This window comes from Cryptomeria japonica, chromosome 4 (genome assembly GCF_030272615.1).
Source record: "Cryptomeria japonica chromosome 4, Sugi_1.0, whole genome shotgun sequence".
In the NCBI taxonomy this organism is placed as follows: domain Eukaryota; kingdom Viridiplantae; phylum Streptophyta; class Pinopsida; order Cupressales; family Cupressaceae; genus Cryptomeria; species Cryptomeria japonica.
Window position 1 is genome coordinate 462330568 of NC_081408.1, and position 140890 is coordinate 462471457.

Below are 140890 nucleotides of genomic sequence, written 5' to 3' on the forward strand. Positions count from 1 at the left end.
ACAAATGAAGTTGGAGTGCACGGTGATTGTTGTGTGCAATTCAAGCAATAAGCAAATTGTTGCGAAACAACTCACACCATGTAACATGTTATATGAATTGTTTTCATTAATTTAAACACAAATAATGTTCCTGTGGAGATTCTCGATGATGCTAAGACCAAATGAGTTGATGAATTCCCATTATACAATCCAAGTAAGGATCCCAATAAGTCCTTTAGGGTGTATAATATATGCAAGTAAACCTATACCCCCCATTCTGTTGCCATGCATGCAACGTGAGACACAGCCAACAAATTGAATCTCAAGAATAGCTACGGTATTAGTTGCTATCATCGGAAATATAAAAATAGAATGTGGTTGCTAAGATAAGTGAAAAGCGATCTTTACCGAATACTTATCATCTAATGAAAAATTCAATTTGCAGATTAAGATTCCTTGACATTTTCCATGATAGATATCAATAGAAGTTAAATGAAAAATCCTCCGCAAGAAAGGGTAGAATTGACAACGAAGAGTTAGCAAGCTTTAGACACTACTATAAGGCTAGGTTTTATGGACGGGGCTTCCTAAAAAATAGAGCTGTTAAGATTGTTTAAGTATATTTTAAAGTTGGGTTTCATAAATTTTGTATTGTGAATTTAAGCTCTTAAATTTAAGGATGTTGGCAGTCTCATCTTAAGTTTAAATTCTTAAATTTAAGCAAGCTGATTGTAAATAAATTTAATTTTCCTTCTAAAATTCAAATGTTTGACAAGCGGCTAAAATATTTATAAGTTGGTGGGGCAATTTCTAACCTCATCCTATTTTCACTTGCTGAAAATTACATGCCTAAAAGTAGGGGCTCGTATTAAATTTTGGGAAAAGATTCCAAATAATCTTATAGCAAAAAATTAATTTCTTCATGAGACCACTTTTTCCTTAAAGATAGAGCTTAAGCCCCCTCCATGGGACCCCTACCTAAAAGGATGGTTTAAAGGAGTCTTCCTTCCAAATCACAAAGGAGGTAGAAATGTCTACTAGTGGTGTGGTAAGTCTACTAGAGACAAGTGTTGCACTTAATTTCCTTGTTTCCCTCTTTGACTCCAAGAATTGCCTAAAAATTTGTTACACGTTGAAAACAAACTCCACCTTTAAGCCTTTTCATACCTATCATCAGATGTAAATGACCATAAGAGCACAATACAAAAGAGTTGTCCATTTTGCAATGTGAGTGGTCTGCATGTTATCTTCCACTCCAAACTCTTGTCAGTTTCTCTTTCCTACTCAATTTTTTGGAGTGAATTGAGAAGAGGTGTCAATTTATTTTATTTTATTTTGTATTAAGTATCATAGAATCACAAAGCTCATTTTTATGCTCATTCGAGCATCCATGTTACAAAGGGTCACAACTTAGAAATCCACTAGAATTCTACACAAAGGTGTCCCTCATGAGAGTTGAACATGGGTCTCCACATTGAGAACTCAATGCTTTAACCACATCGAGAGTTTTCTATTTTGCTATTTAGTTGTTCCATTATTCACCTCTATCAACTAGCATTTTTCTGTTAAGAATTACAACTCCACTCAAGTTCGATTTAATATAATTATTAACTTACTAATATTGGATGATGTTAATTTAAATCCTAATTAAATATTCATATTTAAAGTTATTGAATAAAAAAGGATATTTAATTAATAATAGGTGATTTTTAGGTTGTGACAGTAATGCCTCCTTCTGTGCTCATTGGCGTTAGGATGCCTCTTTAGCTTTTTCAATTTTCCATTTTAATTCATTTTTTCCCTCCTTCTTGCTCTCTTGAAATTTCCAACAACTTCAAGCTCTAGTTATGTTTCAACATTCTTGATCTCTTGCAATCATCACCCACCATTCGACTGCCATTATCATGTAGAACAAAGCTTAATCAATCCAGATGGCTTACACTCTTCTCTCACCCTAACAAGCTCTTGGCCTCTTCCAGTGTTGAAGGGAAGTTCTTCTTATTAATTGTTTCATTCATATTGTCGTCTATGATTTAATATATCACTTGTCATGTTCACCTCACTGCATTTTTATCATTGCTATCCATCAGTCTATCTTAGTTGTCTGTGGAAGAGGAAACACCAAAGTAGGGGTTTTATTGTGGCAAACCTCTAAATCACAACCTCAACATTTTCATCTCTATTTTTTTGTTTGTAGGTTTTACATGCAAAGGATACAATGTTTACTAGAGGCTTTATTTTCTAAATTGGTTGTAAGGATTTTATATCTCTCCTTGTCTTTTCATAAATAGTTTTGTGTTGCATTCATTTCATTTAGTTGTTCATTGTCTATTTTTGCATTTACCGTATTTAGTGTCTAGAGTATGTGTCTGGTTATATGTGTACCTTGTAGCACAGTATTTGTGTTTCGTCTATATAAGACATTTGTGCATTACACTGTCATCCTTGATCCATGTGAGTGTCTTGGAGAGAGAGTATACAAAGCTTACATGGTGGTCTTAGTAACTTGCACTTTCGATTCTCATAGTCAGAATATTTAAATCTTTTAGCATCACAAAGTTTCACACACTTGCCAATCCTAGTGAGCAAACTTAGAGGTCAAAGAACCCTGAAGATTTTCTCGAAGTGGAGAGAAGGTTGTTGAGTCCTCAAGGGGTTTGACCACCCTTCATAAGGGTTCAATCTTCCTACTGGTGAACATGAACTCTCCTCTTGATTCAACAAATTGTTAAAACTTTGTAATTTTTTTCTTAAACTCAAAACACTCAGTGCTTGTGTCGAGTTTATCTCTTTCACATTCTTGAGGTTGTCAGAGTGTTGTGAGGCTCATCTATGTCTTCCCTCAAGTCGGTTATGTCATTAGTAGTTTGAGAGAGATGCTCATCTTAGATCGTAACAAACAAGAATTGTTGAGGGTATTATCAATGATTGTGTGGTATTATGTGCCTCTTGTTGCACCCAATCCTCAAGACATAGAGTCTAATATCATTGGTCCTCATATTAGTATTGCAATGCCTGAGGTGTTTATCCATATTGTAGATATAGTTCCTATAATTGATCCTCCATTTGGTGGTGCTATTCCAAGCATCAATATTTCTTAAACTCCCTTGGGATATACTAGTCCTACATCTAGCTTTGCTGCTACATCCATTTTCTATTATGCTTTTGTAAATGCTAGTCTAGGTGTTGGTGTTGACACTAGTCCTAATTTGGGTTTCGTTGTTGGTTTTGGTGCTTGTGCTTCTAGTAGTATGCTTGATTTGCTTCCACCTCTTCCACTCAACAATCCTATCCTTAATATAATATTGCAAAATGTGGGACAGATTCAACAACAATTTGATAATCTCACTAGTGCTTCTAATCAACCCTCCCTTTCACCATATTATCATCACAATCCACTTGCTTTGTAGGACCTGAAAACTAACCTTCTCTAGGGGTTGAGTCTTTGAGGTTTGATTGATATAATGGTGATAATGATCCTCACTTGCATGTTGACTCTTTTCTTACTTTATGTAGTGACTATCACAGTCATGATCATATTCTGCTTAAGCTATTTTCATTGTCTCTTAAAGAGACTATGTTAAAGTGGTACAATTATCTACCTGATTATTCTATCCAAACTTTTGATTTGCTGATGGATTTGTTTTTAGAACGGTTCAAAGCTAACATTGGAAACAAGGTCACTATGATTGACCTTGTTCATTGTAAATCAAGATCGGATGAGAAAATTACTGATTTTATCTCAAGTTATAAATCTATATCAACTAAAGTGCCTCGTGCCCTATTAGATGGTGATCTTCAAAGAATGCTTAATTAGTTTGGAGACTTTGCTATGAATTCTCATGTTAATGCTTTTGGAGGTGTGTCTTCATGATTGGCTAATGCAATTATAGTTCCACAATCAAATTAGAAAAATACACAAGAGCCTTAATGAAATCGAGAATTTACTAAGTTATATAATTATTAGTTTAAGTGCATTGAAAAAATATTAAATGATAACTTGGTGACCCTCCTTGAGATTAGACCACTTCCCAATAATAGACCATACCCCCATTGGTATTGATGGTTTAGAGTTTTTCCAATATTACTGTGCGCCTGGACACAATATTGAATGTTGCATGTATCTATGACACGTTGTCTAAGACCATATAGATAACAATACTATTTGGGTTAGAGAATAAAAGCAAAAATCTAATAAGTCTATTGATAAAACAAACAATGAATTGCAAATCTATACCAATGTGTTTCCACCTCATTCATCAAATTTTATTTCTGCATCATCTGCTCTTGCATTAAGTAATTGTCCTTGTGTTAATATGGTCACTATCACTCTGATTTCTTCCCCAAGACAAAAGACAAGGAGTATGGATGTATCATTCACACCTCTGGACTTGTCGTATAGTGGACAACTTGCTCCTCTCTACATCCCTGCTAAAATCAATGGTAACACTATTACAGGTGTTATGGTTGACTCATCATGCAGAATCAATGTCACTATGGAGGAGGTCCTCTTTATTAATGGTCTTCGTCAAGCGAAATATTATGAGTGTCATGCTGCCATATAGACACATGATGGCATTTTTGTTCCACCCATGGGGTGCACCACCTTGATGGTCCTCGTGGGACCCAAGGCAATATCTAGTGCATTTGTTTTTATTCTCAAGTCAAACCTATTCTGTGTAAATTTGGGTATTCTCTTGTTGGTTATTGTGGATGCAGTCCCCTAGAGTGGTGCATAAATGCCTTAAGTTTCCTTAAAAGGGTATTGTGCACACTATCTAGGATATTAGATATTAGGCACTAGTGTCTCATGTGGACTTTTCTCTTTATCATTTTTAGCCCACTATAGTTTAACCTATGCTTCCCCCTAATGATCTATTGTGCAAGAGTTATATTATAAGTATAAAACCAGGGAATTGGCATCTAGATCGATTCAACCTGTTGTTTCTTTGGCTCCCCCTTGATCTATCTCTGCTCCTTTATCATTTTATACTCATGTATTGAAGCGTGTTGTGTCTTCCACTCCCTCTTCGTTAGGAGTCAAGGACAAACCCATTCCTCAAGGTAGACCTATTTTTCCATTGAGGACTATGCAACTTCTAATGGTGTCTTTTTTTTCTTGTGATTCTGACTAGCACAAATAAGGGAAAAATACCCATGTTGAAGTCCAAGGCTTTCCCTTCATTTGAGTTGTCCATCTTTCCAGACATCCCTCATCCTACTCTGTATGGAAAGGTTAACCATTCACCCATGCTCACCCTTCTTCTTTACCTCTTGCATCTCAATCTCTGAGGGTTCCTTTTGTTCCTTTGACTGTTTCTCAAAAAAAATGGGGAAAGGTGTTCATGGTTAATCCTGTAGTGCCTACTATAGTGACATATGTACTTCATCAGTTAAGCCCTCCTCTTTGCCAACAATGGTACCAATGACCTCTCCTATGGAGGAGTATGTAACCATGTCTTCTTAGGCTTATCTTCTTGGTCCCCATCTACATTGAAACTAACTTGGACACAAGTGTAAGTGTCATCGACGAACGTTGGCTAGGGAACATGAGGTCGCCACATGAAGGTTGAGGGTGAGTCTTTGGTATTCGCTTCTTCTTCCTCTACATCTATGTTTGCTTCTATTTTCATAGCTCTTACAACTAGCTCTTCATCATTTTTTGGCCCATCCTTCGTGATGCTTCCCACCACTCAGTGACTGTTGACAAGGCTCGTCCTAAGCGGGTAAAGGTTTTCATCATTCCCTTCTTGGAGCTACTTATCTTCACCTCTTTTTCAAATATCCCTCTGATTTCCCAATTGATCAACATGTTGCACAAACAAGTGGTGTCTAGTGTAGCATTGTCTGGTCCTCCCACTTCATCCCTACATCATCATCTCACAGTTTTCTCGGGGCCCTTCGATTTACTACGATTGACATGAAGCCTTCATGCCAACAACCTAAGTGTAAGCTTGAGCAAAGCTATGTTCTTGAGTACTGTCACCAAAAATTAGCTCTTGTGACCTCTTTATTTGCATCTATGCTAGTTGTGGAGGATGTTCCCCCTTCTTCAGAGTTTTTCATCACCCCTCTTTCGGAGACCAATGATGCAACTCTTGTTTCATAGCATTGGTTGAGTCACTTGCCTCTTCTTCGAAGAGATTCTTGTTTGACTCTTTAGAGGAGATCTCGACGTTGTCTATGATATTTGCACAATTGTTGACTCTTGCCTCCAAGGAGTTGTTGGATGAGAATGTTGAGGCAACTTCATCATTGGCTCTTGTTGCCGGTGAGTTACTCCATAGATACTCGAATATAGAGGATTATATATGTCATTCACTTCTTTTATTTGTCTCATATTTCTCCTTTTTGTTGTATCTTTATTTTTGGCATTCGAGGACAATGCAAAGTGTTGGGGGCATTTAGGCCTTCTTTCATGTTGACCCAATTTCTTATTTTAACTTTTTATTCATGCATGCCTTTCTTCAGATCCAAAAACTTTGGGACCATGGTGAGTAATTCATATGGAATCATATATGTAATTTTATTCCATTGCTATGAGTTCTATTGACACTAAATAATCAAATCTCATTGTCTCTTTATGTATTTTTGTTGATGTTGTGGGTATCAGGTGCTATCTATTGCAAGGTGGCATTCCATGGAAACATCTTGTTATGTTAACACGACACAACATCTCTTCTCCTTAGAAGGACCCATGTAATGCATATCATTCTAAGGGGGGCTATCATATCTACATTTTATTATTATATTTTATCTCATATCTTTTATGTTATTTGTTGCATTTGTGGAAGCCAAACCACTATCTTTTTAATATTGTATCTTTTATGTGGTCGTCCTACAACATAGCTCATAGTAGTCACATGTTGCCTAATCATATGACTATTTAGCATAACACAACTTTCTACCCATACCAACACCATCTAATAAGCTTATATCTTAGTGATCACTATCTCATAATCTGTATTTTGTTAGTAATCATTTACATATCCAATTTTTCACTTTTCATCTAACATGCTTATCTACAGGTGACATATTGATGATGATACAGCTCAACACTATCTCTATGAAGGTTTGATTCAAGTTTCTTCCCTTGAGGAAACTCTGCATGGATAAAAGACTCTACTTCCCATTCATGCCTAGGTATAATTATTTCTTTATCTCTACTTTAGCTCACATTTCCTTTTGATATGCTTGCTAAAGTGGGGGCAAAGTGTAACGTCATAAATTGCACCCCATGCAATTCCACATCACATGGTGCCTTTTCCTTAGCCAAATCAAAGATGATGATCAACCTTCCATCTTGCCTACTTGCTCATCTTGCATTGTTATCCATTTTGTCCAACTTTCCAACTACTTGGACTAATATGTTCACTAACATATGTGCATTGTGCATTCGTCTTGCAAATCTTTAGATTGTGGTTGTTGAGATGTTACAAATGCTAATTTTGGTAGTGTAACACCTCATTTTGCACCCACTGACATTGGGACACTTCTTTCGCCTTTTTAACTTGCCATTTTTATTTTATTTTTCCTCTCCTTCTTGCTCTCTTGACATTTCCTGCAACTTCAAGCTTTGGTTATATTTCAACATTCTTGATCTCTTACATTTGTCACCCACCATTTGACTGTCATTATCACGCACATCAAAGCTTCGTCAATCTAGAGGGTTTACACTCTTCTCTCACCCCAGCTTGTTGGTATTGAAGAGGAGTTCTTCCTTTTTGATTTATTGTTTCATTCATATTATTATCTCTAATTTATCACATCACTTACCATATTAGTCTCATTGCATTTTTATCATTGTTTTATCTATCCATCAATCTATCTTGGTTGTCTGTTGAGGTGAAAACACCGAAGTAGGGGTTTGACTGTGGTAAATATCTAAATCATAGTTGCAACATTTTCATCTTCATTTGTTAATGTGTAGGTTTGGCATGCAAAGGATACAACGTTTACTAAAGGTTTCATTTGTTGGACTAGTTGTAAGGATTCTCTCTCTCTCTTTTTCTTTTCATAAATAGTTTGTATTGCATTCATTTCATTTAGTTGTTCACTCTCTATTTCACATTTATCATATGCAGTATCTAGAGTTTGTGTTTGGTTGATGTACCTTCTGGTATGATCTATGTGTCTCATCTATATAGGATGTATGTGCGTCATGCTATCATCCTTGACCCACAAATGCATTTTGGATAGAGAGCATACAAAGCTAACCAGGCAGTCTTAATAACCCACACTTTCAATTCCTATAGTCAGAATATTTTTATCTTTTAGCATCACAAAATTTCACACACTTTCCAATCCTAGCGTAAAGACTTAGTGGCTAGATAACCGCAAAGGTTTGCTCAGAGTGGAGAGAAGATTGTTGAATCCTCGAGGGTTTGACCACCCTCTGAGTGGTTCAATTTTCCTACTCTACTCATATATTACCTGTTGTGGTTGTTGTCATGTATATAGTCCTTTGTAAGCCCATCTAAAATTCTTGTAGCCCACCAATTGTTGACTACATAAGCCTTGTGTGCTAGATTTTAACTCTTTGTATGGTATTATGGGAGGCCAAAAACCTAGAAGATATGTAGCTACAAACGTGGATTGTGTGCATGTGTATTAATATTTTTACTATTTTCTATCTACAACACTTTATAAAAGAATGAATATCAGATTATTTTCGATTTCAAGAGTTCATAATAGTAAAAATTAATATTTCATTTTGGATAATTCCATTCATAGCACTTGATGATAATGCATAATAATGCATCAAAGCATGTGCATGGAGATTAGGGAATGTGCATAGAGAATGGGGATTAAAAAATCTTACAAAGATGTTTTAAGATAAAGAATGTGTGTCCTTTAAAAAGCCCAATTGAATTAAATCATGTCGTATGATGTTTATAATCTAAATAGATTAGTATAGTTATTATAAGTTTACATTTGGCAATTTTAATCTAAATTTCTTCAACACTTTTTTGGGTGCATCTTTGGATTTATGGTGCATAGAAGAGGGCAAAACATTTCTAATAATGAAAGATATTTCTTATATTGACATCCAACTTCAAGTGGATTTTATTATACTTTTATTTTTGTTTGTGTTGTAGAAGGTTAACCAGTGATTTTTTGAGTTGACCATTTGTGATTGAGGAAATAATTCAAATTGAAAAACTGGACACAAATGGGAACTTGAATTTCTATGGTGAATAAGTGAAGTTAAAAATCCAATACAACTTGAAATTTGACTCTATTTGACATTTTGAATTTATTTTAGAATATTATAAACTATACTTTTGATAGAATGTTCAAACTCATTGCCAACTATATATTATGATTATAATGTGTTAATTTATCATAAAATTATTTCTTCATTTAAATTGTGATACTTATTACTAATTATTTTTAAAGATGTAATTAAAATTATGTACATATTTAATTTTTAATACATAAATAATTATTTTGATTATATAATTGAATTAATGCATGTCGATCATTTAAAGGCTAGACTAAACTACATAAATTCTATCTCAATGTGACAAGTAAAAAAAATGCATTACATAATGTTTATTTTCTTGTGCACAATTTGACATTCATTGAATTTAATGTTTTCATTTTTTGTCATGTATTAGTGGAGTTCACCATGTGACATATGTATGTAATCATGGATTGAATGAATAGTTATACCAAAAGTATTATGATTTAAATCCAGAATTGTATTGATTTAAATTAAATCATTTTTAAAAACTTTATAGGTAACTATAGAAGGTAACCAAAATGAAGGTTTACAAACCTGTTTAAAGTCTAATATATCATGTCGAGAGTTAATAGTTTTGGCTTTGGCCAATGACTCATATCATTATGGATAGTCAATTGTATTTGATGCATATAACCTCTCAGACAACATACTTAAAATAGATTCAAATTGATGTGTGGACATATTGGTGTACTAGTCGAGAAAGAAAGAAAGAGAGAGAGGCAGAGAGGAAATGATAAGATCAGATCTAGATTACTACAACTATAGAAAGGGGCGGAGGGGGGGGGGGGGGGGGGGTGGGGGGCTAAATGGTTATTCTAGCTCGTTTTTTTTAGCCGACAAGTCCCGCATGCTCAATCTAATACCTATTAGGTGGGTGGGCCTAAAAATAGTTCGGCACTCATCTTTAGACAACTATAATTCCTATTAATATGTCAATTAATCAGATCAAAGTGCCAATGATAATACAAAAGAATTAAGTTTGCCATTTAAGAAAAAAAATATTTATATGTTATATTAATATTATTATAATTTTTTTTTTAATAACCAATAAAAAAAAATGTTCGCATGGAGTAGCACACCTATGAAATGCCAACAGGAGGTTAGGGCTCCTAGGATGGAGATAGAAGACCAGGAAACGAGTCCGATCAACTACGAAGTGACAAGGCGGACTCAACAAAAGACACCGAGGAATCTTGCTCCCACCTAGAGCACAAAATTTTTCAGACCATTGGTATTTTGAAGGAAACAAAAATGGACCCGGATATATTGGAAGACTTTGTAATTATTCGTCGCTTTATTGGCCCTAGGTTAGAAAGGAAGAAAATCAAAGATTGGATCACCACAAATTGACATACATAGGAGATCACAAAGTTCTTGCCCAAAGATTTTTTCACGATGATATTTGCTAACGAAGAAGAAAGAGAGAAAGTTTTACAATACTATCTTTGGTCAATGGACAAATATCTACTATACATGTAAAAGTGACATCCAAGTTTTAATCCACTAAGCTTGGAACCCCATGATAAACCTTTATGGATTCACATGTACAACCTCCCAGTATAGTACTAGTATGAAGATTACCTACAAAAAAATGGAATATCGTTGGTAATCCTAATAGGAATCGATGCAAATTTGGTTAACAATGACTCCTATTTATATTCAAGGCTGCATCATCATTTCTATTTGAAAAATACCAGAGCAGGTTAGGCTATGTGCAAACGGTTCCCCTTGGATACAACAAATGGAAATAGAAGAAGATAAGCTTTTTATTGCACTCGATGCAAAAAACATGATCATATGGAAAACAAATGCAAAACACTACAAAAAACCATCAACAAAACAATACCTAAAACAAACAACAAAGGTGACTGGTTGAAGCAAATGTGGATTTGTTGGGTGTGGATGGTTTTGGCATGGTGGAGAAGAATATCACAAACTCTAAATAAAACTCTCCAACTTAGAAGGAACTAGAGAAAGGGCCTGAGGTGGATAAAATCAATAACATGTCTCAAATAAAGATATCTAGTGGTAGAGAGGAGGAAGAGGCAATCTGCAAAGCTGCAAAGGAACAAAAAAATAAAAGCCCAAAGAAGATCGATGACCCTAATAATAGATTAGATAATGGATGGTCAATAAAAGAAGAAGATTTTGAAGATCATGAACTAGGTATTATGGATCTCTGTTGTATATCCTAGATGATGACTAAATTTATTGGAAAAGCAAAGAAGAGTAGAGGAATGAGAACAAATAGATAGAAGAGGGAAGAGGAAGCAACTCAAAAGAGACTGATCAACATTACAAAATTTTTAAAGATGACAAAGGGAGAGAAAGGCCTCCCTTGGGGGGCAATGATGATTCTCACGTGGAATGTCAAGGGCCTATCAACCCGTGGAAAATCATGCTTGATTAAGCATCACCTTAAGTAAGAATTGGTAGGTATCATCCTATTACAAGAGATTAAGTTCAACAATGAGGTTGGTGGGAAGTTTTTAAAGTTTTGTTGGAGATGGGATGCATGTTTCGAAGATTCAAGTGGTCGGTCTAATGGTTTGGGAGCATTATGGAATCCTAATAAGATTGAATTAGAGATGGTCAAGGAAGAGGTGCACTATGTGTGATGTGAAATTCAATGTTGATGCTCGAATATGGAATTTTTTTTATTTTAATGTTTACAGGCCCACCAAGACAGAGGAGAAACCTAAGCTATGAAATGCATTAAGCAACAAAAGAAATAAGATAGAAATACATAATTATGTCATGGGTGGTGATTTTAACACTTATTGGACCTCAAAGATAAAAGCAGTTGAATTGCAAGAGTTAATAGGGTGATGATTGAATTTATAAAATTTGTAGAAGATAATATTCTCTATGATGTAATACCAACAAGTAGTTAGTATACATGGACCAACAAGAGGATGGGATTCACCAATATCTTAGACAAAAAGGATCATTTTTTCTTAGGGCAAAGTTGGTTGAACAACAACATGGTTATTTCCACAAGAATTATTTTGTCATTGGTTTCAAACCACTTTCCGGTTCTACTTGAGATTGGCGATGACAACAAACTACATAACAGGTACTTCAAATTTAAGAGTATGTGGTGGAGAGGATGCTCACTATAGAGCGACTTGGAAAGTTGGTGGAAGGAGAGAAACATATATAAAGGAACTGCAAGTTATTGTTTTATGAAGAGGATGAGCTACATAAATAATAAGCTTAAAATATGAAATAAAGAATCATTTAAAAACATATTTGTGGAAAAAGATGTTATGAAAGTGAGCTATATAACTTGAATGGAAAGGTTATCGAGAGCAACATGTTTTAGGAAGACTACATAAGAGAGAAGAATCTGAAAGCTAGGTTATCAAAGTTATTGGCAAGGGAAGAGCTATATTGGAGTGACAAGGCATGAGAAACTTGGATTAAATTAGGAGAGTCAAATACATGTTTCTTCCATGCATTGGTCAAAACTAAAAGCATAGTAAATAGAATGGAAAAAATTAAACTCCCGAACGAAAGTTGGTGCAGTGATGACAAGGGCATTGAGGAGGTTGTTGTTGTGTATTTCCAATCACTATTGGGATGCATGAGTGGGATGAGTGATATAAAGTTGGAGGAAGAGATTAGTATGATTCCAGAGATAGTCACATGAGAGGATAACACAATACTAATGGTTCCTTCTACTGCGAAGGAGATAAAAAATATCACCTTCCAATTACAACTGGACAAAGCATTAGGCCCAGACAATTTACCTGTGAAGTTCTATCAAGTGTGTTGGCTTGTTATTGGAAATAATTTATTTGATTGGCTAAGGATATTAGAAAAGGCAGAAGATTTGTGAAAGATTTGAATAATACTATGATCATCCTCATCCCTAAAAAAATAGAATGCGAGACAATGGCTGATTACAGACCAATAACACTATGTAACTCTATCTACAAAATAGTATCAAAAGCATTGACAAATAGACTAAAGAAAACTATGGGGAAATTAATCTCGAAGGAGAAAAATGGGTTCACACCAGGGCAAGACATTACTGACAACATAATACTTAAATCATAAACAATACACACAATGAGGGCTCATAATAAGAGAGGTATCATAATCAAGCTTGATGTAACCAAGGGATATGAAAAAATTAAATCTGGACTTTTTGCTTAGGGGAGTGGAAAAAATTGGATTTACTAGAAGTTAGATTGATATTATTCAAGCATGTATTTCTTCCCCAAGATTTTCCATTCTTGTAAATGGCTCTTGGTAGGGATTTTTTGAGGCAACAAATGATTTATGTCATGGAGATCCAATCTCTCCATCTTTATTCATGCTTATGGTGAAAGTATTAAGTATAAAAATCAAACTCGAATATATGGAAAAGGCATCACAACATATAAAGAGCTAAAACCAATAACTTGTTCCCATTTTGACACAATAATATTCAAAGAAGCTTCTATTCAAGAAGTTGCGGTAATTAGAAATACCGTTGATGATTTTTCTAGCGTCTCTAGGCAAGTGATGAATAAAGATAAGTCTATCATTTACTTTTTGAATACACCCAAAGTTACTTAGAGAAAAAATATGAAAATGTTAGGTTTTAAGTGTTCACAATTACTGGCAAAATATTTGGGGGCACCACTTTTTGTGGGTTCCTACTGGACATCACATTGGAGAGAGGTAATTGATATATGTTATTTAAAGGTGACTTTATGGAAGAATAAGTGGCGATCACATACTAGTATAATACTTATGATTAAATTGGTGCTATCAACAATACCTAATTTATGTCATGTCTTGCTTTAGAATGATGAACAAAGCCAATGCGAAATTGGAGGGTTACCTTGAAAATTTATGTAGGAAGGTTCTAAGGAAGAAAAGAAGGTTGCACTCATTAATTGGGATATTGCGTGGCCTCCAAAAATGGATGGTGGGGCTGGCCTTAGGAAGTTGAACCTTCAAAATATTGCCATGGGGGCAAAGTTGTCTTGGAAATTGTACAAAAAGGTAGATAAACTCTAGTGTAAAATAATGAGGAAAAATAATACATGGACTCTGACAAACTTAGTAGGATTCTGACAATAGCTAACTTTGGTGGTGGTTTGAAATTCATTTGGGAAAGTAGAATTATCATCACAAATCATCTGTCTTGGAAGATTGGAAATGGTAAAAAAGCTAAGTTCTGGAGAGACTCATGGAATGGGGATGTCGCCTTGGATAGATTATTTGAGAATCAAGATTGGATCTGTGAGGTTGAAGGGAAGATTGGCGAATATTTGATTGATTATGTGATTACTCCAAGGGATGGTGGTTGTCACTTTGAGTGGTGTGAATTCAATGATCCCGTCCCTCTGAAGGAAATGAGACAGGAACTGTCGAATTTACTAAGAATTAAGAAGATTATTCCATCCGAGGAAGATGAAATTGTATGGTGCACCTAGGGGAATACACTATCAAGATAGGCTATGAAATTAAACAGAAGTACATAGATAAAAAAGATTGGCCATATAAGTTGTGTTGGCAAAGTGCGTGGCCTCAAGAATGAGATCTTTTCTATGGATCATCTTGTATGGTAGAGTGCTAACACATGACATACTCAAAACCATTAGCATAGAGGGACCTAGTGTATGCCCAATGTGCAGAGTAAACAAGGAGACATGAAACTGTTTATTTTTTTAATGTTTTTGTCACAATGCAATGTTGGGATTGGTTTATATGTTCCATCGGTTGAAGGGTAGTGAAGAATGAAACTATTTACAATTTCCTTTGTGGTTGACATTTAGATGGGAGAAGATCCCCACGGGGCAATATATGGATTGTGGTATCATCAATGGTAGTATGTCAAATTTGGAAGGAGTGAAATTAAATAATTTTGAATGATTTGGAGTTGCCAGTAGAATCCATAATAATTAATATCCAAAACAATATATGTGAAATGGTGAACACCAATGTAGCTAACAAAAAAGTTGATATTTGCTTGTTCAAAGTGGGACAAAAATGATACAAAATACCTGGGATCAACTCAAGACACCTCCAACTAGATTCATTAATAAAATACAAAAGATTCAACACTTATTAGAATGCTCCCAAATGTAAGGAAGTTAAGTAGCGGAACAACTTCCTACACTAACCTTGAGATGAGGGTAATGCAAAACTTTTTATAGTTCATTACAATAGTTACATAAACTTAATAGAAATAAACAAAATATCATGCATACCACAACACAACAACACAATGATTTACGTGGGGAAAATCCTTTGGGAGAAAAACCCCACACTCCAAAAGCAGCTCAATATATATTTAGCAATGAATAACAGATAACAATATACTTGCAGAGAAAACTCTTCACAGGAGTACCGCTAATCATAGACTCAGAGGTAACTCAATAGCCATAAGACTCTTACACACAACCTCTATCTCACACACCTCATATATAGGAGATACAATACAAGAAATCATCAAATGGTATTACAAAACCATGGGCTAAAACCACCCAATAAAGTAGAGCCAACCTTATCTCCATTCTAGATGCCCTATGACGTGTCAAAATACACATCAACACATGTTCGTCCCTTTTACAGCTCATTTATGTGTTTGATGCATTTTATATTTCCTATTTCAGTAGTCCAAACTTCTAGAGGCCATAACTTGTGAACCACGTGTCTGATTGACGAACTATTTGAAGCACCAAAAAGATCGCGAAGCTCTCTATCACCTCATAAATGCTACGTCATTTACACCCACTTTTCAAGGCATTTCAGAGGGTCTAAAGTTCTCAAAATTAAATTTAAACCTTTCATTGCACCCTTCAAAAATGGAAACAAATAGTAACCTCATGTAAATGCAAGGTTGAGACACCTTTTTCCCAACACTAAAGTAGGCAAATGAACTTTGATGGTGCAGTTAAAGGCAACCCAGACAAGGCTGGGATTGGTTTTATCATTTGTAATAGTGAAGGTAACAATGAGTGGGTACTTAATGGATACATTGGAGAGGCAATGAATAATGAGGTTGAGATGGTTCCTTTTGCTTCATGGTTTAGAATGTGTGTGGAGGAAGGAATCAACAATATAGCTAGTAAGGAAGACTCGTAGATAGTAGTAAATGCAATGACTAAAGGACAATTATCAAATTAAAAACTTAAGTAGCAGTTACCTAGAATAGAGGCCGAATTAGATTGTTTGACATATTATACCATTACTCACACCTATAGGGAGGCTAATAGGGCTGCCAATTTCTTGGACAATTTGGGTGTACAAATGGGATACAAAAAGATCTGCATGAAAGTCACATCCCATTGGCTAGTATTGGAAGACATAATGGAGCAAGATAGTAATAACACGTGATCATAATGGGATAGGTTGACAATGTTATCCCTAGGAGTAGGATAGTGAGGATTGAGGAGATGTATTCATTTTAGACCTATCTTGTGCCACATAAAAATTGTAGAGCAAGGAATGCTCAAATTAGATTTGGCTTCTTGATTTTTAATCCTTGATGATGACAAAAGTTGACCAGTAACAAATACAATGTATTAAGGTATGGATTGTTAGATCACATGCCACTCCACAATGTTTAGTTGTTTAGAGAAACAAGCTTCCCAATATGTACTTGTGAAGGCATATGGCGACATACGAGATATGTGGATCCTCTTTGTTTGGGTAATAGGTCAAATCAGGGTTATCAAAAGCATGACTTGTGGGGAAAACATCACAATTAGCTTAAAGTTTGCATCTTGATGGCACATTTTTGTGACAAGGTGTCTTTGTTGCTCAGAGACATCGTATGAGTAGTGTGAAAGATTGTTTAAGTCTAGGATGGGAGAGATCAAGAATTCCATTAAAATGATTAGCAAGGCAAGCTTCAATGGGGAAAGTCCTATTCATGATATCTAGATATATAATGCGTTCTTCACTCCCATTGTGTAAACTATGGGCTTAAAGGAGAAAGGATTCAACATTGGTAATGATTTGGTGGTAGATCATAGCTGGCCAACGATGGCAAGTGCAATATTTGAAATTGATGTGGATGTTCTCACTAGTGCGCTGGTTGCATATTTTGGATTTGGTGCTTGAGAGGATGAGGAGGTAGTGAAAGTTGCGTGGGATGCGTTTAGAATCGTTGTTAATAATGAAGATTTCTTAGGAATTAATTGTGTCATGAGTGACACCCATTTGTGTTCCCTAGAAGCAATGCTAGTAGAATCCTTGATCTAGGTTTAAGAATGAACTTCTTTTGTAATCATTTTCTATAAGATGGAGTCACACTTGTGGACAAATTAGGGTTTAAGGTGTAATGTCCTCTCGAAATTGAGGAATTTTGTATCCTTATGTAGATACCAACTATGTATCTATGTAATCTTTGTTGAATATTAATATAGGGAGCTACCCCTGTAATGAAAGTGCTTACCTAATTTTTTTTTGATAAAATTAAAAAGAATTATTAACGTAAATATTATATATTCAAAATTAAATACTATATGCCATCTTTTAGTTGTAATTAGAGTTAGAGTTAAGATTAGTCTTATAAACAAAATTATCTGTCAGAATAAAATGAGTTAGAGAGATATGATCGAATGATTGACACGGTGCTATACAATTATACATTAAAAAAATGAAGAGATTTGATTTATGTTTACTATGACATACTATCAATTCTGATCACTATTTCTTGAATTTGCACTTCCCAATCTATTATTTATTTAAAATATATGTTATTATAGACATAACCATTGCGCCTCTTTTATAACATGTGCTAGTAGAGATAGTAGTCGAAATCTGGTTTATATACAATTTTTGGAATTAAAGAAAGTAGTCGAATGCTTTAAATTGTCGACGCCTAAAACAAATCCTCCCCAGTTCTCACCATTAGCCTGAAAGTTTCTCACATCTGATCTGCGCAGCAGTTGTAATGTTCGGAATTTACGATTATTATTGACATGGATGCGAATGATGATCGCCACAGAAATAGTGCTATAATAATTTTTTACTTATCCTCCGATTAACGTTTAATCCTGAGAAGGAAGCAACTAATAAGAGAAGGCGAGATGACAGCTGCTGCTGGCATAGGATATGCCTTGATAGCTCTGGGACCGGCTCTTTCTGTATTCGTCACTGTCATTGCCAAAAAACCCTTCCTCGTTCTCACCCTTCTTACAAGGTTTTTTCATTACTAACTCTCTACTGCTTTCCTGTATACCAATTTCAATGGCTCCATGTTGTTGCTTTTATAGTATTTCCAGCAGTTCTATGTTGTACCTTGCTTTTCAATTAAATAGCAATTATATTCCCTTTTAAAATTGTTTTGGTTCGATTGTGCGAAATGAAACCTTAGCCGCCTTTTTAGAATATTTCAGCTTCAATCTTGAGGAGTGCTGAGCTTGTGCATTTTGTACAGATAACCCAATGGTTGAGTTTGGAATGACGTCCATTTTGAACTGTAATTAGTAGATTGCTGCTCATTTAAAACCCTAATTAATAGCTGGCCTTCTAGTGGAACAATTACTTTGAGTTCAACTGCAGCAGATATAATCCCAGGGACATCCCTGATTTCTTTGTTTCTCCGATTTCTTCATTTTGTTTACGAGTTTTGTGAAATGGAACTTTGACTTCATTTTGGAGGCAGGTAAATGTAGGCTTATAAATGTTGTTTTGAAGCCGACTTCATTATGTGGTGAATTATTGTTTAGGTAGCATACTTTACATTGTAGTTATAAACAGTTAGATCAAAGGTTGTTTCTTGATCAATAATTGCTAGCCCTACAAATAGCATTAAATGCTTGCGTCATGGTAGTTGTTAATACTACATCACACATTGCCTTTATGAGCAAGGCATCTCATTGTATCTTATATATTCAATCAGTCATTTCATGCATCCTTATTATGCAAGCTATTCTTGCTGTTTTGGTCTTGCAAGGATTTTGGGGGTGTTGATGAGTCACCTATACCTACATTGAAACATTCAGATTTGCCTCTGCAAGAACAATTATAGCCATGAATGTGACTTACAAGATTATTTCTTTGTATTATGCAACATCATTCCAGTGCAATATGTAATGCCCCCTTTAGGAGGACACTAAATCTTGCCCACTATACTTGTAGAATTATTGTAGGTTATGCATTTTCAGTCTGCTGTGATAATTTGGACAAATTCAATTTGATGCTGTTTCCCTCTTTGAAAGCTGAAAGCTGCTCTCTTGGATGAGTGCTATTGCCGAATGGTTTGATCTGTATTTGATTGCTGAAGTTCTTTTCTCTCTTAGGACAATTGATGTTAATTGTATTGATTACCTCTATTGATTTTTTAGTCCCCCTTCCATGCTTGGAAATAATTCTCCTTTATATTTTATTGGTGGAAGGATCACCACCTTTCATAACAATTGAGTCACTACTTTTCATTGTTGTCCTTGAGAATAAAATATTATTCCTCAAATTGATCTCCCCTTTTTATCTCCTCCTCAAATGAAAACTTCTCCCCTTAATACCCTCCAATGTGAGGGAGAGTCACACCTCTTTATAATGGTCACAGCCTTTCACAATTACCACCCTTCAAAAGAGTCACAACCTTTCATCATTGTTGCCCCTTTGAAAGAGTCACTGACTCACTTCTTTATCTTCTTCCCATTAATGCTCCCTTGATTCCTTTGTTCCCTTCTTTGTTCCTTCATCTCTTTTTTTTACCAAATGAAGTTCTCTCTCTCCCTTTTATATCTCATGTTTGAGGGAGTCACAACTCCTTATTTCATGCCTTTTGACCATTCATTAAATTTAATGAAAATTTATTTTTTTATTATTTTATATATATATATATATATATTTTTTTTTATGGTAAGTGCTATCAGCTGTGGTATTATTTATATTTTAATTTATTATTATTATTTATTAATAAATCCCATATCAACAGGGGGACATTACACAATACTAGTGTTATATAATCATCTACAACTCAAGGGGGGTAAATATGAAATTTGTATCAGTTTAAACTTTAAATATGTTTGATATCGATTGATTTCACATACATACATACATACACATACACACACACACATATATATGTATATGTATATGTATATATATATACATATACATATACATATTTATAATAAGTTGGCCAACTGTTTGTCAAAATGTCATGTTCGATACTTGCCAAGTGTTTGTTAATTTTCCTATGTTAATAAAGAGTAGTTGTAGCTGTTCTTAATTGTAAAACTCAAAAATATTCAATGCATTTTAGTGTTGCACCAATTGTTTGATGAAATGCCTATGAGCTAAATTTGCGAATTTGCAAGTTTTATGAATTTTTTTGGTAGGGGCATTACCTAAAAGACAATGTAAAAATGAGAGGGAATTGAGCACTTCCCAAGATGGAGGAAGGGGAAATTCTTCAAGAGGAAGAGAATACTAGGGAAGAGGAAGTTGTAGAGAATTCATCTATCACAGATGTAGGGAGACTGGTTGTAGAGTCTTTGAGTGTACACAATTATAGCAAGACCATGGAAGATAGAGTGAGACAAGAAACCATACTGCACAAGTTGATGAGGAGAGTTTAGTATCACCCTTGCATGTAGAAGAGCTAGAGCAAGGAGAGCCTTTCATGATGAAGAGAGTGTTATTGAAGTTACAGACAGAAAAGCATAAACTCGCGTATAGGAAGAATCTATTTAGGACCATATGCAAGTGCAAAGGAAAATGCTGCATGGTTGTTAATAGTAGAAGCATGGAAAAGTTAGTGTTCAAGGAGATGGTGGAGAAGCTCAAGTTAAAGAAGATTAAACATCTCAAGCCATACAGGGTCTCATAGTTGTAGAAGGAGCATCAACTTTTGGTAAGTGAACAATGTTTTGTAGATTTTTAGATTGGTCTGCGATGATAAATAATTGCTGGATGCTATGCCCATGGATGTTTTTCATATTTTGTTGGGGAGACCATGGTGATATGATAGGAATGTTATATATGATGGAAAAATGAACACCGACACCATAGTAAAATATGGAAAACAATTTACATTGAGCCCATTGAAGGATAGGGTAGATGAAGTGGATAGCAGTTCAAATTTATGTTTGGTTTGTGGAAGGCATCCAATGGTATGCTTGGTTTCTATAAAGTAGTTTTTAATAGATATAAAAGAGGAAAGAATGTATTATGGTTATATTCCTGAGCTTGCAGAAGCTAGGACAACAAGGGAAGAGGATGAAGTTCAATCAAAATTGAAGAAATTATTTGAAAAATATGCTGAAATTCTTTCAAAGGAGTCGCTGGATGGGTTACCACTGATGAGAAGTATCAGTCATCTCATTGGTTTAATTCCTAGAGCAAGCTTATTAAACAAGGCAGCATATAGAATGACACCAATAGAGAATGCATAATTGAAGAAATAGGTCCAATAGCTGTTAGATAAAAGTTTGATAAGGAAAATTTTGAGCCCACGTGCAGTAGCAATGGTATTAGCACCGAAGAAGGATGGTGAATAGTGCTCGCCAATTATTTCACAAAAAATGATTTGAAGAGTGGGTATGTTTAGATTCAGATTAGAGAGGGGGGTGAATGGAAGATTGTATTCAAGGCAAAAGATGGGTTTTATGAGTGGCTGGTTATGCCATTTAGATTGACTAATACACCAAGCACTTTCATGAGGTTGATGAATGAGGTATTGAAGGCTTTTCTCAATAAATTTGTGATTTTTCATTTAGATGGCATTCTGATTTTTAGTAAAATAATGGAGGAACATTTGAAGCATTTAAGTTTAGTTTTGCAAAGATTAAAAGAAAAGAAGTTGCTAATTAGCTAGAAGAAGGGTAGTTTTGTGAAGGAAGAACTAGTGTATTTGGGATTTGTTATTTCCTAGGAAGGCTTGAGGATGGATCTAGAAAAGGAAAGAGCCATTGTAGAGTGGTTATCTCCAAAAAGTACATATGAGGGAAGAAGTTTGCATGGCTTAGTAAGCTTCTATAAGTGGTTAATTTGAAATTTCAGTGGAATTTGTGTACCTTTCATAGAAACTATGAATGGTGGGTTTTAGCGTACAACAATACCAGGAAAGATTTTTTAGCTCTCAAAGGGAAAGGTAATAGAACAACCCATCCTTGTTGGACTTGGACAAAGTGTTTCGCATAGAGTGTGATGTAAGCAGGACAAAGATTGGAGGACTCTTGAGCCAAGAAGGCAAACCCATTGCTTATTTTAGTGAAAAGTTGAATGAGGCTAAGAAGTACTTGGTCTATCACCATAAATTTGGTGCCATTATACAACCACTTCACAAGTGGAGACACTATTTACTACCAGAGGATTTTTTCCTATTCATGGATCATAAAGCATTTTGTTACATAAATAACCAAGATAAATTCAATCAAAGACACATGAAATTGGTGGAATTTCTTCATATTCTTTCATTTGTTTTAAAGCATACAAGTGATAGATCAAATTGGGTAGTTGATGCATTAAGTAGAAGATTCTTGTTGCTAAATAAAATAAGATTAGAGGTTGCTGGTTTTGATTTTATGGAGTTGTATGAAAATGATTTAGATTTTAATAAGGCATGGGCTACATGCAACGGCTCAATAGACAAAAGCAAGACTCCATGGTTAGATTACTTCACATAGGAAGGATCATTGTTCAATAGAAAGTGTTTATGTGTACTTGAGGGATTTATGAGGGACAATCTAATAAGAGAGGAACACAGTGGAGTCCTAGCTAGACAATTTGGAATGCACAACACATTGGCATAGTGGAGTAGAAGTTATTATTGCCAAAGATGGGTATGCATGTGAAGAAAATGGTGAACTTTAGAGTTTGTCAATATACAAGAGGTAAGAGTTAAAACACGTCTTTTTATCAGCCCTTAACTATTCTAGAGAGGCCTTATGAGGATATAAGCATGGCCTTCATTCTTGGGCTACCAAGGATTCAAAGAGGTAATGATTCGATTTATGTGGTGGTGGATACATTTTCCGAAATGGCACATTTTAGTCCATGTAAAATGTTAAGTGATGCCATACATGTCTTATTATTCTTTAAATAAACTCCATGGATTACCAAAAAGTATAGTCTTGGATAGAGACACTAATTTGAGGGTCACTTCATTTATGCACTTTGTGGAAGAAATTAGACACTAAGCTGAATTTCAGCCTAGCCTCTTATCCCCAAATTGATGGGCAAACAAAAGTTGTCAATAGAAGTCTAGGTAACCTGTTGAGATGTTTTGTTGGGAAGTAGCCCACTCAATGGGATTTGATCTTGGCATAGGCAGATTTTGCTTACAATAACTTAGTTAACAGTAGTCCAACCAAAAGCTTTTCCAAATCATTTATAGGTACAGCTCAAGGGGAATAGATGACTTGTGCAATATTGCTGATTTGGGTAGGAAAAGTGCTGTAGAAGAAGATTTTGCTGATTATATATATCCGTTTTATCAAAAAGTTAAGAAGAATTTGGAGAAAAACACAATGAAGTACAAGCAACATGCAGATTTCAAAAAGAGGGAATAAGGATTCAACTTGGAGATTTGGTGTAGCTCAGTTATGGAAAGAAAGATTTCTCCATGGTACCTACAATAAGCTAAAATGGAAGAAGATATGGCCATGCAAGGTCTTATGGAAGTTTACATCCAATGAATGTGAGATAGAACTTTTTTAAGGAGTAGATATTTCACCTATTTTCAATGTTGCTGATTTGTACCATTATTATGAAGTGCAGACTAGTGAAAGTTACAAATTTTGATTGTCAAAAGGAAGAGTGGGTACAATAGTTGCTTAAAAGGAATAAGATGAAGTTGACACAGTACTAGATTCTTGAGTAGTCAAGAAAGCAAAGGGAAAGGAATACAAGGTATACTTGGTTAAGTGGAAGAACAAGGTAGCAGGTAAAGCAACTTGGATGAATGCAATCTTAAGGTTGCCAAGCAGGGTTTTTCAATTCCAAACTTCGTAAAATGTTCATGAGTCTCCAACCTCATGGGACATTCCAGTTACCCACTATGTTTGATGTAGGAGTATTTAAGTTTACCTGCAATCTTGTGTCATGCAAAACTTTCGTCTTTCAGTCTTTAATTTTTGTGCTAATGTGTGTGTTTTTAGGTTGTTTCTTGTCAATTTTGGCATCTTGCTTGTTGGTTGTGATAGTTCCTGGTTGGGGCTCACATGTTGATTGGGTTGTTATAATTCCTAGAGTGCTACCTTGTGTGGGGTCCACCTATAATGGCGTGGCAAATTGCTGGACATTTCCGTGAGGCTGTGTGATTCTATCCTTTGTTCATCCAAGCTGGAATTGTGATCAGTTCTCTCATTCACTTGGTAGCTATAGATACCTTTTTAGTGATCATCGGGGATACATGATTGATTATTTTCCTTCATGCTAGGTGTTTCAAGTGAGATCCTGGGTGTATTAGGCATTATCCTTCACGTGCCTACTCCTGATTGTGGGTATTGTGGTTGGTGGCTTACATTTTTTTGGCTGACATCTCCTATTAACAATCATTCCAAATCAATACAAGCGAGGGGGTTGTACGAGTGAAAAAATTGAGAAGTATGTTTTTCTGGACTTTGAGGGATTGCAATGACCAAGCAGCAGAAAATCTTTGAATTATTTGAAATGCCTTGTAGTTGGGCTGTGAGCCTATGGGCAAGTGTAATTTGAATTTTCAACAATAAATTCTAAGTTTATTGTATTACCAGGCCGGGAATTAATGTGAAATATTTGCTGCAAGTTTTGATTGCTTTTCATTAGACATCTAGAGCTTGTTTGCATTAGTTAGTGTTATTCATTTATATTTATATTTATTTGTTTTAATATATTTTTTCTGATTTTTTTTTTGTGGGTAGCTAGGGACATCATTGAGCCCTAGCTTGGGTGTTTAGGCATTTCAATATGTTCACAGATTTAATCATATTAACATAATGCCCCAATAATGTGGAGTCCATTGGCTGGTTGGCCGTGTTAACACAGAGTGGGATTTGAACCTTGATTGCACACTTTTGAATGCATCCCAATGCAATTACACCACAACCCAATGGGCAATATATTTATATTGTTATTATGAGTTTTTTTATATATTCTTAATATTATAGTATGACAATACCCAACCATATCAATCTTGGGAGGAAATCCTCCATATTCGTAAACTCGATCTCTGAACCTATACCCAATCCTCATACTTTAATCGACAATAGTTAGTAGGAAACTGGAATTAATGGATGAGGACCACATACCTATCCTTGTACCTATAATATTTTTGTGACTACATTTATATATAACTAGCCGTATCCTCTTTCATTTAGTTGTGTATCCTCGTTTTATTGGCATCTTTGGCTTTGCATCCCCATGTCACTATGTTACTGTTGTCATTTTATGACACCCTTGGTCCATTAGTGAGAACCGATTAGAGATATGTTCTATGGACTAGCGCTGCCTCAGTTGATCAAAGAGAAAACAATGGAATCATGGAGTGTGAAGTGTTGTCTTGCTGGAACTTCGGAACCTCGAGGTTCCAATGGAATCATGGAGTGTGAAGTGTTGTCTTGCTGGAACTCCGGAACCTCGAGGTTCCGAAGTTCTTTCCTTAGCCTCCTCTTCTCTTCCCTGGATCTCTGGAACCTCAAGGTTCCGAAGTTCCTTTCCTTAGCCTCCTCTTCTCTTCTTCGGAACTCCGGAAACCTGAGGTTCCGAAGTTCCTAAGCCTAAGTCCTCCCAACTTCGGTGACCCGTGTTTCCGAAGTCTTCCAACCTTCTTCCAGCTTGCAACACTTCCAGATGGCGTGATCAACACTCAAAGCTCTAAATGCTCCAACGACTCTTGTGATTTGTGCATCTTCTTTTGTGGAGCTACAAGGGTACATTTAATGATTTTTGCAGAATTTCCATCAAGAGAGGTACATGGCCATGCTTATTTGTGGTTACTTATGTCATGCCTGCATGCTCTGACTTTGGAATGTCAGTCAATCAACCTTCTAGAAGTACCTTTCTTCTCGGGATTGCATTTTCAGGGTATGGCCAGGTTGCTTGCATGTACACAATGTCAGGTGCATGCACTTCCCTGCATTCCCTGATTGACATTTCCCTGCACACACAAGGGTCAAGGCTTCTCTCTCTTGACAAATGGTCTCTCCTATGCGACCGGTTTTCTATATAAGGCTGTTATGCCTCATTGTAAAGGGTTCTCTCCCTGCTGGCTTGAGCTATTCTATGCTCTTTCACTTCTCTTAAAGACTTGTATATTTTTTGCATTTCTGCAACTGTAAGTTTGGCCATTGGCCTTATAATGAATTGGAATCATCATTCTTGCCTTACTTCAACTTATGAATGTTGTGTATGTGTTCTTACCTTCATTATAATTGTATGTTTGTGGCTTTCTTTCGCATATATGCTGTGTTAACCTATTTCTGGGTGTAACTTGTGGGAAACCTTCTCCCCTCTTGACATTCAACAAGTTCTAACCTCCATACGTGCGTTGAGGTCATTCATGTAGCTGAAGTTTGTGCATCTCCTGGGTATTTCAGTTGATTCTTTGTGCCATTTCGGGTGGGGAGAGAAACATCTCTTATCTTGGTGCATCACCTCCTTTCATTTTAAGCATTTCTCTCTTCCCTTTTCCTCTGCAAGCTGTTAGGATAGGCTTAGAAGTAAGATTTGAAGTGTTGAGTTGGCTCAACACTTGCACTTGGATTGAGAAGGAATCCGGTCTTCTCCGGAGATTCAACCCCCTTGCGCAAGGTCCCACACTTCGGGGTTTCTTCCATGTTTCACGAGGTTGCTGAGTTGATATCTCAGCAAGGGTGCAAGCTTTTGTGATAACAGTTACTCTATTGGAAGCCCTAGCAAAAAGAAAAAACAATAAAGCAAAATTGTAAATTCTTGATTTGAAAGAAAAAAGCAAAGGAGTTTTGGCAAGTTATGGGGCAAATATTTTCCAATAACTTGGTGGTGAGTAACTTGTCAACAGTTAATGATCTGCAAGCACTTGCAAGCAAGTGATTTATGTGGTATTGTTTTTATCTATGATGCAAGCAAGTGATTTATGTGGTAGTGTTTTTATCTATGATGCAAACCACTGAAGGAGGTTGTCCATGAATAGATACACAGAATAGTGCTGTGCCACATTATGACTCAATCCATATTGGATTAAGCATGCATGCATGTTTTCTCTGATTCAAGCAGTACAAGTCTTAGATTATGTGATAAAATATTGTTGGATTTACTGTTGTCTATCAAGGATAAATTGAAATATCCCCTGCAGTGGATTGATTGAAAATACAAGGAATATTTGCTGATAACTGACTTTCCAATCTGTGTGTTATGCGGAAAACATGCTCATATGACACAAGGAATATCATCAAACAATTGTCCTACAACCCTTAGACCTGCTGTTAAAAATCTGATTGCTTTCTAATTGTTTGTTTGTTGTATGCTTGATGTTATAGTTTGATTGAAACTCATAAATCAAAACTACATGAAGAGATACATAGTTAACGCAGGCCAAACAACATCTACAGTCAAGAGGCATTATATCAAACAATTAGTATGCATCATATAAGCTGCAAATAAAGGATCCTTACTTCAGACATATGCCACCAAATCTGAGCACCTTTATTGAATGCAAAATTCTAATACAACCAATCAAGCTGAAAGCTTTCCAATATAGACGTTCACCCACAAATTTCAAACTACCATTTATATCACTGTCGATGATAGCAATACCAGCATCATCGCTAATATTATCAACTATGAGCAAGTAAAGAACCTGTTAGTATGATTGCCCAATGCCAATGTGAAGAAGCAAGCAATATCTGGTAATTGTACCCAAAAATCATGCTTTGTATAAAATCGCCCCTGCTGCAGAAGTATATTTGTCTGAGAACAATTATTTACCAGCATGAAAGGCTTTTCTCAATTACTGGACATTATTGCGGACTTCTCCCATAAATAGCACTATCTTCAAAGGATGTGATGCTTAAACAAAGTGAAATAAACCAAATTGTGCCCTTCATCAAAGTCATCCCTGTTTCTGATTACTTCAGACCATAGAAACTAATGTGCTGCTGCTGCATCCTTTTTCAGTCACCAAACAACATCGATACCCTTATGGGAAATAAGTGCTCTAGTCAAAAGGTGAATTTGTGGCATTAAAGGAGCTCCATGTGCAAATCGTAGGTGTCAGGCCAGTCTGGACAGACTTGCTTCAGAACTGAAATAATAATAGTTGCCTGTAATATTGTCCTCTCTTAACCACTAAATATCATCACTACCTCCCTCCAAACAAAGCGCTATCATCCAATGGAAGTTTCAATACACAAACAAGGAGGAACAAGCAAAATCATGGTGTTAGGGTTGAAATTCGAATTTGCTTCAGACCTAAATTTTTACCAGCAACTTCATTAATTCACCATCAATTGTTCCAAGGATGAATCACCCTATGTCTTCAAAAAGAATCGATGCAATTAGGAGACCCAAACTGAAATGCTGAAGACACCATGAACCATCCACCATGAAAATGCAACAAAACTCGATAAGCTCAATATGGAAGACTGAATTGTCTCCCACTCTCAGCTGCAACCCCTTGGAAGGTCTTTCACTCCCTCAGTTATGCTATCTATGGGAGTTTTCATTCCCAAAGATGAAGATCTGAAGAAACCCCTCGGTTCTACAAAATTCAATCAATATCCAAATCAATAAACCAAGCTGCTTTGAAGCTCAACTAGATCTCCCTTTGTACTTTTTCCAGCCCATCTCTGGAAGCTTCTAGAAATAATATTAAATATTATTTCACTTAAGTGACTTTATGATATAATATTTAATTAAGTCACTTTATTAAATTAATTAAATACAAAGTCATCTTTTAATTTTTAATTTATATGATAACTTTATAAATAATTAACTTAATATTATTAATTAAAATAATTAATTAAGTTATCCATGAAAAATAATAATAATTTGGACAACTGAACTAATTAAATAAATAAATTAATTCCTCTCCAAAAATGGGGACATTACATAAATCCAAACTTGTGTGGACTCCAAAGCTTCTATTAATTGTGCTGTCTGGTTTCAAACCATTTCACAAGTACAAACCAGACATCAGCAATCACATTTCTCTTGGACATTTGCAATCAGAATGTGTACTGTATATAGTGACATTTTCTTTTGATTTGGTCAATATCTATTTTGAATTTATATTTTCTATATCAGTCATTTTAAATGTATTGGAGATCAATTTTTTATAAAGTTTCTTATTCAGAATCACCTTCTGTACCTGTGTACCATAACAAGAAACAAGTAAGAAATGTTAAATGTAGATGCAACTTATTCTTCCATGTATTGTTTGAAGTTATATTTAATCTGGAGTAGTCACCATTCAACTCTAAGATTTAATCTGTTTTGGCCAACAAAATACAACTTAGGAGTGCTAGTATATAAACTTCCCATTCAGTAGATAGCTCAGATGTGGTAACATTTTTGGCTAGGGCAACTAAAATGTACAGTACTTCATTTTCTTCGTTTCTTTTTTGTTGCATTTTTCCTGTGATAGGACAAAGGAAAGGTTCTTGGAGCTCTAATATAAATTTGTATGCAGTGCACTCATATGGCTTATAAGTCTCATAATACTAGCAGGCATTTGGAGAGCGTTTCTTCCTCTTGGTCCTTCTGTATGGCCATATGCATTGATCCTGATTACATCTGTTGGTTTTCAAGAAGGATTTAGACTTCTATTCTGGAAGCTGTACATGTAAGTCTCATTGATTCCATTTTTTCCCTGGATTTCAACAGGATTTCTATCGTAAGATATTTAAATTAATAATTTTGTAAAGCACCGTCTTGTTGCTTGTCCTGTTTGAAGCTATATTGCTCCTCACTTACAAGTTACTCCTTTTTTGGGTGGCTTTTGTGCAGCTTCAGAATAATATAATTAAACTATATTTTTGGATGAAAGAATACTTTATTTTATGTTGATCATAAATTAAAATAGCATATTACTCTGTGTGCTGTCCTTAGCTTGTTTTGCCACCAAAAGTGAAAGGGGAGAACTAAGAAAAAACTCTGCATAGTCAGGCCACCAGAGCTTATTATCGGGGCATTTACCATGACCCTGTATCAAGCAACTGAGATACTAAGTGATTGTAAGCATACCCTGTTAACAAACAAAAAAGGTCTAAATTAAAGTGCAAACGTAGTTGCATGCCAATAATGACAGGAGGAGAAGACATAAGGACCAAACACCAATTTCCAAGTCGACCAGAGTGCCTAGCCAATCCCTTTATCATTCCGACTCAGATTCACACAGGCCCAAGTTAGGCACTCGAAGATGATCCCTGCCCTTGGTTATCTTCAGCATTATTAGCTGCAGCACTGGAACAGCATATTGATCTCAAATATCCAAAACATTTCTTGGCTCCTAATCTAGATAGTGGTTTGATATGAATTGAGTGGCAGCTTTATCATCAAATCCCAACTTTTAGGATTATAAAGTGGAGCAAGGTCCTTGGAACTGCTTAAAAGATCTTATCAATTGAGCTATTAAGATCAACTATTTTCATGATTATAAAGTAGAGTGATGCAGAATTTCCTTTAGCCAGATCATTATGGTCATAGGGTTTGGAAGCAAAGAAAAGGAGTTGTCAAGCATTTTGCTGCCATTCCTTTTGCTGTTAGGAATAGTTTTGAGAGAAACAAGCGTCCATATTGTTATCTTTGCCTCAATCTCATAGGCTAAATAAAAGTGACATCAGAATATATAATTGACAGGTTTGACCAGCTATTTTACATTGCAAAGCTAACTCTATATTTTGTAATTCCTAATCAATGATGTTGTGTTTGAGATAGCAGATATGCTTAGTTGCTGATTAATGTTGGAGTATAGACTATAGACTCCACTGGTAGGACCACAACCTGCAATATAACCTTCACGGTGAGAGAAAATATTTCACCAAGAATAGATGATTGTATTGAGATGCTTAACAATGTACAAAGAGCTTTCTTATAAAGCAAAAGGCTAGAGAGGTGAGAGCACAGGATACTGACATGTATCTCAATAAGATGAGAGGGTAGGTAATATCCAACTACACCCCACTACAAATAAATGTACTTAGGAAATATTAAATAATGTTTTCCTAACAACTAAATGACTAATGCCTAAGTAAACTTAATCATAGAGTAAAATAGGATAAACCGTATTTACTCCAACACGCCCCCTTAAGTGCAACTTTGAGCAAGATGCAAGATGGGTTCCGACTACAAAACCATTTTAGGTACCCATTATTAAAATAATAATTATATCTATTCTATAATGGTCATCTTAGTTGTTGATGAAACTTTAGCTTCTTTTATGAGAATGCATATTTTTGCTTTTTAGATTTTAGCTTTTAGCTTTATTTAGCACTTTAAGTGTTTTAGCTTCATGTTGAAACTTTAGATTAACGGTTATTCTTTATAGAACACCGTCTTGTAATTCCTTTATATACGCTTGTATATTTGTTATTAATTCATTCAATTGCATTTGATTATTAATACAATTATTTTTCATGGTATCAGAGCATGGATAAATTTTTTGGAGAATTTATAATTCTAGAAAAAATTCTTAGCGATTTTTTTTAGTGAAATTTTTTCAAAGTTTTTTTACTGGGCGAATTTTTAGGGTTTGTGGTCAAGAATTTTTTACCTTACAGGTCTGAATCGTGTTTTTGGAAGCCGTCTGTGTTTGGGCGTGCTAGGGTTTGAGAATTTTCGTAGATCACGATTTTTATTCTGGGCGTTGTTTTTGGGTGCAAAGAACCGCAAATTTTTTTGGGCGATTTTTCGGAGTCTTAAAAATCGCGGTTTTAATTTGGGTCCCTTGTTTTGTGATTCACGCCACTCTTGTGGTTTTTCGTGGCCGCGTTTTGAAGATATTTGTGCACGATTTTTGTTTGGTTCCCACTAAAAATTTGGCACGTTTTTTTGGGTCTTCTGCGATTTATGGCGCCCTTCCTTTGGTAAACTACAATTTTTTTTGTTTGCCAACGTGGCGGTAGTGTTTTTCTGCGTTTTTTCATCACGATTTTCACGCCTTTTCTTGTGCATTTGTGCAGACTTTTCACTGTGAAATCGTGTTTTTCTTTTTGCGAATTTCACAGGTTTCAATACCCACGTTTTTGGTCTGCAGGGTTTTTGTTTTTCCGTCAACGCCTAGGGTTTTGGTGGCGCCTAGGGTTTTCACTGCTAGTGCCCTATTTTTTAAACTTTTTTTTACAAAAAAATCGTTTGTATTTTTTTATTTTTAATAGCATATTATTATTTTTTCAGAAAAATTACAGGTTTTAAATTTGTAAGAAATTTTAATTTTCGGATTTTTCAGCAAACCTCAAAATTTGTGCATAGGGATTCGTGCCTCGAATTTTGTTCCAAGGTTTCCGATCCTTTGTGCAACTATTTCTATTTTGATTTTTTATCAGATTCTTCTGTCTCGTTTTTGGTGCCTTCATAAGGTTGACCACGTTCAACCTCAGTTTTTGTGATGGCCTCTTTGACCAACATCATGTTGGAGCATAGTCAGAAGTTCAACACCCGCAACTACAACACTTGGAAACAACGCATGTTGACGATATTTGAATATTGTTGCCTTGATTAGATTGTTCTAGGCAAGCTCACTCGTCCTATAGCAGCAGGTAAAGATCAAGACAAATTTGATGAGCCAAACTGAGAGGCTGTCATGCTTATAAAACTCTCCTTCAGGTAAAACAACTAAAGTGATCTGAGATCTCTTGAAGGATCTTCATGAAATGTCCATGACAAGAGTTGAGCTTTCTTTCTGAAGAATATGCTGTTTTCTATCATGATGGATGAAAAGACATCTATTATCCAGGCACATCTTACAAAGCTCAAGGAGATCCGTGACCAATTGGACGCTATTGGCCGCACCTTGGAGGAAGAGGATATGGTAGTGATAACGGTGAAAACCTTGCCCAGGTCCTATGAGCATTTCATTGATACGCTCAATATCTCTTCTACTAGTGTTGATTTGAAGTTTCTTGATCTCTGTAACAAGCTTCCACAACATGATTGACGAAAGCAACGCTAGTTCGTCCATTGAACACGCCTTCACAGTTGAAGCTTCGGATAAGAACAAGGGTAAAGCTCAGTCCTTTCAGTAGAAAGGACAAGGTCAATCTCAATAGTCTTCGAAGAAGATAAGTGTACAATGTAACTATTGTCACCAGTTTGGCCATATGAAGAAAGATCGCAGGAAATTGTTGGCATGTGTGCAATCTAAACTGGGAGGGTTTCAAGAATAGGAGTAGGCTCATGTTGCAAAGCATTTTGAAGAGGAGTCATCCTTCTATGCTTTGTGATAACCAAATTTTCTGTTTGGTAGGTTCTTACAATTTTTACCTAAAAAATTGTTTGAGGGTTTTTCATGATTTTTTCCTGAAAAATTGTCCATAGGTTTTTACGATTTTTTCCTCCTAAATTGTTTGTTGGTTTTTATGATACTCTGCTTCTGTTGAGGAAAGAGCCACTGCCTGCTGCTTCTTGCTAGTCCATGTGACCTCACTAGATCCCAAATTGAAAACATACCCAGATGTTGATTTTCTGTCATCAACAGAACCTGCCCAATCTGAGTTTGTAAAACCAATGAGTCTAGGATTGTGACTTTTGTTGTACAGAAGACCAAAATTAGAAGTGCCCTTTACATAACGTAGCACACACTTCGCTGCTACCCAATAATCAGCCTTGGGGGCTATCATGAAGCATGAGATGTAGCTCACTGCAAAATTAAGATTAGGCCTGGTAGTAGTAAGGTAGATGAGATTGCCCACCAGTTGCCTTAATGCTGATTCATTCACAATAGGTGAATCTGATTTGGTTGTCAGCTTCAACCCTTTCTCCATAGGTGTGGATGTAGGTTTGTAGTCTTGCATCCGAAACTTGTCCAACAGACTGCGGACATACTTTGACTGAGATATGAAGATGCTACCTTCAGTTTGCCAAACTTCAACACCTAAGCAATATTGCATAAGTCCCAAGTTTGTCATGTCAAAGGATTGACACAAACTCTGTTTGATCTGATCGATCAAAAGTGTTGAACTACTAGTGATAATGAGGTCATCAACATAGACAACAAGAATAAGAATATTGTTAATGTTTGTAGCTTGAGTCGAATGATCATTTAGAATACATATAATATATGTTGATTAATAATAATATATTATTATGTTATATTATTATATTATTATTAATCATATAAAATTTAATATTCAATATTAATCTATTATATTATTCTAAATTAATAATTGATTGATGAAACATTATAATATTGATTAAATTATTATAATTAAAGGAGAGACATGTCTGTTCAGGGACATGTCTCTCCAAAGGAATATATATAGTATAATGTTATTCAATTTGAGAACACATAGAATTCCAAGAATGCAAGTATCAGATTGAATCAGATATATACATTAAAATACATCCAATAAAACCTGGAAAAATCAACATGGTATCAGAGCTCAGGCCTGTGAAGTTTAATTTGAAGGTTGGAGAGGGTTGGAGAATTCAGTTTTTTTTAGAATTTTCAGTCTGAAATATGCCATTGCACGGCCCTTGGTTGGCCTCAAAATGAGGACTATATTATATGGATGGAAAGATTTTTGTTTCTAGTTTTCAAATATGTTTATCTCATTAAATTTGATTCAGTTTTGTGCAAGATATGACAACTTTGGTGTAGGTCACTTGAAACCCTACCTAGGGTTAGCAGTTTTGGGAAAAATGTCATAACTTCTGTTTTAACCGTTGGATCTGGCTATAACTTGTAGGAAATGTTTGTAATTAGATTTTCTAACATCTCACCGAAGAGATTGGATAAATTTGGTAAATTGCAAAAGTTATTAATGACTGTGTGTGGCAGATCATAATGAAAGTGTTGATCAAAATTATGAAAATGTTCTACATCATTCAAAGGGAATTATCATGAGAGATGATTCATGCGTGATATTTCTTATATGGGCTCACCTTATGAAAGGAAATGTTTTAAACTTAAGATAAGTATTCCATGTTTTATTAAGGCACATGAATTATTGAGTTTGTAATTTATGCTATAATATTGGCTAGTAAAATCTTGTATGCTTCTATCATTGGCATTTATGTTCGAGATAATTTAGTTTATGAGCTATTTGTAATCTCTCTCTGATATACCTTCAGGACGAAAGCACAATAAAATTGAATTAAAGGGAGAAATAAATTGATACTTATAAACGAAATTATGGTTGATATCAGATTCAGAGGGAGTCTAATATTTCATCAGAAGTAACTTTAGACAAGGAGGTCAGATGGTTGATATCAGATTCAGAGGGAGTCTAATATTTCATCAGAAGTAACCTTAGACAAGGAGGTCAGATGGTTGATATCAGATTCAGAGGGAGTCTAACATTTCATTAGAAGTAATCTTAGACAAGGAGGTTAGATGGTTGATATCAGATTCAAAGGGAGTCTAACATTTCATCAGAAGTAACCTTAGACAAGGAGGTCAGATGGTTGATATCAGATTCAGAGGGAGTCTAATATTTCATCAGAAGTAACCTTAGACAAGGAGGTCAGATGGTTGACATCAGATTCAGAGGGAGTCTAACATTTCATCAGAAGCAACCTTAGACAAGGAGGTCAGAAGGTTGATATCAGAGGGAGCCACACCATCATGAAAATATGCTTAATGCATTCTTCTCTGTGAGAGATAAGTTTGAGGAGCAAGCCCTTGTTAATACACTCTTCTCTGTGAGGGAGAAGTTTGAGGTGAAGGCCCCTGTTCCACCCTTTGGGAGTAGTCATGATGAGATGAAAACATCACGTTGAGCAACTCTGTGATGGGCACTTGTGTTCATATTTCATATGCATTCTCATACATGGGAGTAGCCATGATGGATATCATCATGTTGAGTACCATGATGAATTGTGTTCCACTCTCTAGGAGTAGCCATGGTGGATGTTATTTCATGACTATATTATTAACAAGGATTCCTCCCTACCTAAGAGGGAGTGTTGATGTTGTAGTGGTCACCCTTGTGAAGAGACAAATGGTGTCATTGAGGACTGACCCCTTGTGAAAGGGTGCCTCCCTCATATATATAGAAGATGCAAACTCATTCTCTGATCCATTCAATTTATGTGAAGAGCAGTTTATATATTAGTTAGAGCAGATCGATCCTCTGAAGAAAACCAATTAGATTTGCTCTTGTGAAATTTGCTTCAAGGAGTGAAGCAACATATATTGGGTCCGTATCTTGCATTATTGCTAGACATATTTGATATATAAAGACATTTTATGTTGGGTGCTTCTCCCTCGAGTAGGGGGGTTTTCCCTTGGAGATCAAACTGTAGATATTCTGACCAAAAACCTCTTTCAGAGTGAAGGTTGATCACTTCAGAAAAGGTTTAGGTATGATAGAAAGGTAATTTGCTTTGCAATTTGTATTTGCATGTTTAATGTGTAAACTTCTTTGTCATGACAGGACATTTTTGGATTTTATCCCCTGGGTTCATATCTAAGAGGTGACGATCTCTCAAGATAATGAACACTTTTATGGAGACATTATAAGGTGACGATCTTATAATGTCCAAACCAGTTATCATGGTGGATCTCTGGTGAATCATGGATGAAGCCATGATTGTGTTGTGGTAAAACATTCATATGAAATGTTAATGCACATACCACAACTTGGATAAGATGAGAGTTTAAATCTTTCTCATATGATTATCCTTAAGTATTGCGTGTTTAGGCAATACTGATATCATGTGCTTAGGTGATATCCTGTCATCACAAGATTGACGTGATGGACATTTGTATCATGTGTCTAGGTGATACTTCATATCATGTATTTAGGTGATATAACATTTGTATAAAATGTTAGTGCACTTATCACAACTAGGATAAGGTGAGAAATTAAGCTTTCTCATATGATTATCCTTAAGTATTGCGTGTAGGCAATACTGATATCACATGCTTAGGTGATATCCTATCAATTGCAAGATTGATGTGATGAACTTCAAGATCACGTGTTTAGGTGATACTACATACCAAATGATTAGATGGTATGATTCTCATGAATGACTAAAATGATCACTATCTATTAAATTATGATGCTTGAATATATTGTCTACATTCATCTTACCTAGCTAAGAGGGAGTGTTAATTATGTTTTGTGTATCTATGGTGAGGGCCATAAGTGTTGACATGGGAGATCACTACACATTTTGTCTGAACATCCTCCCTAGCTAAGAGGGAGTGTTAATGTTTGTAGCTTGAGTCGAATGATCATTTAGAATACATATAATATATGTTGATTAATAATAATATATTATTATGTTATATTATTATATTATTATTAATCATATAAAATTTAATATTCAATATTAATCTATTATATTATTCTAAATTAATAATTGATTGATGAAACATTATAATATTGATTAAATTATTATAATTAAAGGAGAGACATGTCTGTTCAAGGACATGCCTCTCCAGAGGAATATATATAGTATAATGTTATTCAATTTGAGAACACATAGAATTCCAAGAATGCAAGTATCAGATTGAATCAGATATATACATTAAAATACATCCAATAAGACCTGGAAAAATCAACAAATATCATTAGTGTTTTTGACATACAAATTAGAATCAGATGGACTCCTTTGACGGCCATGATCTGTGAGGTACTTGTCAATTTTGATGTACCAAGCCTGAGGAGCCTGTTTGAGGCCATAGAGTCCTTTCACTAGTCTGCACACTTGATGTTCTTTTCCAACAACCTTGAACCCTGAAGGCTATGCCATGTAGACTTCTTGCAACTCACTGTTGAGGAATGCACTATAATGCCCATCTGATGGATTTTCCAACAAAACTAAGCTACTAAGGCAAGGACGAGCTGAATGGTACTCATTTTGGTTGTAGGAGCAAAAGTCTCCTTGTAATCAATGCCTTCTTTCTATGAGAATCCCCTAGCAATGAGATGAGCTTTGTACTTGTCAAGGATTCCGTCAGCTTTGTACTTTATATACCCATTTGTAGCTAATGGGCTTCTTCCTTGGAGGAAGATCAGAAAGGACCCAAGTGTTGTTCTTTAGAAGACTATGGTGTTCAACTTCCATAGCCTTTTTCCACTTAGGAATTCCTTTAGCCTCGAAATATGTTGGGGTTCAAAAATACTATGAATGTTAGCCATGAGAGAAAAGTTCACTGTATTTTGCCGTTTGCTCCTGTTTCTAGAAGATTTATCCTCGATGAGCTCATCAACATGAAGATCACTTATGGTCTTAGCCCACCATTTAGGCCGAAGAGTAGAAGAACTAACATCATATGTAGGAGGAATAACTAAAATTGGATCTGGAACAGGTTGAACAGGTGGAAGATTAACATCATCTGGAGGAAATTCATGTAGTGCATCATCAAATTCAGATTTTGCATCATCCCTCCCATCAGGTGAACCAAATGGAAGACGAACACCCAAATTAGTAGCCTTCAAAGGTTGATCCTCAAAATTCTACACAGATGAGTATAGCTGAAAAGGTCCTCGTTCTTCATCAAAGAGAACATCGCGATTGAAGATGAGACGATCAATGTCTACATCAATCAATCACTAAGCCTTGTGGTTGTCACTGTACCTTGTGAACATAAGTTTTTGACTCTTGGAATCCAACTTGGAGCGCTTGGAATCTGGAATCCAAACATATGCTAAGAGCCAAAGACTTTCAGATGATTGATCTTGGGTTTGCGACCATTCCGGGAGTCTTCCCCCGAACAGCCTGTGTGGGAGACCGATTAAGAAGATAGATTTTAGTGTATACTACTTCTGCCCAATATTTCTTAGGAACATTCCTGTGTTCCAACATTGACCTAGCCATTTCAGTTATAGTGTGGTTGCGATGCTCTACAACACCCTTTTGTTGAGGAGTGTAAGGTGTGGTTAATTGGCATTTGATGCCATGAGTATCACAGAAGTTGGAGAAAGTAGTAGAACAAAACTCCCCCCCCAAAAAAAAATTATTTGACCTAAGAGTGACTATGGGACAGCTAGACTCTTTCTCTACTAAGGCCTTAAACTTCAAAATATAGTAAACACATCTGATTTTTGTCTAAGAAAGTACACCCACACTTTACGATTGAAATCATCAACAAAAAGCAACAAATACCTGGAACCAGTAATATGAGTATTCATAGGTCGACATACATCAGCGTGAACCAACTGTAGTACCTTTGAGGCTTGCCACGAGTCACCATCCTTGAATGGTGTCCTGTGCTTCTTCCCAGCCTGACAAGCTCAACAAACTCGGTGATTCTGAGTCTGAATCTCAAGTAAGCTAAGAACTAGATCCTCCCGAACAAGCTGAGCAAGGTAGTGAATGTTTAGGTGGCCGTACCGCTAATGCCAAAGACCGTTGATAGAAGATGACTTAGTTGCAGAGGCATGCTCAAAAGAATCACCTGTATCCACAAGTCTATATAGAGTCTATAGACCATGATCCTCAATGCCAACAACCACAATAGTGCAAGTCGCATGATCAACAATCGAACACTTGTGTGAACTGAATCCCACATCAAGCTGAGGAGAATGCTGCATAATCTGGCTCATGGAGAGAAGGTTTAGTTCCATGCCAGGAACGTAGTATACATTGAAGAAAATGAGATTCCTCCCACCAGACTGAATCTGAACATTACCCTTCCCAACAACAGTATACTCTTCACCTCCTACAAAAATGATTGAATTAGTGAAAGGCAAGAAGTTTGTGAACCAATCACGCCGATAAGTGAAGTGTTGAGATGCACCAGAGTCTATGTATCAAGCAAAAGATTTCACATGATTTGCAGGTCTTTTCACCATGAAAGCATAAAATGCAGATTCTTTTTGCTTTGAGTGCTCTGTGACATTGGCCTTAGGCTGAGACCTTCGCCGCTTTCGCTGTTCGGAAGCCAGACGATTTCGACAGTCCTTTATCAAGTGACCATACTTGTGGCAATAGTTACATTGAACTTTCTTCTTCTTTGAGGTATCTCGAGATTGATTGAGGCCTTTCTGCTAAGATGACTAAGATTTGTCTTTATCCTTGTGAAAGGATTTGGCTGCGAAGGATTGTTTTGAGCAAGACAAAGTGACATTGCTACCAAACTGTTGTTTCCAATGATCTTGCTGCAGAAGTTTGGTGCACAACTTTGGAAACTTAAAGTCAACATTCGTTGAAGTAATGCTGAGTGTTTCTATAAAGTGCTCATAGGATTTAGGTACTCTTTAGGTGATAACTACCATATCCTCGTCCTCCATTTTCTGACCAATTGCTTTCAGCTGATCTCAAATGTCCTTAATCTTTGTCAGATGCTCCTATAAGGACATAGGCTCATCCATCATGATAGAAAATAGTTGTTTCTTCAGTAAGAATGCACAACTCTTGTTTGATGTCTCATGGAGATCCTTAAGAATAGTCCAGATCTTTGCAGTTGTCTTGCTGGATGGCACTTGAGGAAGTTGATCATCAGTAACCGAAAGTTTGATAAGCATGACCACTTCCCGGTTGTGCTCGTCAAACTTATCTAGATCTTGTCCAATTGTGGCAGGACGAGTCTCTTTACCGAAAACGAGATCATTGAGACAATGTTATTCGAAGATTGTCATCATTCGTTGCTTCCATGTATTATAATTTTTGCCGTTAAATCGCTGATTGCCTTACAACATTATGTTGGTCAATGACGCCATCATCACACTTTTCGAGGTGAGAATTATTGAAGAGGCGAAAAATTGATTTCTGAATGGCATGAAACCTGAGGCATAGATCCCAATGCAAAAACTGAGGCATATTCAGGTAGACTTCAAAACTGAACGAAGTATGGATGGCACAAATCCCAATGCATGGATTTTGATAGACCCAAAAAATTCCCATGATGACCTAGAAAAGTATGAGAAAAACCCACAAGGAATCTGTAGTTGAAAATTAATTTTGGCAAAAAATCATTGGATTTTTTGCAAAACCCTTGTTAGCAAAAAACAGAATCCTAGGATGAATCTGTAAAGGCACAAAAAATCGTGCCCTAGCCGCTAGAAAACTGCGTGCAGGAAGTTGTAAAAAAATGCGAGTAGATGAAAATTGCATCGTAGGCGAAAAAGAATCGCGGGCTGCAAAATGTTGCAAATTACAAAATTGCGTCACATATATAAAGAAGGGTTTTCAACCCTCGTCACGAGCTGTAGAGACAAAAAATGTAGGCCGTCGGGCAAAACGCGTCGCCGTAGATGTGAAGAACAGAGCTGATCAGAGACGTTGCAAGCTGAAGAATACTCATTGCGTGGGCACAAGAAAATCGTGGGTCGTTGAGAGTAGAAAACTTTGCAAATCCCATTGCTAAAGAAAGAGGTCGCAGCTTGGAATAGTCGTGTGAAGAAGAAAACACGATGCTAGGACGCGAGAATGAGCAGAGAAGATGCGACCGTTGCAAATCGTGAGATGCAACGAAGTGATGAAAAATAAATGTGCGACTAGAGATCGTAGCAAGTTGTGGAAGAAGGTTGTGGTTTACGCGGGAAAAACATGTGAATAGACAAAACCATGAACAGAGAAAATTATTTTTGCCCAAAGAAATTCGTTTTTCAGAAAACCTATAAAAAATTCTTTTGAAATTTTAGAAAAAATAAATTTTATTCTTTCCTGCTTTGATACCATGTTTTGGTAAAAAAATGAATGAATAAATGAAATGATCAAATGATCATTTAAAGAATTACAAAGACGATGTTTCTATAATGAAACAATCATAAACTGAAGAAAATAGAAACTAACTAATATGTACATTATGTTACATAATTGACCATTAATAATAAATAATTGAAGATATTATTCCAATAATTTGATGCAAATAATAAATGTGGTTTTGATGAAGCTATTTATCTTTAGTATTAGGAGTTGATTAATTTCATTTTCTAGCATTCATTTCCATTATATGCAAAATTATAAAAAAAATCAGAAATTGTAAAAACACAAAAAATCAGAAAGACAAACTGCATTATAAAATATCTAGATCAAGGTGGGATATTTGAAGAGTTAGAAGAAGAGCAAAATGGACATGCTCATTGGAACTAACAAATTTTTCCTTTGCTTGTTAGGATCATTCATTTGACCAAGGAAGTTCATCCTCTCGAATAGTAGAATAGCACCACTAGGGTCTCCATTGTTGTGTGACTCAAGACTCATGGTAAAGATACCGTATTTAGAGTTAAGTCAACTTAGGCTTACACATTTGATATACAACTGTTTGTAGGAGAAATATTAGCTATAGGTTGACGCATTGTAATATCCTAGTAATTTTTTTTGTTTGTTTTTAGACCAATAACAATTCATCCACAACAAATAACCCGTTAAGGTTAGAGGAATAATCCAAACAACTGAAAGGGAACCCTTCCACCTTTGTTCACCGAGAGCGCAAACTGGGAGGGTGAGAGCATACGGTGTTCCGGGATCGTTAGCAATCATGATCAAACTGAAAATTACAATGCATGGGCGGCAAGCCAGCCCCTTCTGCTTATCCAGCAGGATAGAAACCAAAGCTCTTGGCGGTAAACCGACCAAGGGAAAATTACAATAAACTGAAGTTCAATCACTCTACCACATATTTTAGCGGGAGGACAGTACATTAAGCTATCACTCTACCGCATATTTCAGCGGGAGGACCATTGAATTGAACTTATCACTCGACCACTTATTCAGCGGGAGGACTGATTACAAAACTGAATTACAAAACTTAGAAGGCGGCAAGCCAACCTCTTCCACTTATGCAGTGGGTAATTACAAAAGAAAGCAGAAAGAAGGGGATGATCAATACTACTGAAACAACCTTACAATATAGAGATGAGATGAGATGAATAATTGCATATTTCTACAACATGACTGTAATTTTCTGTTACACTGATTTGCAGGCTGAAAGTATAGTTTTAGCAGCCTATGGAAACATCAAAACACTCATAACTCACTCATTTTTTGCCCGAATCAACTCAAATCAATTCCAATCCCCCCGTACATCAAATGCAATGACAACCAATCAAAGCCACATCCCAAACAAACCCATTCTTATTTTGCACGCATCCCAATGCAAACAAAAAACCCACACCTAGCCTAGGAATTTCGATTTTATCTATTAAATTCATTGCTCATTTTAACATGCTAAAAACTCACACATTGTATTGCCATAGCCTGGAAGGAAGGATGAGCCGGTACCCAGATGGATGGAGTCGCCTGGTTAGGAGATATGAGCAATTTTCACTTTCAGCAGTCCCGCGACCAGCAACCAGAAGCAATCAAATCCAACATCGAACACTCCATAATCTGCAACTCATTAACCAATCTGCAATGGGAACACAAGGGCACAGCTAGGTACTATATTGCAAGTACGAAACTGAGACTCATCTAGGAAGCCAACTTCGAAGCTCAGATTTTCAGTAGCCAAACCGGCAGCATAACGATGCAATTTTCAAAGATATGGAAATGGGAGCCCAAGTCTCATACTTATAACTCCACACACCTAAAACCCAAATGCCATTTCCTTCAATTTTAACATTTTTCCTTTGCATTTCGCTACACTACATGTGGACCCCAAGAGTGGTGCCATTCCCCACAAGTCAACTCCCACACTAAGGCAAGGACCCACGCACACTTTGGCAAATATTAGAGATAAGTTATAAAAAAATATAATATCTTTCTCAATATTTCGATATCTCTTTAACAAACATGAATTTGCCAAGAGCTTAGGAAAAATATGCATTAATCCCAATTTTTAATAAATCAGTCGTCAATAATCAGATTAATTAAATATTAAACCTTAGGATAAGGAATTAATATTCAATTATTTTGCATATGGCTCTGGTATTGATTATTAACACCGCTAAGATGAAACTGAGTCAGGACGACCACCAAAACTGTTGCAGAATCTGAACCCTGTCTACTGCCAAAAATAGAATTGTGCCACACTGCCACTTACTAAAAATAGTAAATCAAGAACTAATGCTCAGAAAAGCATGATCATCGCGTCCAGAGGCAAAACATGGAGAGCTCAGTAGTACAGTAACACCAGAATGGCCATTCCCTGACTTACTAAAAATAGTAAGTCCTCGTTTCATCAATGCTAGACCCTCATTCTTCATCCCACCTAGCCTACGGGTCTTAGGAATAGGCTAATGGACCACTGAAAGAGCATCAATGAGAAGGGGACATTACAGTCCGCCCTCCCCAAAATTGCTTGTCCTCAAGCAACTGTAAGGCTGGATGCAATAAAATCTCCTCATTTTCTCACGTAGCATCCTCTGCTGGTAGATTTTTCCATTTGATCAAGTATTCTGTGATCACTCTTCTCCTCAAAGTTCGTTCCCTGAGTTCAAGGATAGCTTCTGGAACCAAAACCAACTCTCCCTCCTCATCCAGCGGAGGTAACTCAGTTGAAGCAACAACATTATGTCCCAAAGCCTTCTTAAGGCGAGGCACATGAAATACATTATGGATCTTGCTGCTTGCTGGTAATTCCAACTCATAAGCTACTTCTCCAACCCTTCTGCTGACTCTGAAAGGCCCATAGAATCGAGGCTTCAATTTCTCAACCCCACTCTTCTTGAGAGTAGACTGTCTGTAGGGCTGGAGCCTCAAATAAACCATGTCACCCACCTCAATGGCGTGCTCAATTCGCTGCTGATCAGCATACAACTTTTGCTGATTCTGTGCATGCTGGAGATTGTCCCTCAAAATCCTCAGAATATCCTGACCTTGCTGCATCATATCCTTTGCCTGAGGGGTCCTGCTATCACCAAATACCAAGTCTACGAAGCTAGGAGCTTCATAACCATATAGTGCCATGAATGGTGACATCCGAATGGACATGTGATAGGAGGAATTGTAACATTATTCTCCTAGGTGAAGCCATCTCACCCAAGTATTTTGCTGCTCCGAGACATAGTTTCTAAGATAACCTTCCAACCACTTATTCACTATCTCGGTCTGCCCATCAGTTTGAGGGTCATAATTGGTGCTTGGAGTGAGCACAGTACCACACAATCTGAAAATCTCCTGCCAAAAAGCACTTAGGAACTTGCTGTCCCTATCACTCACAATGTTCTTCGGTAAACCATGCAATCTGAACACCTCCCGGAAGAACACTTCAGCAACTTGTGCTGCTGTAAAGGAGCTGGTGATGGCGAAGAAATGAGCAAACTTTGTAAGTCTGTCCACCACCACATAGATACTATCCTTCCCTTGAGCCCGAGGCAACCCCGTGATGAAATCCATGGAAATACTTTCCCATTTTTGACCGGGAATAGGCAAGGGTTGTAACAAACCAGTTGGTAGAGTATGCTCATCTTTGTTCCTCTGATATGTATGACATTCTTTAATGAACTTCAAAACATCATTTTTAAGCCCCTTCCAAGAGAATCTCTCCCGGATCTGCCTGTATGTTTTGAAATAACCTTGGTGACTAGCAAGGGGGATGTCATGGAAAGTCTTCAAAATCTTCTTTTTAACTTAGATTCAAGTACTATGAAGATTCTCCCCTTGTACAGTATCAATCCCTCAACCAATTTGTACCTTTCATCATGAAAAGTACCTTCTATAAGGCTGATTGCAAACCGATTTTTGGCATAATCAGCAAGCAATAACTCTCTCCAATCAGCAGTAAGCTCGCAAAGTGAGCTTAAATGGGGTCTCCTGGATAAGGCATCTGCCACCACATTGTTTTTACCCTTAACATACTCAATATCGAAATCGTAAGCTTGTAGCTTACTCACCCATTTCTGCTGTCTCTCATTCAGATCCGTTTGATGCATGAAGTGTTTAAGATTGTTGTGATCAGTCTTAACAATGAACTTACTCCCCACCAGATATTGTCTGAATTTTGCAAGGGCATGCATTATGACAAACATTTCCTTGTCATAAATGGAATATAGTCTCTCAGGACCCCTCAACTTTTTGCTCTCAAAGACTATAGGATGCTTATCTTGCATGAGGACCGCACCAACACCTTCCCCAGATGCATCACACTGTAGCTCAAATGGCTTGGTGAAATCGGGCAATGCTAAAACTGGGCAGGAACTCATGATCCTTTTAAACTGCTCAAATGTCGTCCGTGCCTTTTCGAACCATTCAAAAGCCCCTTTCTTTGTGAGATCTGTAAGGGGGGCAGCCAACTGAGAATATCCCTTCACAAACCTTCGATAGAATCCACACAATCCCAAAAATCCCCTCAAATGTGTTATGTTTTCGGGAGTAGGCCAATCAAGGATAGCTCTAATCTTTTCGGGATCCACCTTCCCACCACCTGCACTGATAATGTGGCCGAGGTAGAGCAACTCTTCCATCCCGAACTCACATTTGGACTCCTTGGCATACAGGGACTCCGATTCTAATATGCCCAACACTTCATCCAACTGCTGTATATGTTCCCTCCAAGATTTGCTGAAAATTAAGATGTCATCAAAAAATATCAACACAAACTTCCTTAACTGTTCTTGGAAGATTTTGTTCATGCATGACTGGAATGTGGCGGGAGCATTAGTCAACCCAAAGGGCATGACTAGGAACTCAAAATGCCCAAAGTGGCATCTGAAGGCTGTCTTCTCCACATCTGGAGCTCTCATTCTAATCTAATGGTACCCCGATTTGAGGTCAATTTTGGAAAAAAACACTGCCCCATGGAGCTCGTCAATGAGCTCATCAATCCTCGGAATAGGATACCGATTCTTGATGGTTTTCTGATTTAGGGCTTTGTAATCCACACACATGCGCATGGTCCCATCCTTCTTTCTCACCAAAACAACAGCTGAAGCAAAGGGCCTTTTGCTAGGCCGTATATAACCCATGTCAAGCAATTCCTGAATTGCTTTCTCAATCTCATCCTTCTGCTTCTTGGGATATCGGTAAGGAGTAGTCATGACTGGCTTAGCTCCTTCTTCAAGCTCAATAATGTGTTTGGCGCCTCTTTCAGGAGGTCTGCCAGGAGGTGGATTTTTGAACACCTTGCTTCTCTTAGTTATCAAATCTTGAATGTCTTTAGGATAATTTCTGTGCTCTTGTTGTGGTTTTGAAGGCATTACCATGATCTTGCTCCTATCCTTGACCATTGTTGAAATATCTGAGGAATAGCTGCCCTTGTCCACCAATGGATTGGAAGGCATTATCAAACACTCTGCTGCCCACTCCACCTGATTATGGCGGATCAGCCTTTCCATTCTTTTCAAGGATACAACTTTAAGTCCCCCATGTGACATTCCTCTCAAAACTACCTTCTTCCCTTCAGACATGAATTTCAGCTCCATGGTTTGTAGGTTTAGTGTTATCTCACCAAGAGATCTCAACCATTGAATCCCGAGGACTGCATCATCAGTCCTTCCAATGCTTACCACAAAGAAATTATCTCTGATTTCATGATTTCCCAACTTCAGAGACATGTTGGAAATCATTCTATTATAGGATATACTGGAGCCATCTGCTACCATGACTTTGAAGCCCTCAACTTCCTCTGCCACTAGTCCCTTTTTTGCAACAATCCTTTCATCAATGAAGTTGTGGGTTGCACCTGTGTCAATGAGAGCTATGACACGATGCTCTCCAATCACACCCCGAACTCTGAAAGACTCATTTTTGTGAATGCTTGAGAGTTGAGCAACCACTCCTCTATCTTCTGACCCAAATTCAGGCCATTTAGGAGCCTCTTCATACTCGCTGTCCTCAACTTCAGTCTGCTGTTCTGAAATTTAGAATCTGATCCATCTTCCGAATAGCATTCCATCTGATGCAAATTCCCCTTTCCATGGCACCTATGTCTGGAAACCCAAGGTTCTCTGGAAGAGTAACATAGATTCTTTCTCCGGAGCTCTTGACGGAGCCCATCATCCATACGTGGAGAGAACTTCTTGGTCTGATTCGTGAACTTCTTCTTATCCTTTTTGAAAGGGAAAGGCTTGGACTGAATTTTACTCTTTGGGGCAGCCAACTCCATACTTCTAGATTTTTTTATAGCTTCTGCCAGGGTGGGCGGATCAAAGCTTTGACCCATCCTCTCAATGGTTCTTCAAGTCCTTCAGTGAAAAGGACAACCAATTGCTTCTCTGATATGCTACTCACCATGACTGACAAGTTTTGGAATTCAGTCACGTAAGTGTCCAATGAACCTTGCTGTCTTAGTTGTGCAAGTTCTCTAAACTTCACTTCTGGATCTCTGGTGTCAAATCTCTCAATTAGCTTGTTGGTGAAATCAGCGTAGGTGGTGACTAAGTTGTGACCAAGGGTGACCAACCCATGGTACCACCATTCGTGGGCCACTCCATCCAAGTGCAAGGTAGCAAACTTGATGGCGTCCTCCTCTGGCATTGGTCTCAAGGACAAGTAATTGTCCAACTTCTGTACCCATGCTCTGGCAGTACTCTTAGCGCTTCCATAAAAGTGTCCTAAGGTCACTCTTCCAAGAGCTTGCTGGAAATCTCTTGGGGCAGTAGACTTGTAGTCATTCCTCCTTCCTCTTTTCATTTTTTGATTCATGAATTGATCCAGAGTTAGGATATCTCGGATCTCACCGGGAAGGGAAGCATACTCCATGTAGCTATTTCTTATTTCATTAGCCGTGGGTATTTTTGTTTCAGCTTGTTGTACTGCTTTTGGCAAAAATACAGGTTGTAAAGGCCTTGGGGCTGAACCTCCATTGTTACTCCCGTTGTTACTCCCATTTCTATTGCCTACAGGAGTGTTAGAAGTGCTGGCTTCCGGTCCATTGTTGGGCTGATTAGGGACCCCAACAACGTTTTGGTTGAGCTTTGCCAGTAGTAAAGACATCATGTCCATCATGGCATTGAATTGCCTCTCTGCCTTCTTGTCGGGTGCCTCATTTGTTTCTGTAGTCTTTTCTGCCATTGAATCCACTGAATCTGAGGTATCTAGATCCTTCCCTCTGTTTCTTAGTACTTCTGAAAATGTGTCCTCTTCGGGCACTATAGGAATCTGAAACTGCTGTCTCTTCTGCTCTTTGTTGTAGTATCTGATGTCTCTGTCACTCATGGAGACTTCTGAACCCACTAACTCTCACAGGCTGGCAGGAAAACCAGCTCTGATACCACTGTAATATCCTAGTAATTTTTTTTGTTTGTTTTTAGACCAATAACAATTCATCCACAACAAATAACCCGTTAAGGTTAGAGGAATAATCCAAACAACTGAAAGGGAACCCTTCCACCTTTGTTCACCGAGAGCGCAAACTGGGAGGGTGAGAGCATACGGTGTTCCGGGATCGTTAGCAATCATGATCAAACTGAAAATTACAATGCATGGGCGGCAAGCCAGCCCCTTCTGCTTATCCAGCAGGATAGAAACCAAAGCTCTTGGCGGTAAACCGACCAAGGGAAAATTACAATAAACTGAAGTTCAATCACTCTACCACATATTTTAGCGGGAGGACAGTACATTAAGCTATCACTCTACCGCATATTTCAGCGGGAGGACCATGGAATTGAACTTATCACTCGACCACTTATTCAGCGGGAGGACTGATTACAAAACTGAATTACAAAACTTAGAAGGCGGCAAGCCAACCTCTTCCACTTATGCAGTGGGTAATTACAAAAGAAAGCAGAAAGAAGGGGATGATCAATACTACTGAAACAACCTTACAATATAGAGATGAGATGAGATGAATAATTGCAGATTTCTACAACATGACTGTAATTTTCTGTTACATTGATCTGCAGGCTGAAAGTATAGTTTTAGCAGCCTATGGAAACATCAAAACACTCATAACTCACTCATTTTTTGCCCGAATCAACTCAAATCAATCCCAATCCCCCCGTACATCAAATGCAATGACAACCAATCAAAGCCACATCCCAAACAAACCCATTCTTATTTTGCACGCATCCCAATGCAAACAAAAAACCCACGCCTAGCCTAGGAATTTCGATTTTATCTATTAAATTCATTGCTCATTTTAACATGCTAAAAACTCACACATTGTATTGCCATAGCCTGGAAGGAAGGATGAGCCGGTACCCAGATGGATGGAGTCGCCTGGTTAGGAGATATGAGCAATTTTCACTTTCAGCAGTCCCGCGACCAGCAACCAGAAGCAATCAAATCCAACATCGAACACTCCATAATCTGCAACTCATTAACCAATATGCAATGGGAACACAAAGGCACAGCTAGGTACTATATTGCAAGTACGAAACTGAGACTCATCTAGGAAGCCAACTTCGAAGCTCAGATTTTCAGTAGCCAAACCGGCAGCATAACGATGCAATTTTCAAAGATATGGAAATGGGAGCCCAAGTCTCATACTTATAACTCCACACACCTAAAACCCAAATGCCATTTCCTTCAATTTCAACATTTTTCCTTTGCATTTCGCTACACTACATGTGGACCCCAAGAGTGGCGCCATTCCCCACAAGTCAACTCCCACACTAAGGCAAGGACCCACGCACACTTTGGCAAATATTAGAGATAAGTTATAAAAAAATATAATATCTTTCTCAATATTTCGATATCTCTTTAACAAACATGAATTTGCCAAGAGCTTAGGAAAAATATGCATTAATCCCAATTTTTAATAAATCAGTCGTCAATAATCAGATTAATTAAATATTAAACCTTAGGATAAGGAATTAATATTCAATTATTTTGCATATGGCTCTGGTACTGATTATTAACACTGCTAAGATGAAACTGAGTCAGGACAACCACCAAAACTGTTGCAGAATCCGAACCCTGTCTACTGCCAAAAATAGAATTGTGCCACACTGCCACTTACTAAAAATAGTAAATCAAGAACTAATGCTCAGAAAAGCATGATCATCGCGTCCAGAGGCAAAACATGGAGAGCTCAGTAGTACAGTAACACCAAAATGGCCATTCTCTGACTTACTATAGTAAGTCCTCGTTTCATTAATGCTAGACCCTCATTCTTCATCCCACCTAGCCTACGGGTCTCAAGAATAGGCTAATGGACCACTGAAAGAGCATGAATGAGAAGGGGACATTACACACATTGATGGTTGTGATGGAGGACAAGAACAACTATAGCCTTCAACATTCAAAGGCACTATAACATTGGTTCTAGGCTGATAAATGACAACCTACTAGTAAGGCTTCCAATCAATGAAAGGTTATGTTTCTTCTACATCAACATGGTAAGTCCTCGTTTCATTAATGCTAGACACTCATTCTTCATCCCACCTAGCCTACGGGTCTCAGGAATAGGCTAATGGACCACTGAAAGAGCATCAATGAGAAGGGGACATTACACACATTGATGGTTGTGATGGAGTACAAGAACAACTATAGCCTTCAACATTCAAAGGCACTATAACATTGGTTCTAGGCTGATAAATGACAACCTACTAGTAAGGCTTCCAATCAATGAAAGGTTATGTTTCTTCTACATCAACATTTTGAATAGCTGTGACTTACATTAGTGGAAGTATTGATGAGTCTAAATGCCTTAGATTTCTCACCATTCTTGGCAAAGAAGTATCTAATGCCTGTGGAAACTAGTTTACTCCTTTTGCTCTCAAGAACCAAAATATATGTAGTTGAACCAAAAACACAATTTTTAACCTTTAGTTTGAGCTTAAACCAAGATTTTTGAGGTGTGTCATCATGCAAAACTTTACATGAACTTTCCTTGAGGAGATATATTATTGTGCTCATTGCTTACCTTAATATTTGTATGACTTGCCTCTTTTGTGCGTCATGCACTGAGCCATTTTCATTATAGTTTTGTTTCTCTTTTCAAGAACCACATTCCATAAATGGCTGTATGGAATTGTGAACTATTTTTGAATCCATCCCTTCTTGTTGTGGTTTTGGAATTGCTTGGAAGTGAACTTGCTCCCATTATTAGACGTTAGGGTCACTGTTCGCCCATTATTTTGATTTTCAACCAATGCATTGAACTTGAGAAAGGTTTCAAAGCATGCATGCATGTATGTGTGTGTGCGTATATTTGTATGTTAAAATTATAACCACATTTTCCTTGAGAAATCATCAACCAACAACAAAAAATTCCTAACATTGAGAAGATTGTTGATGATTTTAGGATGGATCACATAAATCTGCATGAATAACATTTAAATCCTCCTTTGCACCTGATGCCTCTTTAGTAGGAATAACCTCCATTTTTGGTTATTCGCCAAACACCTCGCACATTTATTTTATTTGTCCTAGATAGATGGAAAAAATCAAACCATACTAGTTTTGCTTGGTTTGGCCAAAAAATTGAAGATTGAGATGTCCATATCTCTCATGCCACAAAATGCTACCATTGTCCTCTACAACTATTGCATACAAACTAACTTTGATAAGATCACCTAGCTTGTACAAGCTATCTTGTCCAATGCCTAGGCCAATCATTTATTTATTGCTTCAAATTACTGAAATCAGTCACAATACACTTTCCTAAACAAATCACAACAATGTTAGGATCTTTAATTAGTTGATTGATAAACAGTAACTTTGTTCATATTTGGAAAAACCCTAACATCCCTCCTATGAGTTTTATTGCATTACCAAGAACCATGGTTTTTGAATTTAGAGTTGACAATTATTGGCTGACCCAAATTTTTTAAAAGCTTGAGACTTGGCAAAAACTTGGGGAAAAACCTAGCAATAACTCAACAAATTATCAAACATTAAAAATAACATTAATTTTTAAAAGTATGTTTTAAAAACATGGATATCATTGAATTTATGGATCATATTATAGATTTCCTTCATATATAAATTAAAGTTAAGAGTTCAATACACTTCATAGACCAAAAATGAAAAAACAAGTTCAAAGTTTCAATACATATGAACTTCAAGTTTTAATATCAACAAAAAAAATATGTTATAAATTTATTTTACAACTAAAGCTTATAAAAGTCTGTTGCTGCTATGTGGTTGTTGTGGAACTGGATGGCATAGTTGTAGTTTCCTCAACAAAATCCTCAGGCATAGGACCAAGCCATGTATGCAGAAAACTGACCTTTTTGATGGATCACCAAACTCTCCTTTTGAATCCTCACATTCGCTTCCCATTCGGCTGCATATCTCTCCAAATTAGTGATCTCATCAGTAGTAAACAGTGGATCTGCATCCAACAATCGAATTTGATGTATCTTGCCCCTTTATCTTCTTTTATTGCACTCGAAGGTTGTAAGATAAGGTCATTTAAGCACTTTTTGAGTCAACTTCTTGTGTTTTTTTGTGTGAATGGCCCAAAAACACTCTAACCGTGCTCACAATCAGAAGTGCTATAGGGCTGGTATACAATGCAAGTGACAAACTTTTGAAGATTAGGCATTGTGACACCCAAATCTTCCCACCACAAATCTGGAAAGAAAACATTTGTAACTTTGTGAGAATTTTAGTAAAATTAAATTTTTTTTCTACTTGTATACTAAAATGCATAAATTGTAAACTAAAATTAAACATATGTTTTTTCTACTTGTTCACAGAGTGGTTCTCCTACAAATGCATAAATTCGAAGAAAAGAATGTCTCTCTACCCTTTTTAAATTTTTAACTCATCATGTATGAGGTTTTGAAGGTTGTCACTGGCAACCAACCTGTTAATAGATGTGTTGAGGCCAAGCATAACCTCTACATTTGCTTTAAATGAAAGGGAGAATAAGAACTTGGGGTTCAAATAGTAGGAAATAGTATGAATATGTTAGTGGAGTTACTAGTTCCTCAAATCAATAATGCATCATTGGTATCACATACAAATGTTGAATTGCTTCTTTGGTTATGGCCTCATATAGGTATCACATGGGATTTTTATTCCCAACCATCAACTGTAGAACCCTGATCAATGGTTCTGACTTTTGACACCTAAAACAAGAATTGAATGAAATGGAAATTAGAAAATTTAAGTAAATAAATAAAACTAGCAAATTAATATATCAAAATTTTATAAAATCAACTTTTGACATTGTAACTTTTTTTTTGTTGGATAATTTACTTGATGATAGAAATGGTCTTTATGATCCTCTCTACTTCAACCTTCCTATAGTAAAGACTCTCCAAGCACTTTTTGCTCACAAACATGTGCTTGAGATTGGGCAATGTAGTTGCTATACTCTACAAGGTGAGAAAATTAGTGGCAAAGTGGGTAACTCCTATACACACAACCTTCTTGCTATTGGTGCACTCTTTACTGAGATTCATACACATGTTATTGTAGATGTATATAGCAATATTCCTTGAATCTTCCACCATATACTTCACCTAACTTAATTTCCCTATGTGCATATCGATTAGGTAAGGCAATGGGTGGCACAAGGGCTCCAAAACAATGTAGGGTGCTTCAGCTCTATCAATCTATTAGCTGCCACATATATAGATGCATTAACCGTCATTTTTTGGATAACATTATCCACTCCCACCTCCATGACCATTTCATCTGACAAGCTACAAACAAGTTTTCAACATTTTCTACTTCATTGGAGTCATAAACTAATTTCTAAAAGATCAATTGTCCTCCTTAAGCCACAAAAAAATTAATGAGTGTTCTAATCCTAGCATCTGTGCATGCATCAGATAAAATGTTGTAGTCTTGGCATTTCCAAATCTGTTTATGTTCCTCTATTAGCTTGTATGTGGTTTAGATTTCATCCTCTAGTAACGGGCTACTCAATTCATAACTACTTGGGGCTTCGAACCCCTTACCTACCACGGTCAATGTGGTAACCAGCTACTTTTAATAAGGATTCGAGCGGACATTAAATGCCATACTATTGTAGTGCCAAAAGTTTTCCTCATGATGCAATTCCCTATTCCACTTAATACCTTCCAACAAAGGTTGTGCACTAGGAATGTTAGGAGGAACGAAAAAGCTGGAATTGTGGCTTACCACACCACCCAATCCTCATATTTGGAGTCCAATGAAAGAAGAGTCCCCTGTATCCTCTTCAGTGTCTATGTTGTCATTTTTTTCTTTGCATTGTTCTGTTCAAATGCTGAAATGAGAGCTCTCCTCTCATTTTCAACCTTTAAACTTGCTTTAATATGTCACTGTACTTCTCAGCAAGGGATGTGTGCAAGGTGACATCTTAGATGATTTATACTTTCTTGCAAATAACCATTTCCTTTTGTAGACTTGCTATCCCATGTTCTCAGCAAGGGTCTTTAGGCTTGGCACCTTTCCTATTTGTAGTCATGGATGCCATATTCTTTTCAAAAAATGGAAATGAAGCTTGGCAAAACAGAAATAACCAAAAACAAGAATTTATACCGTAGCTCAAAATCTATTCAAATTGTGATGTTTAAATTCTTTTCAGCAGTCATTGTTTAATTTTAAGTTTTTTTAGTTGTATAGCAGATGCTGGATAGCCTATAAGTCATGATAGCTATTTAAAAAAAATAAATTAATGACTGTCACCAGTCTATGACAATCATTTTTTTAAGACTGTCACCAGCCTATGAGAGTCATTAAAATTTTAAAAAATGATTGTTATGGATTGGTGACAGTCATTTAAATTTAAAAAAATGTTTTTTATGGCCTGTAGAATGCATGACAGTCATTAAAATTTAAAGTTTTTAAGTGAGAACTTAAAACAATGGGTCTTGCCATTGTCTTGTAGATCTTCTCTATAGTATTCACTCAAACCTTCTACAGTTTTAAAGTAATTTTTTTCTAGTTTAGGCCCTACTTCAGTCTACGGTAAAGCAAACTAATTTTTTTGAGGACTTCATGTACATGGCTCTGGTTTATAATTTAAAACACAACATCAGGTGATTGTGTGGCCATATATTTGGTGTAAAGGAGTTCCATATTGCTTGGATTGACTAGCAAGTTGGGTCGGAGTCTACTTGAGATTCATAAATATACATGGCTGTGTAAGACACAATTGCACTACAATTGAAGATGAGATGCAAGTTTGAGTTTATAGTTTTAGAAAGCATGATTTTCTTTTTGTTGATCTACTTTTAGTTCAGAACGTTTGAGCTTTATAAGTTTATATTGAATCAACTAAAAAAAATAAAAAATAAAAAACATCTCAAACAGCAACACATTCCATGAAAATCCAAACACACAGCATTGACAGCAATCTAAAATTGTGACCTGTCCATTCGTATTGAAGAAGGGTTTGGTCAGTCATCTGCGTTCCAAAAAAGAGTGGAAAAAAATCATGTTAATTTTTCAGTCAAATACTAGACAAGTTTTTTGGTCATGCAAGTTCTGGTGAGGAAGTGCGATTTCAGGCCTTTTCTTTTCAATATTCATCGTATTATTTTCCAAAAATTTGGAGCAGAGTTTTGGCTATGATCACTTGTATGGTGGATTTAAACTATGCCGAGAACAATTGGAGCATTCCTTGACTCTTCTACTACATGTTTCTACCATCCAAAGAAACAAAATTTGTATAAGTAGAATTGAACAACAAACTTGACATACCAGTCTCTGTAGAAGGTGCAATGTCAAGTTGCACTAGAACAAAATTCCAATGACTAGTTGCATCGCTATTATCTCATGAAGATGCCATAAAAGCACATTCTTTCTTCTTTGAGTCTTGCTTCACTTGAACTGCCACATTAGCCTAAGGTTGTGACTTTTTATGGGATAGACTGTTTCCGACATTCTTTTTTGCTATGCCTAAACTTATGACAATAAGAACACTTTACTTTGTGTTTGGATTGTGAATTGAAAGTTGAAATTTCTTAGCATTGCCTTTATACAATGTGGCATGTGCATTTTCAATTTTTCTTTCTAGAATTGGACTTGGCCTTTTGCATGTCTCTTTATTTTTTTCGCAACAAAAATGAATTTTACTCTTTAACAATAGTAAATAGTGACGTATCTTAACCTCACTTTGTAGAAAATGTTTGATTTTTAAATACCATGGTAGCATTCCATTTACACAGCATTGACTCAACTATAGATTTTTAAAATACCATGGTAACATTCCATTTACACAGCATTGACACAACTAACTAAAGGTGTAAATGGAACTCAACTAATCTGTTTTAATACAGAAAAATATTTAACAAATTAAATTGAAAAAAAACTAACAAATTAAAAGGTGTTAGATTATTCATGAAAATATGGAAAAAAAAAAGTGTTATTGTTATGTCATGCTAAATATAGTGTGTAAAATGAGAAACACACATAAGAAATAAATAAAGAATTTGTTCAATGTTGCCAATTATTTTCAAATTCTCAATCAAGTTTGAAAACCGAGGCTTTAAATGAAAAAATTAAGTGTAAATTAAAAAAGTTTAAAGGTGATGGGGGCAGGTTTTAAAAAATGCAGGAAAATCCATTTTTCAAAAAATTGTGGCTTTCCCTGGTTTACTTAACGGGTTTTTTCCCAGGTTTTCTCAAAATACCTGGGATTTGTGAATATTCCAGCTTTCTATTTCAAATTGGCACAACTTAGTCTCAGGCTATGGATAACTGTGGGGTTTTTTCGAGTAAGGCTATATGTCAAATGTACAATTGTCCTTTTTAGAAGTTTGATATTTGTTTAGCAAACTCTCCCAAAGATCACCAGCTACAGTAGTATTCTGGACTTTTGGGATCAAGTCATCAGAAATGGACAATTTTAACAGCAACAAGGTTTCTTTATTACAATTATCAAAGTTTGCAAGATTTGAAGCCATCCAGTTTTCTGTTTTTTAGAATTATTTGATCACGATTACTATACTCACCAATGGTGAGTATTATGTGACTCCAAACATTAAAGTTTGGCTTGTCAATATTTGGGCTTTAGACAAAACATGATTTTGAACATTGGCCATGACTCTGCAACCTAGGGTTTACAGGAATTTTTCTAGATCAACAAGTTGCTGACTATTGCAATATATATCACATAAAAGTACAAAACTTGTATGGTCACAGAAGACAGTTGCGGTGGATTTAAAAAAAACTCAGTACCCATGCACACACTTGTGAAAATCACTCCTTGATAGCAGTCTCTTTTTTCTACAGTTGGCCTTTGACAGCAAACATTTTATTCCAAGCAGGACACTTGAACAACAAAATACAATTGGCCTTCAACCAGGGAAAAACAGTAAAACCAGTGTTCCACGGATGTTGGGGACGGGGAGACGGGGGGACGCGGGGACAGGCTTCGGGGACAGGGGGACAAAGGAAAAAAGTTTCGGGGACGGGTTTCGGGGACGGGGGGACTTGGGCCTGGGAGGGGGAAACATAAGAGCAAATTTTACTTGCTCACCACTGCGGACAAGTTGTTTTCTCAATTGTGACAGACTTTCCATGCATTTGGGCATTTCAAGTTGCCTATTATTAAGCTAATGTCAACAACAAATAGGTATAGCTAATAGTTAAGTCTAAATGTATGTTTTCTATTTTGTGATATAGTTGTGGTTCAATTTTAGGAGTATAGATATTAGTATAGTACTCCAAACATTCCATAGCAGAATGGAGTTGTGGAAGGAATGAATAGGATGGTTATGGGGATGGCAAGGTAAATGCCGCACAGCCGGAATGTACCATATTGATAATGGCAAGGAATTGTGATTACAACTGTTTACATCCTTAAATAGAGTCATTGTAAGGTGTTGGAGAATATCACTCCCAAGGAACCATGACCAGGAGGGAAACACATTGACTGGCCCAAATTATATCGAGGCTTCTCTTGTTCAATTTTTGTAAGCATTGTTTATATAGAGAATTTTGATACATCCATAGTTGATAATGAAAATTAGTCATTATTTAGGAGGTCGAGATATAGACCTTACAATTTTGGGCCCAGTTGGTGATCTTTTAACTTCCTAGGTGTATTCACCACATGAAAATTGTAGATGCAAGTTCAGAAACAATGGTTGCTCAAATACCTGTAGTTGGTTGAGTGCTCTCCCTTTTCTGATCAATGGGTCATAAAAGCAAAATCAAGCAAATGGTTTTATACAGCTTACCTCTCTCTCTATTGGTTGAGCTCCTCAATTTTGCTTGTTGGAATTCATCAACAGATGTCAAGTCAGCCAAGCACATAAATAGATTCCCCCATCAAGCATGATTATAGTTTTTTACCTGTTTTGTTCATTCACTTGTATTGTAGCACACTGAAATTTAGGTCTGTGCTGCTATACGCACATCATGAATTTTATGTTCATAACGTATGCTCTTTTTTGAAAAATAAATTGAATGAATGATTCAATAATCAGATAATGTATTCAACAATATACAAGCATATATATAGAGATTACAAGACGACGTTCTAAATTAAGAACAAGTCGTTTAAAGTGAACTACCAAAAAGCTAAACGCTAAATAAAGCTTAAAAGCTAATTAACTAAAAAGAAAAAGCTAAATGCTAAATAAAGCTTAAAAGCAAATTAACTAAAAAACTAAATGACCATTAAACAAGGAACTAAATATAGGTGACTGAAATATAATTAAATATTCTAATACCCTCCCTTAACGGTCATTCTATCTACTAACTACCCTATAGAAGACACTGCAGGTCTTTTGATCACAAATGAAAAGAACACTCTGTTGTGGTGGAGACCCCTCCCTAGATCTGAAAAGTGTTAATGACCAAGAATACCAAAATCCATCCAACTTGATGTTGGGTAACCAAACTAAAACCTGAAACCATGATTTTGAGGAAAAATCGGCGAACCCTCCAAAACTGAAGATACAAATCATCATTTTTGTGGAAAAAATGGTAAAATACCCTAAATCGATTTTTGAGGAAAAAATCGAACAAAACCCTGAAACTTCGCATGGCAAGACCCAAAACATCACGTGATAAGACACCAAACATCACGCGGTAAAACATCAGACATCACGCGGGAAAACACCAAACAACATCACGTGGTAAAATACCAGACATCACATGGTAAAACCCTTATTTTTGAGGAAAAAATCAAGCAAAACCCTCCCATGATTTTTTATGGTGAAAAATCAGAAAACCCACGCAAGCTTTGCAAATGACAGATAATAATTTTTAAGGAAAACATTCTAAACCCTGCGAACAATTTTTGAGGAAAAAAAATGTGAAAACCGTGGGACCTGTAGGACGAGGCCTGGCCTAAATCAATCTGATCAAGGCAACGATATTTAGATATCGTCAACATGCACTGTTTCCAGGTGTTGTGGCAGTTGTTGGACTGTGTTGCAACATGATGTTGGTCAAAGATACCATCACGAAAATAGAAGTTGAATGAGGTCAACCTAGTGAAAGCATGAGACAGAAGAATCTGATTAAAAAATCAGAATAGAAGCAGCTGCACAAAAAATCTGAAACCCTGGAGGAGAATTTTGACACGAATTCCAAGGCGCGAATTTCGAGGTTTGGAAGAAACCTAGAAATTAAAATTTTCTGCAAACTTAAAACAGCATAAATGGTGCCCAAAAAAAACAGCGAAAATCCCAACGTTCATAGAAATTGTGAATTGTTTATAAATTCCAAGGCAAATTTGCTGGCACAAAATTCGAGGTACGGAAAACGAGGCACCCAGAAAAATCTGAGACCAACCCAGAAAAACTCTCGAAAAACCCACCAAGAATTTGAAAACAGAATGTAGCTCTGATGGCTCAAAAATCGAGGCACGGAAAATGATGCACCCAAAAAATATGATGACGACCCAGTTGAGGTCTCGAAAAACCCACTTAGAATTTGCAAGCAAAATAAAATTTCGACTTGAACTGAAGGGTCAAAACCCTAGTCGAAAATTGCAGAAACTCTAGGAAAATTTTCAATCTGCAAAAAAAAAAAACTCTAGGTTGCCGGCCCAAAAATCTCCAGAACTCCAAAAAAAAAAACATGAACTGCTGCCCAACACAGAAATTCGCCCACAAACTAGAAACCCTCAAAAAACCTTCTAAAAAGCAAAATCGTTTTTTTAATAAAAAAACAATAAAAAAAAATCTGAAAAATATTCTAGAAAGAAGGGCATGAATTTTTATTAAAAAATTCGCCAAACTTTAAAGAATCCCATTGACCCGCTTTGATACCATGAAAAATAAATTGAATGAATGATTCAATAATCGGATAATGTATTCAACAATATACAAGCGTATATATAGAGATTACAAGACGACGTTCTAAATTAAGAACAAGTCGTTTAAAGTGAACTACCAAAAAGCTAAACGCTAAATAAAGCTTAAAAGCTAATTAATGAAAAAGAAAAAGCTAAATGCTAAATAAAGCTTAAAAGCTAATTAACTAAAAAGCTAAATGACCATTAAACAAGGAACTAAATATAGGTGACTAAAATATAATTAAATATTCTAATATTTTCCACTGCAGGTAGTAGTTATGAAAAGGCTACACTAGAAAGGAAATTTACAGTTAATGAAATTCTATTAATTTGTCTGTTTTACTGAAAAATGGGAAAATCTGTTGTTTGATGTCAACAGGAAGGTGGAAACAATGCTGGATGCTCTAGCGCAGAAGGTATCAAAGCCTCGTCTTTCTCTAACAGATAAAATGCAGATTGCGCTTGGTAAATTCTTATGTTCCTTGATTTGTAGTTTCTAGCCACTGTTTTACCATCTTTATGATATCACTAAAACAGGCAGGAAATGGAAACTGAAAAGTGAAAAGCAAGAATTTTTTTTTTCAACTCCTATCATATTTTGATGTTCCTTTAGATTACTCACAAGTTTATGACTAAGCAAGCTTCAAGTTGAGAGTTGGGCTTGTAATTTGAATTTCGAAATTTGGGGAAGTTGTGATCGCTATTATCTGAACTGCATTAAATATTTAAGCTTGGAGAGAATGCTTCTTGAAGAATTAGGACAATAAACTTGAATTTACTTCATTTAACCATTAGTTAGCAGAGGCTGCAAAAATCAGCAGGAATGTCTACTTAGTCTCTACAGTCTCTCGAGAGAATGATCTAGAAGGATCATTAATGGAAAAGTTGCAAAACAACAATCTAGAGATCATGTAAGGTATGACCATCCTCATTATGAGTCCTGTCTCCAAGAAAGCATGCAACATTCTACATAGAACTCAAATAGAGCTGGCAAGGGAGGGACCACTAATTGACTCTAAATGTTTCCAACAAAATTAAATAGAGATTGTCAGTAGTTTACAACTGGCCCAGTACTATCTTACAGTTTCGTGATAGCAAGAAGAGCTAGCTCTAGGATGCTACTAGTGATACCTTCTGAAGTAACTAGCTCTTGGGTATAGAATGAACAAACAATTTGAGGAGACTGATGAGAAGCCTTTATATGGTTTTTCAGAATAAAAATGTGATAGTTTTACAATGTCTCCCCAAGTTTCAATCCCATAGCAAGTTTCAATTCCTTAGTATGAAGCTACCATGCTCAAGCTGTTTGGAAAGTGGCACTAATTGTGGCATAATATTTTATGAATATGTTCCGTATTATGAGTCTTGTAGTTATTTGGGCAAGAGTTTTTGCTTGATTTATAAATGGCTCGAATAATGTGTTGCAGCAAAGAGGGGGAACGCCCAATCAAAGGATGACAAAAATAAGTCTGCAATGCAAAGAACAAGCCAGCTTTCTCTGTATTTGAGAAATTTAGCCGATGTCCCTCACAACTTGTTTCATTTCTATTGGAAATTTTCCAACCAATAGTCATCGTTATGTATCCAAGATGGAAGATTGAAGGGGATCTGATTGTGATACTCATTAGGGATGTCATAAAGAGAATTACTGTGGTTGTGGATTACAGCCTACTTTTAATCAAAGTTGCATGGACATGGATATGGATACAACCATTTTTCAAGGCCCCTAACATGAATACGGCAAGATATGACATTTATTAGAATACATTTTCTAGCACGCATGCATTTATTTCTCTAATGATGATGATGAGGTAATAAATCCATTACATCTAGTTGAAATGAGTGAATTAAAACTAGATAAGGTTGAGCATAAGAAAGCGAAGCAAAAATTTAAAAATGAATATGATTGTATGGGAGATCCATATTATCACTTAAAAATGAAAACAAAATTAATTCAAAGTGTGGTGAACCCATGAAAAATTAGAAGATATAGATAACCACATTGAAGAAAAACAAGAAACTAATAATTTTGATTCTATAAGTGAATCTAAGAAAATCTCCAATTTTGAACTCAATATAGCCATGATGATAGAAAAACTAAATAATGACATGTTGGCCATTAGATTTCTAGGTACTTTGGCTGATTTAGTTTTATCCGGTGAATGTATAATTCAACGGTAAACATAGAATGATGAGAGGAATTGTACCACACTCCTGATGATATTGGATTTAGTTTTAAAAGTATTAATACATCCATAGATATTAGAATTGTACCACGTGCAAGAGAACCACCTAAACAAATTGTGCAAGAAAAAGGAAAATCATGCCTAAAAATAAACAAAAAAAAATGTCGTAGAAAGGAAGTTAAGAAAAAATGTCCATGAAAGATTTATCTATAACCAAAACCTCTAGTTTTTTGGCACAGAATTTTGATGCAAATAACAAATTTATGGAGATTCAGTGCAATTTTTTTACAGATCAATTCTGTACGAATCTGGTGCAGCTAAAAAAATACGATTTATCGAAGGTGCAGGTATGTTATGTTAAGGAAAGTAGATCAGAGAGAGAATACAATAGTCTGGTAATATGTAGTGAGGATAGACTTTAATAAGTTCACTGCAATGAATATGTTTTACCTCCGATGTGTATATATATATATATAACTCTAACTATTAATCTTCTATGATAATATCGACAGCTTGCTGGTTCGTGAAACTGCCACAGTTATTGGTTTCCGTTCAGAGCAAGTGTCGATGCCTATAAATAAAAGGATGAAGAGTCATGTCCACATAGGGGCATGACTTCGACGTGGCTTATGCCACGTGTAGTCATGATCCTATGGGGACATGACCCTTCATTCAATGTTATATATTACTTGCTTCAATCCGAATGAAGCTATATCCTTAACATGGTATCCATGCCCTATCTATTTTGCACTGCGTTTGTACGTGTACCAAGTATGGTGGTACGTGTACCAGGGAGGGGGTGGTGTATCCTGCAACTCTGCTTTTAATCTTTTGTTGCAGCAAAATTTTGAGCATGAGTTCTTTGGAGCTCATCCATTTGGAGTTGCACGAGATGGTCATCCAAATAAATATTGTTGGGAAGGGAGACCATATTTTTGAACTCCAAGGCTCACCTAGCAAGCTGCCTTGGCAAATTGGAACTAAATGATAAATATGCCATCAAATGTCATCGAGGCTTTGCCAAGAGTGATGCCTTAATCCCAAGGTCTCATACAGGATGGTATGGCTAGCCTACAAGGGATTAGTGGGTTTTGGGAGTTCATATTTTATTTAGATTGTTTTTCTCTTTCTTCTTTGATAGTCATCTATAACAAGTTCACAGATGGGAGAGCTTGTTCCCTAACACAATGCCAAATTTGATGGTGGAATAGCAAGAAAGGAGTTGTACATGGAAAGTTAGGAAGTACACTTTTTTAATAATAGTATTGGGGATCTATTAAGGGTCCCCAACCTAACTACAAATATAACCATACATACAGGGTAACAATATTACCACCTTAAAATAGCATTACAGAACTAACACCATCAAACTATCATCCTAGTAACTCAGTATACACTATACACTACCTTACACCTACAATATACCTTATATTGAAACCAAAACATAAACATCCAAAATAGTGTAGAACATAATATTGCCATTAAACACAAAAACTTCCATATACTAGGGCCTATACAAACAATAATATTAGGGAACATCCTACCTACAACAAAGTAAAGAGAACCTAACCACCGGTTCTATTTGGAGAGGTGCAAAAACTCCTGTTGCTGGAACTGCACCATGCATCTTGATACCATTGATCACTAACATCTTGTGCACCTCCCTTGTCAACAAACCATTTTCCAACAGGGGCATAGTAAAGCCGATTGTCAATTCCAATGTTTATTATGAAATGAGATAAGTATACGTTGCATTGCCATAGAAGGTCTGGACAAATTTTTCCCAATATTTATTATCTACCTTTTAATTCATACATTTCTTCCTTCAACTAAACGCTTTAAGCTCTATGTCCAAGAATTGATGCAGCTCTTTGCTTGCCACATACCTATACCTCAGCTCATTAGAGAATAGGTCACCTTATATTGCTCCTTCCTTCTCAACCCTAAGCAGTAGAGCCATGATAGAAGTTCTTATATTTGCATCCGCTATTGCTTTTGCTAACCTTCCCTTAAACTCTTCCAAAATGATTGCATGAGACTGAAAACACCATGTATCCACTAATCCCTCCCTGTCTAAGATAGCGTTTACGAGGTGCCTATTGGCCTTATCATCACAAATAAAAATCCTCTTGAAGTGAAGATCTGAAATTGGGCTCTGCCTGAGTGGGTCCTTTGATTGCTCCCTTTTTGCCGTAAAATAGAAATAAACCAAGATTCCTTGTAAACGTGTCAACAACTGTCACTGAAACCGCACAAGAAGGACCAACTACACAAATCAAAGACAAGCCACAAAAAATGCCACAAGCAATTACGAAATCTCCCATCGTCAATAACATGCACTTTACATGACCTCCCCACTGTACCAAGGTGCTTATCTTCATTATTATACCACCTCAAGACTTGCAACTTTTAACTAGTCATATTGACTGTCAGTCATTATATAATCCCAAGGCAACCGATCCTTTTCTATTAAGGAAGCTAAATAAACCCAATCATTAACATGCCTACTTTACTTTCTATTGAGGAATAGTCTTTGTAGCATTGCCCCTTGATTAGCTAAAAAGTCTGCCAACAGCTTTTGATTTCTATAACAATGAGAGATCTTGAAAGAGGGAAACTTCAAGCATCGTGATTTGATTTTTAAAATTGCCTTTAAGTTTCAATTCAGCCAATGCCTTTTTAACACTGCATTGACCACCATATGTGAGTCCCCTTCAACTTCCATGCTATTGTGGCCAGCCACATAAGTATCCTTAACGCCAGTAAGAAAAGTTTTCCATTCCACATAGTTATTTGTTTGCATCCCTAAATAAATGGAGCCACTAACTCAAAGCCACCTTTTCTATCTCACAGCAGATTACCCCACCCCAGCTCTGCTTGGATTCTTTTTGGAAGCCCCATCAAAATTCAACATCAGCTTTCCATTAGGACCCTGCCATTTCTCTTCCTTTCTACACTTGGCTTTTTCTATATTCCCTTGAATAGAATGGAATGAAGCACTATTTGAACATTCATGAAACAAAAAAATTGGAAAGGAGCTTCTCAAGCAATCAAACTAATGGTTAATATAGATTTAAAAAGAAATATCATGTTAAAAGATAATTTAAATGTTGAAACATAATTTAAGGCAATGCATTGAAAAATGTCCAGTAGTCTGTCGGTATTGGCATTTCTGAACTTCCAAGTAAAAATTTGTTGTAAATCCTATATGATGATTAGTCAAAAACTTGATTTCAAATAGAAAGTAAGAGGGAATGATTTTATGTGGGCACTTCAGGGCATTCTGAATGTTAGTTTTTGCAGTTAATTTCATTGCAAATGAACCTCATCATAGCTTAAGCCATATTGAAGGAGCCTGGTGATTGTTTAATTTTTGTTCTAATTCATCATCCTAATTTGTTTAGTTTGATAAATATTAAAACCATTGTTATAAGTTTGGGCACTGGAAGGATTCCATCATCATTTATTATTATTTTTTATAATCACATACCTGTGTTCTAACACTCAGTGAAGGATGAAGATTTTTACTAGTGCATTTATTCTGTCTTCTTTTGGTTCTCAATTTCAAGAAAGTGGCTTATAACTGCATTTGATTCTCTTTAAATTGCTACAAAATGAGGTCTGAAAATATGGGTAGATAATTAAAGAAGTGATTTACCTATTGCATGTTAAATTACAAAACTAGGATATTGTTAGGTAAAGGTGTGCCATAAAGTATGTCCTTTGATTCTTGCATTTGCCAAATTTCTGTGTGACTAATTTTCTTAAATATTTTCCATGCAGCTGGAGGTTTAGGCCATGGTGTGGCTCATGCTGTATTTTTCTGTCTTAGCCTTCTTACTCCTGCGTTTGGCCCAGCTACATTTTATGTCGACAGTTGTAATAAGATGCCTTTTTTCCTTGTTGCTGGTATGCTTCGTCTTTAGTAGTGTCTATTTCACTTTAATTCTGTTGTGTGCTTCTTAATAAAATTGGTGTACTGTCTAGAATTATCATCAATATTTTTTGCAAACACCAAGCCATGAAATCTGTCCTTTTACTATATGGTAATGCAATCTGAAGTTCTGCTTGCTTTATCAGTTCTGTTGTTTGCTCCATAATGAGATTGGTATTATTTGTAGAATTAGCATTGGTTTTTCTCGCAAACAGTAAGCCATGAAATATGTCGTTTCATATAGTATCTTATCCAAAGTTCTGCTGCTTTATCATTTTGGGATATGTTCTGCTAAGTAATTGGCTGACTGAAAAACAAAGGATATTAAGTATAACATGTTTGAGAACTCTGAAACAAATATTATTACTATGCAACAAATTACATTTGAGAGCAAACCAAATTTTGTAATTCCACTATTTTTCAAATATTAAAGCACAATAATCTCCCTAGGCTTTACACTAAATTATCACCACTGGGAGTCAAATCACCTTACAGAATTGGCTTGCAACTTTGAATTCCTGTGGGTAGCCTGATCCACATTTTCGTCATTGTTTTCATCTAAGTCACAGAGTTCGCCGAATTTCAACCATGAAGTTTGAAATTCGGCGAACTTCAAAACATGACTTAAAATTCGTTAAAATTCTTCTCATATTCGAACAGGTATAGGGCATAATTTTTTTTTCAATAAACTGTATTCAAAAAACATTTTTTTACCACTTTTATTCAGTGTTTTCCCCGTTTGGGCAGTTCCAGGCATGGACATAGAAATCCCTCTGGCAGGGATTGGGGGGAGGTTAAGATTAACAAATTATTGCGAAACCTGCGCATAGGTGGAGCCGCGGAACATAAGCGAATGAAAGTTTTGTGTGTTGAAGTGATTCGGCATTTTTAATATTTCTTAAATGTCTGATTTAAATTAAAATCGTATTAGAGTTTTCCTATGTTAAGAAAGTCGTATGTAGATTAATATACATGTTAAAAATATGTAAAGATATGTCTGCCTACTACGCACATCTAATATAGTTATTCAAATATTTATATTAAAGTTGTATATTTGATATATTTATGATTTATATAGTAATAATATTAAAATTAAAATTTTATACTTATTTATATTATAATATTTTAAAATTTATTATAATATATAATATAATATAATTTTATTTTTTAATTTATTATTTGTATTCAAAAAATTAAATTTATATAAGACGAATTTAATCTGAATTTTTTTTCGAATTTTTTTCCTCGTCGAATTTTATTCAAATTTTATTGTTGCCAAATTCGAATTCAAACTCGAACCTTGTGACTTAGGTTTTCATGCTTTGATGGGTCTACAACCTATATTCATAGAGTACTTAAGTCCCATGATTACTTCAAACTTCAATCACAATAGCTAAACTACATAAGTTGGGCACTAAGTATTCACTGGTAGTTACATCCTTGAATTTCATGTTACAAGTTTTTAATATTTTTTCTGAGCTAATAATTTCTCTCTCAATGTTACATATATGCTGTAATGTGACATGGAGTTACATCTTGGACTTGTGAGCCATGAATAGAGTCATTAGAGAGGTGTTTGGAATGACAATTGCAGCTGTGGCTGCGGCCATGTTTGTGCCCCCATGGAGGGGAAGGACTCTCCTGGAGGGGGGATGGTGGCACATGAACAACTGTGCAAGTGGGTGATCTCGAGTGCAACTTTATTAGCTTGCACTTGAATCTATAAGAGCACATTAGGACACATCATGTGTTTAGAATATAAAGAAAAATGAGAATCCATAGAAGCTCTAGAAAATAAATCCATATTTTTTTATCTTTCCAAATGTTGAATAGAATTCCACTTTGAAGGCATGCCAAGTTTGGGTGAATTTCGCTGGCATTTTTGGCCAGTCTCCAAGAAGAATTGTTTGCTAGGAGAAAAGCTTAGACCGAAAGGGATTGAAGAAATCATGAAACCAAATCCGAGCGTTTTTGGCCCATAGGTAGAACTAGAAGAGATGCTTGAGAGTCTCTAGATGTCCACAAAGGATGATAGGATTAGGAACACCTCGATGGATCAAATGAGCTCCAATGGGAGACCTTGGTGCAAAAGGCACCAAGCAAAATGAGCAAGTTTGAGTTCCAAAATGGTTGGCATTGTATGAAGCCTACGTTGCCATTGGGTGGTGTTGTGACCTTTTTTCACCAACAGGTGGCAGTGGATTGAATATTCCATTTGTTGTCAAGCTTATGAATCATTGGTAGATGTGGAGAGAGGCTTGATTATGCTTTACAAGGTTTGTAGTTCTTGAAAGTAATATTAGGATATTGTTTCCAATCCTTCCACTAGGGTCTAGTGCATCTAATCCCAATCTTGTGAACCATGTTTAGAGGAACAACCTCCACAACAGTCTAAAAAGACCCATAATCTTGGTTAGATTCCTTGAATTTGACCTTGAAGTTAGGCCAGGAGATCCAATTCTTGGTAGTTTTGGAGAAGAGGTTTGAAATGAAATGAATCCCTTTATGAAAAATTTGAAGGCATTCATTGAGGGAACTTTGGCTAAAGGTTGGTCCTATTAAGTAGTCACAAGAGATCATCAAAAAGATGGTTGGTTGATGGAAATTAAAGTTCTAAAGTCTTTCCCACTCCAAATCCCATGCTTTCTAGATACTCTTGGTGACAAAAGTGTGCCTTGAATTTGAACGATCTCCTTCATAACAAGAATAGTATGAAAGCAAGCTCTTTCCAAGCCCTTTGCAAGCTTGCTTGCCTTGAGGAACTCTAGAGGCAATACAATGCTGGAGAAATTTCTAGACAGCATTCTTTCAAGGGCCTTGGTTGTCCACTTGGCACATAGAGGGAATCCTTGATGATGGGTGTCTATAAGACCAAGTTGCCTAGACTTGCAAGGAAGGCAACAGAAATTGCAAGCAACCTACCAAAAATCCATTCCTTTCTCAAAGGAAGTTCAAAGAAAATCCCTTAAGAGCTTTTTGAGCTTTTGCTAAGAAGCTTTAGAAGGATCCCATTAGGACAAAAATAAACATGGTGGTAGCAAGCACCTTAGAACAAATGTAGAACTTTTTGAGTAAGGAAGACGGGCTTGGCCACCCAATACTGCAACTTCTTCTCAATATGAGCAAGAATAGACTGTGAAAGAAAAGAGAGGAAGACTGAAAAACAAAAGGGATGTCAAGGAATCTGAACATCTCACCATGGCGAATCCATTTCCAGCTGAAAGGTTCAAGTTGAGTAGGTTTGGACAAGAAGGATTTTAGCAATAACACTGGTTTTTTCGCCACTGTTAGCTGGAGGCAAAATAGAAAGAGTGTGAAGACACTGCAATACTTGGGTGACGTTAGCTTCCTCTTCCAAAAGAGTAAAATTGGAGTCATCAACAAAATTTTGACAAATTCCTTGTTAGAATTGGGAAGGGAGATGTCTTTAACTTGTTTTTGGGCAACTGCATTACCAAACAAATATTCAAAGCCTTTTGCAGCCAACTCATAAAGAGCAGGAGCAAGCGAACAACCTTGGTGAAGACTTGAAAAGTCCAAATGTAGAAGATTGCCTACCATTGATGGTAAGGCAAGTATAGGCATTTGCAAACAACATTTGAATTGAGTGGAGAAACTTGGGGCCAAACCCAAGAGCTTTAAGCATAACAAGAATGAAAGGACATTCGATGTGATTATAGGCTTTGGCAATTTTAATGAAATGGGCTTGCTGCTAAAAGTGATAGGTCTATTCCATACTTTCCTAGGCCACAATGACATCCAAGTGATACCTACTCTTAATGAAACTGAGTTGCATAAGGTAGATGATGCAAGGCAAAGGCTTTGGCAATGATTGGGCTCTAGTTGCAAATGTCATTAGAGTCACTTGACTTATTGCCTAAAGAACCTGAGTTATAAGCCTCCAAATAGACTTGAAGAAGGTTAGGGCCAATAATTTCCCACAAGTCTGAGCAGAAGTCAATAGGGGATGCATCACATCTTAGAGCTTTGTCGTTTGCCATCGTAATAAGGTAGTAAGACTTGGTCTGCATATCAAACTTAGACAAGCACACAAATTTGGGAGATAAAGTAAGGCTTTGAGACCAAAGCAATTTTTTCCCAACCTGTTTGATGGATGGATGCCTATCCCGTTTGATGTATAGATGAATACCTAAGTAACAAAAAAAGAAGTTAGTGATATTATTTGGGTAGATGGTTTGGATTGTTAAATTTCGTTAGGAGCTACTAGCCTTCTTTGGAGTATTTGATTTTTTTGGGAAGCTTGGTAGGCACGAAAGGATTCCTTAGAAACCTTTTCACCAATTTTAAACCAATGGATTATGGAATAGGCTTTTATTTGAGCTCCTTAGGTTGTATGATTACCAACAACTCGCTTTTTCTGTTGAAGCTTGGGTACTCACAGCTGCAAAGTAGGTGAAAATAGAAGCACTTCTAAGTTTCCAACTCAATGGTTGCATGATAGAGCTGCAAGGTGGAGGCCTCATATGTGCAATGCTAGTTGGTGGCCATTAATGTGCAAAAAGTGAGAAATCCACTTGATGGCATCATTTCACCATTGAATCAAATCAACCCTATTATGAGGATGTGGCTTGAAGTACCAAATGTGCTGGATATGTGCTCTAGTAGACTTATGTAGTAGTGATGTGTTTAGTTAAAAATGCATATTTTCTCCTTGGATGTGATAAACAAAAACAGATCAAAAAGTTATTCAAAAGGACAATATCTGATAAAGGTTCATCTAGTGATGGGAAATAAGTGGCAAAGGTAATGATGGGTTCACTTAACATGGCCCCATCAATCTGTATATGATTATGAACCCTTTCAGCACTAGAGAGCAGATTTGTCCTACTAATGCCACGAACAATTAGAATGATAAAGACCAGCATTGGGATGAAAAAGCCTCAATTTACTATACATATAATATCATTCCTTCCTTGCTAGCTGTTATCGCATAGGAAGTTTTCTGCATTTATTAAAAGCTAGCGTAACCATATTAACATATCAATACAACCCATGAATCAGTGGGGAGAATCTCAACAATCCAAAACAGTCCAGTGCTAGAGATTAGATCCTTCAATGACATTATTATAAGCATAAATGTTGATAATTCTAGAGAGTCATTATAACATTAAACAAGGTCCATAACACATGACAAATGGGGTCACAATCTTGATCACCTAAATGTTGTTGCCACCTAGGAGAAATGAAAGTGCAACTTCACCTTAGCTTGGTTTATGATCACTATGAAAAAAGTAAAATGTTGGGCATATGACACGACAAATTGCTAAAAACAAAAAGACGGAGTTCTTTAGCTCTTGCAAGTGGAGAATATTGAGGTTAAGAAATCATTGTGAAGTGTCCAACATGATGTATTTTCTTCTGAGGTTTGACAGACCGCAAGGTGGGAGTGAAGTGGCAAAGCTTCTAAAGAGCCTTGTAGTTCTTCAGGAAGTCCTCTGTTTGTCATTTGAATGGCTTGTAAGCATGTCAACTGGCTTTGATAGAAAGTCCTCTTTTTTGAGAGGAGGAGAATCCCCAATAAGCTTTGTAGTTGGCTTGGGTTGCTGGGTACTAGAAGGCAATTCTCAATTTTATGGTTAAGGGATTGGCACAAGATCCTCTAGGAGAGGCATTGGTCTTCTATTTGGATTTCAATGGAGTCCTTGAGATCCTTAGATGGATCATCCTCAACACAACCTTTTCATTGGGCTGGTAAAAATAACCATTCCTGTTCAACATGAACAACATGTCCTAGAGAGGCTGCAATGCAGTTGAGAAAAGGCCATAGAGGCAAAGGAAGGCCAGGGAACTCCACCTAGTTAGGAACTTGGAGGGCATGCTCCTCTAAGACAGCAAAGTCTTAAGTCCAAGGGGAAAAGAATAGCAAAGAGTTGGTAATATACTCAGGGCCATGCTAAAAAAAAGCCTTAACAAACATAACAGCCAAGAAATGGAAAAAGAATAAACTGTTTGTAAAGTTTTGGACAGCTTGCATGCAGAATCAATGAGTGACCCAGGTGGAATTGATCGAGCTCTTCAGCATGCTTATAAAGGGGATTCTACTGCCAAAATACATGACAAGAGTACAGTTTTCAATCCTTTCAAGTTTCACGTGTATTGTCAAAATCTTGTAAAGACAAAACAACATCAGGGACAGGTGATTTACCTTATGAACTACTTTTGGTATAAACTTGCAAGGGAGTTTTGCATGTCTAAGTCAGTGACCTGAGCAACCACTGTTGGGTCATGAAGCTGGCAGCCATAAAAATAAAGAAAAAACTTCTTGAATCCAATGAAAAACTTAAAAGGATCCTCAATAAATTTGGAGGACTCCTACGTTGAAATGGAGTTCAAAACAAGGGTGACAAGGAAAAGAGAGTGACACTAGTGGGGACCTGTAGACCAAGCCAAACCAAAATCCTGGCAGACCAAGCCAAGCCAAAACATTAGAACTCTCCTATTGTAGTTTGTGGTCAACAAATTTTTTGTTTATAATATTTTGTAGCTTGAGCCAGTCTTATTTCATTTATTTCTTATTTTTTGTTTCAAGACGAAAGTTATGTAAAAAGTTACCTTGCAGTAATAAATCTTGATTTCTTGTAAATTGCAATTTGGTTCATGGTTTTGGAGGGTTGTGTGGATTGAGTTGCAAAAATGCTTAGGAACTCAGTTATATTAAGAAAAGATTACTACATTTCTTTGTGTTGTACCCATATGAAAAATTTCATATGGAGTCAGTTTTAGTTGAATGCAAGTCATTCTTTCTTAACGAGTTTTCATAGAGTCCTAGTTTTCTGTGTTTGTGAATGTCAACTTTCTCAAGCTTTGACCAATGTGTAATGTCCCCTAGTTATAAGGTGCCTTAAAATGCTTTATTTCCAGTTCTTAGTTCAAGGGTCTAGGGATTACCTTAACTTCTTCTGTAGATTAACCTGCAAAAACAAGGTCACAGAGATACATATACATTATATAAAGAGATAACCATGTAAGATTATATGCAGGAATGATTATAAAGTGGCCTATACAACATAATTAATAATATTTTGTGATTGAACAACTTTAATACTGTATGCTATCACACAGGGTTGATAGAGTGTTTGCTTTCAGTTATTCAACATGGTCATGTAGGGTGTCTTATAACAGTTCCCCTACTGATGGTCATCACGTAGGGTGTCTTATAACAGTTCCCCTACTGATGGTGATCACATAGGGTGTCTTATAACAGTTCCCCTACTGATTGTGATCACGTAGGGTGTCTTATAACAGTTCTTCCTATTTAACATTGTCTTATAGGGTGCCCTCTAGCAGTTCTCCCTACCCATGTTCTCAGGTAGGGTGCCCTTAGCAGTTCTCCCCACTGATGGTGATCACATAGGGTGTCTTATAACAGTTCCCCTACTGATGGTGCTCACATAGGGTGCCTTATAACAGTTCCCCTACTGATTGTGATCACGTAGGTTGTCTTATAACAGTTCCCCTACTGATTGTGATCACGTAGGGTGTCTTATAACAGTTCTCCCTATTTAACATTGTCTTATAGGGTGCCCTCTAGCAGTTCTCCCTACCTATGTTCTCAGGTAGGGTGCCCTTAGCAGTTCTCCCCACTTGATATGGACTGGTTTGGTTTATTCTATTTATTATGAATATTTCTAATCACTATCAGCATTTGAATTCTTTATCAGTATTTTAAATTACTATACATATTCAGATTATCATCAATTATTCTTTACCACTCATCAGTCATATAATTTATTATTAGTATTTGAATATTTATTAGATTCCATTATATGGTTATCCGCTACTATCCAGTGTGTTATTGATTAGTCTACTGTAGATTTTCCAGTTCCTTATTACTTGTCAGTTGAAGGATTTTGTACCCATCAGCATACATACCTTAGTATTGTTATTAGTGGATTATAGAATGAACCGATTAATATAATTATTGCAGATTTAATTCATCTTGTCATGGGATATATATATATATATATATAAAAGAAAAGTTACAATGTTTACCACTTAAGTAATATCACAAAAGCAGAGAATTCCGTAATGCAGAAGAACATACGTTCAGATAGTTTATACCTGAAATTGGGTCAATTGGCTACCTGGATTTTCTGAAGCACAGTCTCCGATTTCTTTCTTTCTTTTTTCCCCGTGTTTTCCATATGGCAAAGTCCTTCCTTTATTCCTCTCCACGTCCATGCTGGAGAGACATGTCCTTAGGTGGCTTTTGTAGTGGCAGCGACTCCTTGAAAAGTCACCGCCCTTAAGGCACCTGATGGTTGTTAGTTAGATGATAAATAACACTACGTTTGATTTAATCATAAGCCTTAGCAACAATAAAATAATCGGTGCAAGTTAATATTTATTGAATATTATTTTACTATTATTTTTCCTTTGAGGATATTTGATAATCAGTGCAATCTAATAATCATTAAATAATAGTTTATTATTATTTGTAAATTAATAATCAGTGAATATTATTTTATTATTATTTCTTTTGAGGGTACATATATATATATTTATTATTTATATATATATATATAATCAGGAAATTGAGGGAACATGACACAATTTCAATCATGGCTAGTGGGAATTGCTTTCCAACACATCAAATGAGAGGCAAAGCAGAGCTGAGATGCTAGAGAGAGGCCAAACATGGTTAAGGCATGGGAAAATGGATGCCTTAGTGTGTTGCATGCAGCAATTCATTGAGTGTCCTAAATAGAGTGAAACATTTCAAAAGATTGGTGCATTCAAATTTTAAACCCTTGATGCATGCTTGAACAAAGAGTGTCCACATGTTCAAAAGGATAAGTGAGGATTTTCAGCATCCACTGTAATGGAGCATGCTTGAGCAAAGACAGGACATTTCAAGTGTTAAATTGCTAAAGTTTGGACATCCTTTGGTGAGGTGCATGCCAATACAAAGAGTGCACCAAAATTAGTGTTTAAGTTAAAACATGGGACATCTAGACCCATAGCATATGCCAATACAAAGGGCATCCCAAGAACTGACAAACGTGAAAAATGGACACTTAAAACTAGAGAAGCATGCAATTACACTGTATAGCCAATTTTGTCTGAAATGAAAAAATGATACACTTGATGGTGGGGTGCATGCTTGAACAAGGGGTGTACCAAAAGTTAAAGTTTGGAACAGAAACCTAGTGCAATGGATGTAAGCTTTGCAATTGGAGAGAAAATCTAATGGAAATAATCTCTCTTGACCTAAGAATAACCTTCAGTAACCAACCTTGCCTCGTACTTCTTGATCTTGCCTTCGAAACTAAATTTCTTCATGAAAACCCATTGGCAGCCAAAGAGGTTTTCTACTCATAAGCGACTGTGCCAAGTCCCATGTTCTAATCTCCTCTAAAGTAGTCATCTCTTTGTTCATGGCCTTTTTCTAGGATTTCTTATCTTTAGACTCAATTGCTTCCTTCACAGTTCTAGGCTCGTCATCATGAGTAGAAAAAGAAAAAATATAACAAAATTCACCTTGGCAATACCTTTCTGGTTGCTACTTATGCCAAGTGGACCTCCTCAAGGGTGAGGTATGAGGTTATTCTTCTTTTTCAAATTGCTTTGATTCATTGTCCAGATCTCCTTATTAAGCCCATCTTGAACTTTTGGTTCAATCTTAGTGCATTATTTTTGGTCTTGGGTTCAAGCTTTATCCCTCAGATCTAAAGAAGCTATTCTAGCTCTAACACCAAGTGTAAGGAAACTACACCAATCCTATGACATAAACAAAGCAAATAAGTACAAGATCTAGACAAATTTCAGAAACATAGACAATTGCACCCCTGTAAATACTTACTGAAAAAAACCCAACATCAAGAACACACTCAAATAATATTTAATCAAATCAACAAGTTTACAATACAATGAGTATCTGTGCTGTCATTCAGGATCCTCAACTTTGTCTTTTCGGGTCAACTTGACATGTTCTTGCTATGAAATTCTCATACAATTGCCTCTTCAAGCCTCCAATATATAGATCAAGGGGACCCAAAATATCATTAATGGTTTTCCAAAACTATGGGTTCAATACCATAGCAGCTCCCTTTCTTAGCACAACTCCTTTTGAAATAGAAAGGAACTCACAATAAAGACTTTTAACTTCTATAACCAAGAGGTTCATATGCAACTCCCAAGTATTCCACATCGGAGCACTAATTACACTTACAACCCGCTTACATAAAGCTATAAATAACTGGCCAAAGATGCTCCTAGTCCACTATGTAGTCCTCATCTTAAATGTCCTATTACATTCTCATAACACAAGTGGCATAGTGTGTCATCCAAGGAATCTCATGGATTTTCCCCAAGGGTGGCACCTCATTCCATGAGGGTCCCCAAATATAACATATTTCAGTTATTAAATAATTACATTTTTCCTAGGATTTGCAATGTGTACTACACTTAGTCATAACAACTATATATTTTAATAATCTTGCAATACTCAAAATGACCAAAAGCTTATGCAGTTGCACCAGAAACGTTTTTACTCATTCGCATAGACTTTGAAAACGACATGTTCATAATTTATGGAAGTTATTTTACTGCTGTAAATTAATTTTTGCTACTTGTGTATTACTATTTACCATAGTAGGAAATTTCTTACATAAAATTTTGTCATGTACTTTTCAAAAAGTTGGCCAAAAGAACACAATTACACAAAAAAATATTAAATAAATTAATGCATGAGAATCTCAAAGAATGAATTTAGAGAACATGTATGTCTATTTTTGATCATAGTATCATTACTTGTAATTGGGATGGACTTGGTAAACCAAAAGTATAAATGGAATTCAGTTTTGTAGGATTTAATTGAGAGTCAGACTACTTCGAAATCCATAAAAATAGGGAAAACTTGTTTTTGTTAGTTCAATCCAAATAAAGGGAAAAACTCTGCTTTTCCTTCATATACAGCCCAAAACAATTTTCATGTTTTACTTTTGAAACTACAGTGAACATCTAGGAACATGAATCCCCACAGGAATTGAAAGGCTTTGCCCTTGGTGCCTTCTCTGTTGTGATACGGGGCTGGGTTAAGGGGCAGAACCCCTGCTATTAGGTCCAAATTAAGGCTTTCGAGGCTGCATCAACCTTCATGGTGCTGCTATTTTCCATAATTTATATTACTATTGAAAAGCAAACAAAAAGCACAGAGAGGGGGGGGGGAGGGGGTGAATCAGTGTTTTTAGAGATTTATTAACTTGAAGTCAAAGAAAAAGAGCCTGCAACAAGAGAGACAGGAACACAAATGTTTATCTCGTGGAAAACCCAACCGGGTAAAAAACCACGACACAAAAAGACTTCATTAAATATGGGCTCCAACCCAGCTTTACAAAAAGAGCTCCAACTCTTGTATGAGCACCTACTCAAGACCAAAAAGAGGCTCCTACCTCAGACTGTGCACCAGCACATTAGAAATCACTTTTAGAGTTTTAAAACTGTAAGCTTACTGTTCTATGCTGCAGTGCATAAAACTCTCATGTCACATGTCTTAGTAACTAAATCTAAGACATTAACAGAACAACTTATGTAGACAAGTTAACAACTTCCAAGCTTATTTGCAGCTGGCAAAACAGATTCTAAGAAAATTACACAGAATGATGAACAGTTTGTAATACTTCTTCACACAACTCGATCAAGTCACAACGTCCAGAAATTTCATTACTCTTCCATGTCAGTACCCTTCATCATCTTTACACCCTCAAGCATGCAAGTCTACATCTACAGTCAGTGACTTCAAAAATCAGAAATTTCACACCATAAAAAACGTCGACTCCTCAATTTGTTTTTGTCTCCTTAGCAGCATTACCTAAAAACGTTCAAGAACGATACACACCAAATAAAGAAGCACGATGTCATTTTTACTCAAAAACTGATCTGATACTCCTTCCAGCAGACCCGATAATCATTATCCTGCTGTTTTGTATATTTGATAAAATTAGAAGCTGTTATTTTTTTTACTAAGCCGCCATACAAAAATTAAAGTCCATCTTGCACGTGGTCTCCAAAATCTGATGGCACAAACCTCCTCTCCATTTATAACGCAAAAAAAAATCGCATTTCTTAGAATCGCATCATTTTTTAATGGTCTTCAGCATCTGACAGCGACTCCAAAAGAAAATTGATTATCGATAGCTAGAATAAAACGTCCCACACACAGCCATACACAGCTCCAAAGATTAAGCCGAAATACTAAGAGGGCGTTACAAAGTCGTGAAGCTGCTGTATGAAATCTGGTATCTCTCCATTAAGAAGAAAAATCTGATCCAATAGAAATTTTGCAGAAACAACGCCATATACACAAAATGCAGAAAAACATCTCTCATTCTGAGTCGCTCAGAACTCCATTCAAAACTCCTCTGCCAAAAAAAAACGCCTCTGCAGTGAACAACTCTACATACCTTGCAAACTCAATCTATACAAGGCAGGTACAAACGGCACAGGCCGAAGCAGGCAAGACATAGAGATCAAACTGAACACAACCACCAATAAGAAAATGCCAACACAACACAACAACAATAAGTACAAACATCGCTAACTGTTAAGAGCATACATCAAAACAATGTTGACGGAATATCCTTCACAACGACAGCACTTGCCAACTCACTAAAGCAGTTGAGGAGATCGAACCAGTCAGCACACACACATCAATGACAAAACAAATGCAACAATCTCCCCCTGTTTTTCATTGATGACAAACCATCTGAACCAATGCATAACCAAACCAGGCCAATTTCTCCCCTTGTCTGATTACTCCCCCTTTTGACATCAATGACTCTGATAAATCTGTAATACTGAGAATGGGGTATGAAAATTAAAACAATAAATGCTTCCTTTGAGACCACGCTGTAAGTCAGTGTTGGAGTGACAACACCCCAAGTTTCTTCCTGAGATATTCAAATGTTTCTTGCGACAATGGCTTTGTAAATATATCAGCAACCTGCTCCTTAGAACACACATATTCCAGCTTGACAGTCTGATTAGCAACTTGTTCACACAAATAGTGATATTTAATTGGAATGTGCTTAGTGCATGAGTTGAAAACAGGATTTTTTGAGATATCAATAGCACTCGTATTATCACATAAAATAGAAATAGGATCAACATATTCAATCTTAAAATCTTGCAATGTGTGCTTCATCCGTATCACCTGAGTGCAGCAAGATACAATTGCTATGTACTCCGCTTCTGCTGTAGATAAAGAAACAGATGTTTGTTTCTTGCTGAGCCATGAAACAAGACAACCACCAACAAAGAAAGCACCTCCACTTGTGCTTTTTCTATCATCAATGGAACCTGCCCAATTTGCATCAGTATATGCTGTTAGTGTAAAATCTGAGCATTTAGAATACCATAAACCAAAGTTCATTGTACCCTTAAGGTATTTAAAGATCCTCCTCACTGCCTGCACATGAGTCTCTTTTGGTGTGGCCTGAAATCTAGCTACATATCCAACAACGTGCATAATGTCAGGTCTTGTGGCTGTAACATACAAAAGGCTGCCTACCATGGATCTATAAAATGTCTAATTAACACTAGGAGATTCATCATTTTTACTGAGTTTACATCCTGTTTCCATAGGTGTACTAACTGGATTACAATCTTCCATTCTAAACCTTTTTAACATTTCTCTAACATACTTTGTTTGAGAGATAAATATACCATCTGATAACTGCTGAATTTGAAGACCCAGAAAGTAAGACAACTCGCCCAACATAGACATTTCAAATTCTTTCTTCATGTTCTCAGCAAACTCCTTGCTCATACCTACACAATCTCTCCCCAAAATTAGATCATCTACATAAACAACAACAATTAAAAGGCTGTTACCTTCTTCTTCTATATATAAGTTGCTGTTCGCAACTCCTTTTCTGAAACCTTGCTGCTGCAAGTACTTGTCCAGCTTGTCATACCAAGCTCGTGGAGCTTGTTTAAGTCCATACAAAGCCTTTTTCAGCTTGCAAACATAATCAAGTTTGTTATTCAACACAAAACCATCAGGCTGCTCAATATAAACTTCTTCACTTAAATCACCATTAAAGAAAGCAGAGTTAACATCCATTTGAAACACCTTGAAACCTTTATAAGAGGCAAAAGCAAGAAAGAGTCTAATAGCTTCTAGACGCGCTACAGGTGCAAAGGTTTCATCATAATCCACACTTTCTATTTGAGCATACCCTTTACAAACTAATCATGCTTTGTTTCTTACCACTTGACCATCCTCATTTAGCTTGTTTCTGTAGACCCATTTCGTGCCAATGACATTCTTGTCTTTGGGTCTAGGCACTAGTTCCCATGTGTCACACTCTTGAATCTGCTCAAGCTCCTCTTTCATAGCAGCTATCCAATGTTTATCTTCAGCTGCTTCTTCAAAACACTTAGGCTCAAACATAGAAAGAAAAGAAACATCTTCATCCTCAAAATAATTCACATTCCTTCTAGTAGCTCTAGTTCTATTTTCAGGTAAAATCTGATCAACAAGATGATTTCTTTGCACAAATTTAGGAGCCTTGAAAGAGGTCTTACCAATTTCACTCTCTGATTCATTTTCAGGATGTGTACTTGCTGTCCCATTTTGCATACTAGATGAAGAAGATGCATTTCCAGCTCTTGATTGAGAATTTTTAGGAATATTTTGAGTGTCATTACTCGCTGACCCTGCTTGTGGTTGTGAAGAAGAGGGTTGAACAACACTACTTGTCTCCTCCTTTTGACTATTGCTGCTGCCTTTTCCATTCTCATAAGAAGTGTTAGTCATCTCATGAACTTTTACATTAACACTCTCAACAATTTTATGCAATCTTTTGTTGAAGCACCTATAAGCTTTGCTTTTAGAAGAATAACCTAAGCAGATACCCTCATCTGATCTAGGCTCAAACTTACCTCGATTATCATCATCCCTTTTAATATAACAAGGACTACCAAAAATCTTAAAGTATTTGATTGTTGCTGGTTTACCTTTCCACAACTCATAGGGTGTCTTGTTATATTTGGTGTTTAACAAACCTCTGTTTTGGATATACACAGCTATGTGAACGGCTTCTCTCCAAAAAACATCACTAAGGTCCTTGGCCTCATTCATCATACTACGGGCCATCTCTTGTACAGTTCTATTTTTCCTTTCAACAACACCATTTTGTTGTGGTGTTCTAGGTGCTGAAAGTTGTCTCCTAATTCCATGTTGCTCACAAAAACTCACAAATTCGTTAAAAGTAAACTCACCACCATTATCAGAGCGCAAACACTTAATCTTTAAATCCATTTCATTCTCTTCTAAAGCTTTAAATGCTTTAAATTTTTCTAAGGCCTTTGATTTTTCTTCCAAAAATGTAACCCATGTCATACGTGTAAAGTCATCTATTAACAGCATAAAATATTTTTCACCTTGCAAGCTTGCTGTCCTAGTTGGTCCACAAAGATCAGTATGGACTAACTCAATTGCTCTGGAGCTGGCCAAGTCTTTGGATTTAAAGGAGGTTCTTGTTTGCTTCCCCATCTGGCAATTTTTGCAAATAATATCTGCTGGTTTCTCTAGCTGTGGAATATCTCTTACAACTTCCTTCTTGCTGATTTTAATCAAATTTTCAAAATTCATGTGCCCAAGTCTCCTATGCCATAATCAAGCTTCATCAAATTGACTTAAACAACACATCTCACTGTTAGAATCATCAAGGATATAAAGATTGTTTGCCGCCCTTGTAGCATTAGCAATAAATTTTTCATTTTTGTTTATAGTACAACAATTTGAATGAAAAAAAAGATCATATCCTTGGTCACATAGCTGACTTACACTTGGCAGATTGTGTTTCAAACCTTTGAGATATAACACATTTTTTACTTTTGTTTCACCATCATTCAAAACAAGAGTGCCTATACCTGCAACTCTTGCAGAAGAACTACCTCCAAACCCGACTTTACCTCCATTCATTTTCTTAAGAGTAAGGAATTTACTTTCGTCACCCGTCATGTGTCTGGAACAACCACTGTCAACATATCATATATCCTTCTCATTCTGAGCAAGAAGAGTTGTCTACACAACTAAAGCTACTTCAGGACTTAACTTTTCTTTCTTCTTCCAGACTTCCATTTTCTTCTTCCCTTTCTCTTCTTTATCCTCCTCCTTAGGCAAATTTGTCAAAACACTTTTACAGAACTTTGCAGAATGACCAAGGTTATTGCACTTGTAACAAACAACATTATGATTTCTCAATGGAACAAAAGAATTTTGATTTATAAAACTGAAATTTCTTTTAGGAAATCTTCTGCAATTTGCAGCCTTGTGACCATAATAGCTGCAAGAAAAACAATAGCCATAGAAGTACCCATTGCTGTAACTAGTCACATGAGCTTGTCTAGCATTAAAATTTTTGCTAAAGTTGCCATTTCTGTTTTTAAAGGTAAAATCAGCATTGGGTTTTCTTTGTTTACCTTCAGCAGATTTGGAGCATTGACCTTCATCATGGCCAACTCCACTCTTGTCAAGGGACTGCTTTTGAGAGTTCAATAAGTCATCTAGTGACATAGCATTGCTTTGAAAGGTGTTTTCCTTGCTGAACTGTTGAGAGGACTTTTCAAGTTTTCTTGATTACACAATTTCTCTTTCAAGTTTCTTACAAGTAGCCTCCTTGTCTTTGTATTGTTTTCTGAGGTCTTCTACAACTTTTTTACTTTCTTCAATCTGAATTTTCAGATCAATCACCATCTTTTCAACAACTTCTAGAGCCAACGTTTTCTCAGAAACTTTACTATTTTCTTCTTGTAGCAGCACCTTGAGATATTGTTTTTTCCTTTTTAATATCTTGATCTCATTGAGAGCACTAATCAACTCTTGTTCGAGATCAACCTCCACATCTTCTTCATCAAAATAATTTACTTCATCTTGAGTGTCTTCAACAGCCATGAATAAAATTTCATCATTCTGATTTTCTTCCTCACTGCTAAGGAAAGAGTCACTATCTTCTTTCGAATAGAGACTTTTCTTTAATTTTTGAAACTTCTTTCCCCTTTTTACAAATTTCTTGGAATTTTTGAACTTAGAATTTCTTTCATCATCGCTGTCTTCCTCTTTCTCATAGGGACACTTTGATGCAAAGTGACCTATCTTCCCACAGTTAAAGCACTTTAATGGCAGCTTGCCTTTGTATTTACCAGAAACCTCTTTTCAACTTTCTAACGAGATGAGCAACTTCATCCTCTGAATCTTCTTCTGAACTTTCGCTGGATTTTTGCTCCTTTTCTTTATCCTTCTTTGAAGCTTTAAAGGCTGTTTCTCTTTTTGATAAGTTCTCAACATTGGTAAGCATTTCATATACAGACAGGATTCCATGCAGCTTGTCTACAGTGAGCTTGTCCAAGTCTGACATTTCTTCAACAACAGAAACTTTGGCATCAAACTTCAGAGGCAACGTGCACAAAATCTTATCAACCACTTTTTTGTCTTCAACCGTATTTCCAAGACCTTTCAAGGCATTTGCCACTTCATCAACTCTCAAAAAGTAGGCTGCAATACTCTCCTCCTTCATTTTAAGACTCTCAAACTGCATTCTATAAGTTTGAAGTTTGGCTTTTTGAACTTTATCATCACCATGATATGCACTGAATAATTTTTCCCAGACTGCTTTGGCTGTTTCACAATGCATTACTTTGACAAACTCAGATTCTGAGAGACCACAGAGAAGTGCATTCATTGCTTTGGCATTGTTCTTGAACTCCTTCTTAGCATCCGGATTTGTAGGAGGTGTAGTTGGAATAGTATAACCATTTACAATACTCATCTAGACATCAAACCCCAAGGACATAATATATGTCTTCATTCTGATACTCCAGAAGGCATAATTTGCACCATCAAACAGAGGTGCTCGGTTTGTAGCTAGACCTTCTAAGGTACTCATTTTTGACACAGGGAGTACCTACTCTCAGGCTTTTAAGCTTTGATAGAGAGAACCTGTTCTGATACCAATTGAAAAGCAAACAAAAAACACAGGGGGTGGGGGGGGGGGGGTGAATCAGTGTTTATAGAGATTTATTAACTTGAAATCAAAGAAAAAGAGCCTGCAACAAGAGAGACAGGAACACAAATGTTTATCTCGTGGAAAACCCAACAAGGTAAAAAACCACGACACAAAAAAAATTCATTAAATATGGGCTCCAACCCAGCTTTACAAAAAGAGCTTCAACTCTTGTATGAGCACCTACTCAAAACCAAAAAGAGGCTCCTACCTCAGACTGTGCACCAGCACATTAGAAATCACTTTTAGAGTTTTAAAACTGTAAGCTTATTGTTCTATGCTGCAGTGCATAAAACTCTCATGTCACATGTCTTAGTAACCAAGTCTAAGACATTAACAGAACAACTTATGTAGACAAGTGAACAGCTTCAAAGCTTATTTGCAGCTGGCAAAACATATTCTAAGAAAATTACACAGAATGATGAACAGTTTGTAATACTTCTTCACACAACTCATTCAAGTCACAACGTCCAGAAATTTCATTACTCTTCCATGTTAGTACCCTTCATCATCTTTACACCCTCAAGCACGCAAGTCTACATCTACAGTCAGTGACTTCAAAAATCAGAAATTTCACACCAAAAAAAACATGGACTCCTCAATCTGTTTTTGTCTCCTTAGCAAAACATTCAAGAGCCATACACACCAAATAAAGAAGCACGATGTCATTTTTACTCAAAAACTGATCTGATACTCCTTCCAGCAGACCCGATAATAATTATCCTGCCGTTTTGTATATTTGATAAAATTAGAAGCCGTTATTTCTTTTACTAAAAGTCCAGCTTGCACGTGGTCTCCAAAATCTGACGGCACAAACCTCCTCCATTTGTAACGCAAAAAAAATCGCATTCTTAGAATCGCATCATCTTTTAATGGTCTTCAGAATCTGACAGTGACTCCAAAAGAAAATTGATTATCGATAGCTAGAATAAAAAGTCCCACACAGCCATACGCAGCTCCAAAGATTAAGCCAAAATACTAAGAGGGCATTACAAAGTCGTGAAGCTGCTGTATGAAATCTGGAATCTCTCCATTAAGAAGAAAAATCTGATCCAATAGAAATTTTGCAGAAACGACGCCTTATACACAGAATGCAGAAAAACATCTCTCATTCTGAGTCGCTCAGAACTCCATTCAAAACTGCTTTGCCAAAAAAAAAACGCCTCTGCAGTGAACAACTCTGCATACCTTGCAAACTCAATCTATACAAGGCAGGTACAAATGGCACAAACCGAAGCAGGCAAGACATAGAGATCAAACTGAACACAACCACCAATAAGAAAATGCCAACACAACACAACAACAATAAGTACAAACATCTCCAACTGTTAAGAGCATACATCAAAGCAATGTTGACGGAATATCCTTCACAACGCCAACACTTGCCTACTCACTAAAGCAGTTGAGGAGATCGAACCAGTCAGCACACATACATTAATGACAAAACAAATGCAACAACTATAAGCAACCATCAATAAATCCTTTCAAATTGTACTCCCAATTAATTGACAATCATTTTGATCCCCTGAGATTGCACCTTTTGAAGACAAAATGTCAAAAAATAATGAAAAAACCAAAAAAGGTGTTCTGTAGAATTTTTTCCTTCTTTAGGTGTAATATTATCTACTATGCCCTTTGGAAACTTAATACAATATATGTTTATTTATTTTAAAGAAATTGATAACAGCAACAATTATTTGAATTTCGACTCCAAACTAATAAAAAGCTAGGCATTAGATAACAATTTTTTTTTTTTAATATTGAAATTCTGGAAATTGGATTCATGGACTGGTTTTTTTTTAATAATCTAATTTATAGATCACACATACCAATCAATAAGCCTGATTCGCTGTCAAAGGATTAATTTTAGATGTGCAGCAGACCATAAACTGGAAGCTTTTTGGCATCCAAAACCCTCAAGGAGCTGCGATATGTATTCTGGTCACCTGTGTGTGTTCTGATTGGTGGAAAGGCTCTATATCAATTGCAGATCACTGTACCCACAAACTGCTTCAGACTGAAATAAACTCTCCCAGATTGCTAGAAAGACCACCAACGCTTCTAGCGATAGGTTTTTTGATGAGATTACTGCTTCCAAAGTAGCGTAGACTGCTGTTGCAAACCTGGGGCTACGTCCAGAATTGCCAAGACAGGGTTTTCGTCCTGTGCTTATGCTGAGTTGTAGAGCTCATAATTCAATAAGAGAAGACAAAACATAATAATCCTCTTAAGCATCGACTTCTCTTTAAATAATAGCTTCAGTCAAAAAGCATCGATCCATCTAGAAACCTCCTTAAAAGACTTAGGCACAATATCCAATGTTGTGTAAATTATTAAATTGACCCCCATAATGATTCGCCTAGGTGAAACAACTTAATAACTTGAAATGGCCCCAACTAGTTATATGGATGAGTTATAATTTTTTGATGTCCAATCATTAGCTTTTTGGGGTAAGCCATTCATTATTTATTTATCCCCTTTATTAATTGATTAATTCTAGCCTAGGGGATGAGAGTGGCTAGAATTTGACTGTCAATGGCCTGTCAAAAGAATGGGGACATTACAGTCCTCCCTTCCCGGAATTGCTGGTCCTCCAGCAATTGCAATGTAGGGTGCTGCAATATCTCCTCTCCTTCCCATGTGGCGTCTTCAAGGGGCAGATTCTTCCACTTGATTAAGTATTCTCAGACCATTTTATTTCTTAATCTCCTCTCTCTCCAATCTGCAATGCCTTCAGGAACTAAAACCAGCTTCCCCCTTTTCATCTAAAGGCGGCAACTCAGGAGAAACAACTGTATGCTGGCCTAACACTTTCTTGAGGTAGGAGACGTGAAATAAAGTATGTATTTTGCTGCCCTCTGGCAACTCCAACTAGTATGCAACCTCTCTTGCTCTCTTCAAAATCCGGTAGGGCCCATAAAAACTTGGGTTCAACTTTTCTGCCCCACTTATCTTCATCATGGACTGTCTGTATGGCTGCAAGCGTAGAAAAACTAAGTCTCCCACTTCAAAAGTCTGCTCAACTCGGTGCCCATCAGCATACATCTTCTGTCGGTTCTGGGCATGATGTATGCTATCTTTGAGTGCTTTGAGAACATCCTGATAGCTCTGCACAGTCTCCTTAGCCCGTGGGACCTTATCGTCATCAAACACTAAATCCATAAATGATAAAGCATCATATACATACAAAGCTCTTAAAGGTGACATGCCTATGGACATGTGATAGGTGGTATTGTAGCAATAGTCACCAAAATAGAGCCAACTCACCCAAGCACGCTGCTGCCTCGAGACATAGTTTTGCAAATAGCCTTCAATCCATTTATTAACTGTTTATGTCTGCCTATCCGTTTGAGGATGGTAGCTGGTGTTGGGTGTCAATTCAGTTCCTACCAGTTTGAACAACTCTTGCCAAAACATACTCATAAATCTGCTATCTTTATCACTCACAATTGTTTTGGGCAATCCGTGCAATCTGAAGATCTCTCTGAAAAATAATTCTGCAATCTTCAATGTTGAGGAATCTGTAGGAACAACAAAGAAGTGTGCATACTTAGTGAGCCGGTCAACTACCACAAAGATACAATTTTTCCCCTGAACACGAGGTAGCCCTGTAATAAAATCCATTGATATCCCTTCCCATTTTTGCTCAGTTATTGGCAAGGGCTGTAGAAGGCCTGCAGGAAATGTGTGTTCTAACTTGTTTTGCTGGCAAGTCAAGCACTCTCTAACATGTTGGAGAACATCATCCTTCAATCCTTTCCAGATAAATCTCTCACGAATCTGGCGATAAGTTTTGAAGAAACCGGGATGTCTTGCCACGGGTGTATCGTGTAATGCCTTCAATATTTTAGTCTTCAGTTTAGAGCCAGGTACAAGATAGATCCTATTTTTATAATAAATAATGTCATCCATCACTGTATTTTTGTCATCCTGTACCTTACCATCAAACATATCACAAGCAAAAGAATTCTTTGAATATTCAGTCAATAGCTGCGTTTTCCAATCTGCTGCAATCTCGGTGAGGGAACAAAGAGTGGGTTTCCTAGAAAGAGCATCGGCCACAACATTTTTTCTTTCCCTTTACATATTCCACATCAAAATCGTAAGCTTGAATCTTGCTTACCCATTTTTGTTGCCGCTCATTCAGATCCTTCTGCTCCAGGGAATACTTGAGACTGTTATGATCTGTCCGCACTACGAAACGAGTCCCTACCAAGTACTGCCTGAACTTAGCTAGTGCATGCATGATCGCTAGCATCTCCTTATCATATATGGAATAGAGTCTCTCAGTGTCCCTCAACTTTTTGCTTTCATATGCGATCGAATGCCAGTTTTGCATTAACACTGTACCAATTCCTTGTCCCGATGCATCACACTCCAATACAAATGGTTGTGTGAAGTCTGGTAATGCCAGCACTGGACATGAGCTCATAGCATCCTGAAAGATCCCAAATGGATCCTTTTGCTGTTGCTGCTGTAAATTCTTAATTAAACATACTATATTTTTGTAATTTTCCGGCGATCTTATAGAATAGACTGAAGTTACAGAAAGGGATTGTTTCTTTTTGGGTTTTGATGTTATAAGTAAAGTAATTGATAAATAGCAACAACTGTGAAATAAAACAGTAAACAATGTTCATATGTAAGAACACTTAAGCAATTTGAAAATACTACAAATCATACCAGGCAAATAACCTAGTTTTGTATTCAGCAAGAATCCATACATTTATTTGGAGTTGTTCTGAATCTGGATTGATGCTAGATGGAGGAATATTACTGGCAACGAACAAGGAAGACCAAATAAGCTGAATACAACCCTTCAAGCCAACATACAAACAAGGCGTGGTTGCAAAGGAGGCGTGGAAGCTGTTGCAAATTACATGCCAGCTGAAATAGACCAGCCGCCCTGTTGAAACCCCCAATATGCACGCTGAGTCTTCAAGACAAGAAGATGTGTCTTCTACCTCTGACAATCTCTGTGCAATCCTGGATAAATCCACTGTCAACTCTTGTTGAGGGCTACGTCCCAGCAAGCTCAGACCTGGGGTTTGCGTCCCGGACCAAAATCACTCTTCCAAAGCAATTCCCAAATTCGCAAGTTTCAAAATGATCAAAGATGCTATCAATTAGGTTTTCATCTCCTTATGACTCCTTTCCCTTTGCAAATCAAACCCTAAAGAATAATAAAGCTTGCGCTTTATAATTAAAGTGACACTTTCCCAATTATGGCGTCAAACTATAGAAAAATATCACTTTATTGCGAATAAATAGTTTCAAGCATCCAAAAAGACTCCGAGAGGTGAGAGTCATGTAGCAAAGTTCAAGACCTTTCCAACGAGCTATAACACATAGGCATATCAAACCAGATGAAGCCAAAAACCCCTTATTACTCCGAAATGGCTATATACATAGCCTTATTTTAATTTATTTAATCACTAACTTAGGAAATATTTAAATATATTTAAATATTTCCATAGATCCAATAATAGCCCAAAATAACCAACCAAACATGAATCTGACTTTGTCACATGTCTGTGACTGATGCCAGACAAGATGGGCCAACTGGCAGTCCCATCCCTAAAATCTAGGGATGCTCCTAGAAACTAGGAAACACACCCAATCTTCCTGAAACTGAAACCATGGTATGGTCATGTGGAACCTCAAATATGGAAACTGCCACAACCTCCTAAAAAGTAGGGAATCGCCCTAAAAAGTAGGAATCTCTCTCCAAACACTTGTAACTGCTCAAAAGGATCCTGCTCTACTCCTTGGTCCCCCAAGTGGTCATTCAGTCAACTGCCAGTTCTCCCTTAAAAATAGGAGACCTCCCTAAAATGTAGGAACTGTCGTCTGAAGGTCCAAAACGGCTCATAGAGCCCCTGCAAAGCTCCATGACCCTCAGAATGAGTCCCCTAACCATTTCATTGACCTACGGGAACTCGAATGGTAGGTCAACCCTTGCTCATCTCATGTCACCTAGAAAAGGGGACATTACACATCCTTAAGCTTATCAAAGGCTAACTGTGCACCTTTTGACCATAAGAATGCACCCTTCTTAGTTAAATCTGTCAGTGGAGAGGCTAACTGTGAAAACCCGCGCACAAGCCTCTTGTAATATGAACATAGCCCCAAGAAGCCTCCCAACTCAGATATGCTTTTAGGTGGTGGCCAGTCTAAGATTGCCTGAATCTTTTCTTGATGCACCTTCACACCATCAGCGCCAATGATATGTCCTAGATATAAGATCTCTGTCAACCCAAATTCACACTTAGAGGCTTTTGCATAAAGTGACCGAACCTCCATTATGCCCAACACCACATCTAGATGATGCAAGTGATCACTCCAAGTTCTGCTATGAATTAGGATGTCATTGGAGAAGACTAAAATAAATTTTCTCAACTGCTCCTGAAACACATGATTCATACAAGATTGAAATGTGGCCGATGCATTTGTGAGTCCAAAGGGCATGACCAGGAACTCAAAATGTTTGTAATGGCAACAGAAGGTAGTTTTGGCAATATCCTCTTCTTTGACTCATATCCGATGATAACCGAAGCACAGATCTATTTTGGAGAAGTACACGGCCATGTGTAGTTCATTGATCAACTCATCGATCCTGGGTATGGGTTATCTGTTTTTTATAGTTTTCTTATTCAATGCCTTGTAATCTATACACATGCACATCGTCCCATCTTTCTTCTTAACCAGAACTACCCACGAGTCAAATGGGCTCGAACTAGGCCTTATATGTCCCATACTGAGAAGCTCTTTGATTGTCTTCTCAATCTCCTCCTTAAAGTGACGTGGGTGCCGATAAGGTGTTGTGATCACAGGCTTTGAGCCCTCTTCCAACTCGATCACATGTTCAAATCCTCTGTCAGGTGGCCGACCAAGAGGTATGTCTCCAAAAACTGCACTATGCTTATCTAACATTGTCTGTATGTCCACATGGTTCTTTGGTTTCCCGCTGGAGGCCGGTTTAGCGGAAACAAAACATTGTGTTGCCCAATTTACATCTCCATGTTTGAAAAAGGCCTCCATCCTTCTAGCTGACACCACCCGAGGACCACCATCTGTCATGGCCTTAAGTATTGTCTTTTTCCCATTTACCATATGTAGACGTCTAAAAATGGTCAACGCTTGCGGAGTCATACTTTAACATTTGCGCATTGCCTTATTTTAGGGTTCTTGCGTCGCATTAACATTTCTCCTATGTTGCGCACTTGATCTTTATCATTTGCGAAAATCGAGTCCTTCTTCTGCATTTTTCATTTGTCTCGCTTTCGAATTTGGTCTTGTCGATAATAATCTTCAGTCATGATTTTGTTGATCTTATCCTATCGCATCAATGTGCGTGTTCATTCTGGACATCGTCAATCCTAATCGATGATGCAATTAGGGTTTTGTCCTCTTGTCAATTTTGTCGTTTTGCGATCGATTCGTCATCGATCCTCGTCCTTGTCAATTTTGTCATCTTGCGATCGATTTGCGATCGATTTGTCATCGATCGTCGTCATTTTCAATAGTCATTTTGTGATCGATTTGTCATCGATCGTTGTCCTTCTCAATCATGTCAATTTGGATCAATTAGTCATTGTTCCTCGTCAATTGGCGCATTTATCAGTCAAATCATTTATCAAGTCAGAAATCATGATCAAATTGAATCGACATTAATTATCTTTTGTCAAGACCTAATTGTCGTCCTTGCATTTCTAATTCATCTTCTAAGGTTTTATGATTTATTCATTTAATCTTGTTTGGCATTTTCCCTCTAGGTTAAATAATTTATTTATTTATCTTAAGTATTCTTGTCACAATTAAATATTTATTTAATTGGCTAATTAATTCCCTCTCTTTTTTTAATAAATGAAGAATTGTTAATTAATTCACCTAATTTCCTAATTTTCTAATTTTTCTAATTTCCTAATTTCCAATTCATTAATTCACCTCATTTTCTAATTTGTCAAATTCAATTTCCACCTAATCAATTTCTCTCTCGTCTCTCCCTATATTTGTGCTTCGGTGGAAGCATGAATTTCTCATGCGTCATACTATTGGCATAGCAAGATGTCATAAGCTTCTAGTCCTCTAACCTTTGCATTGGCAATATGTCATAATTCATGACATAGAAGGTGTCATAACCTTCTTCTTTCCACTCAATTGTGCCATTTTTTGAAATCAATTGCCTCTAATATCAATGTCATGCTAATCTTGTCTTTTCTCCAATTTATCTATAAATTGGATGAATTTCTTCAATCAAAAGGGCCGAATCAATCACGCTTCTAGTACCCTTATGCTGTCATCTCGTCTTGTCAATCTTGCTTTCATATTATACTTATGCACTTGAAGGTGAGATCCACAAAACAAAGCCATTTGAAGGAGAAAGAAGGACAATGGAGATTTCTGGAGGAGATATTCACATTTGCGATGGTTTGCATTTGAATTGAATGTCTTGTTTTGCATGCATCTCTATTGAATGTAATTAGGATTTGTCACTGCATTTTAGTTTTCGTGATTGAGCTAGGCTAATTTGCTATTTGCTTTGATGATTTCCGAATTCCTATCTACACCATAAACTCCATTTGCATCTGTTTGAAGTCTTGAACATAGCGTTCAAGTGACTCCAACCACTCCAATCCCAACACAACATCTATGTTACTGAGATTAATCACGTAGAAATTCCCTGTCAAGGTGTAGTCACCAAATTGTATGTTGAGTTGGGGAATTACCTTAGTGCAAGTCAGCAGAAAACCAACAACGAGTATGATGCTGAATCTTGGAAACTCTTTAGTTTGAAGCCCATGCCTCATTACTAATCCTTCGTCAATGAAGTTATGTGTGGCTCCACTATCAACCAAACACACCATCCTTTGTCCCTTAAGAACACCCTTTAGCCTAAATGGCCGACTACGAGGAACTCCAGATAACGTAGCAATACGCGAAATTTCCTTAGCCACGGAGTCCTCCAACTCTATCTGTCGTGAGTCTCCCTGATTAGAACCTTCATCAGTGCTATGATCCCGTTCTTCTTGTTCTTCACCCTCAGAAATCATCTCAATTAGATGCACCTTGCCTTTACCAAGGCAATGATGGCCAGGTTCCCATGGTTCCTTGCAGTTAAAGCATAACTTCTTCCTACGAAGTTCGTTCCTAGACTCCTGATCTAGTTTTGGCAGAAGTTCTTTTGTTGTTTGAAACCTTTTTGCTTTGACTGGGAACCACTAAAGAACTTCTTTTGCGGTTGGAAGGGAGGTGTGGTCTTTGAATCCAATGCTAGACCAATGGCATCGTGTAACGTGCTAGGCTTATGAGCCTTCACCAACCCTTGCAATCTATCACTCAGGCCTTCAACAAATAGCATTGTAACACGCCTCTCGGACATATCAGGAACCATTACTGCAATTTTCTGAAATTCATTGATATATGCCTCTACGTGAGCAATTTGCTTAAGCTGTGCCAACTCCCTATAATAAACCTCCACATCTTTCCTGTCAAACCGGGCAATCAATTTATTGACGAATTCTTCATAAGAATGAATTAGTGCATGATCCTGAGAGACCAACACATGATGCCACCAGTCATACGCTACTCCTAGATGCATTGTGGCAAATTGAATGGCCTTATCTTCTTCCATCGGTTTGTGTGACAGGAAGGTGTCAAGTTTGTGTACCCAAGATTTGACACTCATCTGTCCATTGCCATCAAAAGTGGGTAAAGGGATTTTATTTAGTGCATCCTTATATTCTGCCGGTTGAACATCATGTCTATCCTGACCTTTAGGCCTCCCGTCTTGCCTGTTCATATAGTAAATAGCCTTTTCCTTCGGCTGATCCATGAACTGATTCAAGTTTATTAACCTCCTAACCTGTTCTGGAAGTGTCATGTAATCAGAATATGCAGCCATCACATCAACTGTTATATGAGTTTCTTTGTCTGCTTGCTCCAGAATTGTTTCTTCTTCAGTTTGGTCTAGGCAAGAAAGTAGGTCGAAGGGGTCTATCAGATCGTGCAGTCACTGTTCTAACTGCATTAGACCCTGCTTTGTCATCGTTTTCATGTCCAGCATTGCCTTGGCTGGGTACTGTTGTGACGTTTTCACACATCGCCCCATTGCAAATGGGGACCCTTGCTTTTTGCTTTTTAGGGTTTGTTTTTAGGTTTTTTAGGGTTTTGTCAGTTAGCCTTTGCATTTTGAGTGTTGCCAAGGGGATCACCTAGATAGCAAGTCTGGCTTGAGTGATGTCTTGATCCTGAAAATTGGCTAAGTCTGAAAGTCCTGATCCTGAAATTTGACTAAGTCTGGAAACTGAAAACCTCCAAAAACTAGATTTTGCAATATAACTCCTGGAGGTCTGAAACCACTCTCAAACATCCTGAAAGTATATATGGAATATAACTTAAAGTATAAGTATCTTTCTTCTTTCTTATACTTAAATGTTATATTCCATAAAAATTATCCTGATAGAGAGTTCAAAAGGTCAAAAGGCGCTCCTGTCCTTCACTGAGGATCTAGAGTGAAAAGCGCTCCTGTCCTTCACCAAGGGACCAAGGCGAAGCGCTCCTGTCCCTCACCAAGGGTCCAGAGCGAAAAAGCTTATTGGAGTCATTCCTGGCCTTGTTTGGTCAAATTGAAACATCAAAGGCATGGTGGACGGCGAAATGAACGTGATAGAGCATCCAGACTTGATCAAAGACGATGAAATGATGGAGTTTTTGTCTAGAAAGGTAAAAGCGCTCCTGTCCCTCTCTGAAGGACTAGAGCGATTTTCTTTATATATACATTTTTAGACCTTTTTTGGACATTAACTTTTATTCGTAGCGTGAAGTAAGATGAAATCTTCCCTAGCAAAGGAATTTCGAGGTGAAAGATGAGGCAATTTGATCATGGTGACAAAAAGTGCTCCTGTCCCTCACTGAAGGACCGGAGCTTGAATTTCAAATTTGCACTATCTTTGCAAGATTAAAGTGATTTTACGATTTGAAGAGGTCAAGGGAAGCATGTTTTGTCCATTGAATATAATTTAAGTGGTCCACAAAGGAGTAAATCAACCCAAATGACAAAAAGTGCTCCGGTCCCTCACTGAAGGACCATGGCGTTTTTTCAAGTTTCTCCTCTTTGTTTGAGATTTTATGGCAAAACTTGACTTGGATGGGAAGGACGAATGATGTTTTATGCCTTAGATGCGATTGAAGGTTTAAAAGACAAGGAAATATACCATGAAGGCAAAAAGTGCTCCCGTCCCTCTCCAAGGGTCCAGAGCGATTTTCCAAAAAGTGCAAATTTCTTGCAAGGCCAAGGCAAGTTTGTGATTGAAATGAATGGAAGAAGACATGATTAGCCCATTGAAGATAATTTGGAAGGCTAGCAAAGGACGGATAAGCTTGAAATTGCAAAAGTGCTCCTGTCCCTCTCCAAGGGACCAGGGCGAAAAACATGTTATCTAGCTCTCCTCTCCAATTTTGGACAAATCTAGGCCAAGGCGCAAGTTTGAAATGATGTTTAAAATGCTTCGAGGTGGAATTGAGATGCAAGAGTTGCAAATTTTAATGACAATTAGCAAAAGTGCTCCTGTCCCTCTCCAAGGGACCAGGGCGAAATTTCCAAATATGCCCATTTACCTTACATTTTGAAATGCTATTTTTGTTTCCAGGACTCAAGAAGGAGTGGGGAATGATGTTCTACGCCTTGAGGGTAATTTGAAGATTAATGTGATCAAGAATTTGCACAAGGACTCAAAAGTGCTCCTGTCCCTCACTGAAGGACCAGGGCGATTTTTATAGAATCAACAAATTCCCTCCGAGATTATGCTAAGGCAAGGTTGTGCGAGATGGGAAGGATCTTCTAAAGTATGGTGAACAAAGATTTGACTTCAAAATTTGAGAATCCTAGCCTAAAAATGAAAAAGTGCTCCTGTCCTTCACTGGAGGACCAGGGTGAAAATCCTTGGAACACTTATTTTGCCTTGCAAAAACGAGTTAAGCATGCATGGAACAAGTGAAAGAGATCATTGCTTACTCCACAACGAGAATCAACAAATGAAAGATGAAGGATTGAGGACAAAAGTGAAAAAGTGCTCCTGTCCTTCACCCAGGGTCCAGGGCCTAAAGATCAAGTGAATTAAACTCAAGACTCCAATCAAAAATGCCATTTTAAAATGCCTAGATGAAGTTTTGAACGTGAAAATGAGGAATGCAAGGTCTAGATTGAAAAAGCGCTCCTGTCCCTCTCCCAGGGACCAGAGCGAAGCCATTGGCATTCATTATTTTTTGCCATATCCCAACGTTGATATCCTCCAAATCGCATGAAATGCCAAAATTACCAACTTAGAAATATTTGAAAAAATTAATTAAATTGGCATTTAATAAAGGCGCATGGCATTTAATAAATTAATTTTGAGCCTTAAAAAATCGAATTCCTATTAGAAAGGCATTTAAAATTAATTTTTATTAAATTAAAATTGAAAATGGAGCGCTTGAGGTATTATTTTTATCTATTTTATCAAGTCGGCCTTCTTCTTGGTGGTTTTATTATTTCACCTTTTATTTGCTAGGTCGGCCTCATGGGTAAGTGGAAGGTGATTGCTCTATATATTGGAGGTGTTTTTTTCACAATTCAAATCATTCAATCATCCTTTCAAGTGCGAATTTGGAGAGCAAAAAGAAGGTGTGAAATCTAGCTGGAGTGAGGCGAATTTCTTGCTAGATTGAAGGATAATTTCCAGATGTTTTGAAGGTATTTGAAGGCGAATTTCCAGATTTTTGAAGAGGCTAGTGGAGTTTATTCTTTTCCAAGCTAAAGGAGGTGTACTTCATCCAAGGGAGGACTATAAATCTTGCCCAACAAAATCCGGTGTTCTTCCTTCATTTTTCAAGGTTTTGTAGTTAAACACTCAAAAGGGAAGGCATCAAATGGAGATCCCGGAGTTGTAAAATCAAGCCAGATCAAGGACGGTCTCCTCCAAGAAGATCAAGCAAGGACAAGGGCGACCTCCTCCAGTCTAGCATCGGCAAGGATGGCTTTCTTCAATCAAACATCATCAAGGGCGACCTCTTCTAATCCAGCATTTCAAGGCGAGGTACATCATCATCCTGCACTTCAAAGACACAAGAAGTCAGAGCAAAGGGTTCGTTGAAGAAGCAGATAGTTCCAGATGAATTAATTAAAGCTAGCTTCTCAACAACATCAAATCGAATATCTACCAAGTTACAAGTGTCAGACAAGGTGGCATCCTAGTCATCACTTCTCCAGTCAGTGTGGTCCACCTCAGCATGTCCAGATTCAATGTACCTAACTCATGGAAGGTGGCACAAACTTCGATGTACCTACCTCGGCTATTCATTGGTGGAATTTTCCAGAGAGGACATGTGTCCAAGCAATACAATTTTATCATTGGTCAAGCACTAAATGTTATGTAATGGTTGTAACAAACCCTAATTAGGGTTTTCATTGTAAAATCTTGGCCATTGATCTCGAATTGATCTAAGCCATCGAATTGTATTGAGGGCACTATATAAGCCCTGGCATTTCATTTGTAAAGGCAATAGATAGGAAGCAATAGAAGTTAGAGAGTTAGAAAGGAGTTAGTGAATAGAGAGTAGTTAGAAGGTGATTAGAATAGCAATTAGAGTAGAGAGAGAAGGCAAAGATTGTTGCCAAGATGTTGTTGTAAAAGACTTGTAACTTCATTGAGGAAATGGTGAAATTTATGGGTCGATTCGACAAATTGCATGATCTTTATACTTCTCATATTTGATTTCATGTTATTAGATGAGTGGAAGAAATGTGCTTGATTGATGGTGAAATTCGTATATCCATACTACTAGCAGTTTGTTGATTGCAGACTTGCCTTGTGTAGTCAACTGGAATCGTTCAGCTTAAGCTTAACTTCAATTGTCGCTTCTTCATTGATATGCATCAACCTGATGGTGTCTATGCCTGCAGTGATGATTTGAACATCATAAAGCTTTCCTTCGAAGATCGCACTAACCTTGTGGAGATGGTCCTGTGATTTCAAAACAAGACTTAGTTAGAATTTCATCAAAGATCATATATTGCTCTTACATTCTTAATGTTAGGATTAGATCCTTTCCTCGCCCTCATCTTTTTTCCTTTTTTTTCAAATCTAAGGCAGTAAAATCCTATGTTCCAGCAATATTCGAAGCAAATCAGAAGTTCAGTCATCAAGTGTAAGTCCCCCTTGTGATTCCAGCAAATCACATCATACCACAGAGAGCTTATCTACACGTAGAGACTCTACAACGAAGAACATTGGAGTCATCCTTATTGATCCTTTTCTGCGAATCTTCAGCAATCAGAGGCTTTACTCAAGAGAGGATAAGATACCCTTAGGTATTTTATTCTGTGTTTGATAGTGTACAAAATACACGTCAACAGGTACACTACTTGATCATCTTGACCTTGAACTATCCATCCTCAACTGGCCCATAGCGGTGATCATTCGATCCTAGAACTGTTGAAACATTTGCTGCTGCTGCTGAGCAAATGCTGTCAGAAAGTTATCCATTTGAATGTTTAATTTCCTTGGTGGGCTTTCAGCTCTTCTATCACCCATTACTGTTTCAGTTGGTCTGATTTCTGCTTCTCCTTGATAACTTGACTTGCTTCTTGTGTTATATTTGTGTCACAGATCCTCTAGAATGCATAGAACCACTCTATCTTAATGGGATACTCTTCTGTTGGGGAGGCTGCTGCCTTTAAAGGTGCTCTTAATTCTTATTCATTGGCTACAGGCCAGCAAGTCAATTGGGACAAGTCTGCTATATACTTCATGAATACTCCTATCATAAGACAGCAGAGAATTGCTAATATCATTGGGTGCAAGGTGGAAATGCTCTTAAAGATTAATCATTTCAAATTGAATTGAAGAATTAGAAAGCCCTAGCTCTAGCCCTAGCCCTAGCCCTAGCCCTAACGCTGAACTAAAATTTTCAAATCTTCTCACGTTTCAATTTTTCTTCCAATGTAAAATGAGACAATAAAAGGAAAGATCTAAATAAAATAATGATGATACTATCTTAATGGGATACTTTTTTGTTGGGGAGGCTGCTGCCTTTAAAGGTGCTCTTAATTCTTATTCATTGGCTACAGGCCAGCAAATCAATTGGGACAAGTCTGCTATATACTTCATGAATACTCCTATCATAAGACAACAGAGAATTGCTAATATCATTGGGTGCAAGGTGGAAATGCTCCCCTCCACTTATTTGGGTCTCCCATTGGGATTAGTTCCCCCAAACTCCTTCTGGAATATGTTAATTGACAAACTCAACAAAAAATTAGCTGGCTGGAAACGATCCATGTTATCTCAAGCTGGAAAGTTGCAGCTCCTTCAAGCCACTCTCCAAAATCTCCCTGTCTATGCTCTCAGTCTATTTGGCATTATGGCTAAATTTGTTGAAGCTTTAGAAAGGATTCAGAAAAGATTTCTTTGGTCAGGGGTTGAAGAAAAAAAGAGAATATCCTTGGTTGCCTGGGACAAAGTGTGTAAGCCAAAGAGCAAAGGAGGTCTTGGTATTAAAGCTCTCAAAACTTTTAATAAAACTCTTCTTGCTAAACAAATATGGAGGGCCTATGACATTAAGAAAGATTGGAACCGGATTTGGTTTGATAAATATATTCATGATCAACCTCTCCAAGCTCTCCTCTACTCCGAAGACATCTCTGTTGGGTCTTTCATTTGGAATAATATTATCAAATCCATAAAAGTGGCCAAAGCTGGAGCTGGATGGGTCCTTGGAAAGGTGACAAAATTAGGTTCTGGGAGGATCCTTGGATTAAAGATGAACCTCTCTTTAATCAAGACTGCAATCAATTCATTGATGAATGTAAAAGGAGGTTTGGGTCTATGGTGTGTAACTACTGGAAGGAGAATAGATGGGTTAGGCTTGATGCTATTTATGCTGGGTTTTCATTGCTTCAGCAGGAGCTGCTGTCCTTTTCTATTAACAAAGATTTTTATCATGTGTTCCTCTGGAAGAGTAATCCTAGGGGCGACTTCACGGTTGCCTCAGTCTATAAAAACACATTTACCCAGATCAGCAACCCTATATGGGGTAAAGTTTGGAATAGAATTCTTATCCCTAAAGTCAACATGTTCTTTTGGCTTGCTACTCACAATAGGATTCTTACCATTGATAACTTGGCCCGAAGAGATTTTATGTTCCCTAATAGGTGTGAGCTATGTCAGAAAGAGGAAGAATCAGTTGATCATCTGTTCATCCATTGCTCCTTCACTTGGGAAATCTGGAGTAAGTTTTGGGTGAATTGGAAAGTTGATTGGGTTATGCACAAGAATCTCAAGGAAATTATTTGGCAATGGACCTTTCCCACCAAATTTCCTCTTATCAAGAACCTTTGGTCCTTGATCCTTCCCATGACTTGCTGGGGCATCTGGAAAGAGAGAAATAACAGAATATTTAGGGAAGTTAAGTGCACTTCTCAGGTGGTCTTTGAAAAAGTTGCAGGGCTATAAAAGAAAACATAAATATTCCTCACAGTGACAATAAACAATGGTTTTTTGCTGATATGAATGATATTGAAAAAGGCATCCTTACTGAATGGAATTTAATCCACAAAGTCTACAAATCTGACAATAAGACAAGGAGAGAAAATATTGTTTGGAGATTTCCTGATCATGATTGGGTCAAGGTGAATTTTGATGGGGCTGCTAAAGGCAACCCTGGGAAGTCCGGTGGGGGGGGAGTCATCAGAAATGCTCAAGGTGTCTGCATTGCTGATATTGCTTCTCCTTTTGGTGTCCAAAATAATCATGTAGCTGAAGCTTAGGCTATGCTGAAAAGCCTCTAGCTTGCTCAGGGATTCAAATTTAAAAAAAAATGGTTGGAAGGGGACTCCCTCAATATCATTCAGGCTCTTAAAGGTACTAGTTCTTCCTCTTGGAATATTACTAATATGATGAAAGTGCTAAAAAGTTATTAAATGACTATGTTAGTATTCTCATAACTCATACTCTAAGGGAAGGCAATAAGGTTGCAGACCTTTTAGCTAATGAAGGGGTCAATTTAGAGGTGGAGGCTAAATATATCGGAGAGGCCCAATGTAAAAGGGATGTTAGGGAGCAATTATTATTTGATCGCATCAATGGGTCAAGTTAAAATCATGATCACTTTTTGCGGTCCGAAAATCAAAGACAAAGATTGGGGGGCAAGCGAACTGTCAGTTAATGATTGTTATTAGGCATCGTTTTTATGATCATTTGTGTGAAGGGGATTATAATAATAAGTACTGGATCTCTGTGGCCATTATTATTTTCTTTAAAATCACGGATGGTACTCTGTTCTGTGATCCCAGTATTTTGCTCAAGAGCCTGTGTTTAAGTGTTGGCCTGCAATTTGTGAGATATACTATTGGAGACTTTGACTTGCTGTTCAACATGGGAGGTAACCTAAACCGGAAGGAGCCCTTTGGTTGCGAGAACTGGAAGAGTGAGCGGAAAGTGTGGAGGAGGCTCCATAGACATGGATTCACCGACTATATGGAAAAGCTACATGGTAGCAGAAAATCAGTGTCTCAAGGCTTTGCTAAGGGTTGGAACAGCAACATAGTCACTTTGTTTGGGGAGACCTGGAAGATTGATGAGGATTTGGTTGCGGAGGTCACAAGACTTCAGAAGGAGGGCACAAAATTCTATAGAGATCGAAAGTTTGCTGTTGAAGCGATTAAAAACTTCTCGAAAACTGAGGATGAGAAGGCTCGGCTTGCCAAGAAAGACAACGTTTCTTACTACCTCCCCCAGCAGGTAAAGTCTTTTTGGCAGAAAATGTTAAGGGTTTTGATGGAATTCCTTACTATTGATGGTAGATTTACTAAAGTCTACAATTATCATTTTGCAATTCTCAATCATTTCCGCCATGGGGTTAAGATTTCTCTGCCCTTTTATTTAGCATCTTCCTTGAATGAGAGCTTGGCTGACCATGCCAAAAAGCTCAAATCTTACCCCATAGCCCATCAGGGGCTTATTTTGCTCATTTACGAACACCTAAAGAAAAAAGCTAGGGTTAGCAAGGATGATAATCTGGTATCAAATGCACATATTTCTGAGAGTTGTAATGACTCTGAGTCTGATGATGATCTGTTTAATGCCCCTACCCATAAAAAAGGGAGAGCTGACATTGATAATGTGGACACAGAGGTGAATGATGGTATGGAGGAGGAACAGGGGAAGGAGGTTGAGATTGAAGTGGAGAGTGAGAAGGAAGAGTATGCTGGAGAAGAGGAGGAAGGGAAAAAAGATGCCAATACTGAAAACACTGATTCTAACCCTATGGGTTCAGATAGCAGGAATATTGCCCAGAACTCCATGGAGGAAGCCAACCCTAAATCCGTGAGCTCTAAGCAGGGAAGGGATTCGGCGAACACTATCTTGAATACTGCTCGAAATTGCACGCTGGAGTCTTTCAATTTTCAGAAGTGGATTATTGAAAATATAACCAGCATTCAGAGAAAACAGAGGGACCTGGAAAATAAGATTCACAATTTGATCAAGGAAACAAATTCGGGGAAAAAGAGTGCGGAGGTGGAAACCAGTGAAGCAGAGGATGAAATTGAAATGCAGGACTGGTCGGAAAAAGACCTTATAAAAGGGGATTTGAAACATCTGGAGGATGTTATTAGAATTGTAAAAGAAAAGACTGAGGCAGATAACGAGACCATCATCAATCGGGTTGCTAAAACTGAGAAGGCATTGAAAAGCTTCATGAACCACAGGCTTGAGGTCCTAAGAATTTCGTCTCAAAACATGAATGCCTTGGTGGATCACTTAGAGAGGAAAACTCAGAATAAGGATTTGGTAATCATTGATGATATACCGACCTCCAGCTCTACTCATCAAATCTCCAGGCGAAGGACCAGGCAGACAACCAGTGATATGGAGACAAAGACGAAAGACATTCAGCTGAAACAGGAGAACAATGATCTGAGAGAAGCCGCTAAGGCCATGATGCTGTTGGTTCAGAATGTTGAGGAGTCTATAAAAGTTTTTATTTGATATGTAATGCTGGATTTTGGATGCCAGTTTCTCGTTGGCTCTATGCTGTCCTTTTGTCCTATCTGCTGGTTTTTATGCTGGTTTTTTTGCAGCTTTTTTGTCTAGGTCTTGTCTTCTCTAGTTTCTTTCATGCTCATCTTTCGTAATGTAAGTGGGTTTCGGGTCCCTTAAAACCTGATTGTCCTTAATCAAAAACATGCATTGGTTCAAGAGCAAAAAGCACACCTCATTTCTGACATGCAACCACTCTATTCCCTCCTAAACTGACATGCACGGATGATTTCCACACAGGCTGGCAGGAACAGTGGCTCTGATACCACTGTAATATTCTCTACTATGCCCTTTGGAAACTTAATACAATATATGTTTATTTATTTTAAAGAAATTGATAACAGCAGCAATTATTTGAATTTCGACTCCAAACTAATAAAAAGCTAGGCATTAGATAACAAGTTTTTTTTTTATATTGAAATTCTGGAAATTTGATTCATGGACTGTTTTTTTTTCAATAATTGAATTTATAGATCACACATACCAATCAATAAGCCTGATTTTCTGTCAAAGGATTAATTTCAGATGTGCAGCAGACCATTAACCTGGAAGCTTTTTGGCATCCACAACCCTCAAGGAGCTGCGATATGTATTCTGGTCACCTGTGTGTGTTCTGGTTGGTGGAAAGGCTCTATATCAATTGCAGATCGCTGTACCCACAAACTGCTTCAGACTGAAATAAACTCTCCCAGATTGCTAGAAAGACCTCCAACACTTCCAGCGATAGGTATTTTGATGAGATTACTGCTTCCAAACTAGTGTAGAATGCTGTTACAGACCTGGGGCTACGTCCAAAACTGCTAAGACAGGGTTTTCGTCCTGTGCTTATGCTGAGCTGCAGAGCTCATAATTCAACAAGAGAAGACAAAACATAATAATCCTCTTAAGCATCGACTTCTCTTTAAATAATAGCTTCAGTCAAAAAGCATCGATCCATCTAGAAACCTCTTTAAAAGACTTAGGCACAATATCCAGTTTTGTGTAAATTATTAAATTGACCCCCATAATGATTCGTCTAGGTGAAACAACTTAATAACTTGAAATGGCACCAACTTAAGTTATATGGATGAGTTTTAATTTTTTGATGTCCAATCATTAGCTTTTTGGGGTGAGTCATTAATTATTTATTTATCCCCTTTATTAATTGATTAATTCTAGCCTAGGGGATGAGAGTGGCTAGAATTTGACTGCCAAATGGCCTGTCAAAAGAATGGGGACATTACATTAGGTGAGTCCCTACAAAAACTTGACGAGTCCCAACTGTAAAACTTGGTACGTTTCACTGACAAGCCTGTAAGTAATCCATCAGGACTGGACCTGCAAGTCCTTTGTTGGTGTAATCTTAAGGCACAACCTTTAAGTTGCTATAGTTAAATTCTACAGTGGTCTATGTAAAATCTTAACTCGGAAGTTATTTTAACAGCTCATATTTACTCTGTTTTCGAGCATCTTGGTCTAGAGATTGTTATGTGATTTTTACAATAATAGGTGATTCTTACTCAAGCCCAGGATTCGTTACTGTTATCTAGTGACCACGTGGTTGAAGGTTAAAGATACTTGTTTTTACATAATTATAGCTTCCTTTTGCTTTGTTATGATTGATCAATCAATAGACTGCATCCAAACATTTTGACACAATAAAATTTTTAACTTATTCTAATTTATAATTTGATGTTACAAAATTCCATGTTTTAAGCACAATCCAGCGTTCCATGTTTATTCAAGTGAAATTATTTTCTTAACTAGTTTTCATTTGTTTATCTTTTTTTTGAACAATTTGAAGCAAATTGTCACATATCTCATTAATTGTGGAAGCAAGATTCTGAATAGATCAAATTGTTTGAATTCTATCATTTTTTGATAGTTCCTATATGTATCATCCAAATTATGGGGCTTTGTTCAGAGCATGGTGGCCCGTGCATGCAAAAATGTAATTGCTTTTGTTATACTGTTCTATTTTCGTTTTTTTCTGAGGTCTTATTTATCACCGCTACTTAAATGTATGGAGTTGTGGCTATACTTTGTGTATGACTGATGCCTTGTCCTACAGCATTGATTTCTCTGGGATTTCTTACAATCCACACATTCTCTATGGTCATTGCATTCAATGGATATGCAGAAGAGAAGAAATTGCACCAGCTATTTGTACCTGTTATTCATCTAGTCGCATCAATGTTGGTAAGTGTTTATTATAATATCCTAGTAATTTTTAGCCGTAGTTAAGGTTGTGAAATCTTATTAGAGGTTCAAGCTTCCAAAATAAGGTTCAGAAGAGGAATTTCTAGCAGAATCTCATTAGTTAAGCAGACTTCATGATTGCTATTACTTTTATCTTACGGGAAGTTACTAACTCCAATAGGCCTTATTGCAGACACTAGTGAATCTTATACCTGGTGGTTGCGTAGCTGGAGTACCTTTGGTATTTTTCTCTGCTGCCGTAACCTTGTTTTACTGTGGTAAGATGGTTTTGGAAAGAATCACGAGTAATGTAGATGACATACCCAGTAGGCAAAGAATTGGTTGATATGAGCACAATGGATGACCTGCATGTGAATCAATTTTGTACATTTAAATAATGATGTATTATTACAAATTGGCATTGGACATGCCAGGCTTTTGGATTTTCATGATTCAAGATGACAATGTTCCCCAGAAGCTTAAAGTTCTCCGTCTATATTAATTTATTGAGATGGGCTATTGAAGAAAAAGAGGACTCTTTTTTTAAACAATCGGCAACTTGCTTTTGCAAAAGTTAAATTGGAACTAAAGGGTTTTTTCTGCCAAGTAGAGTTGCCATTACATATTTGCTTCCAAGAGCTGCAACAGTATATATGGTCTGTATATGCATTATTTGACTTTACTTTCAAGGGTAAAGTTTTAAGAAGATTTGTTTACCCATAAACAATCTGTTTATTTTTGTAAACATTCTAATCTGAATCTTAATCCGTTTTACTTTTTTAAACATTCTAATCTGATTCTTAACTATCTTTTTTAATACAAATTCTAATTTTTAAATGTTCTTATTTGAATCTCAACAACTAGAGTTTTTACTCAAATTTCAATCAGGGCTGATGCCCCATTATTCTAGCTCTTAGATCCCCAAGATTAAAAGATGGGAGGCCTTAGATGTGCTTTTTCTCTGAACATCTCAATGCTTCAGAAAATCCACGCTTATGTATCCCACCGTTATCTTTATTACAGAAATAGAACTGTATTAGATCTTGAGAGTGACACTATATTGGTTTATGAATATGATACGATTGCTTAAAACACTTCTTAGGTTTCATTATGTGTATTGGTTATACAAATTATTAAAAATATTATGTTGCACACATCTTTGACCAATTTTCTAAGATGGTCTTGCATTTAGCTCTCTGGAATCAGGTGCCATTTTTCTAGGATTATTGTCCATAAAATCCTTAAATATGGACGGACTAATTTAAACTTTTCTTCTGAAATTGGATCAGATAGTAGAAGAAAAGAATCATACATTAAAAAATGTCAATGCAATACGAAGTATAGAAGATCATTCAGAACGAGCATTCTTTTACATATAAAATCCCTTATTATTGTTGGGTTGTTAGATGCAACATTATCTACTCTCAATAATAGAAATGTTGTTCTACAAAGTATGTTAGTTTAACAAACAAGTGAAACATTAAAACTGTTGTTTGGACAGTTTCCATTTTTTAGACCCCTTTGGTTAGGGGACAGTTTCTATGATTTATGTGTTCAGTATGCCATTTTTCTTTAGTGATATTTAAAAACTGTTAAAAAAGTTATTATAAAATCTTAGGGTTGAAAATCTTTTAACTATTTGTGACCTAATCAAATATACAATTTATTCTGTTATATGTAAAATGCAAAAAAGCAGACATTAATTAAAAAAACAGAAAATACTTAAAATTTTATAGCAAATTTATAATTTATTTTGTTATATATAACATGAAAAAAGAAAATAAAATGATTAATTTTTTACTTTCAGTGGGAATTGATTATTGTGTTTCCTAATCACTCAACATCTCCTTCAGGAGTAGTTACACTATATCATTTTTCAATAGATTGAAAATACTATGACAAATGTACTCATTAGAACACATATACCATCCACATTTGTTTATAAAGGAGTTAATGAGAGAGGAAACATGCATCTTCCCCACTGGCTAGCTTCTTTTTCCATACAATACAATGATGCACATATTAACTAAATTCTAAACAATTCGTTATTTTTATCAGACTTCTATGTTTTGGGGTTTAAAGTGTTTTTAAAGTTATGTGAATATGTTTTTCATAAGTAGTCATGAGACTCATGAGAATGATATTTGCCTTTATGTAAGTAATTATTACAAGGCCAAATGCTTAGTGTACAAATATTTTAAAGCATTTTCAATGGAGAAGAAGATTGATGAATGCAATTTCATTGATTTGAGATTTTCTGTGTCTAAACCTCTTTTCTCATTAAGAAGAATGACCTCTTTTCTCATTAAGAAGAATGTTTGGACTAATTAATGTTGTAAGGTATCTTTGTTTTCCAAATTCTCATCAATGTAGGTTTAATCTTATATCAATCTAAGAGATGGAAGTTTGATTTTATTCATAATTTTGCTAAACATTTTGAAACACATAATTCAAAATTTTACATTAATATTTGGATCATTATTTATATCTTTCCTCTTTTTATTTTGATTTTAAATTATAGAATATGTTTAAAATATTGCTGCAAAAAACTTACAATAATTATATCTAAAAGCATTCTTGATCTTACTATTATAAATTGTGAAAACATTATATATCTTAAACATGCTTCACTAAACTATCTTGAAACAAGCTAATTTTTTTTTTTAAACAATATATTTACATTTTTATACCAAAAAATTTTCATATGCCCTCTTATACTTAAAAAAAAAACAAAAAAACATTTGCTAAAGGTTTTGCAAATGGGGTTACAAGCTAAGTGGGTTTAACCTTCAAGGGAACTCCGTGGTTAAGCGTGCTTGAGTTGGAGTAGTACTAGGATGGGTGATCTCTCAGGAAGTCCCAATGCTTCACCCCTGTGCATATCACCTAGATGCTATGAGTGCTAAGTGGACTATTCATTCTCATGAGAGATGAGTTCTTGTGAACCACTACTCATGAAACACATGTCAATGAGTTTGACTCAAAAACTACACAATTGAACATTGAGGGCAATATCATAGTTTGATTTGCTGTGGAAAATACCTCCTACTTATCAATTGATGAGCTAAAGGGGCTCTATAATGAATGGTTCACAAGGCACAACACTTACTGAAGGTTTTGCAAATAGGGTTGCAAGCTAAGTGGGTTTAACCTTCAAGGGAACTACGTGGTTAAGTGCGCTTGAGTTGGAGTAGTATTGGGATGGGTGACCTCCAGGAAAGTCCCAATGCTTCACCCCTGTGAGCGTCACCTAAATGCAATGAGTGCTAAGTGAACCATTCATTCTCATGAGAGATGGGTTCTTGTGAACCACTACTCATGAAACACGGGTCAAAGAGTTTGACTCAAAAACTACATAGTTGAACCTTGATAGCAATATCATAGTTTGACTTGATGTGGAAAATACCTCCTACTTATCAATTGATGAGCTAAAGGAGCTCTATAATGAATGGTTCACAAGGCACAACACTTGCCGAAGGTTTTGCAAATGGGGTTGCAAGCTAAGTGGGTTTAACCTTTGAGGGAACTCCGTGGTTAAGAGCGCTTGAGTTGGAGTAGTATTGGGATGGGTGACCTCCCAGGAAGTCCCAATGCTTCATCCCTGTTGGCATCACCTAGATGCAATGAGTGCTAAGTGGACCATTCATTCTCATGAGAGATGGGTTTTTGTGAACCACTACTCATGAAACACGGATCAATGAGTTTGACTCAAAAATTACATAGTTGGACTTATATATTATCTTTGTTGTGTCATTTATAGAAATAATCATGGAAACTTTTTTTATGACCTTGCCCATTGCATTCATATATTTAGTCTACATTATTTAATAAAACTCTATTTTATGTGACCTATACAATTGCATTCATATATTTAGTCTACATTATTCAATACTACTCTATTTTATGTAACCTATACAAATGCATTCATATCCACACACAACACCACTATATATTATCTTTGTTGTGTCATTTATAGAAATAATCATGGAGGAACATATACCCAATACATTGCAAGAGTAATAAAGGACCTTACGCAAATAATATAATATATGCTCAAAATGGGATGCAAACGATTTATAAACTTTCTATTGTACAACAATTTATTAGCAAATTTACATTTAACATGTTTTATAAGAATGTCATGAAAGATAAATTATGTAAGATATTATAATATAATAAAAAATATTTTTAATTAAATCATGAATGAAAGAGGTATTTATGAAAGAATTGAGAAATAAGTTTATCAAAAAAGAAACTTTTGGAGGTTCATGGTCCATCAAAGATGCACATACAAACTGACAATGAGATTAATTGATTTTTTTTGTCGATAACAATATATATTTGATTAATTATCAAAACATAATTACAACCACCATTGCTTCATCCATCTACCCATCAACCAAACAAAATTGGTCCACTAATGGAGTCGCATTACCATATTTTCTGCAATCCACAACCCTACTTCTGTCCACTGTATATTACCCTTCATAACCATTTACATATTATATCAATTCTAAAGCATTTACCATACTACTACGATTCTACACAAAATATAAGCTTTTAACAAAATTTACAATTTTTTTTTTGTCATCAATTCATTTTTTCCTCATTTCTTTTATCGATCCGTTAAGCTAGTGATCCTTCAACTCAAACCCTTTGTTTGGTTCTTCTGTCTTCTCTACTTTCCTCTTTTCCTTTGCTCGTTCCCATTCCTTTTCTTGTAGAAAATACTTCAAAGAGTCCCACCCAATGTATGCCTTTGCATGCCACTCATCTTTGTATGTCTCAATCACCCATCGCATGAATGTCATTAGCTACTGGGGATTCTCCTCTTTTGCATCCTTCACAATCTCTGTGGTAAAAAATCTTGCTCCCGGAATTGCACGTTCCAACATCGTCTGTAAATCATACAACCATTCTTTGTCGACCCATCCCTTGAAGACCCATTCCATCTCTTCTTTCCAGCCTACTTCCAAATCTCATGCCACCCACCATTGACACAATGTCAATATTAGTTCTATATTTGTGTTCTATTAGCAAAAAAATCCTCCCCCAACAGAATTTCCATGATCTGCACAAAGATATCCTCATTGAACTTGAAGAGAGTTTTAATTCTCTTCTTTATAATTTTGCCCAGAAAGGTGAGCTGCTACTTTGTCGTGAGCAAAGTAAGGTGGCTTCCATGTTTCTTTTCTAGCCATCACTTGTCTTCCTCAATGACATCTAAATACTCCATAGGATTTATCTATACACCTAGTAACCCTTGTCAAATTACTCCACCCATCTCACTCTCTCATAATCACTTCTGATTATGGCAGCATACAAACGATCTCAGGGATTGAGCTCAATATCTCAAAAGTCCTCCATTGTACCATCAACCCACGCATCATTAAATGTTATTGCCCACTTGGACAACTTGTTAGCTAATTTGTTCCCTGACCTCATCACATGCAAAATTTGAAAATCCTCAAATGTTGCAAGTAATTGAATCACAATTGTAACATACTTATTTAGTTTCCACGCATGAATTTCACTTTTTTGGATTGGTTAATGATTATTTGTATTATGAAATAGAAAACATACATTGTCTGTAACATTTATCCATAGTCAAAGTAAATATCTTTGAATACCCAGAAACAACAGCGATCAATATCCTACCTTACCCCTATTCTTCCTAGCCCTAACCTCCCCGAACTTGTATACCAGTAATTACAAAATGGGAATAATCCCTTTTACAAAATCATTTACAAAATATATATTCACTTATTAGATTTGACCGCTCAGCTCCGCCTGCAAAATCACTTTGCTCAGAGCTTCCGCCACCTTTTCTCCCTCCACCTCCATTATATTGCTGGAAATCACCCTGCTTGGTGAGGAAGTACCACCCTACAACAACCGCCTCTTCCTTGCACCGTAAGAACCCAAAGGATGCCCTCGTTTCCTTTTTGGAGGTGATACTTCCTTGCCGTGTTCCCTATTCTTTAGTCATGGCATCCACTTCTCCACCTCCTCTTTAACTTTCCGTGCTTCCTTGGCCTTTAAGTAGTCCTTAATTCCTTGCATCCAAATTTGGGCTGAAGCTCGACGAACCTCCTTGTTACAACTCGCATTCCAAAGGAGGAAAGGCCTCAATGGAGGTGTAAATTCACCCACGTGCAACCATTCACCACCGGGATAGATGAACCCTTCTCCTTGTCTCGCCATGCAAATCAAATTTTCCAAGCCCCAATACCAATCATCTTTAACACAATACGCATGAATTTCACCTTTTTTAATTGTATTTATTATTATTAACGAATCACTTTCTAGTTGTATCTTTGACAAACCTATTTTTTTTGACCATTTTTAGAGCTTGAATTGCTGCTGTGCCTCTGCTTCATTATTAGTTCCTTTTGATAATTTTGAGGTTCCAATTGGTAATATATTACCCTCACAATTTCTTGCCACATATTTGACACTCGAAAGTCTTGGATTGCCGTTCGATGCCCCATTGAAGTTAACATTATACCATCCTTTTTTCGGTTTAGTCCACTCCACAATCTTCCTTTACAAGTCTCCAGATCAACATGAGCAGGCCCATTAACTAGCCAACAATGAGATTAATTGTTGATACTATCATTTCTTGATTCATTAAATAGCTTCTTTTTTATAGACAAGATTAAACCATTAGTGTTGAACACATCATATATCAAGCATTTATTATCTTTTATTGTATTAATAAATAATTGGATGTTGAGAACAATATATTTGTTATTAGTATGAATCTTGTCATTCTTAATGAAAATATTGATTACTAAAGTACTTAAAGTCACTATTTGAATTAAGGCATATATTTTTATTTTTGATAAAGCATAAAAAGAGGGGTTTGAAAGATCTGTAAACCCTATACAATGATTTAAATAGATATAGCACTGAAGTCTAGCATCTAGGAAAGGACAAGCACATGGATTAGAAAGTCCCGAGGCTAAAAATAATCAACTACACCTACAAAACATTCATACAAGAATTAAGAACAATGATATAAATAGATATAGCAATGGAGCCTAACATCCAAGAAAGGACCACTACATGGATAAGAAAGATCTTAGCCTAAAACTAACTAACTAACTACACTTGCAAAACCTTCCAATAGGAATTAAAAACAACAAGAAGTCAAAGACAAAATCAAGAATCCCACCATATTATGGCAACTTGAAGCTAAAGCGGTCCAAAAAACTTTGAATACAATTTCTAGTTCTTCCCATAGAATCATTGACATTGATTTCCTTATTGGCTACATTCTCTTTATTGATTGTTGGCCTTAAATCAGAAAAATTTGTTAACCTATCCTCCACAGGCTTCTTCCTCTTACACTTACATATAGAGAGTGAAATAGGTGAGTGAAGGGTACCATCTAAGTCCTCATTAATTATGTTCTACTCTTGACAAGCTAACTTAACCAATACTGAAGCATCAATATCACAAGGATAAACCTATCTATAGAAGGGCTACCCATCACAACACCACTCACTTACAATAAAACCTAAGTTTAAGAAAGGTCGAGATCCCTATTTTATTTTTTCTTCCATGAATGTGTCTTCTTTCTCAAGTTCAAACGAACAACAACAAAGGGCCAACCATGTGATAGACTTGGCAAGATCAAGGAGTCTTCATAAGAAATCTAGTACACCCACTTGCAATATTTAGATGCCACTATATAGAAGGAATCACTCAATTTGCAATACCAAAATTTGGTAACAATCGACATCTCTTGAATTTGGTTACTGTATCAATGACTATAAGTTGAACAATAAAACTTACAACACACATCAACACTTCCTATCTCAATATTCTAATGATAGGTTTGGGAATCTCACCTAGATAGGAACCATGTTAGTGCATTCCTTTTCAAAATCAAAACTTGGTTCCTAATTTTAAGAACTCACAATACACATCAACACCTCTTACTCTCAATATTATAATGATAGGTTTGAGAGCCTCTCCTAGATAGGAACTAGGTTAGTGCATTCCTTCTCGGAATCAAAACTTGATTCCCAATTTTAAGAAAAAGTCTTGATTTATCAAGAAACCATGGACCATTCCAAAAGATTGAGAATACTATCTTTATAGGTCAGAAGAGAGTTAAAATATAATCCGTTTCACATAACAACAATTTTGAAATGGCGTAAACAATGTTAATAAACTCTCGATTTTTTTTTTGAAATGTCTCTCCCGCTCCTCCCACTCCCCAGCAACGACTCTCCCACTTCGGTCATGATCAATGCTTTTGCTACTGGTGCTAAGTTTCGTGTGTGGGTTGCTCCGTCCGTCTCTGCCCACATGCCCTCATTTGTAGACTTCCCCCCCCCTCCCTAGCGTGGGAGCTATTGGCGACCTTCCCTCACCCTCATGCTCTGTGTTGGTTCATGTTGTCTCTCTCGTTGATGCTTTGGCTGGCTCAGACCTTCCCCCTCCTCTCGTGGGCTTTGGCGTGGGGGGTATTCCCTTTACTAAGGGCACTACTACTTCTTCGGCTACTCCTTTTGTTGGCAAAGGTGTGGATGCTCCCATACCTCCTCCTCTTTCTGGTGGAAGAAGTTATGCTCGTGTGGCTAAGGCTTCTACTATTAAGGGGGTTCATCCCCTTCCCTATGCCAAATCTTCCCCTGTGGTGGTTTGTGGCCAGGATGTTGTGGACAATAAAGACTTCTATCAGATTAATGCTTTGGTGTGCAAATTTTTTGAGCTCTGGCCCTCTCTTCCAAATCTCCATTGTTGGGTGAGTAACTCTTGGAAACCCCTGATTGCCCACAACATTGAGCTCTTTCCTTGTGGGAAGGTTTTTTTATTGCATCCTTTACTTCTACCTTGGATAGAAACTTGGTTTTGGACAAAGTGTGGGCTTGGGGAGATAACTCTCTTTCTGTCAAGCCCTAAACAACCTCTTTTAATCTCCTTACTGAATCATTGTCTGTGCATCCAATATGGGTCCACCTTCCTAATCCCCCTCTCCATTTTTGGGAACTCTCCTGCTATGAGGCCATTGGCAACTCCATTGGTTGTTTCTTGAAGGTGGATGAGGCCACATCTTCTATAGGGCACTCTAACTTTGCTCGCTTGTTGGTTGACATCGACATCTGCTCGCCTCTCCCCAAGGATGTTCTTATGGTTGGGGATAGGCCTTGGTCTGAGCCATTGGATTATGAGGGCATGCCCCTCCATTGTCAAAAATGTTTCTCAACATGGCATCTTGCTTCAGACTGTTCTCTTCCTTGCCATAAGGGTGCTGCTACTTGGTGGAAAGATGCCACCATTGAACATTTGACTGTCAATGCGTTGGATACTACTTGTTCCTCTCATGAGGATGATGTTTCCTCCTGTGATGAACAACCTCTCATTGCTGCTGAACCTTCTATTGATCCTCTCACTGCTATTCAACAACCTTGTTCTACTACTATTGAGCCCGCTTCTGGTGCTCTGCTTCGACAACCTACCTTGCAACAATCTACCGCTATTTCTCAGCTTCCTGCTGCGGTTCTACAACACTCTACAGCTACTTCTGATCACAACTTTGCTGAATCACTTCCACGTGATCTCTCTCTTGGTCCTAATGATTGTATCGCCTAGACTGTGGTTCGTCGAAGGCGAAAGGAGATGTCTTCCCCCCTTGTCCTAAGCTCTCCCTCTCAAGGTTTGTGTGTCTCTTCCCCTGCTTGAGTTGGGTCTAGTTTGTTTTTTGATCTGTTTGTTGTAAAGGGGCTTGCTTCCTTGGTTTGTTTTGTCTTTTTGATAGTCTCTGACTATGTTAAGGGACAACGCCCTAGCTAACACTGCTTCTTTTTAATCAAAAACGATTTTGGAATGGCCACAAACCTTCCATTTTCTCATGTTCCAGTTCTTTAAAACATTTATGTTTGATTTGGCTCCAAGAAACTTAGAAGAAGCATTCTTGTAAATATTGGAATGCTATGTCTTGGCATCAGTGCCTAATCACTGAGATCGTTGGGCATTGCTATTTGTATTTCTATCAAACAATAGTTTGGGTTTGTTGTCTTGGTGATATGAGACATCTTTTTTGTGGCTTTGCAATTCTTTAAACTATTTTATTTTGGGCTTTCTTGGAAAAGAGGTTTGGGGTCAACCATTTTAAGTCAATATTGTATGTGGGTGATATTTTGGGAAGCTTTGTTGCATCAAAAGATAACCAAGCCAATTGCCACAAGCTCGATGTAAGTCTTTGGGGATTCTCAGGCAAGAGAAATGTTTTCCTTCTCTCTATTTTTCATTGATTATTTGAAGATAGTTCTTAAGTTTTTATTATGTGATCGCATCATAGTTGTTTGATAATGAATGTATGGCTAGGCGAAATTGTAAGTGAGCTCGAGCTTGCTAGCTATTCACGAATTGCATGTTATTGATATGAGGCATCAATTAGTGAAATTGTAATCACATGGATCACAAACGACATACCAAATAATGGTATTGTTGTCAAGTGATTTGCATGCTCAATAACTGATTCATGATGTTTATGATGCTGCTATTATTGTATTGTTTCAACATGACTGTTATTAGATTAAGGAGGCCAAATTCCTTGTTAATACTGTTATGTTCCTTCATGACTGTTACTAGATTTTGGAGGTTGTTTCCTTGTCAAGTATTGTTTCGTTATGGCATTGTAGATGTAGAACAAGGTAGTCCATGCCCCTTGGCTAGCTTCATTCCATCTTTTTGTGTTGTAGTTTGTGATTGGAAGCCAAACTCAATTTTGGAAAAAGTAATCATGAGCAACATGAAATATTATGTTAGAACCGGTTCATAGTATGTAATTTATGCACTCTAAGATAATTAAGAACCTTATGTTCGTCTCTCTAAGATTGGGTTAAACCTCTAATACCTTTTTAAATTGTTTATTAATGGTCAGTGGGACCCTTGAGTAAGTTGCAAGTATGCAACTCTTCTTTTAATAAGATGAGTAAGGGTGGTGAACATGGATTGCACTCTATGTGCTATTTATGAAACCTTGGCCAAGGTGGCGCAATGGTTAACATTTGTCCGTTAGTTCATAAGAGTTAGATACACTACTAGCTAGAGTGTCATGCAAAGTTAGGAGGTACGTATAGTGTATGATCGGTTAGTCAATGTAGATTCTAAACACAAGGCTTAAAGTTTCTTTGGTATTTATTTTGTCTTCTATCTCGTGAAGGGTCGGGCCCTTCCAGTTGGAAGTGGCACGAGGGACCTAGGTTTGTGGTTGGGCAGAAAAGCCCTTGATGATGCTCTCCCTCTCCCTATTGAAATGTGAAAAATATTTGTTCATGAAAAAGTTCAAACTTTGTAAACTCTTAAATTCTCCGCTCTCTCTTTACTTTTAGTTATGAAGTTGATAAATGTTAGTTAATGTTTCCTTTCTACTGAATGGTTAGTTAGTGAAGTTAAGTTAGTTATTAATGGTTTCAATTTCATCTAAACATGAAATATATGAATTTATTCCTTAGATTTAGTAAAAGTTAATACATTTTTCTGCTCTAGAATTTTTGGTAGTTACAAATCTTGCCTCAAGTTTTCACGATTCTCAAACTAGGGGTCCAACAAATTTTCCTCTACAAAGTAATACCAATCACCATTGCATTCATCCTCTTACACTCCATCCTCCTCATTTTCCTCTCCCAGCCCAACCATGAACCCTTTTGTGCTATCGATTTCTTGCTAATGCTACTGCCCATTCATAATTTTTCTTCTATGACTCATTTTAGTTTAAATGGGCTTGTTGCATGAGGTTGAGTTTGGCATTTAAAATTTCCAATTGCAAAACCAAAGGATTTGGTTGACTTTCAAACAAAGTTTCAAAAATGAGAATCAAGAGCTAAAATAGGGTGAGAGCTCTCATGCATATTATGGAAATATTCAACATCATTTTGTGAGGGTTCTTAAGAGATAGGACAACCAATGTAGTGATATTAATTTTTAAGAGGTAATGTTAATAACTCTTTCAATTATAGGACTATAATAATCAATCTTTTGTTTGCAAAATTATTTTGTTGTATGGTTGAAAGTTGTAACAATTGCCTTCGATTGCTACTAGTTTTTTTTCACAAGTATCAACTTAATCGACCAAGATTATTGTTCTATCTTTGAAGCATCGACTTCATAATTTATTCAATCACCATAGTGGTGACAACTCTACACCACCACTTATGCTTGCAGTCAAACATGGTAGGTTCTTGAGGTCAGGATCCCCAATAGACCTAGAACTATGCCTTGAGGGTTCATTCTTGATGACCTAGCCTATGTATCCCTTTGAGGGAAGTTAGAGGCTTCGTAGTTTTCCCTTGAAGGTTAGAGGAAGTTCATTCTCTCCTCTTATATGAGATCTTTGATCTCTCTTAAACCTTGATTGTTAATTACATGCAATCAATTAACTTAGTCCATTTCAATAGAAGATAACCATTGGCCATCATGTAGTGTACACGCATACACAATTACATAGGGGTCATATCCTTCCATAATTTCTAATTCCATAGAGGGTGACTTGAGTGCACATCACAGAAACACATGGTGATTGGCTCATACATATCATACACATAGTGGCTAGCTCTAGCATACATCACTTATACATAGGTATTAGCTTCAATGTACGCCACATATCACCCACATATACATGGTGAGAGACTGACACATCCATAATGGATAACTATCACTTTCCCCTAGTGCATTCCAGATAAAAGGAATGTTAATGTTTTGTGCACTACATCGTGGGTCATATTCCTTTCCTTAGTCTTCTGCACCAATGAGCAAGTGGAAACAAGATTCAATGTATCCCATACAATACCGAGTGTCTGTCCTTATCCTAATAATATCAAGCATACAAATTCCACATTAAGATATGCCCAAAACTATCAGTCCAATTATTACATATGTATTCTTCATTAGAAATTCTCTTCCCTATAGTCTATTAGATGACTAAGCGTCAAGGACATCCATCATTAGCATGCAATTAGCCCCCAGGCCTGCATGCTCCTAGTAGAACTAGAACAATACCCATAGATCAATGGGGAGTATCCCTCACTTGCATGCAACTGGCAATATCCAACCACAACTAGGTGGTATGATTGAAAATTTACCAACAAAGTACGACTCTTAACTATTTTCAATCTAAAGAGGATAAGATTATCTTAAGAAATTCATAGGATTTATCCTTCAGTGATCACCTCAGATAGAGAGGACTAGTCTACGTGTTGGCGAAATTTAATCCTCTACCTATGCCCTCGTAGGGTCCTAACTCCATTTTTTGCCATAAAAGTCAGTGTCTATACCTAGCTTAGCACTATAACTGGAAAAGAGGTTCCTAATTCAGAACATGTAGATCACAATTGTTTGATCTAGGAGTATATACACAGTCTTAAAGTTCTATGATTAAATTCCACAAGTGCATAAGATCACTTGGATCCAATATTATATGACCTCTAATCAATAGATAAACAATTTGACTATAAGGTAACCGACCCCTTCTTTTAAATCACTATTCAAAACACATTATGTATTAATACCAGTTAGCAGGTCTTTGTATCTCATTCACAACCATTTGATACCCATTTCAGTCTTATTTGAAGCCTAGTGAAGAGAGAAGGTCAAAACAATTAGGAACAAACCCATAACTTGAGAGTTATCCCCCATAGACCCTCCCCCTATGGACTTGAGGTCACATGGGCATCCTTCACCCAAGGATTGCCTACATTCCTTCTTCCCAGTGAGTCGAAGTCACACATAGTTCTCCTTACAAGATTTCTCTCAAGCGACACCTATGCACAATTTCCCCATGATCATAGTTTCATCGGTCTCATATATCCCAATGTATAAGTACATAACCATTTAGATTTTCCTACAAGAAAAGTAATGCTACATTATTAATGTAACATGTTTATTGAGCTTAAAAAAATAAGAAACAAAACAATAATAACAAAAGGGAAAGATAAATAATTCTTGATATGAAACTAAAAAAAAAAACAAAAAAAAAAAAAGACAATAGAAATATTTAACTTTTCTACAAGATAGTAGTATCAACAATAATATTCCAAAATGAGTAAAAATCATATATCCAATTAAGAACTATTCTAACTTGAGTATATTGTACAAAAGAACAAAGGAGTTTAGATTTTACTATATTTGGTAACACATATGATTTCCTTAAGCTTGTGACAAGAGGTAAAGTATCATCAAGGCGATTTACCATCCAACCATAGACCCGACAATCCCACACTCAACTTTCTACTAAAAGCAACCCTGCCCTTCGCAAGGGTGTAAGAAGGTTCATTGGTCTAATGCCATCTGAGACTCATGTTTTGACCCTACACAACTCTAGTCGGTCACACACCATATAAACCTCCTAACTAGCATGACCTCTGATTAGGTGGTGTATCTGGACCATGTGAACTAACAGAGTTTCGCTTAGTGTAGTGTCACCTTGGCCAAAGGTTTTCATTTGCAAACATGAATAAACATGTAGTCCATGTTCACCACCCTAATCGATTAGAACCAGCATATGGGTATAGTCTTGTTGACCAATAAGGATGTCTCTTATGCTAACTACATACTAGCATGATCTAGAGACTCATTGACATTAAGTTTAATTAACATTCTTTATGTAGACTTGTAGTGACAATATTTATGGTCTTTTGCCTTTATATTAAGGTCACAATATTTAACTTGATTTTTTGTTGTTTATGCATTATTGGCTCCATACTGATGATCATGAGTGGCATACTACTTGCCTCGTGATTACAAGAAAGATTCTCCAGTCTATATCTCATTGCCATTATCTTTGCTTTGACATATTGTACCATGTCTTACAATATATGAGTCGAATACATGTTTACATCTGTTATGATACTCTGTATTTATTCTCTCTTTGATATTTCAGATTCACTTCATGAATTCTATTATATTTAATCAATATTCATTCTTAATGAGCTGATTTAGGAAAATATAAGTTTGATTCTAACAATGTTTTCATTTACAAGTGAGTCTCTGTTTAAGTTTCACAGGCTGTCTCTGTTTTAGAATACATACGTACTCATTGCAGTATTTCAAAATATAAAATTTAGAGCCATATTTATTTACTTTTGTTCTTTGCTTTTTGCTATTCCATAGAAGACTCTATGAGGTATGTTCTATTGTTATGACCTTATAAATTAGCAACATGCTATAGTATTCACATCTAATCATTAACATTCATAGTAATAAATGATTATCGTGCTTATTGAAGCTATTACCTCTTTTCATGATAGCACTTTAATTAAACCATTAATTGCAAACTATTTACTTTCCAATTTCAAAAGAAAAAGAATGAAACCACAATGCGTTACTTGGCAATGAGCTTGTTCCCAGACCAAGGTTGAGCTATGTGCTTCTCAATCCTTCTCCTTAGCTTAGTCACTGGTTTTCTCGTAGAACGTTTCCTTCACTTAGCTTATTTTATTAATGCAAAGTCAATTCGTATTTTCTCCTGTGTCAAAATATTTTAAACAAGGCTAGCTTTGTCTATATATCGTATGGACTTGAAACTTTTATCTTTTATTACTTACTTACACTGTTATGTAAATTATGCTTCATTTGGGGGAATTTCATTTCATCTCCATGTCTTACATATTGAATGCTAAAGATTACTTCACTCACGTTGGTGAATTCAAAAAATTCCATGTTTATAGCTTAGTGGCGGCAACCTCGGTTACTATATGCGATGAAATTAAACTCTTAATATATTCACTTTGTTAATGGACAAATTCCAAAAGTATAGGCACTGCCTTATCATGCTTGCAAATTAATTACAAATCATATTACTATCGTTGTCTTGGAACTTTATAATCCATGTGGCATGGCTTGCAATTACTTTTAAATATAGAATGTGGCTGATCACTTTAGTCTATCGCCACTTTAAAAGAATATGGTGAGTATTGAGTATTGATGGAAATAGGGCAAACAATTGAGAGGGGGAGGATGAATCAGTTGTCACAAAAACTCACACTATTTAAACTTATTCTCCGATTTGATAATTAAACATGAAAACATAAATCAACAACACATCACATCATAAACACACACAACACCAAGATTTTTGATGTGAAAAACCCGGTCAAGGGAAAAACCATGGTGGGAACACACCCACAATATGAGTATACTTTGTTAGAAGTGTATAAGTATTATAATAGGGAATGCACATGCATTTAGGAAAATTGCCTAAAGCTCACTGCTCAAAAACAAAAAAGGCTACAACCCAGGGAAGGCTCATTGCCTTATAAACAAATTCGGATCACATCCGAAAGTCATGAACTAGAAAATAACATCTCTTTAATGCCTAGTTACAGTTCTGGTTAAGCACATAACAACTTTCATTTCCTTCTTCACACTTCTTCTCTGGTTCCAAAAGATCAATACATTATTCGCACATATACCCACTCTCATCCACAACACACTCAAATACAAAGATATTACATTTATTTATATATGACATCAACCTTGGAAAGATCATCAAGGTCAACTTAACACTCACCACCTAATTACAAAAATATAACCACACACAATACAATATCACATGCGGACCAATAAATGTCGGCCAAGACATAACACAAACCCAAATATTCTGTCTCAAATTTGAAACACCTCCAAGAATTATGCATCAAACATCCACAACACGGTACAAGCATCCAGTCAGCCAAAAACATGAAGAACACTAACACACGGGAGAAAAACATCAATTGCGAGCTCAACGATCAATGCAAACCACCAACACAAAAGGCACATGATCCAGAAACATCCACAAGAATCATGAATTACCACCACAACATCTGCATCAACACAAATTACTAGAATCACATCGACATTATACCAAACCTCAAGAACACTGATTGCAATGACTGTCAATCTTGAAAAATAACTTGTGGATCTCCAAACCACGAACCATCTGAATTGAGGATGCACACCAACATCCCAAACATTCCTTCAAATCCGTAGATCAAGATATTACAATGTGGAGCAATGAAAATTAAAATATTGACACTCTGTCATCATTTAACAACTAGAAAACCAACCACAACACAGATACCCATAACTGAATCAAATATTCATGTGGACCTCTAAAACTTGAACCGAATCAACTACAAACAACCCTCTACAAACCTTGTAATCCGCAAACTCTTATCATCAACATGCTGAAAAAACCAACTCACTGAACTTCACTGTATTACTATCACAGATAGAGAAATATGTTGACATCAATGATAACACATCTCTTAGATATCATTTAAGCACATATTTGCAGCACACTTCCAACAATCTCCAACAAGTTTACTCTTCATAAGATATATGATCGATATGATGAAGTTGCTCGCACAAGTGAGCATGGACTTCAACCATTATCTTCAAGTATTAATTCATTAATAAGTTCTCGAGTATCACTAAAGATACTATATGACCATGATGTGTACTACATGGGGTACATATTATACATATTTATATGTATATGTATACTTGTGCCACATTAATATGTTGCACACACACACACACACACACACACACACACACACACACATATATGCATGTGTATATATATATATATACTCCTTATAGTATGCAATCATATTCATTTATATATCAAATACATTTTAATTAAAATAAGGTTAAAATCCAAAACGATTATCAATACCTTCATTAGATGTTCTTAGTTATTTGATGGCTAAAGTCAATACCAAGAGTTCAAGATAAGAAGGAACCCTAACAACTTGACTGACTAACTTGAGTTAACCAAACATGTACTGAGTACACAACTCTTCATCTCTAGGCTCTATCAACAAAACATGACATAACCAACATTTATAGGTTTTGGAAACTCAGATGGCAACTTGACCGATCAACTGCTTTACTCCCATTCCCAATGACACTTTCCCTCCCTTCTCAGAGGATATGAATTCCTAGCATCCACTAGGTCAAAACAATGCAGTTAATTTGAAATCTCATCATTATCTCTAACATGCATAAACATGATTAAATAGCTCATTAAAACTTAATGATTTTTCAAATGAAATCATTCACATATGCATTTTGAACCACTATTCAACAATATTAAACAACATCACATATCTGTGTATTAAAATATATCAAAGTATCAAAGAACAAAAAGGATGTAACATATCCTTCCCCTTGTGAATCATCGCCCTCAATTATTTAAAGTATCAAAATTAATATCAAAATGAAATATTGTTTATCCAAACATTTGGAAAATAGTTCAGCTGTTATAAAAATTAAATAGTCAAGGGAATCTCTAGTGGATTTCATCACAATCCTCCTAGGTTTGACTATCATTAGACTATTGGTCCCTCTAGACCTTATATTGCTTGACTTATCTTTTACATAAGAGAAGCTTGTGTACCTCAAGCACCCTAAGTGGTTTGATCATGACCACCCTTGGGTCATGCACTTGTAAAGAATTCCAATAAATCATATGTACAAAATTTGATATGTGCTTTTTAAGGTGTGATACATGAAATACATTATGCAACCAGACAAGGGCTAGTGGTAGAGAAATTATCTATGTGATTAGGTTGATGATATCCAAAACTTCAAATGGTCCTACACATCAGGGTGCAATTTTTGGTGACTTCAAAAAATTTTAGGCACTTTTATAAGGTTTAACTTGAAGTACTTTCTCTCCCACCTAAAATTGTCTAGGTGTTCGCTTTGCATCTGCATAGAGTTTCTATCAATCGTTAGCTATTGATAACCTTTTTCTAATTAGCTTGACTTTCTCTTCCATTTCTGAGAGCATTTCAGGACCGAGGGTTATCCTATCTTCTAGATTATCCCAACTGATAGGAGTTTTACACATCCTTTCATATAGTGCCTAAAATGGTGCCATCTATATAAATGACTAGTAGGAATTGTCATAAGCAGACTCAACCAAAGGTAGGTAGTCTTCCCATTTGTATTGTTGGTCCATGTAGTATATTCTCAAAATATCTTCCAAAATTTAATTGACCCTTTTTGTCTGTCCATCTGTTTCTAGATGATAGGTTGAACTAATCTTCAGTTGAGTACCTAAGGCTACAAACAGGGTTTGCCAAAATCTAGATGTCATTCTTGCCTCCCTATATAATATTATCTTTTTTGGTACTCCGTGTAGTCTAAATATTTCTTGAACAAATTTATGGGCTATGATGGGTGCTCCATCGGTTAAGTTCCCAGGTATAAAATGGGATACCTTAGTAAGATTATCAACCACTATTGGTATAGAATTATGCTTGTTTCTAGACATGGGCAATCCTCATATGAAGTCCATACTAATTATCTACCACTTCCATTCTGGCACAACATTAGGCTATAACAAACCTGTTGGGTTTTGGTGCTCTATATTTACCCTTTGACATTCAAAACATCTTGCTACATAACTTGTAGCATCCTTTTTCATATCCTTCCAAAAATATATTGATTTAATGTTTGCTAGGAGTTTAGTAACTCTCATGTGTCTTGACTATGGTGCAGAGTGAACCTCCTTCTATACTAGTGTTCTTAGCTCTAGGGATTTTGGCACATACATTGTACCTTTATATTTTACTAATCCATCAGATTCAAATATGAATTCCTTGTATTTAGGGTCTTGCAGATTAATTTGAAGGGCTTATTTTACCTACTAACTTGATATCTATCACCCTCTAGCTGCTAGAGCACTCGATTCTTGAAATCCGTATGGATTGAAACCATGACAACTATATGACATCTATAACTCAAAGCATTTGCCACTCAATTCTCCTTCCCCTTGATATAACTGGTGTCAAAATCATAGTCAAACATTAATTCAAACCATCTCCTCTAACAAGCATTGCGATTCAGTTGAGTGAAAATGTATTTTAATCCTTGGTGATGAGATCAGAGTTCAAAAGGGTTCCCTAAAATGTAGTGATGCCACATTTGTATATCATGCACTATTGCAACAAGTTCTAAGTCATGTAGCACATAATTTTGCTCATAGTTCTTATTTTTTTGGGACTCATAAGATATCAATTGCTCATTTTGCATTAGGAATGCACCCAATCCTTCTCTGGATGCATTAGTTACCATCATAAAATATCCCTTTGCAAGTGTTGTAGTTTCTCTTCCTCGTTCCCATAGTATATCAAAATATCGTCTAAGAACACTAACACAAATTTGTCAAAACAATCATGGAACACACTATTCATCAAGTTCATGAATGCATAACAACTTCTAAAGGCTGGCTTATAGTGAACTTGTAGTGTCCATAATAATTTCTATGAGGTATGTTCTATTGTTATGACCTTATAAATTAGCAACATGCTATAGTATTCACATCTAATCATTAACATTCATAGTAATAAATGATTATCGTGTTTATTGAAGCTATTACCTCTTTTCATGATAGCACTTTAATTAAACCATTAATTTCAAACTATTTACTTTCCAATTTCAAAAGAAAAAGAATGAAACCACAATGCATTACTTGGCAATGAGCTTGTTCTCAGACCAAGGTTGAGCTATGTGCTTCTCAATCCTTCTCCTTATCTTAGTCACTAGTTTCCTTGTAGAACGTTTCCTTCACTTAGCTTATTTTATTAATGCAAAGCCAATTTGTATTTTCTCCCATGTCAAAATATTTTAAACAAGGCTTGCTTTGTCTATATATCGTATGGACTTGAAGCTTTTATCTTTTATTACATACTTACACTGTTATGTAAATTATGCTTCATTTGGAGGAATTTCATTTCATCTCCATGAATTACATATTGAATGCTAAATATTACTTCACTCACGTTGGTGAGTTCAAAAAAATCCATGTTTATAGCTTAGTGGCGACAACCTTGGTTATTATATGCGATGAAATTAAACTCTTAATATATTCACTTTATTAATGGACAAATTCCAAAAGTATAGGCAGTGCCTTATCATGCTTGCAAATTAACTAAAAATCATATTACTATTGTTACCTTGGATTTTATAATCCATGTGGCATGGCTTGCAATTACTTTTAAATATAGAATGTTGCTGATCACTTTAGTCTATCGCCACTTGAAAAGAATATGGCCAGTATTGAGTTTTTATGGAAATAGGGCGAACAAGTGAGAGGCAGGGGTGAATCAGTTGTCACAAAAACTCACACTACTTAAACTTATTTTCCGGTCTGATAATTAAACATGAAAGCATAAATCAACAAAACATCATAAACACACATAACACCAAGATTTTTGATGTGAAAAACACGGTCAAGGGAAAATCCACGGTGGGAACACACCCACAATATGAGTATACTTTATTAGAAGTATAGAAGTATTACAATGGAGAATGCACACGCATTCAGGCAAACTGCCTAAAGCTCACTGCTCAAAAACAAAAAGGCTACAACCCAGGGAAGGCTTACTGCCTTACAAACAGATTCAGATCACATCTGAAAGTCATGAACTGGAAAATAACGTCTCCTTAATGCCTAGTTACAGTTCCGGTTAAGCACATAACAACTTTCATTTCCTTCTTCACACTTCTTCTCTGGTTTTGAAAGATCAATACATTATTTGCACATATACCCACTCTCATCCACAACACACTCAAATACAAAGATATTACATTTATTTATATATGACATCAACCTTGGAAAGATCATCAAGGTCAGCTCAACACTCACCACCTAATTATAAAAATATAACCACATACGATACAATATCACATGCAGAGTAAGCAATGTCGACCAAGACAACACATACCCAAATCTTCCACCTCAAATATGTAACACCTCCAAGAATTATGCATCGAACATCTACAACACATTACAAGCATACAGTTAGCCAAAAATATGAAGAACACTAACACACGGGAGAAAAACATCAATTGCAATCTCAACGATCAATGCAGACCACTAACACAAAAGGAACATGATCCAGAAACATCCACAAGCATCATGAATTACCACCACAACATCCACATCAACACAAATGATTAGAATAACATCAAAATTATACCAAACCTCAAGAACACTGATTGCAATGACTGTCAATCTTGATAAAACAACCCACGAAGCTCTAAACCACGAACCATCTGTATTGAGGATACACACCAACATCCCAAAAATTTCTCCAAATCCATAGATCAAGATATTACAATGTGGAGCAATGAAAACCAAAATACTGACACTCTGTTATCATTGGACAACGGAAAAACTAGCCATAACACAGATACCCATAACTCAATCAAATCTTCATGCAAACCTCTGAAACCTGAACTGAATCAACTACAAACAACCCTCTACAAACCCTTTGATCCGAAAACTCTTATCATCGACATGCTGAACAAACCAACTCACTGAACTTCACTGTATTACTGTCATAGACAGAGAAATATGTTGACATCAATGATAACACATCTCTCAGATATCATTTAAGCACATATTTGCAGCACACTTCCAACAATCTCCAACAAGTTTACTCTTCATAAGATATATGATCGACATGATGAAGTTGCTCGCACAAGTGAGCATGGACTTCAACCATTATCTTCAAGTATTAATTCATTAATAAGTTCTCGAGTATCACTAAAGATACTAAATGACCATGATGTGTACTACATGGGGTACATATTATACATATTTATATGTATATGTATACTTGTGCCACATTAATATGTTGCACACACACACACACACACACACACACATATATGCATGTGTATATATATACTCCTTATAGTATGCAATCATATTCATTTATATATCAAATACATTTTAATTAAAATAAGGTTAAAATCCAAAACGATTATCAATACCTTCATTAGAAGTTCTTAGTTATTTGATGGCTAAAGTCAATACCAAGAGTTCAAGATAAGAAGGAACCCTAACAACTCGACTGACTAACTTGAGTTAACCAAACATGTACTTAGTACACAACTCTTCATCTCTAGGCTCTATCAACAAAACATGACATGACCAACACTTACAAGTTTTGGAAACTTAGATGGCAACTTGACCGATCAAATGCCTAACTCCCATTCCCGATGATGCTTTCCTTCCCTTCTCAGAGGATAATGAATTCCCTACATCCACTAGGTCAAAACAATGTAGTTAATCTGAAATCTTATCATTATCTCTAACATGCATAAACATGATTAAATAACTCATTAAAACTTAATGATTTTTCAAATGAAATCATTCACATATGCATTTTGAACCACTGTTCAACAATATTAAACAACATCACATATCAGTGTATTAAAATATATCAAAGTATCAGAGAACACAAGGGATGCAACATATCCTTCCCCTTGTGAATCACCACCCTCAATGATTTAAAGTATCAAAATTAACATCAAAATGAAATATTGTTTACCCAAATATTTGGAAAATAGTTCAGCTATTGTAAACATTAAATAGTCAAGGGAATCTCTAGTGGATTTCATCATAATCCTCCTAGGTTTGACTATCATTAGAGTATTGGTCCCTCTAGACCTTACATTGCTTGACTTCTCTTTTACGTAAGAGAAGCTTGTGTACCTCAAGCACCCTAAGTGGTTTGATCATGACTACCCCTGGGTCCTGTACATGTAAAGAATTCCAATAGATCATATGTGCAAAATTTGATATATGCTTTTTAAGGTGTGATGCAAGAAATACATTATGTAACTAGACAAGGGTTAGTGGTAGAGAAATTATCTATGTGATCAGGTTGATGATTTTCAGAACCTCAAATGGTCCTACATATCAAGGTGCAATTTTTGGTGACTTCCAAATTTTTAGGCAATTTTACGAGGTTTAACTCGAAGTACTTTCTCTCCCACTTGAAATTGTATTGGTGTTCGGTTTGCATCTGCATAGCTTTTTTATCGATCTTTAGCTACTGATAAACTTTTTTTGATTAGCTTGACTTTCTCTTCCATTTCAGAGAGTATTTTAGGACCGAGGGTTATCCTATCTTCCAGCTTATCCCAGCTGATTGGAGTTTTACACGTCCTTCCATATAATGCCTAAAATGGTGCCATCTTTATAAATGACTAGCAGGAATTGTCATAAGCGGAATCAACCAAAGGTAGGTAATCTTCCTATTTTTATTGTTGGTACATGTAATATATTCTCAAAATATCTTCCAAAATTTAATTAACCCTTTCTGTCTGGCCATCTATTTATAGATGATAGGTTGAACTAATGTTCAATTGAGTACCTAAGGCTGCAAATAGAGTTTGTCAGAATTTGGATGTCATTGTTGCATCCCTATATGATATTATCTTTTTTGGTACTCCGTGTAGTCTAAATATTTCTTGAACAAAATTATGGGCTATGATGGGTGCTCGATTGATTAAGTTCCCAGGTATAAAACAGGCTACCTTAGTAAGATTATCAACCACTATTGGTATATAATTATGCTTTTTTCTAGACATGGGAAATCCTCATATGAAGTCCATACTAATTATCTACCACTTCCATTGTGGCACAACATTACACTATAACAAACTTGTTGGGTATTGGTGCTCTATCTTTATCCTCTGACATTCAAACAACTAGCTACAAAACTTGTAGCATCCTTTTTCATACCCTTCCAAAAATATAGGGATTTAATGTTTGTTAGGAGTTTAGTAACTCTCAGGTGTCCTGACTATGATGTAGAGTGAACCTCCTTTCATACTAGTGTTCTTAGCTCTAGGGATTTGGGCACATACATTCTACCTTTATATCTATGTAATCCATCAGATTCAAATATGAATCCCTTGTATTTAGGGTCTTGCAAATTAATTTGAAGGGATTCTTTTACCTACTAACTTGATATCTATCACCCTCTAGCTACTAGAGCACTCGATTCTTAAAATATGTATGGATTGAAACCATGACAACTATATGACATCTATAACTCAAACCATTTGCCACTCGATTCTCCTTCCCCTTGATATAACCAGTGTCAAAATTATAGTAAAAAATTAATTCAAACCATCTTCTCTAACAAGCATTGAGATTCAGTTGAGTGAAATGTATTTTAATCCTTGGTGATCAGACCAGAGTTCAAAAGGGTTCCCTAAAATGTAGTGATGCCACATTTGTAAAGCGTGCACTATTGCAACAAGTTCTAAGTCATGTAGCACATAATTCTACTCATAGTTCTAAATTTTTCGGGACTCATAAGATATCACTTTCTCATTTTTCATTAGGAATCCACCCAATCCTTTCTAGATGCATCAGTTACCACCATAAAATTTCCCTTTGCAAGTGTTGTAGTTTCTCTTCCTCATTCCAAAAGTATATCAAAATATTGTCTAAGAACACTAGCACAAATTTGTCAATACAATCATGGAACACACTATTCATCAAGTTCATGAATGCATAGCAACTTCTAAAGGCTGGGTTATAGTGAACTTGTAGCGTCCATAATAATTTCTAAAGGTCATCTTGTGAATATCCTCCTCTTTAAGCCTCAGTTGGTGATGCCTTGACCATAAATCCATTTTAGAAAACATTGCAGCTCTGTGCATTTGTTTGAATGGATCATCAATGTGTGGCAAAGGATACTTATTTTTGATTGTTACTTTATTCAACATCTTGTAGTCAATACATAGGCAAAGGGTACCATCCTTCTTGACAAATATTACTAGTGTCCCCCATAGTGACACACTACATCTAATCAACTCCTTATTCAACAATTCTTGTAACTGTGTGTTCAAATCCATGAGTTCAATAGTTGTCATTTTGTAAGGACATTTTGATACAAGTGGTTATCCTATCACTAACTCAATAGAGAAATCAAATACTCTCTTAGGTGGTAATTCAGGTAATTTATTGGGAAACACATCTCGATAATTTCAAAGATAGGCATGTCTATCTCCAAAAGATTCCCCGTCTTCCTTTATCCCTAGAGTCTACTCCAATATAATAATTTTCTCATTAACCATCATATCATTGTGGAATTCAACCTCATTGGATTCATTTAATTCTTCTATTTTGATTGCAAATATTTGGCTCTATTTGCTGCACTTTAATTGGATAGTAGAGAGTTGTCATAGTCTGACCTCATGCAGGGTGCGTTGCAAGAACACCTTATTCCCTAGGTTTTTTAAGCACTCCACTATCATATCATAACAATCAATCCTAGCTCTGTGCTTCCTTAACCATTTTTTTCCTAGAATGATATCATAGGATCATAAGGGTTCTACGTAAAGGTTAAGTTTTTTTGTAAAGCCATGAAGCTCAACCCTAGCCTGAAATAGATATTTTTCTACCTGAGATCTCAACTGGCTAGCATATTATAGAGTCCATGAATTAGCCACGAACCTAGCTCTTTTAGGAAATTTATTTAATATCCTAGGAGAAATAATTTTTTTTGTAGCTCCTGTAGAGCATACGTGTGGTCTCGATCGATGTGTTTTGGTACTCTACTTGTCAGTTATCTACTACATGTATCCTTTTTTGAAATTCTATCTACTAAGTTACAAGAGGGTTTCTCTATTGTTGCCTTCCTAGAGCCTTTGTCGGGCACTGGTTTGCATAGTGTTCACCTCCACAAGTGTAACACCTCCCAAAGATTCCCTCTTTTTTGTTCCTCTGTTAGGTGTCTCACCATCCCTTCTGGAGTTATTAAACCCTTTTTGATCTCCTATGGAATCATATGTTGGATATTGTTGGATGTATGCTACAAATATGTGCTTGAGAGATATATGAGAGATGTGATGTCATTGATAATATATTTCTCTATCTATGACAGTGATGTAGTGAAGTTCAGTGAGTTAATTTGTTCAACATAGTCAATATGATGATGATCAGAGTTTGTAGATTAAAGGATTTTTAGATGGTTGTTTGTAGATGATTTAGTGCAATTTTCAAAGGTCCACATGAAGATTTGAGTGAGTTATGGGTATCTATATTGTGGCTGGTTTTTCAATTGTTCAGAGATGACAAAGTGTTATTATTTTGATTTGCATTGCTCTACATTGTAATATCTTAATTTGTAGATTTGGAGAAATGTTTGGTATGTTGATGTGTGTCCTCAATTCAAGTGGTTCATGGTTTGGAGCTCCTCAAGTTATTTTTCAAGGTTGACAATCATTACAGTTAGTGTTTTTGACATTCAGTATAATGATGTTGGTGATACTAGTAATTTGTATTGATGTAGATGTTGCTTTTGTAGTTCATGATGCTTGTGGATATTTCTAGATCATGCGCCTTTTTTGTTGGTGGTCCACATTGATCGTTGAGAATGTAATTGATGATTTTGTCTGGTACGTTAGTGTTCTTCATGGTTTTGACCAATCGGATTCTTGTAGCGTGTTGTGGATGTTCGATGCGTAATTATTGGAGGTGTGGTATGTTCGAGGTGATGATTTGGGTCCATGCTATGTCTTAGCCAACATTATTTTGGTTCACATGTGATAATTTATATCTGATCAACAACTATATCATTGTAATTGTTTTATGTGTGTTGAGCTGACCTTGTTGATCTTTTCAAGGTCGATGTCATGCATAAATCAATGTAATATTTTTATATTTGAGTGTGATGTGGATGAGTGAGTGAGTATATGAGTGAATAATGTATTGATCTTTCAGAAGAAGAGAAGTGTGAAGAAGAAAGTTGTGCTTAATTGGAACTATAATCAGGCATAAGGAGATGCTATTTCTTAGTTTATGACTTCCGGATGTGATCCGAATCTATTTGTAAGGCAGTGAGCCTATTGGCTTGATGATGATTGTAATGAATTCATCATATGTTGTCATTGATGAAACACATACACACACATATGCTTATATTGTCCACCGGTATAACTTCAAGTTGTTTATACTACAACCAGTAGAGGTTTGTACTTTGTGACAAACGCTATATGTATAGAAGACAACCAGTGGATACACATTAGTCGATATCAAGATGAAGATCAAGTGGAGATTATATCAAGAGATTCAAGGATAATGATTCATATATTTAACTCTAATCGGTATTGATTGTTCCAACTGGTATTCATTGATTTTGTGATGACTTACCACAAATCATGATGAGTTATCCCACCGAAAAATTTTGGTGGTATTTTTGTGATGAGTTATGATCACTTGACCAGATACACTGCACCTAGGAAATTGTGTTATGATTTCTTTGAGCCGACATGAAATCTTAATGTCTATATATTGACATCACAATGAATTATTTCATATGAGTGAAAGTGATATGTTGTGTGCGAACGTCAAAAGAGTTAAGTTGCAGAGTATGCAGAAGAGTAGTGCTGAATATGTTTAGAAGGATCTAATCAAACAATTAATGTGCTACTCAGACAGATCAAACCAATCCTATTATTTTCTAACAATCACAACAGAATTCAAATCCCCTAACCGGGTAAGCTCTAACAAGCATCTTTGTATAAATCCTCTAACAGGGTGATCCATTAGTTTGGGTTTAGAAATCCTCCACTGAGGTTACTCCTAATAAGGTACTACCTTTAATAGGGTATAAGCTTCTAATCAAGCTTTGGGATCTCTAACAAGATTCTCTCCTAGCAGAGCACTTTGTAGACCTTAACCAGTCAGTTATCTATTACTGCAGATAGTTAACTTGCGAGTTCCATCTCACTGTGGTTTTTACCTATTTGGGTTTTCCATGTACAAACACTTGTGTTATGGTGGATGTTTTACTTATTGTGGATGCTGTTATATCATTTTGGATTACATGCATTGTGTTTAAAAGTTTTGTTAAGTTCATCTACCGGTTAGTGTTTGAAGTAGTTTTATTTTTGGTGTCACTAGTTCACCCCCCCTCTTAGTACTTTTCAAGTCCAACAGAGCCTTCCCTGGGTTGTATCCCTTCTTGTTTTTGAGCAGTGGGCTCTAGGAAGTGTGCCCGAATGGATGTGAATTCCCCATTGTAATACTTTTATACTTCTAAGAGAGTATACTTATATTGTGGGTGTATTCCCACTACATATTTTTTCCTTGACCGGGTTTTCCATGTCAAAAATCTTGGTGTTATGTGTGTTCTTGATGTGTTGTTGATTTATGCTTTCATGCTCAATTACCAAATTTGAGAATAAGTTTAAGTTGTATAAGTTTTGTGACAACTGTTTCACCCCCTCTCTTAGTTGTCTACCCTATCTTCATCATCCTAATCTTTACCCTTGGATCCCTTACCAATCTTACTATTATATTTATACCTATCTCTTCTCTTCTTGAAAGTTTGGGAGGGTTGAGACCATTTGACCTTTTTCTTGTTTCTATTTTTGAAGGAGTCATCCTTTTTGAGTTTTTTCTCGTCTAACAAATTTATCACAGGGTTTGTCCATTGTGGTTTTTGAAAGGACATTTGGTGATCCTCCTATGTGGTTATTGAGATCCATGGTGAACTTTCTTATCCACTACTTCTCACCAGTTTGGAATTGGGGTACATATTTAAGTAGTTGAGTAAATTTCTCCCAATATTCATTTACGAAGAGTTCCCCTTGTCTTAGATCTTGGAAATCTATCAATTTATGCTTAAAAAAGAGTTGTGATAACCATCTTTTTCTAAAGACTTGCATAATCCTATCATAGGTTACATCAACTGACCTTAGGCCTAAATTGACCTTCTTGTTTTCCCACTAACCGACAACTTCTCTTGTTAGTTTGTAGGCTCCCCAAACAAATTTCATTTTTTTTGTATAATCACGGATCTCAAAATATTTTTCCATTTTGGTCAGCCATGCTTCAACAACATCCCTTGACACCAAACTATCATACTTAGATGACTTGACCTTTTTCATGTCATCTATAATGAAACTGGTCATATGTTTGTCTTTCCTAGTTTGTGTATGAGACTACCCCCTATCTTCACTTTGATTAGTTTGTTCTCTCCTACTAAATATGTCTTTGTATTGAGACTCTTATTCCTCATTTCTATTTTAATTTTGACCTTTTGTCCATTGCTCCAAGTTTTGGAGCTTGGTCTGGGTATCTTGCATCACGAGAAAAAGTTTATCTAATTTAGCCACCAGAGTCTCTAGTGGACCAGATCCTTTGCCACTTTCTTGCACGTTGGCCATCCTATTGTTTCTCCAGGTGCTTGCTTATATAAACATTTGTTTAATCTCATGAAACTAATAAATTTCATTTATTACTTATAATTGATGCACACATTACAAACCAATAAAATTTAATATATATATTGTTCACTTTCAAAAAGTTATTATATTTACATTAAAAGTGCTTTATTTAAGAGGTACTATCACTTTCTGTGATGGTCTCTTCTTTCCCTTCAAATTTAGAGTAAGGAACTAATCTAAAAGCTAGGGTGGGTAAATAGTGTTCCTTTGGGTCAACTAACTTAGTTTTGTTTATGGTAGAGCTCTCTAGTCTGGTATCAAGTTTTGGTTTCTTCTTAGCTGAAATGGATTCCCTAACAACTTCTTTTTGTGAAGCTATCCATGGTTGCCTTTCTCTCTTGAGTCGTTTTAGTGCTTCCACTAAAGTCTCCATGTCAAAAGGTAAGGAGCAACAATAATAGCTATATTTTAAGTTAGTTTCTCTCCAAAGTTGAACATAGATTGGGTCTCGAGCCCTTTTTCATTTGGTTGTACGCATCCACATCCTGGCAACACCAAAATGCTTCGTTTTAGTTTTTAACCTATTTTTTTCTTTGGTGGTGAACCCTAGGTTCATTGTCAAATCTGGTAGCTTTGATATCATATGTAACATGATTCAACTATTGAGCTTAAATAAATAAACAATTGAGCAATAATAACAGAAGGGAAAGACAAATCATTCTTGATATCTAACTAAAAAAAAAAAGAATAGAAATATTTAACTTTTCTACAAGATAGCAGTGTTAAAAATAATATTCCAGGATGAGTAAAAAACATATATTCGATTAAGAACTAGTCTAGCTTGAGTACATAATAAAATAACAAAGGAGTTTAGATATTACTACATTTTGTAGCTCATCTAGTTTCTTTAAACTTGTGAATTGTCTAATAAGAGGGAAAGTATCATCAAGGTGATTTACAACCAAAATTATAGACTTGGTGATCTCCCACTCAACTTTCTACTGAAAGCGACCATGCCCTTCACAAGGGTGTAAGTGTTTTGACCATACATAACTTTAGTTGGTCACACACCATAGGAACCTCCTAACTAGCATGGCCTCTGACTAGATGGTGTATCTGGACCATGTGACCTGATAGATGCTTGCTTAATGCAACATCAACTTGGCCAAAGGTTTTCATTTGCAAACATGAATAAACATGTATTCTATGTTCACCACCCTACTTGGTTAGAACCAACTTATGGATTTAGTCTTACTGACCAATAAGGATGTCTCTTATGCTAGCTACATACTAACATGACCTAGAAACTCATTGGAACTAAGTTTAATTACCATTCTAGGTGTAGTACAATGTTTTTCCTTTATATTAAGGTCACAATAATTAACTTGATTTTCTATTGTTAATATATTACTATCTCCATAAGTTCATGATCATTAGTGGCATGCTAATTGCCTCCTCATGATTATGAGTTTGAGCCTCTAGTCAATGACTCACTACCATTATCTTTTCTTTGAAATATTGTACCATGTCTTACAATATGTGAGGTGTCAAATACATGTTTACATTTGTTTTGATACTCTTTATTTTTTCTCTCTTTGATATTTAAGATTCACTTCATGAATTCTGTTATATTTAATCAATATTTACTTCTTAATGGATTGATTCAGGTAAATATAAGTTTGATTCTAACAATGTTTTCATTTACAGGTGAGTTTCTATTTAAGTTTCACAAGTTGCCAAGAGCCTTGGCTATTCACTCAACATAGATATGGTTTCCATACAATTATTGCGATAAGCTTTCCTCTTAAGAGGAATTTTAATATACTTACATACTCAATGCAATATTTGAAAATATAAAATTTAGAGTCATATTTATTTACTTTTGGCTATTCCACTAAAGACTCTACGAGGTATGTTTTGTTGTACCCAAGGAAGGGCTAAGAGGGGGAGGGGTGAATCAACCCAAACATAAATTAATGCAACACATAAACAATTTATCAACAACTTTTCCAACAACTAAACACCAAGAATTTCTATGTGGAAAACCCAAATAGGGAAAAACCATGGTGAGAACTTTCCCATAAAATATATCCAATATGTATGTCAGATTACAATAAAAAGAGCTCACTGCTCTGGACTTGCAAACCAAGGCTAAGTGCTCTTGGGGCAAGATACAAAAGAGGATTTGCAAAACTTGAAGCTAACTGCAACAAGGCAAGATACAAAAGTGATTTGAAAAGAAGGATCTCCTGATCACGAAGTTCTCCTTGAACCTGCATCTAGCGACCAACACCAACACACACAACTTAAGAACCCAAATATCAACTCTCTATCTCATATCTTTGCCATAGTCTCAACACAACATGCATATTATTTGAACAAAACTCTTCGTTCACTAAATTTTGCACACTTCCTCTCACATACTCTACAATGCTCTTCCCACTCTCACAGTTCTACTCACCTTCCACACTCAACTCAATCATTTACACATTCCTTATATACAAGATAGATCATCAAATATTGAACCTAGTTGGCCTAGAACACAATATACCTCCCCGACCAAAAACACACACGTTGATCCACTCTAGGAGAAAGAGGGGACCCAAAAACATCTTCCAAATATTAATTTACTGATATGAAATCATTGGAAAATAACAAACAACATATCAACATGCTACTCATCAATAAAAGCAATTAAGGATCAAAACGTATCCTACAATGTAAATAACTCAAATTCGGATCTCCACATTCTATGGTGAGACCCATAACACAGCAAACAATCCTCCACAAATCATATCCATACCTAAGGATAGGTCTAGCATAGAATATCACAACCAACTATGAACAATGCTGCAACATCTGGAGAACACAACAATATTTACGGTTCACAAAACTGTCATATCCATGATACAAAAGCTATATACAAAGAAGATAACAATAACTAACAACATCAAGAGCACATTCCAAACCCGAACATTTCTGAAACAACCAATAGAACAACTACAACACCAACACAACAAGATATATCTACACCATAGACTTTCTAGACCAACACCAATTTGAAACAACAAGTTTGACATCAATGGCAACTGCATCAACACATACTTCCAACATGTTATGCTACTATGACCTTATAAAGAAATAAAATGCTATGATTTTCACAACTAATTATTAACATTCATCGCAATAAATGATTATCATGCTTAAAGAACTTTAATTAAACCATTAATTTCAAACTATTTACTTTACAAATTCAAAAGAAAAAGAATGAAACGACTAAGTGTAACCTAGTAGTGAGCTTGTTCCGAGACCAAGGTTGAGCTATGTGCTTCTCAATCCTTTTCCTTAGCTTAGTCATTGGTTTCCTTGCAGAGTATTTCCTTCACTTAGCTTATTTTATTAATGCAAAGCCAATTCGTATTTTCTCCCATGTCAGAATGTTTTAAACAAGGCTTGATTTGTCTATATATTGTATGGACTTGAAACTTTTATCCTTATCACTTAAGCATTTATGTAAATCATGCTTCAATTGGAGGAATTTCATTTCATATCCATGAATTACATATTGAATGCTAAATATTACTTCACTCACGTTGGCGAGTTCAACAAATTCCATGGTTATAGCTTAGTGGTGGCAACCTTGGTTATTATATGCAATGAAATTAAACTCCTAATATATTCTCTTTGTTAATGGACAAATTCCAAAATATAGGGGTTGTCTTATCATGCTTGGAAATTAACTGCAGATCATATTACTATTACTGCCTTGATTTTATAATCCATGTGGCATGGCTTGAAATTACTTTTAACTATAGAGTGTGATCGATCACTTTAGTCTATTGCCACTTGAAGTGAATATGGTGAGTATTGACTTCTCTTCATAAGCTATATGGCCGATATGATGAAGTTGCTTGCACAAGTGAGCATGGCCTTTGACCATTATTTTCAAGTATTAATTCATTTATAAGTTCTCGAGTATCTATACTAGATGACCATGATGTATACTACATGGGGTAGATATTATACATAAGTATATGTATATGTATATTTGTGCCATATTAATATGTTGCATACGTATACACATATCTATACACGTGTATATATATATATACACTCCTTATAATATGCACTCATAGTCATTTATATATCAAATACATTTTAATTAAAATAAAGTTAAAATCCAAAATTATTATTTTAAAGCGGAAAAATCGAACCCTAGTCGTTCTCCCCTCCCCAACTCCAAGGAGAGAGAAGGGAGAGTCACTAGGGTTGATGGTTTTCACTTAGGAGAGACTTTACATTCAAAAGAGGGGTTGAAACCCACAAG

General features: G+C 36.4%; 1 protein-coding gene across 1 annotated transcript; it reads left to right on the forward strand.

Moving 5' to 3' along the window:
- Window positions 1-17980: 17980 nt before the first annotated feature.
- Window positions 17981-107175, forward strand: LOC131077355 (gamma-secretase subunit APH1-like). The gene is made up of 6 exons (XM_058014836.2): window positions 17981-18377; window positions 29778-29930; window positions 61540-61625; window positions 67130-67255; window positions 106442-106569; window positions 106763-107175. The coding sequence occupies exons 1-6, from the start codon at window positions 18265-18267 to the stop codon at window positions 106913-106915; spliced, it is 759 nt and encodes a 252-aa protein (XP_057870819.2). The 5' UTR covers window positions 17981-18264; the 3' UTR covers window positions 106916-107175.
- The last annotated feature ends 33715 nt before the right edge of the window (window positions 107176-140890 follow it).

Excerpts from the sequence above, each read along its gene's own strand:
- LOC131077355 (XM_058014836.2), top strand. The coding sequence starts at position 18,265 with ATGACAGCTGCTGCTGGCATAGGATATGCCTTGATAGCTCTGGGACCG. Across the intron at positions 67,256-106,441 it reads GCCTTTTTTCCTTGTTGCTG|CATTGATTTCTCTGGGATTT; the intron begins GTATGCTTCGTC and ends CTTGTCCTACAG. Across the intron at positions 106,570-106,762 it reads ATCTAGTCGCATCAATGTTG|ACACTAGTGAATCTTATACC; the intron begins GTAAGTGTTTAT and ends GCCTTATTGCAG.